This window comes from Pimephales promelas, chromosome 6 (genome assembly GCF_988280905.1).
Source record: "Pimephales promelas chromosome 6, fPimPro1.hap1.1, whole genome shotgun sequence".
Taxonomy (NCBI): domain Eukaryota; kingdom Metazoa; phylum Chordata; class Actinopteri; order Cypriniformes; family Leuciscidae; genus Pimephales; species Pimephales promelas.
In genome coordinates, this window is record NC_142774.1 from 11,854,574 (window position 1) to 11,958,684 (window position 104,111).

General features: G+C 37.7%; 2 protein-coding genes across 9 annotated transcripts; both read left to right on the forward strand.

Annotated features, from left to right (window-relative positions):
- The first annotated feature begins 367 nt into the window (after window positions 1–367).
- Window positions 368–43,478, forward strand: htt (huntingtin). Of its 7 annotated transcripts, none has more exons than XM_089132101.1 (67): window positions 368–783; window positions 2,244–2,327; window positions 3,069–3,189; window positions 3,524–3,583; window positions 3,974–4,053; window positions 4,199–4,337; window positions 5,798–5,939; window positions 6,038–6,216; window positions 7,209–7,413; window positions 8,832–8,876; window positions 9,051–9,128; window positions 9,649–10,202; window positions 11,073–11,196; window positions 11,290–11,408; window positions 11,528–11,639; window positions 11,768–11,908; window positions 13,028–13,186; window positions 13,271–13,368; window positions 13,459–13,598; window positions 13,753–13,816; window positions 14,759–14,859; window positions 14,948–15,094; window positions 15,841–15,961; window positions 16,215–16,360; window positions 16,538–16,689; window positions 17,602–17,804; window positions 17,927–18,053; window positions 18,160–18,284; window positions 18,781–18,891; window positions 18,997–19,074; window positions 19,153–19,376; window positions 19,466–19,544; window positions 20,046–20,207; window positions 20,366–20,421; window positions 20,989–21,137; window positions 22,308–22,444; window positions 22,532–22,648; window positions 22,775–22,897; window positions 23,256–23,506; window positions 25,064–25,206; window positions 25,346–25,556; window positions 26,579–26,714; window positions 27,891–28,070; window positions 28,156–28,332; window positions 29,178–29,254; window positions 29,374–29,512; window positions 29,594–29,716; window positions 29,796–30,006; window positions 30,765–30,910; window positions 31,884–32,061; window positions 32,195–32,284; window positions 32,362–32,546; window positions 32,634–32,760; window positions 33,642–33,745; window positions 33,841–33,995; window positions 34,068–34,207; window positions 34,305–34,387; window positions 35,145–35,275; window positions 35,360–35,492; window positions 35,731–35,886; window positions 35,964–36,154; window positions 38,107–38,221; window positions 38,983–39,214; window positions 39,508–39,613; window positions 39,709–39,871; window positions 41,622–41,782; window positions 41,887–43,478. In XM_089132101.1, exons 1-67 carry the CDS (start codon window positions 686–688, stop codon window positions 42,098–42,100), a joined length of 9,558 nt encoding a protein of 3,185 aa, XP_088988227.1. In that variant the 5' UTR covers window positions 368–685; the 3' UTR covers window positions 42,101–43,478. The 7 variants fall into 7 exon arrangements, with proteins under 7 accessions (XP_088988227.1, XP_088988228.1, XP_039546205.2 ...); XM_089132102.1 differs by having other exon boundaries at window positions 11,771–11,908; XM_039690271.2 differs by having other exon boundaries at window positions 9,649–10,016.
- A 2,425-nt stretch (window positions 43,479–45,903) lies between these two features.
- rgs12b (regulator of G protein signaling 12b) lies at window positions 45,904–90,870 on the forward strand. 2 transcript variants are annotated; one of them, XM_039690314.2, is made up of 17 exons: window positions 45,904–46,029; window positions 47,498–49,568; window positions 57,293–57,397; window positions 75,499–75,520; window positions 79,615–79,784; window positions 80,145–80,237; window positions 81,408–81,551; window positions 83,467–83,646; window positions 84,665–84,815; window positions 85,014–85,108; window positions 86,508–86,702; window positions 86,956–87,029; window positions 87,226–87,352; window positions 87,748–87,844; window positions 87,996–88,063; window positions 88,716–88,812; window positions 89,108–90,870. In XM_039690314.2, exons 2-17 carry the CDS (start codon window positions 47,562–47,564, stop codon window positions 89,659–89,661), a joined length of 4,179 nt encoding a protein of 1,392 aa, XP_039546248.2. In that variant the 5' UTR covers window positions 45,904–46,029; window positions 47,498–47,561; the 3' UTR covers window positions 89,662–90,870. The 2 variants fall into 2 exon arrangements, with proteins under 2 accessions (XP_039546248.2, XP_039546262.2); XM_039690328.2 differs by lacking the exon at window positions 88,716–88,812 and having other exon boundaries at window positions 89,108–89,310.
- Window positions 90,871–104,111: the final 13,241 nt, after the last annotated feature.

A 104,111-nucleotide genomic window follows, 5' to 3' on the forward strand; every position in this document is an offset into this window, starting at 1 on the left:
CTACAAAATGTTGCAGAATAATGTCATATATGAGTGAATAGGTCTATAAAGAACCTTTGTGCCAAAAGGGTTCTTTCTTGTCATTATAGAACCTTTTTTTTTAGCATAAGGTTCTTTGGAGTTGAGTAAAGAACCCTATGCTTCATATATAGAACCCCAAAGAACCATTTTTTCTAAGAGTGTGTGTTAGTTTTCTCGGTCACAGGTTAAAGAATCACTGGCATTATGAGATTGAGTCACAAGTTAAAATAGCTACTTTAATAATTGATCTGCTCAAATCAAAATGCATGTCACCCAGACTCCTTATAGAAACATATTCACAGATTTTATTATGAAATAGAGGACTTTCATTTTGACAGGAGTTTTATTACCCGGAAATACAGCAGAACCGTTGCTCCCCGAACCCTGCATTAAGATGGCTTTCAGAACTGGATATGTTATCAACTACCTTCTGAACATTTTACTTGAATACTGGTCATAATCGGATGGTGTGTGGAAATTAAATCGAATTTAAGGGGGGGTTAGACCCTGGAAGTGGTGTCCAATCTCGACGACACCTTCAGTTTCCCTTCGGCATTCTGCAGCAGCGCTCGCTATCAGCGCTGCTACACTGGCTGAAGTGTTGAGTTTGTAAATATTATCAGCTCTCCAATCAGACTCCATCTAGACCAGTGCTTCTGTTAAAATGGCCACCATGGAGAAACTGATGAAAGCGTTTGAGTCTCTTAAATCATTCCAGCAGCAGCAAGGCCCGCTGTCGGCCGAGGAGCTCGTCCAGAAACAGTGAGTGCTGAACTGATTGTTGTTAATGCAGTTTAACGCTTCGATGCTTCATCATCATTATTATCATCATCATCATCATCAGGGTGCTGACATCACCTGACACAGTCGCCATACTAATGTTATTATCACATGCATGAGGGCTCAGTGTTTTCTCGTATAAGGATGATTGTAGTTGTTGTCTTAACTCATTAGAAGTGTCATACAGCCTGATAGATTCTGCGCCAATTTCGAGATAAACAGTACGCACTGCTTTAGAAAACGTAGGAAACATGCTATTGCATATAAATGAACCAAGAAATAACTCTTTATTTCTTGAGTACTGTTACAAAACCAGATACTGGGAAGTGTTTGTATAATATTTGTATTAAGCTGTAAAACTGTGTTTGAATGCAGTCTCTTGGTTTTCCCATCTTCTTGTCTTGTCAGCTCCCCAAAATATGCCAGATATTTATTATACACTTGACTAATACATCAAACTCAAAGAATGAATGCATTGCTCAAGCCAAGTTTTAGCTTCAACTATTTAATTGTCACCCCAGTCACACTGAATATCTTGCGAAATCACAATATTTTGTGCCTCACACATGTATTTAGAGCCATTTTATAAATAAATCAGAACCAAATAAAATCAGAAAAAAATAATTTTTCTGATGTTGCTTGCTCTTAAGTTGAATATATATTAAAAATTTTGTGAAGTGTTGAATTATATGGCCTCAGCAGAGTTGGGTTTGAAGTATTGAGGATCAATATGATGTCTTAATTATGATAAAGATAAAATCAGATGACACACAGAGCATTTGGATGGTTCACTTTGCATTTGATCAGCACTGAGCAATTTTGTAAAATAATAAATGATTGTTTTCTTAATGAGACAGATTTAATCATTTTGGATAAATCTCACAAGATAAATTGTTTTGTTTAGTACTATTTTGAATGTTAAAGTGTTGGTTTAAAAATGAGTGATCCCATAATTTATTCACCCTCAAGCCATCCTAGACGTCTAAACACAATCAGAGTTCTATTAAAAAATATCCTGGATTTTCCAAGCTTTATAATGGGAGTGAATGGTACCTTGTTTTTGGAAGCCCAAAAAAGCACATCCATCCATCCATCCATCATAAAAGTAATCCATATGGCTCCAGGGGGTTAAAACATGGTCTTCTGAAGTGAAGCCATGTGTTTTTGTGAGAAAAAAAATATCCATATAACTTTAAAAGTTATGACTTCTGAAGTCATTTATTGATTTTTCAGCTCAATTTCTTTTATTTCTATTATATCGGTCCTGAAGATTTTGTGTTTACATTGAAGTTTCACAGGCATTTAATTAATAATACAATATTAATTATTGTTCAGCTATCCAAAAATATCTGTTTTACTTTGTAGACAAATAGTTATTCATGAAATGTTATTAATTTTGTTTTGGTTCATGACTTCCACAGTAACACTGTATTTTCTTACAGAAAAAAAGACCTTGCTACAACCAAAAAGGACAGAGTGACTCATTGCTTGACGATATGTGAAAACATCGTGGCACAGTCGCTGAGGTATGCAACAGTCAATGGAGGGGCATGTCAGATTAAGGATAATCAGATTTAGATCACGTTTTATGAGTCATTTGCTAAAGACTATTGGTGCTGAGGCTAGGTTGGCTTTTTTCGTCTTTAGAATGCAAATTTAGTGAAGGTATTTAAGATTTAAATCCCTCATTTATCACAGGTCACCTAGCAAAGTTTAATGGGAATTCTAGCAGTTCTTTCAGCTTTTATGCACTTGTAAAAACAGCAAAACTTATTAGATTATTGTATATTTTTAAAAATCCAAAACAGACGTGTTTTGATCTGTTTGAATCACATTATAAATGTGCTGTCCTTCCCCTATAGGTCAGCATATGTTTAAAAGTTTGGTGTCAAAGTCTCACTTTCTGATCCTCACCAACGCTGCATTTATCAAAAATACATTAAAACAGTAATATAGTGAAATATTATGACAATTTATAATAACACTTTTCTATTTAAATCATTTTTAAAATGTAATTTATTCTCGTGATGGCAATTCTAAATTTTCAGCACCCATTATTCCAGTCTTTAGTGTCATATGATCCTTCTAATATGTTAATTTGCTATAAACTCAATCAAATGGCTAAAATAAATGGACAAATCGGCACTTAATGTTCATAATGACCATATTTTATCTAGGCCAGTGCTAATTTAAGAGCTTTAGTCCATCATGTTTAGCACACTAGTATTGTTAGCTGTATGTGTAATGTTATTGCACTTTGTTATCAGGACGTCTCCCGAGTTCCAGAAACTGCTCGGAATTGCTATGGAAATGTTCTTGCTGTGCAGCGACGACAAGGAGTCTGACGTCAGGATGGTGGCAGATGAGTGCCTAAACAAAATCATCAAAGTAAGTCATGCATTGTTTGTATGTCATATATCCATTTGGATTATGATTATAATGATATTTTGCATTTTCTTTTTCAATTCATGTTTATTTTGTACAGCACTTTTCACAATATACATTATTTCAAAGCAGCTTTACAGAAAGAAGAAAGTCCATATTACAATTTAGAGTGTTCTGTGATCAGAGGTACCTTATCTTAGTTATGTATTTCAGAAATGTACATATTAAAAAAGTAGTAATTTAATGCAGACACAATGAGCTCATTGAAGTGATGAATACTTGTTTGTTAACAAATGATTATGACATTTAGAAAATATATATATGTTTTTCTTTTCAGGCATTGATGGATTCCAACTTGCCTAGACTGCAACTTGAACTGTATAAAGAGATTAAAAAGGTGAATCAAAATGCATTCTCTTTATGGGTTTGGATGTATTTTCACCAGGAACAAAAGTTTTTTTTTTTTAGGGATACAAAAATTGTGTTTTTGGCTGAAAATATGGGCAGCAATAATATAATAATAATAATGATTTCTGACAGATCATGTGACACTGAAGACTGGTGTAACAGCTGCAGAAAATTCAGCTCGCATAATAGAAAACATTTATTTTAAATTGTAATATTTCACAATGTTACTGTTTTTTGATCAAATAAATTCAGCCTTGGTGAGCAAAAGAAACTTTTAAGTCTTAACTATTCCAAACTTTTGACTGCCAGAGTGCAGGGGTCTTCTCTCTAATGACCTGTACTGATCGCTAACCGAGCATTACTCTGTCTATTGTCACAGAACGCTGCCTCTCGGAGTCTGCGGGCAGCCCTGTGGAGGTTTGCTGAGCTTGCTCACCTGGTGCGTCCACAGAAATGCAGGTATGCTTAATGTTACTTCCATTGGTCATTTCAGAAATAAGGAAAAAAAATTGATCCTGGGTTAGTACAAAGTGAAATTCAGATATAGAAAAAGCTGTAACATGTATCATCAGTCACTCTTATCTTTATCATCTTCTTTTTTTAGGCCGTACCTTGTGAATCTGCTGCCATGTCTGACACGGATCACAAAACGTCAGGAGGAGACTGTGCAGGAAACTCTTTCTTCTTCAATTCCTAAAATCATGTCTGCCCTTGGACACTTCGCCAATGATGGAGAGATCAAGGTATTTAAAGCAGTCTGTGAGTTCAGTACTAATGAAATATTGTGCTAGTGCATCCAAAATAAAAGTGTGTGTTCACATAATATATGTGGGTGCAAATACACATACATGCATGTATATTTATGAAAAAAATATTATTTGTATATAAAATATTTATATTTATATATAATAAAATTTAAATTTAAATCTATATACATGAAAATATTTCTTAAATATATACAAGCATGTGTATATATATATATATATATATATATATATATATATATATATATATATAAAATAATTATACACAGTGCACCCACAAATATTAACTTTTGTAAACACAAACTTTTATTTTGGATGCGATTAATCGTTTGACAACCCTAGCTAGTTAAAAAAAAAACAAAAAAAAACAAAGAACCAAAAAACACTGTAACCTAAGCCAATACTGTGTTTTTTGGTTTAGCTGAATATTTGTGTAAGTAAAAGGTTTCCAAAGAACACATCATGTGATTTTCAGGTGTAAATGTACCTTGATTCAATAGTCATGCCACAGCAATATTAACCATTCAGGGTGGCCTCATTCATTTGACTTAATGTCAGTTAAGATTCCCCTGGCCTGAATTCTGTGATTTGGCACTTCAGACTGGGATTTCCCTCACTGTTATCTTCTCTCACTGTCTGAAGCTGTAAATGCGCAGTGGTGACATCATCTTCTCAAAATGGAATGTGACTCAGATTGGATTTAATTTTCCATGAGCCTCCGCTCCCTCACATCAGTTAGAGACCGAAACTGTCTGTTCCCTTGCCAAGAACAAATGCACATTTAAAGACAGGGGAATTGTCATTTTAGTGCCCCATTTTAAGGTCATTGGGAAGACAGGAAACAAAGACAAATCAATTTGTGTAGCTATGCAAACATGTTAGGACTGCTTAAACGGTTAACTACAGTTTAAAAATAGCACAACAGTAACAGCATAACAGTAATATTGTGAAATATTATCATCGTTTAACATGGCTGTTTTCTACTTTAATGTTTTAAAATATAATTTATTCATGTGATAGCAAAGCTGAATTTTTTTCATTAGCCAGTGTCACATGATCTTTCAGAAATCATTCTAAAATGCTGATTTGTTGCTCAATTATTATTGGTGCTTAATTATGAATAAGGATTAATATAATTCTCAATGTTGGAAACACTCATGATAATGTTTAATATTTTCATGAAAGCCAACCATAACACATTTTTTCCAGGATTTTTTGATGAAGGGAACACACAAATTAAAAATTTGTTTGAGTAAGCAATCATTTTCCTAGACTTGCATAAAACCTAAACTATAGTTAAACTATTATTATATATAAAGCAGTGTTATAATTAATAAAGCAACATAATATGGTTTCAGACATGTATAAATCCCACTTTTTAAATTACTCTTATTCAAATGCGGTCATTTTAAATGTTGCACTTATGAATGTGTATTTAGATGCTGCTGAAGGCCTTTGTTGCCAACCTGAAGTCCAGTTCTCCCACTATTCGCCGAACAGCGGCCAGCTCGGCTGTCAGCGTGTGTCAGCACTCACGCAGAACACACTACTTCTACACCTGGCTCCTCAACGTGCTGCTCGGTAGGACGCCCACACACACTGGACAAACAGACTGTTGCAAAAAAGGCTCTTGCTTCAAATGCATTCATTGAGTTGCCCGTTTTCTTCCTCTATCCCAGGTTTGGTAGTGCCGGTGGATGAGGAGCATTCCAGTCACCTGATTCTGGGTGTCTTACTGACGTTGCGCTACCTGATGCCTCTCCTTCAGCAGCAGGCTCCTAACAGCAGTCTGAAGGGCAGCTTTGGGCTCGTTCGTAAGGAGGCAGACGTCACTCCTGCTCCTGAGCAACTCGTACAGGTACCAGAGCTGATAAACTTTATTGGAACTTTGTGATGTAACTAATGGAAAACAGGATTTTCCTGACTCCCCCTTTTTCCATTGATTGAAATTCAAATACTACCGTTTGAAAGTTTGGAGCCTGTAAGGTTTTTTTTTTTTTTTCGTTTTTTTTTTTTACAAATGTTTTTGATAAAAAATGCAGTAGTTTTGTGAAATAATATTTTCAATTTAAAGTAGGCTAACTGTTTTTATTTGTATATATTTTTTTAAATGTAGTTTATTTCTGTGATGGTAAATCTGAATTTTTAACATCATTACATTCTTCACTGTCGCATGATCCTTCAAAAATCAATCTAATATGCTGATTTGTTGCTCAAGAATTTTTTTTTTATAATAAATGTATAATCCTATTAGAATGTATAGTCCTATTATTATATAAAAACAGTTGCACTGCTTATATTTTTATGGAAACATTTTTAAGGATTTTTTTTTAAGGATTCTTTGCTTGATAGAAAGTTCAAAAGAACTATATTTATTTGAAATATAAATCTTTTGTAACAACGTAAAAGTATGTAAAAACATATAGTTCAGAAATCATGATTGTGATAATGTCATAACTGTTATATTATATGTATGTTATAACCAATATTTATGTATCATGCCCATTCAGTAACTTAGCAGGGTTGCCGTTATTTTTTATTTTTTGGCAATCATGACATTTACAAAAATAAGTCACTTACATATTAAGATTTTTAAAGGTACCATAGCAAATGCACACTTTTTAATTCTTAGGGTTTATAGAGAGGGTTAAATGATTATGTAACTAACTATGCACTTTTTTTTAATGCACAAAACCCAACATTATAATTGGAAAAATGTTATGATCACTTCTACTTGTAAAGATAATTTTGGAGTTTAGAGTTTGTTGTTTTATTATGTTTGTCTGTGTGTTGAAGTGATTCATTCTGTATGTATTTGTGCACATGTAAAGCCTTATCTTGTGTTTGTAGGTCTATGAACTGACCCTGCACTACACGCAGCACTGGGATCATAATGTGGTGACGGCATCTCTGGAGCTTCTGCAGCAGATGTTTCGCACTCCTCCCCCTGAGCTCCTGAACGCACTCATCACACGTGGCAAAATCACACACACCAGTGTCTTCAGAGAAGAGACCGAGAGCCGCGCACGCAGTGGCAGCATCCTCGAGCTCATTGGTAAATATTGTATCATCCAAACCGTTGCGTTTATACTATTAGTGCTCATGCCACAAAAGTTTGTCCGGTTGTCTTTTTTAAACTGTCAATGGAAAAGCATATTGTGAGAAAATAAGGTTTGCTTTGGGTATATAAGGGACTTTAATAAGTAGAAATCGACCAATATTAGATATTGTTTATACCGATAACTAAAATTGGAGAACCTGGGTGTGTTGTGGCAAAAATACTGTCAAACATCATCACTGCGTAAGAGACACTCAGAGTCAAATTAATAAAGAAAGAGAAGTTTTTATTCTTGCAAGAATAGGCCCAGTCACCAGCACAGCAGTTACACAGTGGAGTGAGTGAGATGCCTTCAGGGAGACATGAGACAGCTCTTATAGTCTTTTCAAGGTTCCTCTTCCCCTGCTGTACCTTTCACCCACCTAGATAAGGCCCTTACTGCTGTTTTAGTCTCTTAAGGACACAAACTGGTACTGAAATAAACTGGCCAAAACTGGTCATCCCTAAGGTCAGAGGTCCTGTCCCATATGTTCCTGAAACGTCACCCACAACCACGTACACACCTATATTTTACTCATGGAATATGTTCAATGGAAACACATGGCTCAGACTACCTAGTAATCTTCACTAATGATTAAAATTCCCACAACCAATTAATCAGCCAATAGTCTTTAAAATCAATAATATGAAAGAAAGCTTTCCACTTCATGTAAAATGTTACAGAATTTTATTTTAAAATAAACAATGATGACATAACCGTAATAAGTTTTGTAATTATTATAATAAATTCAAATTGGTGACTTCTAACATTTTTTTTGTTTTACTTGTGTAACTTCTATAAATAATGTACAAGGAAGGGAGAGAGGAAAAAATGGAATGGAAATGGATGGAAAAATATTATGAAATTTTACATATTATAAACCCATGTACCCTCACATGAATTTTATACCGTGCTCACATTTTAGATGTACATATTTTAACTTGCTCACACGTTATTTTGTGCATAACCACTTCATAAACTTTTGTAAAAACAGCACAGGGGAACATGGAGCACTTAAAAACTATTTCAAACTATTGCATCGATTTGCTGATAACCGATAGTTCAGTGCAGATTAATTGGTAAAAACGATATAAATTAGTAAGTTTTCATTTTTCAGTTTTTGAAAGTTATTTGCTACTCACTCTTACTAATAACAACTCTTAATAATTCAGCTCTTAATATTTCTCACACTGCTTTTTAATATTTTCTATCCTGTTTGATAACTAATCATGAATCTGTATCTTCAAGATTGACTGCACCACTGCAATCAAATTTTTTCACCATGCATGTGCTTTTCATTCTCTGCTTATCCTCTAACCCTCCAAATGAATTTTTGGGCTTTTTCTGCTCTTCGCTGCCTGTTTCCTGCACACAGCCGGTGGGTCAACATGCAGTCCTTTCCTCCTCAGGAAGCAGAAAGGTGACTTCTTGTCTGCCCTTCTTTTGCGTCTAACCTACTGACATATTTCTCGGCTGTCTGTGGCATGTTGGTAGAACTTCCCTAGTTTTAATAATGAATGTGTAATCAGAGTTTTAGGAATGTGTTTGGAATAGAAAATGTTTATTGTTTTATAACGCTTTGTGATTGTCTTAGGTAAGCTGTTGTCAGGTGAAGAAGAGGGTTTGGAGGATGACCCTGAGAGGGCAGAGGTCACCACCGGATCCTTCACAGGTAAGTTGAGGAGCGGTGTGCTGTTATGTTTCAGACGTTCTCCTGACAGCTAAAAAAAAAACTAAAAGCTGAAAAAGCTGAAAAACTAAGCTAAAAAACTTACCTTAAAGGCGTGGTGTGTATTTTTTTGCGACATCTAGCGGTTCGGTTTCGAGTTGCACTAATGGCTCAGCCCACTGCTCACCCCTCCCTTTCGAAGAAGCTACGGTGGCTTAAACAGGACAAATATATCGTCTGAGACAGCCGAGAATAGCCAGAGATAGCCAATATTTTTTCCGAAATAAGGTCCCATGAGCCGGAAGCGGAGGGGCGGGACTTAGGCTCTCTATAGTCAACTGGAAAGCAGTGACACAACACACCTTCACCATGGCAACTACTCAGAGTATCATAGCCATGAATTTGCCATTTTTCATAAAATGTTAATATTCAATTTTACATACTCTTTGGATTCAAACAAATACATTTCATGTATTGTGCAGCAGGAATAATGCATTGTTGCTCTCTTTCACATTTCCCCAAGCCTCGGTCGGTGGCGACAGCTCCAGTGAAGCTCCCTCCTCATCAGGCGTTTCGTCTCTTGGCACATCTGACATCATCACAGAACAGCCACGCTCCTCCCAGCATACCCTGCAGCCGGGGGACTCAGTGGACCTGAGCGCATCAGAGCAGGGCGTAGGGCCTGATACTCCTGATGAGGAAGATGAGGAGGACATGCTAAGCCGCAGCTCAAGCGGGGGCGCTGGGGTCGTCAGCACGACCGGCGACTTAATAGCTGATGGTAACCAGATGTCAGTGGGAGCCATGTCATCGTCGCCCCCTAGTGACAGTTCCCAGACGACTACTGAGGGGCCGGACTCCGCCGTGACGCCTTCAGACTGCGCCGAGCTCGTAAGTGTGACCATCACCAGCAGGCGCTATCGGAACCATTCACCACCTTCCCCAACTCCCACCGAAGGGCCGGACACACAATCCGAAAGCGAGTCATCTATCTACAGGCCATCCTCTTCCTCCTTCTCTACCTCGTCTTCTTCCTCCACCTTTTCTGCCATCTCTTCCTCTAGCAGTAGTGAGCAGGTCAGCAGAGGACAGGGGGTGAGGTTATTGTTGCTCGTCCCCGCCCCTGAAAGGACCCCGCCCCTCCCCCACATGCACGACCTCTCTCCTGAGGTGTTTAAACCCCTTTTATTTACCTCATTCTGGACCAAAGATTAAAAACCAAGTCCCAACAACAATGATGCTGATGTCAGATCGGTTTTAAGGGATCGTTATTTGAAGATGAATCAGTGTTATTATTGTTAATTAAAATAGTAAACAAAACATAGTTTTAATAAAACAAATATTTTTAAATTAATATTTTTTTTTTTTGATGAGATGTTGCTTTGGCTATTGGAGTATTATGATTAACTAAAGCTGAAATAAAAATAAAATAAAAAATAAATATTTGGGGAAAACAAAAACTAATTAAAGCAACAAAACCTGACTAAAGTGAAAATAAAAACTGAAAGTATGTAAATATAAGCCTGTTTAAAATATTAATACATACTAAAATAGTATATAAATAAAACTAAAATAACACTAGATAGATTTTTTTTTTTTTGCCATTTCCCTGTTTTGATAAATCGATGAATCGCAAGCCACATGCCACAAGCTTAGAAGACTGAAACTTACCACTGTATAAATTGTTAACTAATGAATCGGTCATTAAAACCTCAATCAGTGCAACTGTGTGTTGGTGAGGCCCAAAATTGTCTTGACATGCATATGATTAAGCTTTAATCAAACAATATTGAGTTTCCCAAAGTGGTGCTGCATGTTCGACTGTTGTTTGTGTTCCTTTGCCTGAATGAGTTGTTGTGAATGTTTGTACTTGTTTGTGAGTTTACTTCATTTCTATTGGCACATATATAATATATATCTGTACTGTATTATGTGTGTGATATGTAGGTGCTGGATGGCAGTGAGAGTCAGTACTCAGGGATGCAGATCGGCACACTGCAGGATGAAGAAGAGGAGGGAGCAGCTCCACAACCTGAAAAACCTCCAGAGCCTTTCTCCCAGTCAGCACTGGGTACACATACTCACTTGTACACTTGCTCAGTTACACACCCTGCTTTATCAGTTATCCTTTCGCCTCACAGTTCTGTTTTCTCTTGTCGCATAGCTTTAAGTAAGCCCCATCTTTTTGAGGGGAAAGGTCACAACAGGCAATCATCTGACAGCAGTGTGGATCGATTCATACCAAAGGAAGAGGTTCTGGAGCCTGCAGAACTTGACAACAAGGTGACCATGCACATAAAAAAGTGATGTTGTTCATCTCAAGTCCTCACAGATCCTTTACAGAGATGTAATAGTTAAACTGTGCAGTCTGTGACTCTTTTGTGTATGTTCTGTGTGTTTAGCCATCTAGGATTAAAGGAGATATTGGTCACTATACTGATCCAAAGGAAGAGCCTCTTGTGCACTGTGTCCGGCTGCTGTCTGCCTCCTTCCTGCTCACCGGCCAAAGAAATGGTGAGAAACATGACTATGGCTTCACTTGAACTCTCACAATAGCATACAAGGCTCTTGGGGGTTGGTGTTTGCTATTTGAACATTAAAGTGTGTTTCTTAAATATTATGTGTGTATACTATGTATGTAGTAGGGCTGGTTCCTGATAATGAGGTGCGTGTGAGCGTTAAGGCGTTAGCCGTTAGCTGTGTTGGGGCAGCAGCAGCTCTTTTACCTGAAGCCTTCTTCAACAAACTCTACCTGCAGCCACTAGATGGACAACAACCAGATGGTGAGAAATACACTGACAATGATCCTGTTTCATCCATCGGTCTCCTGCTCTCTGTTTTTTAGTTTTGTTTTGACATTACTTTTTGTTTTGTTTGTTTCGACAACTATTTTGTTTTTTTTGTCTATTTTGTTTTGACGTCTGTCTTTTATCAGTTTTGTGTTTTGACATCTATATTTTGCTTTGTCTTGACATCTGTTTTGTTTTTTCTTTTGTTTTGACATCTATTTTTGTTGTTTTGTTTAGTTTTTTCTTCTATTTAGGTTTTTTGACATGTTTTGTTTTAACATCTATTTAGTTTTTTGACATCTGTTTTGCTTTGTTTTTTGATATATCTATTTTTTTCGACATCTATTTTGCTAGTTAGTTTGACATCTGTTTTGTTTTCTCATCTATCTTTTGTTTTGTCTTGACATGTTTTTTTTACAATTACTTTTGTCTTGATTGTTTTGTCTTGACATCTGTTTTTTGTTGTTTTTGTTTTTTTGTCTGCTTTTTTTGACATCTGACTTTTCATTTTGACTGTTTTTTTTGTTTTTTTGTTATGCTTTGACATCTAAATGATTTTGTTTTCATACACCCATTTTTTCTGTTTTGTTTTGACATCTTTTTTTGTTGTGTTTTAGTGTTTTGTTTTTGTTTTCTTGTCCTTTTTTGTAAATATATTAACTTTAGTAGGCCTGTGCAAAGATTAATTGCGATTAATCGCATCCAAAACAAAAGTTTGTGTTTACATAATATATATATATCTGCATGTGTATATATATATTTAAGAATTATTTGCACGTAAATACTCTGTGTGTGTGTGTATATATATATATATATATATATATATTATGTATATATGTATATATATATGTATATACATTATCTATATTATATATAAATATCAATATTTTATATATGAATAACACATTTTCTTAAATATATACATGCATGTGTGTGTATTTATATATACAAAATAATTAAACACATCACACACAAATATATTATGTTATCACGAACGTTTATTTTGGATGCGATTAATCGCAATTAATCTTTGCACAGCCCTAATTAAAAGTAAAAAAAAAACAAGGTGTGACAACTGCTGGTGTGTGAATATGTTGTTGTATTTGTCAACAGAGCAACAGTACATCAGTGATATACTGCAGTACATTGAACACGGGGATCCTCAAATCAGAGGAGCCACTGCCATCCTGTGTGGGGCTTTAATCCAAGCTATCCAGCTCAAGACACGCTACAACACGGAGACATGGCTGTCCCAAATCCACTCGGTCACAGGTTAAAACTACAGCTACAGCTTTATCAAATGAAATACAAAATCTAAGGCCTGTCTTCACATTCTCTGTCTTTCTGGTTTCTCAGGAAACTCTTTGACAATCGAAAACGTTGTTCCTCTGCTGCAGCGAAGTCTAAAAGATGAATCTTCAGTCACGTGTAAAATGGCCTGTGCTGCTGTTAGGGTGAGAATATACTGTACATCAAGAATGCTAGTTTATGCTTGTTTGTCAGTTTTGGAAGATTATAATTATAGTGCGTTTACTCAACCACAGCACTGTATCATGGCGTTGTGCAATGGCAGTCTCAGTGAACTTGGCCTCCAACTGCTCATTGATCTGTTGACCCTGAAGGACTGCTCTTATTGGCTGGTTCGCACTGAGCTCTTGGAGACGCTTGCTGAGATAGATTTCCGGTGAGGACACAAACTTTACTTAGTACTATTTGAATATCAAAGCACATTTGGATAAAATCTTTTATTAGGCACATATATGTGTAATGACTGTATAACTGTTGAAAAATCACAAACATCTGGATGTTAAAATCACCTGCTTTTTTGTGTTTGTCAGGTTAGTAAGTTTTTTGGAGAGAAAAACTGAGAAGTTGCACAAAGGAGAGCATCACTACACTGGGGTATGTCTTTATCTCTTTTCTCAATTTAAGATGAAGCATTTTGTCATGTTTTATTTATCTAGTAAAAAAAATAATAATACAAATTCTGTTATCAATATCATTTACTTGCCTTTGTTGTTTTCATATGACTTTCTTTCGTAAATTTAATTCTGAAGAATATACTGGTAATTTATTTTTAGACAAAATCATCACAAAACATTATCTAACACTTTACCCCATATACAAATGCTTAATATAATAATTCATGGATCATCTTTTTCTAAACAATGCTATATGATTTTTTTAATGATTTTATATATTTATATAAAATATATTTTATATATTATAAATATGATTGTACCTGAGATATAACATTAATTTTGAACTGCAAAAAAGCTACACTTCCTGAATATTTTTTACTTATAGTATACAACAATATAATTTTAAAAAAGTGTATAATTTTAGTGCTGTCAAGTTGATTAATCTCATCTAACGTAAAAGTTGTTTACGCAATATTTGTGTTTTTACATATATTATTAAATTGATATATATCATATATATGTCTATGTATGTACATATACACACATATATATAAATTATGTGTATAAATGTGTATACAGTATACACACACACACACACACACACACACACACACACACACACAGAGACATATATACATTATATATAATGCTATATATAATGTGTGTATATGTGTATATATATATATATATATATATATATATACACTACATATATACACTATATACACACACATTTTATATATATATATATATATATATATATATACCCACATATTATGTAAACACTAACTTTTATGTTAGATGCGATTAATCTCGATTAATTGATTTGACACCACTAATGTATTTATAATATGTTTTACAGTATAAGAAATGTAATTAATATTTAATTAATATAAAATTGTTTATATTTTTATATTATCAGTTGTTGAGGCTGCAGGACAGAGTTCTGAATGATGTTGTACTTTATCTATTGGGCGATGATGACCCACGTGTGAGACATGTGGCAGCAAACACTGTCAGCAGGTATTTACACGTTTAATCTTTGACTAATCATCACCCAGCTACACATCGCAAATCTCACACTCTGATGTTAATCGATCTCTCACCTCAGGTTGGTGCCCAGGTTGTTCTACGACTGTGACCAGGCTCAAGCAGACCCGGTTGTGGCAATAGCACGAGATCAGAGCAGTGTGTACCTGCAGCTGCTAATGCACGAGACCCAGCCTCCATCACATTTCACTGTCAGCACCATCACACGGTACACTATAGACATACTCCATGTACAGGACACCAGTGTTGTGTTTAAAGGGATAGTTCACCCAAAAATCATAATTTACTCACCCTCAAGTTGTTCCAAACTTGTATACATTTCTTTGTTCTGCTGAACGAAGAAAGATATTTTACCCAGGCTGCTTTGGGGCACCATTGACTTCCATAGTAGGAAAAAAATACTGTGGAAATTAATGGTGCCCCAGAACTCCCACATTCTTTAAATCTTACTTTGTGTTCAAAAGAACTGTATATGTAGGTTTGGAACAACATGAGGGTGAGTAAATGATTACAGATTTTTAATTTTTGGATGAATTATGCCTTCAATTAGTGTTACCTTGCAAATAAATAAATACTGTTATTCATGAAGGGCACATTAAATTCAGATTAACTTCTATGGCAAATTAATGTGGTTCTTTTAAACGTTCTATTCATCAAAGAATCCTGAAAAGAATTATTATGGTTTCTGCAGACACTAGGCAACACAACTGTTTTCAACAATAGTAATAAGAAGAAATGTTTCTTGGGCTGATATATTATTATAATAGAAAACAGTTGTTTTAAATTGCACACAATTTCACAATATTACTCTTTTACTGTATTTTTATCAAATAAATGCAGCCTAGGTGAGCATAAGAGACTTTTTTTTTCAAAAGAAATACTGACCTAACAAACGCTTTAATGGTAGTGTACTTGGCTATAATCTTATTCTTTATATGATCTGTTTTATTGTAGAACATACCGTGGCTACAATCTGTGTCAGAACGCACCAGATGTTACCGTAGAGAACAACCTATCACGGGTCATCACTGCCATCTCCCATGCCCTCACCTCCTCCACTTCCAGAGCCATGACTGTGAGTGCCTCAACTCTGACCTTTTAAGTAAAATGTATTTAAAGGCAACCTTTTGTTTTATATTTATTTTTTAACTGTCTCTAAATACCAAGACTCCACAGAGGTTAACATTTTCTGTTATTTTAGAGGATCATAACTTATTTTTCTTCTATTTCACTTACTTTTTCTCAACAAACTATAACAAAACAAGGCAGAAAATGATCAGTTCAGTGAACCTAATATCTAATCTCTTTACTTAATGTCATCTCTCCAGTTTGGCTGTTGTGAGGCTCTATTCCTTTTGTCCAGCACGTTCCCAGTGTGCACCTGGAGCACAGGCTGGCACTGTGGCTTTGTGAGCTCTTCTGTCTTTCATCTCAACCGCTCCAGCCAGTACCGCAGCCGAGGACGCTCCTTTAGGTACACACTCACAAAATAAAATAATATCTTTCTTCAGGACCATGAATAAAACCTGCTTTGATTTGATGTCTTGATTGGATTGTTTGTACAAAGAGAATAAAGTCAAGCTTAATTGGTAATGCAAGTGCAATGTTTTATCTGTCTGTTATAAGGTATAAATGAGCTCTTTTTCTTTAGTCTTTCTCAGTCTGGCAGTAGTGAAGAGGTGCGCAGGTCTCTGACGGTTGGCGTGGCCGGTATAGTTTTGTCTCTCCTCTCCTCTGCTTGGTTCCCTCTTGATCTCTCCGCCCATCAGTCTGCTCTTCTACTGGCTGGAAACCTACTTGCAGGTATAAACTTATTTAGATTAGATTAGCCACAGTTTAACCCGCCTGGGCTGTTCAAAAATAGTCACACTTCGGCTGTTCGCGGTAATTTTTGAGAAGAGTAACTTTTTTTGTTTAATGAAATGATTCTTCCCTAAAGAAGTAACAATACGATTATGTAATGTATTATATATTCTATAAACATACATTTATAAATAATTTCTTTGTTGAAATGATTCTGAATTCTTGGCAAGTTTTAGGTTAGAGAAGTTTTAAGGGGATTTTAGGTCATTTAGATCTTATTTACCCCCTTAAGCTGCAAAAATAAAAAATATAAAATAAAAAAATTAAAAATAAAAATTAAAAAAAAAATAGTTGGGGCCTTGTTTGACGCCGAACAGTAAAAGTGTAATTTGTTTTTATGAATGACATAAAACTAATTTCCATTATGAAGTAACAATATAAGTATGCATATATAATTAATTTGGTCTTATTTGCATGCAAATTTCTCAGTTTCACTGTTATTAAGCAAATAAACAAACATTTGGAACGTTACTACAGTAAAAATCTATGCTTCTTTAGTGAATATTTTAATTGTTTCGTAGTCTAACTCTTTTATATCTGTGTGTTTGTTCAGCATTGTGGCTGATATGTAGATTTTATTCAACAAATATTTGAGAAAAAAAAAAGTTCTGTGCATTATGGTCTCTTTCTCATTAATTTCCCATTGTATTCATTTCATATTTGACCGCGACCAGCCAATATGTGACTTTTTTATATCCACTCATTAGTTATAAAAAGTCATTTGTTTATAAAAAGTCAAAGGTTTTGAACCTCACTGATTACAGTAACTTAATTTTTGTTATAACATAAACAAAAATAAAATAAAATACATCTGTTTGAATTTAAAATATTGTTTTCTACCTGTTTTTGAAGCTATTGCACCAAAGTGCATGAAGAGTCCATGGGCAGGTGAGGAGGAGTCTAACACCGCCCCCTCTAAGGTGGAGGAGCCGTGGCCTGCTCTTAACGACCGCTCTCTGGTTGTTATGGTGGAGCAGCTTTTCTCGCACCTGCTGAAGATCCTCAACATCTGTGCCCATGTGCTGGATGACACACCCCCAGGCCCTGCAGTCAAGGTACAAATGCATCCAATAGAGTCTGATTATAATAATGCAAAAAATGCACAACACATTATTCATATTTCATATTTTCTCACTATATTAAAATTTTCATTATTTCTGTTAATCCTTCCTGCCAGGCTACTTTACCATCATTGGCCAACACTCCCTCTCTCAGTCCAATCAGGCGGAAGGGTAAAGAGAAGGACATGACGGAGCCAAGCAACACCCCCATGAGCCCAAAGAAAGGAGGAGAAACCAACACAGGTACAGTCACACCTACAGAGATTTAAGCACACAATGGAAAATGGGTCTCAGTTCATTATTTATTACTTGAATATTTACAGTTGTCTTGCACTGTGTTTTCATACAGGCAGAGCAGTAGACAGCACCGGAATAGCAGCAGTTAACAAGTCCACCACTATGGGCAGCTTTTATCACCTTCCTCCTTATCTAAAGCTTTATGATGCACTGAGAGCTACACACACTAACTACAAAGTAAGTCTGCAGTCATAAGCATTTTGATTTGACTTTTGTATATACTACTGTTCAAAAGTAGTTTTTTTTTCTTTTTGTAAGAAATGAATATATATATGCAGCAAGGATGCATTAAAAGGGACAGTAAAGATTTCTTAACTCAGCATATAAAGTCCCTTTTTTTCAGGATCATTTTTGTAAAATCCAAATAAGCTTTACCGATCACTTTTGGAAAGTGTTTAAACCATGTTTATCATGCTTGTTCAATTATTGGACATGCATCTGACTCTGTAGATGAGTCAGCAGACCTATCTATTGACTTTGAAAACGCAGGGGGGAACGCTCTATTCACCTGTGTGAACATGCCATAGACCTGTTTTGCAGGAGGCATGAGAACTGCAGATGTGGCCATATCACAATAACATGCATTGCTTTTTATCCTATTCCAAGTACTCAATTCGAAATGTCCGTCCCTACTGGATTTATCTTGCTTACAATTTTTGTTTTCTTTTACAAGGTCACATTAGACCTTCACAACACCAATGAGAAGTTTGGGGGTTTCCTGAGATCAGCGCTTGATGTCCTTTCACAGCTGCTTGAGTTGGCCACCCTGCATGATATTGGCAAAGTATGATGTCAAAGCCTAATAATATCTTGTCAATGAACAAAGTATATGATATCTGAGTAAAAGTAATATTAAGAACAAACTTTCCCCCTGTGTTTATCTGTCTAGTCTGTTGAGGAGATCCTGGGTTACCTCAAGTCCTGTTTCTCACGGGAACCTACTATGGCCACAGTGTGTGTTCAGCAGGTTAGACATGCGCATTTCTAACTCTTCTGTTTTAGACCATGAATTTCCGGGGCTTCACCGTTTGGTCTTTTCTTACAGCTTTTGAAGTCGTTATTTGGGACCAATCTTGCCTCTCAGTATGAGGGGGCCTCATCTCACCCATGTCGGTCCCAGGGCAAGGCCATGCGGCTTGGCTCGACCAGCGTTAGACCTGGTCTCTACCATTACTGCTTCATGGCCCCTTACACTCACTTTACCCAGGCCCTCGCAGACGCCAGTCTCAGAAACATGGTGCAAGCCGAACAAGAACAGGACGCCTCTGGGTGAGTGAACAACATTCCCTCATAAAGATTAATCTGTAGATATAAAGAGGCCCATTATGAGTACACATGTCCTTTCTCTGATCCTATAGGTGGTTTGATGTAATGCAAAAAGTCTCCAGTCAACTGAGGTCAAGTATCACCAATGTCACTCGCCATCGAGGAGACAAGGTACATTACCCGATGATATGTCATATATATGTCAATATAATAATAAAAAATGGGGATGGGTCTGTTTTTTTGATAAGGTTGTTGTTATTGTTTTTTATGAATAATAAAACCATATACAACAATTAGTCATTGTTGTATATGGTTTTATTATTTGTTGCTCTTATTTATTTAATGATTTTTTTTACAATGTTAAATTTATTTTAAATCAATAACTTACAGTGTTATTATTACTTGTGTCCTATTATTGTAATTATTCATATTTTCATTTTAGTAATTGTGTTATGTACTTTTGTCATTTTTATTAGGTTTTTTATTTTCTATTTCGCTTTAAAATCTAAAACTTTATCTTAAACTTTACATTAATTTTTTAGGTTTATCAGCTATTTTTTGTTTTTGTTTTTTTTCCATTTAAGCTTTATTTTAATTACCGATTTTTTTTTAACAATTACAACACTGATATATTGTCCGCTCACAATTGTTGACTCCTTGTGTGTGTTTCAGAATGCCATTCATAATCACATCCGTTTGTTTGAGCCGCTGGTGATTAAAGCTCTGAAGCAGTACACCACCAGCACCTCAGTGGGCCTGCAAAGACAGGTGCTGGACCTACTGTCCCAACTTGTGCAGCTCCGGGTCAACTACTGTTTGCTTGATTCAGACCAGGCGAGTCATTTTGACCTTTGGATCAAACTCCTAATGGGTCAACATGCAATTTTCTATTTTTCTCCACTAATTGAGAGTCAAAACAAATCTTGGTATTATTTTATTTTTATATTATACTTGCACAGTTCTTATATGTTACTACGCTGTGTTTGTTTCAGGTGTTCATTGGTTTCGTTCTGAAGCAGTTTGAGTATATTGAAGTGGGGCAGTTCAAGTAAGACCTTTTGACGGTGTCATACCAACATGCATAGCCATACAAAAGTTTGGGGTTGATAAGATTTGTAATGTTTTTGAAAGAAGTCTGTCACAAAGGCTGCATCAAAAATACATTAAAAACATTAATGATTTAGTGAAATGTTATTACAATTTAAAAGAACTGTTTTATATTTTAAAATGTAACCTATTGCTGTGATGGCAAAGCTGAATTTTCAGCAGTCATTTTCAGCAGTTTTCATTGTCACATGATCCTTCAAAAATCATTCTAATATGCTGTTTTGTTCAGTTAACATTTATTAACATTTCTATTCATCAAAGATTCCTGATTTTAAAAAAAGATTTTTAAATAGAAAATTTAAATACATTTTCTTTTGTAAAATTTAAAAATGTCTTTTTTATATCATTTTAATGTTTCCTTAACCAATAAATGCATATAAAAACAATATTAATACAATATAATGTTACAAAACTTTTGAACTGTAGTGTACATTGAATTGCACATGCTCAGATTTGCTAATATTTATTAGTTTTCACTTAACTGATGTTTTTTTTTTTTTCCTTGTAGGGACTCTGAAGAGATTGTGCCCAACATTTTCTTCTTCCTGGTTCTGCTGTCCTATGAGCGCTACCACTCCAAACAGATCATCAGCATCCCAAAGATCATTCAGCTGTGTGACGGCATCATGGCCAGTGGCAGGAAGGCAGTAACACATGGTGTGTAGAATCACAACACGCATATTCACATCCTAAAGCAAAATATGCAACAACTCTTAACCGAAAACCCATTTTAGACAATTTTCTAAAACTATGTTTCCATATTTCCATATTTTCTAATACTGAACAGATAGTCCTATTAAGTTTTTTCACATTTTCAACTTTCTTTAGCACAAAGTCCACTCCAATGGGAGTGATTTTCTATATCATTGACCACTGTTTCTGAACTCCCTGAAATGCTTTGATTTCTTAAGTTTTCTTCCGAGAACATACACTTCACATTATTCCACATTCAAATAATTTCTGCCCAAAGCATATGCAAAATATTGGGGATGATTTGTGTTAGTAGTGTGTTGTTGCCTTGTCCAGACATGTTGTTGTTTCCACCCCGCTTCTAACTCTGTCATGGTAAGGGGCTTGACGTTTCTGAAACACTCTCAAAGCGGTTGACCAATCACAACACTTATCCAGTCGACCAATCAGAGCGCATTGCGTTTTTCGAAAGAATGTACTTTAAAGGGTAACTAACCCCTGGTCAGAGCCGGACTCCACCCACTGGCAATATTTGAAAAATGCTGAAAAAGTGGGCAGACCCCAGCGGAGATAGAGGGGATGAAATAGATGCTAAAACACTCTATCCTGATCGTTTTCAATACTCGCAATTCCAAGTCCTGACTCGCTACAGTGGTTTTGACGAAACAAGCTGGTTTTTATACTGCCGCTCGTACTAAGAGCGCGGTGAGCTGAAACCTGCGTACGTCACAAAGTGCGGAACATCCAATAGAAAAATTCAACTGCAGTAGCCACCGTTCAACCTGAAGAGGGCAGCACAAGACGTTTTTACACCATATATTGTAGAAATAAAACACTTTATACATAAATGTCAAAAAAGTTACTCGAATCAATGACTGGTATTAATAAAGATCCATTCTTACAGATCATTAACTAAAAAAAAGTTGGTTTGGGGTTTAGTTACTCTTTAAAGTTAATAAACAGAACTAAAAAGAGTGTTACTGACAGACTGGGAAGAGAGTAAGTAAGTAAGAGACGAAGGAAGGAAGAGAGGTGCTGCAACAATGTAGAACATGTGAAAAAGGCGTTTTTTGAACATTCATGCATGAAAACGTATTCTAGTAGATGGCATAAAAAAGACTCCTCTTCATTTCTCAGCAATCCCTGCACTGCAGCCCATAGTGCACGACCTCTTTGTGCTGAGAGGCTCCAATAAAGCAGATGCAGGAAAAGAGTTGGAAACTCAAAAGGAAGTAGTGGTGTCCATGCTGCTACGCCTCGTACAACACCATCAGGTAACGCTCTGTTTTGGTGTGTGTGTGAGTTAATTTTGGGAAAACGTACTCTTTACATTCGTGGATTTATGTGTTTTTGTGTTTTAGGTGCTGGAGATGTTTATTCTGATCCTACAGCAGTGCCATAAAGAGAATGAAGATAAATGGAAGAGGCTTTCTAGACAGATCGCTGACATCATCCTGCCAATGATCGGCAAACAACAAGTGCGGCTCTGGTTTGACTTTGTGTCTTGATAGCATTATGGTTTCAAGCACCAGATTCAGAATTCAAGCTAACAAACAGTTTTTAAGTAAATGTACTTTACATATTTGCTTCTGTATGCTTGACAGATGCACCTGGACTCCCATGAGGCATTGGGCGTGTTAAACACACTGTTTGAGACAGTGGCTCCCTCCTCTCTACGGCCTGTAGACATGCTGCTGAAGAGCATGTTCATCACACCATCTACCCTAGTGAGAATCAGTCACATATTACTTTCCTGATATTATTATCAGTTGAATAGAGGATGAAGAGTGGCGGTCAAAAAGCAAGTAAATGCACACTTTGTGGGCAAAAGGGTCCATTGTCTATTGTCAATAGTTTAATGAGACATGAAGCTCATCTCACATAGAAGTCACTTTCAAACCGAGCAGCTTTCTATATGTAAAACCCAGTGAATTCTTGGGACAAACTTGCCTAAGGAAATCTTCACCCTCATTCCCAATTGTGCACATTCTTATTGAAATGACAAATATTTTTAGAACAATGGTAATTCTGATTGCATATTAACCCTGTAAAGAGGCTCACTTGTGCCCCTGTTCTTTTCTTTAGGCATCAGTGGGTACGGGGCAGTTGTGGGTGTCTGGGATTCTCGCCATCCTGCGTGTTCTAATCTCGCAGTCCACAGAGGACATCATTCTGTCTCGTATTCAGGAGCTTTCACTGTCCCCATACCTCCTCTCCTGTCCCACCATCCGTCGATTGTGTGACGATGACTGCTCCCCTCCTCAAGCTCCACCTGCTATCACGGAAGACTCCAATGAAGAGCCGCAGCGTTTTCCTCCCGAGGAAACATTTGCTAGGTAATTGTTGATCGCTGTCCATTAGGCCGTGTGTCCACCAAAGCGTTTTTCCATTTGCGGTTTTCATTTGTTTTCAATAGGAGGGAGCGCCACGTTTTTTAAACGCCATTAGCGTAATGAGGCACTGAGCGTTTTTTTCACACTGAAGCGCCGAGCGCTCGCCGTTTTTTACTGGTCGCCGAGAGTTGAAAAATGTTCAACTTTGGATAAAACGCAGAGCTCATCACTGTCACTTTTTACCCAGCCGTCCAATCACAGTGGAGGAGGGGCGGGACTAAACCACACTGACCAACTGTCACAACATTCTTTCTGTACAGAGCTAACCGAACAAAATGGATGAAAAATAAATTTTTAGTATGAAACAAATTATATACAAAATCAATTACCATTAAACTGTGCCGCGGATATTCCGTATCATAGCAATGAAACGTCTCAACGGAAAAAACGCTGGGCTGACAAAACGCTCTCAAGCGCCCACAGCACGGCGTCTTCAGCAGAGCGTCTAGCGTGGTGGACACACGGCCTTAATGGCAGTCTGTGATTTTGGCAAAACAAATGCATACTACGGCACTGCTAAATATGTAAAATGCAAAAAATAAAATGGTTTTCCTGAAAAGTAAATCCGAGAAAAAATTGCTAGGTTTTTGAATACATTTTAAATACATTTATTTCATGCATGGTTCGTTCAGCTAGGGTGCAAAATTAACAACTGGTTATTTGCTATTGTCGCAGCGTGATTGTATGGTATTTTTTATTAAATCGAACATTGCATGGTTGTGAAAATCTTACATGGCTTGGTGCAATTATCAAATTGCAAAAGCTGCAATTTAAAAATATGACAGCCCTGCATTTTGAAAAAATAAATAAAAATGAGCTGATTTGCAAACAGTCTAATATTACCTATTTTGATGATGCTGAGGTTGAAAATATCAATATTAAAGATGTATCTTTTAGCTTACAATTTGCAAAGGAGTGGGAAATATTTTAAGTACTATTTTTTCCGACGCTGTTTGGATGTAGTAAAAATGTATCATAAATGTATCAGAAATCATATGGGTAATGTTTTTATTTTCTTTTGTCACTGGCTATCATTCTATCCTTGAAATCAGAATTAGGCATAAAATCATGTCATGTATATGAAAATTGCCTGGCTGAGGGGAAGATAGAGTCATGATAGAGAATTTCTGGTGATTATGGGATAGTACAAGACTTTTATTTTGTGAGAAAGTATGACGTGCTAGAGCAAAACGGACACTATTTTTGGAATCTTCACCCCAAAACTTGGGATTTTATTCAGCAAATAAGATGTTTCTTCATTCATTTTATAATCTAAATGATATTACAATAATATATTAAATAATAGTAGTGATAATAATAATAATTGTTGTTGTATAGTCATATTTCCACTTTTGTCTTTAGTTGATCACTTGAAGATTAGCTGAATATAGCTAGAACTTTTTCTATGTATTACAATATCACACAAAAAGCATAACAACAAGAAAACGCAGCAACGGTATTGATAATTAACACAATTATGAATCTCTTTTTATTTTTCAGGTTCTTATTGCAGTTGGTGGGGGTGTTGCTGGATGATATCGCCACGAAGCAGGTGAAAGTTGACATGAGCGAGCAGCAGCACACGTTCTACTGTCAGCAGCTGGGCACACTGCTCATGTGTTTGATCCACATTTTCAAATCAGGTATGCAAACCCACAGAGCCCACATCTCATATGGCTCAACTCATAAACAGGACCCTTTACCAGCTTAGCATACTTCATGATCTCTGTAAAGGGCAAAATTATTCCTCTTGGTTTGAATGATCACATTATTTCCTACCAGGAATGTTCCGGCGGATCACGGCAGCGGGCAGCAGGCTGCTGAAGGCGGAGGGAGGGGAAGGGGGTCATTTTTATACCCTGGAGGGTCTGAACAGCCTGGTGCTCCAGCTCATCACCACACACCCATCTCTGGTCCTGCTCTGGTGTCAGGTCCTTCTCATCATCAACTACACCAACTACACCTGGTGGTCCGAGGTGCATCAGACTCCCAAGTAAGACTACATACTAGCAGTGTAAATGAGGAAAGCCAGTTTAATTCATCTTTCAGTTACAAGCAGCCTAAGCAAAATTCTTGGTAGTTTTTAGAAGTGATTATATTTGTATGCTGGTTATATGTGCTTTTAATTGCAATAAGATTACACCGACAAGCAATTTGTCTGTACACACCAGATGCGACACTACTACAAGACCTGACAAAAAAAAAAAAAAAAAAAAAAACAGCAGCAAAAAAACGGCCAATCAGAAGAGCATTTGGATGGCTCTCTCTGCAAGTGCAAAATGGATATGTGCATAGGCAAATTAATACCTATTACATAGTTTTAAAGGGATACTCCACCCTAAAATGAAAATTCTGTCATCACTTACTCACCCTCAAGTAGTTGCAACCCTGTATGAGTTTTTTTCTTCTGCTGAACACAAAGATATTTTGAAAAACGATTGGAACTTTGGCACCATTGACTTCCATAGTATTTATTTTTTCTACTATGGAAGTCAATGGTGCTAAACAACTGTTTGGTTCCACTTGCTCTTCAAAATATCTTCCTTTGTGTTCAGCAGAAGAAAGAAACTCATACAGGTTTGGGTGGAGTATCCCTTTAACATTAAAAAATTAAAATACATATTGTGTGACTGAAACAGTCTTTGTGTTAAATACACTTTATTATTCTTCCTTTCATTTTTATTATCTGATTAATATATTTTTAATATATATTCATTGTTGCTTTCCGTATGGTTATAAAAGTCTCATTACTCATATTAAATGTAATAAATTACATAATCAGTACCTGATATTATCATTGTCATTTTCATGTCACTTTTTATGTTGTTGTTCCAGCCATAAATGGGAAAAAAATGGATACCATTTTTAAAATAGAATCCCTTGCTGCTTGTAGTGTATCTGGTTAGGACAAAAGCTCTGATTAACAGAAAAGATGGCTTTTAGCACGTCACGGTGTTGTGTCACTTCTGGTGTAAGAGGCAAAGAAATCAAATGATGTTTTCATCACTCCATTAGGAGGAACAGTCTATCCAGTACTAAGCTGCTGAGCCCGCACTCATCTGGAGAGGAGGAGAGGCCAGAGGGGAAGCTTGCTGTGTGTAACAGAGAGATTGTCCGACGAGGAGCCCTTATCCTCTTCTGTGACTATGTGGTGAGAATTCTCAAGCTTTTTTAAAGCTGTGTCCGAGCTCCTGAGGAGTTTTATTTTACTTCCTATAACCACTCCATTCCCTAGCCTTGCTGGGCCACTACTACTTATAAGCCGGTTATTTGCCTGTTAATAAAATAAAATGTTAATTAGCACTAAACTGCACAATTCCAAAGTTTATTTTTGAATATATCTGTTAACTCTGAAGCCACCTTGGTTGCACCCCCAAGAATCCACATTATTGTTTTTAATGTACTTATTGGGCACGTTGAATTGTTCAAAAGTGACAGTAAAGGCATTTATAATGTTACAGAAAGATTTCTATTTCAAATAAACTTTTTTTAAAACTTCTGTTGATTTAAAGAATCCTGAAAAAAAAAAAAAATCTTGGTTGTCAATGATAACCAAGATGTAAATGAAAATATAAATACATACATACATACATACATACATACATATACACTTTTTATTATCAATGTTGAAAACATTTTCACATATTTATTCAAATATTTTCATATATATATATATATATATATATATATATATATGAAAATATTTGAATAAATATGTGAAAATGTTTTCAACATTGATAATAAAAAGTTCATATATATATATATATATATATATATATGCATTTTAGAAAGATTTCTGAAAGATCATATGAAACTGAGTAATGCCTGCTGAAAATTCAACAATGCTAGCACAGCAATTAATTACATTTATATATATATATATATATAAATATATAAAAAAAACTTTTATATTAAATTGTAATAATATTTCAGAGCATTACGGTGTGCATAAGAGGCTTATTAAAAAACATTTAAAGTTATTTACTTACCACAAACTTTTGAAATAAATTAAACTAAAAAATACTCATTCATTTTAAATGGTAGAAGTGAATTTAGACTAAATTTAAAAAAAAAAAAATTGAGGTTTTTTTATATATAGTATTACATTTATATTTAAGTATTTATAACTTATTTATGATTGAACTTGTGATTGTACCGACCATTATATATCCAATATTGGCTAATACTGATAATAATAATAAAAAAAAAACTATGTGGTCCCATATATCATACAGTACATCTATTTGCCAACCATAACATTCAGAATATATATATATATATATATTCATAACACAAAAATAGTCATCTTTGGATTTTATCCTCTCAGTGTCAGAACCTGCATGACTCTGAGCATCTGACGTGGCTGACGGTGAATCATGTGAGCGATCTGATCAGTCTTTCCCATGAGCCTCCAGTGCAGGATCTCATCAGTGCTGTGCACCGAAATTCGGCAGCCAGCGGACTCTTCATACAGGCCATACAATCACGCTGCGACAACCTTTCTACTGTATGTATATGCACACTCACACGTTTTCATTTCATGCTGTACTTATCTTTTCAGTCACTTATGTATTAAATGTGTAAATGTGCAGCCGGTGATGCTGAAGAAGACCCTGCAGTGTCTGGAGGGCATACATCTAAGTCAGTCCGGGGCTCTGCTCATGCTATATGTAGACAAACTTCTCAACACGCCGTTCCGTGTGCTGGCTCGCATGGTGGACACACTCGCCTGCAGACGTGTAGAGATGCTCCTTGCCGAAACCCTGCAGGTAAATGCATCTACACACACAACGCCATTCGTTGGAATAAACTGTTAATAAATAAACCTAAAATCAATGCAACTAAAACACAAAAACTAAATCGAATTAAAATGAAAGAGTTTGATGCTCTCCCAATGGCCAATGAAGTACCACTAAATTAAAGTTTCTTAACCTTTCTGACTCTGAGGCCCCTCATTGTGTAAGACAATATTTGAAGGCGCCCAAAGATATTTCTGGTACTAATGCTGTAATGACAAAGCTGCTTATTTGACAGAAACTAGGAGAAACAATTTAATTTAGTTTAATTATTTAAATATTTATATAAATATTATGAATTATATTTATAATAATATTATTTCATTACTTATAAATAATTATTTTAATTATTCATAATTTTATTTAATTGTGGAATTTTAAAATAATGTTATTTAAAAATGAAATGTCATAATTCCAGAAGATTCAATAACTCATGAATTTACATAACTTTTCTAGTCAATTGTGATTACAATGGTTTAAAGAGTTAGTTGCTCAACACAAAAGAAGATTTTTGAAGAATCCATATAGTTGATGGCCCCATTGACTTCCATAGTATGTAAAAAAAACTACTATGAAAGTCAGTGTTTGGTTACAGACATACTTTAAAATATTGTGTTCAGCAGAAGAAATGAAGTAATACAGGTTTGGAACAACTTGAGGGTGAGTAAATGATGACAGAATTAATATTTTTGAATGAACTATCCATTTAAAACCAACTTGCGTGCACTTGGGTGTGTTGGGGCCCCCTGGTGGACCCCTGATTGAGTGCCACTGCATTAAATGATTATTGAGAATCATGTTTTCTCCTCCTACTATAGAATAGTATCGCTCAGCTACCACTGGAGGAGCTGGACAGGATTCAGCAGTACCTACAGACCAGTGGCCTTGCTCAAAGGTAAGGCGGCTTGCAGTTTCCTGTCTCATCAATCTACTTCTAATCTGTTTGTTTTTTCACTGTTTATGAAAATCTCCCAATCCTGGTTTTTAAAATGATTGTCTCTCTCTCTCTGTCAGGCATCAGCGGTTCTTCTCCCTGCTGGACAGGTTCAGAGCCACAGTTGCTGAAGATACCACAAGCCCTGTTGCCCCAATTACCACACACCCACTGGATGGGGACCCACCCCCTCCCCCTGAAAATGTGGAACCCAATAAGGTATGACTTACAACGGTGGTTGTAAGCTGAAAAAAATCTTAGCTAAAACATAACATTATTACTATTGTGTGTGTATTTCAGGAATGGTATGTTGCTCTGGTGAAATCTCAGTGTTGTTTGAGAGGTGAAGGATCTCTGTATGAAACTACTGAGCTGCTGACAAAACTTCCCCAATCTGACCTAAACACAATCATGGCCTGCAAGGTAAAGACCAAATTCACGCATATCTCTTTTTTTTTTTTTTACTCAAACAGACACTGATGTTGTATTATTGTATTTGCAGGACTTCAACCTGTGTCTGCTTGCATCATGTCTGAGTGTTGGGGCACAGAGGGTATGTAAGGATCATGGGGTGGTTTTATTTGACACTGCTAAAGAGGTGGCCTTTGAGAGATTGGCTGGTGTCGTAGAGCTCCTCCCCTCGCCTCATCAACCCCTCCTTCCCTCCGCTAAGACGTGCGCGGACTACATGCAGAAGCTTAATCAAATATACGGTGAGTCAAAATCGGAATTATAACTTATTTTCTGGCTGCAAATTAAAGGCCTGTTCACACACACACACAAAAAATGTATTAGTTTGGCTGAATCAGGCGTTCCTAAACTTTTATACAAGAGATGTATATATATTTCTTTCAAATTAATACTTTAATGACCCAAAAGTGTTGACAATTATACATATGTGTAAATAAAGTTAAGCTATTGCACATTGCATTACCATTACTCACAGTAAACACAAAATCATGAGGTACTTGCGTGTAAATGAACACAGCGCCGCGCTTCGCTCTGAAACATGTAGCACAACAAAATACTTATTTAAACACAGCCTTTGATTTGATTATTGCACTAGCTATATCAGGGTATCAAGATTTTATTATTTTACATTCACTTCATAAAACCCCTGTTTGGGAAACCCTCAGCAAAATGACAAGCAAATCCCCTCCTGCATGTTAGGTGGTGCTGATCGACATACAAATGTATACAGTAGTGTAATCAAGACAAGGGTTATTTTCTTTAGCATTGCTGTGGTTACTGCAAAATTCCCATTCTTCTATTTGTGTTATCTCATGGTTTTGATGGCGTTATTGTTATTATTCCAACATGGTGAAAATAGTAATAATAAACAACGAGTAGGTGTGTCTAAACTTTCGTAGGTGTAAGTACATGGGAATTATCCTTTGCGGCCAATGCTGTAAATTATGGTGAGGTTGTAATGAACACACAGTCATTGCATGTGTTTATGTGTGTGTTGCAGGTGAGCCTGGGTTTTATCAGACAGTGTTGAGTCTGTGTGGCGTGTTGAGTCAGTACCTGCTGTCTCTGTCCAAATTGCCGTCCTCACTACACATTCCCAAAGACAGAGAGACACTCATTACCACCTTCAGCACCCTCGCTATAGAGGTAAGACTGATGCATCCTTCCCAAATACAATGATTTTATAGGGAACATTCTAGTAGTTGACCGAGATGGATCATTTGATGGCAGATGCCAATATCTTGGAGAGAGTACAAAGCTGATTCAAGCCTATATGGTGTCACAATACTTAATTTAAAGATAGTAAATAACACATGGCGCTGCTATGCAAGTTATATTTACCTAAACTTGAAATAAATAATTTGAAAATGAATAGAATTCATAAATAACTATAAACAAATATATACATGGATATCTTCTTATGTAATCCTATTATATTATTATTATAAAACACATCCACTAACAGTGCACTTGGTTATCTGGTAAGTCTGTGGAAAGGATATGGTTAGGGAGAATAAATGAAATATAATAACTTTGCTCGATTCGATGTACTTTTATTACACTATACTTTTTGTTATAGTACCTTGGCATTAAATTACGTATTAAAATTAGTGTTTCTAATATAATGGCTGAGGGGGTGTTGGCAAATTTGACATCGTTCTCCTGTTCTGACCAACATCGTTAATTTTTCCCTCTTTTGCAGTCATAGGAAGTCTATCATAGATTGTTTTACTTTTGTTATTGGAGCAAATGGGAAAAATTGTAATTGCTGATGTCTCCCGTTCACCACTATTGAAGTTTTCGCAAGTATGACAATTTTCGCTTCTGAGAACCCTAGAAATGCGTCTATGTGAGCTCCAGGGTGACTGCACTCAGGCGATGCTGTTCTCAATGCTGTCAAAATAAAAGTCCATGCACTGTCAAAATAAAATGTTGACATTTATTGATCCAAAAAAAAAAAACTTATTGGCTGATATGTAATAAAAAGATCAGCTGATATATCAACCTTTGTGATTTATTGATATTAATTGAAAGCTGATAAAATGGTAATATTTTAGAAAAATGTAGCGGCATATCTATAAATTCCACTCAGCTCATGTTTCTCATTCTGTCTCTGTAGGTGATGGTTTGGCGTTTGCTGCAGGATCAGCTGCCTCTGAGTGTGGACATGCAGATGAGTCTGTCATGTCTGTGTCTGGCTCTCCAGCAGCCGGCGGTGTGGACACATTTCGCCTCTCACTCCTACCTCACACACACCTGCTCAATCATCCAATGTATACAGCTCCTCATCCATGCAGGTTTGTGTTACAAAAAAAAAAAAAATGTGAATCTCAATTTATCCATAATCGTGCAGCTCTAACTTAAACCTAATAAAAATGCAATTGAAATTGATTTTCATTTTGTAATTATGATTTTGTGTGTGTTATGCAGTTTCTGTTGGTCCTGGTGACCAACTTCTGAGGCCGGAGCGGAAAACATCAAACACAGAGCAGTCAGAAGACCAGTTGGACTCTGCAGGCAGTGAGTTAATGCACATGTGACGCACATTGATTAATGATGACCACAACAACAAGCTTTATTGATTCTGTAATTTTCAGACCAGCGTGAATGGCGGTGTTGTGAGATCATGGCTGAGCTGGTTGAAGGTCTACAGAGTGTGTTGGCTCTGGGTCACCATAGAAACAAGAACTTCCCAGCATTCCTTACGCCCACCCTACAGAACGTCATCATCAGCCTGGCCAGGCTTCCCCTTGTGAACAGCTATACCCGAATCCCACCACTGGTGAGAGAGTGATTGAGTGTGTATTCATACATTGTGTGCAAGTGTGTTTAAAACTGTATGAAAATCTTCATGTGTTTGAATGAACAGGTCTGGAAGCTGGGCTGGTCCCCCAGGCCGAGTGGAGATTTCGGCACAGCATTGCCAGAGATCCCTGTGGAGTTCCTGCAGGAGAAAGATGTCTTCAGAGAGTTCCTCTACCGCATTAACACTCTGGGTATGACATGAGAGACTCATTTCAGAGTTTGTGTCTATTTAAAAGTAGTCATGAAATGGGATTTTGAGTTATCTTATAGAATTTGAAAAAAATTCAGTTATCGGTCAAAAGTTTGGAAACATTACTATTTTTAATTTTTTTTAAAAAAAGTTTCTTATGCTCATCAAGCCTGCATTTATTTGATCGAAAATGCAGAAAACAAAACTGTAATATTGTGAAATATTATTACATTTTAAAACAAAAAAAATCTATTTGAATACACTTTGAAATATAATTTATTTCTCTGACGCAAAGCTGAATTTTCATCAGCCAATACTACAGTCTTCAGTGTCACGTGATCCTTCAGAAATTATTCTAATATGCTGATTAATTGTCAATGTTGGAAACGGTTGTGCTGCTTTTTCAGGATTCTTTGATTAATAAAAAGTAAAAAAAAAAACACAGCATTTATTATTATATGAAGAGCTCAGATGCAAAAGCCTCTAAATGCCATTTGAAATTTTCTTCTTTAATGATGATTTTTATCAAACTTGTATATTTAAGTTCAGTAATTTCACTTAAATAACAATTAATAGGTAATTATCATTGCCATTGAAGTGAAATCACTGAACTTAAATATACAAACTTGATAAAAATGATCATTCTAGAAGAAAATTTCAAATGGCACTTCGTAATGCATTTTAATATGAGAAATTCATGCAAGTTAAGTTGGCTATTTAACGAAAGTTAAATTATGATCTAAAAAAAAAGAAAATTATGACCTTATGATCTATCACTGTGTTGACATCAGGCAAACAGGCATCAAGCATTTATAGGCAAACAGGCATCAAGCATTTATAGATTATTAAACCGCTTGATTTGCTCTTGTGCTCTCCTTGTAGGCTGGAGTAGTCGGACCCAGTTTGAGGAGACGTGGGCCACTCTTTTGGGGGTGCTGGTCACTCAGCCAATCACGATGGACCAAGAGGAGGAAACCCAGCAAGAGGTAAATCATTTAATTTTTGTCAAAAAGACTGGAAGCACTCGTCCAGCTTTTGGAGACTGTGTGTGTCAACTGAGACATGTTTGTTTGTGGCACAGGAGGATCTGGAGAGGACTCAGATAAATGTACTAGCGGTTCAGGCCATCACCTCTCTAGTGCTGAGTGCCATGACTCTGCCCACAGCAGGAAATCCAGCCATTAGCTGCCTTGAACAGCAACCCCGCAACAAAATCCTTAAAGCTCTGGACACCAGGTATGTACACATGCATTATATCATAGTTGTTCTTCTAGGTTTGGAAGTGTATAAGAAGATTGTGTTTTGCAGGTTTGGTCGTAAGCTGAGTGTGATTAGAGGTATGGTTGAGCGTGAGATTCAGGCCATGGTGTCAAAGAGAGACAACATTGCCACACACTTCCCCTATCAAGCCTGGGACCCTGTGCCCTCTTTATCATCTTCGACGGCGGGTAAGTGGTCAGCTAAAGATCCTGTTGAGATGCAAAATGTGTTTTTTTTGTCGTATTCATGACCTTTTTGCATGTGCGTGTGTATCTGCATATTCAGGCACCCTCATCAGCCATGAGAAACTCCTGCTGCAGATTAACACTGAGAGGGAGATGGGCAATATGGACTACAAACTTGGTCAAGTTAGTAAACTTTAAAACAATTCACTTTATCATTCAGCATTTATTATAAGGATAGTTGATAATATGGCCTCTTTAATTATTCCAAATAGGGGTGCCAACGGTTAATTGATTATCGACAAGAATTTACTCGATTAAATAAAACTAATTGAACATTGCGAACGTGACACGAGATGCTCACGCGAGAGAGACGACAAACTTTGAGGTGGCAAAAAACAAAAATGTCAACCTCGAAAATCCAGCTGGATTTTTTCTAACAATAACTTAGCTCACATGCTGTCAACAATCCCGTTTTCTCCCAGACCCCTCCCGGTTTGTTATTTTTCCCGGGAAACTAGTCTAACTGTCTGTCACGCGTTCATACATGGGGTGTTTGAGGCGCACGGCACATGCACCCGCAGCTCTTAAAGGGGCCACACCTTATTTCCACTCGTTACAAGTTGTACATTTTGTTGTACATATGTTTTATGTATTTTAATTTCCTGTGCATAATTTATTTAGTTAAACTACATAAATGCCATTATCTGTGACGTATCGCAACTGTTACAATAAAACATCAATTGAGCAATATAACATGCTTTTTTATTCCGTATATAAGCAATATTTAGCTTTTTATGTTAAATTGATACCGTGAGAAATTTACATTCTCAAGAAAATTGGCGCTTATCAGTTAATCGTTAATCGATCGATAAGGTTGATCAAATAAAGATTAAAGAAATAATCGATAATTTGAGAGAATTTAACAATGTACACTCCGCAGGTGTCGATTCACTCAGTGTGGTTGGGTAATAACATCACCCCTCTGAGGGAGGAGGAGTGGGGTGAGGATGAGGAAGATGAGACGGATGCTCCAGCACCTGCCTCACCACCATTATCACCAATCAACTCCAGGTCAGTTAGTGGCAAAAAAGCTCCTTAAAATCAGCATCCTCCACACTCCACACCCTGCATTGTCTTTCTACTTGCCCTCTCCAGGAAGCACCGTGCAGGGGTTGACATCCACTCCTGCTCTCAGTTCCTCCTGGAGCTCTACAGCCAGTGGATCCTCCCTGGAAGCCCCAGCAGCAGGAAGACTCCTGTTGTGCTAATCAGTGAGGTTGTCAGATCGGTGAGTGCATGCTTAGACGTTCTTTCATAGCGATCCATCAGGTGCAGTTGTTCTCAGGCCGTTTGACTCAATTGACCCCTATTATCCAAGTTAGAATTGTGAGATAAAAAGTCGCAATTACCTTTTAATATATTTTATTCTGTAGAGGAAATAAGTTTTAAAACCATTAAAACTATTTAAAAAAAAGTGTTTTAAGAATGTATCTTAGGACAATCTATTTTCTCTGTGTCTCTTTAAGCTGCTGGCAGTGTCTGATCTGTTCACTGAGAGGAATCAGTTTGATATGATGTTCTCCACCCTCACTGAGCTGCAGAAAGTCCATCCACCAGAAGATGAGATCCTCAGCCAGTACCTTGTTCCAGCTATCTGCAAAGCAGCCGCAGTGCTTGGCATGGTGAGTGTATGCACTTCTGGCTATGTAAACAAGCAGTTACAGTTATTTAACAGTGTGGACTTATGTATGTATGACAGGATAAAGCCATTGCAGAGCCTGTGTGCCGTCTGCTGGAGAGCACCTTGCGCAGCACTCATCTGCCCAGTCGGATCGGTGCTCTTCATGGAGTTCTGTACGTGCTGGAGTGCGATCTGCTGGACGATACAGCACGGCAGCTTATCCCTACTGTCAGTGAATACCTGCTCTCTAACCTTAGAGCTATAGCAAAGTGAGTACAACTAAAACCTGACGCACTTTACGGTCTGACTAACATTAAAGGGATAGTTAATAATTAGCCCATGATTTACTCACCCTCAAGTCATCCTAGATGTATATGACATTCTTCTTTCAGACGAATACAATCAGAGTTTGTCCTGTCCCTACCAAGATTTATAATGGTGAATTAACAGTGAATTGCTGTTTCATCTATCCATCATAATAGTGCTCCACATGGCTCCGAGGGGTTAATAAAGGTCTTCTGAAGTGAAGTGATGAGTTTCTGTAAGATAAATGTTAATTTTTAACATGTTACATGTTAAAATTCTATCTTCCGGCCAAACGAACATACGCAGTCTAATGCTACGTTCACACCGGACGAGAATAGCGCATCAAATTCGCGTCTACCGCGTCTAGTTTGACGCTTGACCACTTTGAGTTAATTCACGCGTCAAGAGCGAAACTGACGAAACTTTTATTTTGTCAAATAAAAAGTTTGAAGCGTAATTTACGCGCGTCTCACGCGTCAAAACCGAAACCCGTTGACGGCCATCTTTATTTATGTTGATCGAGCATTCATCGAGAGATTCACCGCACTGTATTTGCTCTGGAGAGCTAGAACAGCGGCGTGGGGATCATCGTCGCCGTATTTGTGTCCATCGGACCCTTCGGAGGTGAACCGTTTGGCTAGTTTCACCATTTGCTCGCTCCATGAGCTGCGTCTGGATGACGGCCGCTGTCAGCGGTACTTCCGCCTGTCCCGCGCCCAGTTTGATGACCTGTTGTCCCGCATCAGAGCGAGGATCACCCTCGCCCTCATCCACCTAATCTAGCTGTCATTTATTTTTGTTTTGATGATAAATAGAGCCAGCTTCCAAAAGTTATTAACCTGTCCTGTGATTTTTTTTTTCTCTCTCACGTCCAGACACGATACTATTTCATATAATCTAGATATGGAATGAATAACATTCAATACAAAATGAACATGTCTCGTATATAGAAATAATGTTTTAAGTGATCAAATATTTGCTTTGTTGTGAATTAGAATCACATCATATTACAAAATAATTTATTGAAGCATTCAGACACTTCACCATGTGAGCAAGCAGCTAGGCTCCTGATTGGTTAACGCGGCGCGAATTCAAAGTTCAGATTTTTCAACTCGGACGGCAGACGCGAATTCGCGTCAAACGCGTGAATGCACAAATGGCACTAACTAAATTATTCGCGCGTAACACGTTTAACGCGCCAGATGCTCAGTTCGCGGCATTCGCGCGAATGAGGCGTATTCGTGTCTTTTGCGCCGCGCTCCACGTCTCATTCGCGCTGCAGGAATTTTTTACGCGCGTAACGGGTCTTTGCATTGACTTAACATTAAAATCATTCGCGCCTGACGCGCTATTCGGTGTGAACGTAGCATAAAGCCTACAGATGTCTACTAGGCCTACTAATAACTAGTTAATGTAGCAGACATTTTCTATCCCTGCTCAATCCCAATGATTGAATCAGCATCTTTCCTATTACCAGCTTTGACCTTTAACCCCTCCACCGCACCTCTCCCAGCGGCAGGCGAGGACAGTCCGATCATTAGTGTTACACTAACTCTTAGTGTTTGCCGTTTCATTTGAGAGAATATGGGATGAGAGGTTAATGGTTTGCGTCCTGCATTTAATGAAAGACTTCACACTGTTTGAGTCTCTCTTAAGAGGTTATGCCTCATGCAGTCAAAGCTAATGCCAAAGTCTCTGTGGCATGCTGGGAGACTCAATAATAGGTTCGCACTGGAAATCACAACACACGCCCGCACACTGCATGGTCATCAGCTCCTCATTAGCTGTAATGTATGGTGTCTAACTGAGATCTGAGATCCCTCATTAAAGACCAGGGCTAGAATTAGCATCAGATAGCCTCACTGAAAATAGATGAGTGTGTTTAGGCCTAACACTGTTTGTGTGTCTTTCTCAGCTGTGTGAATCTACACAACCAGCAGCATGTGTTGGTGATGTGTGCCGTGGCATTCTACATGATGGAGAACTACCCATTGGATGTTGGGCCTGAGTTCAATGCCGGGATCATTCAGGTGGGAAGAGGACACAATTTGAAAAACTTCTGCTTTGCTGAAACATTTACAATACACAATCTTCCAGTCTAGGGTGAAATTATTATGTTAATTGAGAATGATTTGTAATTTAAAAGAAGACTGTGGTTTGCATTCTGTGGCACAACAGGATTTTAATAGCCTCTAAATAGCCTCGCTGATGTTTAGAAAACTGTGTTTGATGTGGCGTGACACAGTGCTTTTCATACTGTGTGACCCCCTTTAAGATGTTTGGCATACTCTTATGATAATTTCTTAGAAAATTAAACTATTTCATTAAATCATAGTTTGAACAACATGCAGAAAAAACATACATTTTCATAAGCTGACATCATAATTCGCCTTTTCTGATAAGACAAGGCAAGCTCAGATTGTAAAATGTCATGTGGTGTAATTTAATGATAGACTGAATGATATTCAAATGTTTCAAGCTACAAAGATTTAGTAACACTTTGTTTTACAGTGTCCTTGTTACATGTTGCATGTACTTACCATAGTAATAACAGTAAATTATGGATAATTACATGCAACTAACCCTCAACCAAATCCTACCCTAACCCTATAGTAAGTACATGTAGTTGCTTAATATTACTCAGTACTTAAATATATAATTACACTGTAACAATGACACCTTAAAATAAAGTGCAACCAAAGATTTTTTTTCTTTTTAAAAAAAAAATCATGGACACACTTATGTCATTGAGCTGGGTCTCTCTACTATTGTTCCTCATTTACATCTCCAGCTGTGCTGTATGATGCTATCTGCTAGCGAGGAGGCCACGCCATCCATCATCTACCACTGCGTCCTGCGAGGAATGGAGCGGTTGCTTCTGTCCGAGCAGCTGTCGCGCATGGACGCGGAGACGCTGGTCAAGCTGAGCGTTGACCGCGTGAACATGCCCAGCCCACACCGTGCCATGGCTGCCCTGGGTCTCATGCTCACCTGCATGTACACAGGTGTGGCTGGAGAGGAAGGCAGGACACATTTCAGCTTCATCTTTAATACTGATCCACCTACTAACACCAACCCCTAAGATCAGACTCACCTTAGATACTTACCCTACTAACTAAGCACTTAGCAGCAGAGTCCTCAGTATGATTTTAAGAAAGTGTCTTATGGTAGATGTTTAAGTGAAAATTGTATATAGAAGTTTATTTTGTAGAACTCTTGAGATTTCGCTTAGTCGAGATGTAGTAACCTAGTTTTATCTGAGTAGATCCATTACGGAACTGTCCTTCTTACTGGTGTCCATATATTTACATTACAGGGAAGGAGAAGGGAAGTCCTGGGCGCCCTGCTGATGCTGACCCAACAGCTCCTGACAGCGAGTCAGTCATTGTCGCAATGGAGCGTGTATCTGTTCTGTTTGACAGGTACATATGTCTGTTTTTGAAGAAAGTGGATGCAAAAGTGTAGTTATTTTTTTTCTTCTTTACACTAATTTGTCTGTGGAAAATTCTTGCCGCAGGATTCGTAAAGGCTTTCCGAGCGAGGCACGAGTGGTAGCCCGGATCCTTCCCCAGTTCCTGGATGACTTTTTCCCACTGCAAGACGTCATGAACAAAGTCATCGGGGAGTTCCTGTCCAATCAGCAGCCTTACCCACAATTCATGGCTACGGTGGTGTACAAGGCAAGTGCCACTTTTTTGATATCTTATATTATGCCTTGGATACTCTGTGATCTTAAAGGGATACTCCACTGTTTTTTCATGTTTTTTATTAAACTATGTTATTCCCTTAACTAAGATGAGTTGATGCATACCTCTCTCGTCTCTCATCGCTCTGGCGCGCCAGACACTTTGATAGCACTTAGCTTAGCCCAGTTCATTGAAACATGATGTGTACAAAAAAATCAATGGGGTCCAGTGTTGATTTGGACCCATGTATATTTATTGTATTGACAAAAACTGTTAAATGAGTAGTTCACTTTTTTAAAAAAACTTTTGCTGATAATAATCACCCCAATGTCATCCAAGAAATTAAGGTTTTTGATGAAAACATTCCAGGTTTTTTCTCTATATAATGCACTTTACTGGTAACCAAACGGTTCAAGGTCCAAAAGACAGTTTCAGTGCAAACTGGAAACTGTTCAAAGGGCTTTAAATGATGATGAATAAGGGTCTTATCAAGCGAAACGATCACTCATTTAAAAAAAAAATAACAAACTTTACGTTTTATAAGCTCAAATGCTTGGTCTGTGATGCGCGTTCTTGACTCCTGTTCGAACTTGTTTATCAAAATGAACAAATCTTTTTCCGTGTAATTTGGTTAATTCAACGAACGAAATGAACAAATTTACTCGGACAAAGATTTGTTCATTTTGATGAACAAGTTCGAACAGGAGAGTCACAACAGAACAGAGCAAAGCGACCATTTGAGCTTTGTTGTTTTTTTTTTTGTTAAATGAGCGATCATTTCGCTTGATAAGACCCTTAAGCACCGTTCACACTACAAGCGACTTTGTCGCTGCAGGTCGCCAGTGGCTGCGCTGGAGGGCGTTCCCACTAATGGTTGCCTAGTAATGTTTGTGAGTGACATTCACGGAAGTTGCTCTATGTTAGACAACGAATACGTTTTGTTGCCGCTACAAACAAATATTTTGGAAGGAAAAGTCTAAATATAAATGGAATCAGTATAAAATGCGTAATATTAAAGATGAACGAGAAACAGTGAGTGCTCTTTGCCATCGCGGCTATTTAACTGCAGCAAATGGGCAAATACCGGTCTATCTGGGTTCCCGAAACCATTCAGTCACGGAGTGGAACACCACTGTATGTACACGGAGATATATCATCCATTATAGGACAGTTTCTGACTGCTAAAATGAGCTTCTCGTTCAACTTGCCTCGGTCAGACTCGGCACTTCACTGATTTCACTCCTATTGGTTGTCGCTCCCAAAAGTCGCTCTACATTTGCATAAAGTTAAACAGATCTCAACTTTGTCGCATCGCTGGACACGCCCCACCGGTCTCTGTCGCGCGTGTCGCCGGAAGTCGCCCGTAACCCATTGAAATGAATGATAACGTGTCGCTTAGTCGCTTGTGGTGTGAACGGGGCTTTATTCATCGTCTGGAATCGTTTAAAGCCCTTTTAACAGTTTGCAGTTTGCACTGAAACTGTCTTTTGGACCTTGAACCGTTTGGTTACCAGTAAAGTTCATTATATGGAGAAAAATCCTGGAATGTTTTCATCAAAAACCTTAATTTCTTTTCGACTGAAGAAAGAAAGACATGGACATCTTGGATGACATGGGGGTGAGTAAATTATCAGCAAAAGTTTTTTTTTTTAAAGTGAACTACAAGTGGAAATCAGTTTACTAAATAATGTAAACTTGACTGACTGCTTCATTTCCACTTGAATGCATGCGTTTCTTCCAACAGGTATTTCAAACACTTCATGCAACTGGGCAGTCCTCCATGGTCCGTGATTGGGTGCTACTCTCGCTGTCGAACTTTACACAGAGAACACCTGTCGCCATGGCAATGTGGAGCCTGTCCTGTTTCTTTGTCAGCGCCTCGACCAGCCAGTGGATCTCTGCCCTGTATCCTTAAATGCATATCGACTCACCCCTTGTACTAGTAACATCAAACTTCCTGTTTTCCATCAAAAATCCTTGTTTTCCTTAACTTCTCTCTTCCCCTTTAGCCTCCCTCATGTCATCAGTCGCATGGGGAAGTCTGACACAGTGGACATTAGCCTCTTTTGTCTGGTTGCAATGGATTTCTACCGACACCAGATTGATGAGGAGTTGGATCGCAGGGCCTTCCAGTCTGTCTTTGAGATGGTGGCTTCACCTGGCAGTCCGTATTACCAACTACTGTGCTGTTTGCAGAGCATTCACCAAGACACGACACTATAATACTGACCATATTATGAAACAGAACAATAATGTATAACAATACATGTATATGAGTAACAATAATGTATCTTCAATGCAAATTAGGCATAAAAAATGGTAATATAATATCAGAGCAGAAGACATCACACTTGCAACAACGTATGGGATTGGATTGATTGCTATGATACGGTCCGTTATAACCAGTGGACATTCAAACAAATAGTTCCTTGTTATTAGAGACAGTGGAACCAATCCAAGCAATACTGCACATCCACTAAAGTATGTGGCCACAATGAACCAGAACATCAGTAATCTGTAATTAAAAAAAGAAAAGTAGTACTACCATCACTATATTTGCCTGGTGTCAAGGTGTCACTTAACATCTCAAAAGTCTATATGGATGCAGGCTTGTCTTCTCCATATGTTGTATGCATAAACTCTCTTTATCTGGTTTCAGAGAATGCTGTGGCAAAACTGTGAGGCTGATCACAAGTTTTTTGGTAATGCAGTCAAAACTGACGACGCGTGTCCATCATTAGAAACGTTATATTTGAAGAGAATTTTCAGCTATGAACAAACTGACTGAAGAACATTTCTATCAGACATTGTTAAAATATCTCCGCACTTCCAGATTTCAAACGATCCAAGATTAGATCTTTTAGTCCGCAGACCTCCCAAAATCAGTACATCCGGGTATTTTCTACGATGCCCGTCACTACACTCTTCTCCAGCTGTCCATACTCTCCTGCTCCCTCAGAAATGAAAGACACACTCTTTCAAACACCCACAACTTCCTCAGTTTAAAATCATTCCTTTTGCATGGGCAATGCATTGCTTTGCTCTGTGTTTGCTGGCACTTGAAGCGAAAATGAATTGTAAATCGAATTTGTATATCCCCTCTAATGTGGAAGACGTTGCATAAGACTATTGGTATGATACGATTTTTTGTGTATTTAAATGTAAAATGTGTTTGACTTACTGAGTAAGAGGGGTGAATTGCCTGAAACAAAGTTTATTTTTCTTCTAAAAATTTAGTTGTCTATATTTGTTGTTTTTAAGATGGAGAAAAAAAAAACAGATCACAAATGTGAATCACAGGTCCTTTTGTACGGACAAGGCTTGAAATAGTAGAGGTTTTTAGATGAGGGTTTCTGCATATGAAAATTACAGCTCAAATCTACATACTGTGTCCCTTGCAACACATCTGCAGTTATTTGTTCGATTTTTCTTTTAAAAGCTCAGGACGAAAGATATGATTATTGATCTAGCGTAATGACTGGAAGTATGTATTTTAATCTATAGAGTGTTTACATTTAATGTACAATTTGTGTAATAGAAATAATATTTGTGATTAAACGAATAAACTGTGGTGCATGACAACACCCATCGGTGGACATGAGATGGTTTCAAGTGAAAGTCTTTGTAACCGAATATGCGCAATAACAGTCTTCACTGTAAATATAAGCCTAGTTGACCGGCTTAAAATGTCTTTAATTTGCTTTCAATATTGACTCAATATGTCACAACAAAAAGGGGTGACTTTTGGTTGTTCGTCGACTCGCAAAAAAACTTACGCCATGTGTGCTACCATTAGATGTCGGTTCATTCTGTTTCAATAAGATGTTTGCTTTGACTTAGTGAAGCCGAATATGTAAATAGCAATTTATACTTGATATTTTCACTCTTCTGTGAAAAGCCTTTACTTCTCTAAAATTAAAAAATGTATTGGCACATTTATTTTACACCAACAATGCCCCATGATGACATTAATTTCTTGCAATTTTATAGATTGTAGAACCAATCAAAATGATGGATTTCCATTAAAAAAAATGTTTTTTGATAGTAGCTTTGAAAATCTTTCAATTTCAGTCTTGTTGGGCATTTATGTTGAGAGTTATGGGTCACAGACAGCATTAAATTAACGTAAATTAACGTTTTACAAAGACCACCAATGTGACAATACTGCAGAATCATAATGTTAATAGTGCGCCACTGACAATTTCATTAATATCAGAAAGTAAATACCTTTTATTCTCTTTTGTGTGTGCTTAGGAAGCTTCACTTGAGAAAGAGGTTAATAATCCTGATTTGGTTTTAATGGCTTAGTTGGGAATGATTTTTTTGAGCTATTTTCTGCTTTTGCAATATATTGTCAATTTCTAGCACATTCTGTTTTTTTTTTAACCTTTCTTTTTTTCTAATTCCCCCCCTTTAGTGATCCAAGTCAGATCTCAGTTCAGAATTTACTTAAGCTTTTTATGTTTTATTTGAGATATTCATAAAGTTAACACTTAGCTGGAGTTGAGTGGATAGCAGCAGTATGTCCCATAATACCTTCGAGTCATGACTCGAAAAAAGATTCCTTCATTTTGATGAACGAATTTGAACAGTCAAGTCACGAACGCTCATCACAGAACAAAGCAAGGTGACCATTTGTGCTTATAAAACTTAAACTTTGTTATTTATTTTTTAAATGGCCGATCGTTTAGCTAGATAAGACCCTTATTCATCGTCTGGTATCGTTTAAAGCCCTTTGGAGCTGCACTGAAACTCTCATTTGGACCTTGAACCGTTTGGTTACCAGTAAAGTGCACTATATGGAGAAAAATCCTGGAATGTTTTCATCAAATTCTTAATTGGATGACATAGGGGTGAGTAAATTATCAGCAAAAGTTTTTTAAAAGTGAACTACTCCTTTAATGCATGGCTTGAACGCAGCCTAAACTCGTTGTTGTGTTTCAGGAGAAACTGTAAGGTGGCTGCTGTATGTTTGCGCTGCTCTATGACTGTCTGTCTACAGCTCTGCAAATCCCCAATGGAACGCGCAGATGACGTGTGATGTCTGCATGAGCAGGTGTGCAGAGGTATGCAAATAAATAAGTTGACAGGCAGGTACAACATCCTATGATTGCATTCGGGCTGATTGCAATGATTGGACAAAAATGTTTTTGGCCTGAGACTTCCACAGACCAAGTAAATGTTTTAAATATTTAGACACTTCTTTGATTGCTATCAGGATGTTAAGTATTTGATCTGGTCTGTAAATGAAAGTAGTTGAAGAGCCTTGAAATATTGTGATTCTACTTTTTTTTCTTTTCATTATAGTACATTTTAGTTAGTTTATTTCATTTTATTAAAAAAAAAATTTTTTATAGGTTTACTCCAAGAGCAAGGCTTTGCACATTTTGTACTCAGGTGATGAGCTCGATAATGGATTTTAGAAGTTTACACCGATAATCCTCTGAAAAGTGCAGGTTATTAACTTTAAGCATGACGAATGGGGGAATCCCAAGCCTGTGTGATATTTGATGATATGATTGTAAGGCAATTTGGGTGTATGTGTACAGTGAAAGCGCTATATAAATGCCTATATAAAATACATAAATGTAATCTTCAATTTAAAAAAAAAAGTTCAATTTAACATAATTTAAGTTTATGTTGTGTCAACAGCACCAGTATTCATGTTAATCCGTTAATAAAACTACTGTTGAGTAACTACTAGTAATTCATTATCAGAGAGATTGTTGTTTTCATGTTTTTTTGTGGAAAGGGCTTCCAAAAAAACTCAGTATTCACTTTCTATAGACAAAAAAAAAAAAAAAACCCTTTAAGAATTAAAAACTAAATTGTTGTTCTAGTTTGAACTTGGGAAGTTGTTTTTACTTTGTGGCATTCAAATATCTTTTTTTAACACAGCATGTATATAAAACTTAATGATAAACTTAATTATACATCTAAATTCATTGTCATGTAAAGGAAAAGCCCTATACCGGCGTTGTCCTTAAAGAAGAAAAGAAAAAAAAAAAACTCGAGATGTAGATTCCTCCTCCTCCTCCTCTTTCTTCTGCTGTCCACACACCAGCTGCCCTCTCCTTTTGTTTACTCCTTATTCAGCACTAAGGTTACCATGTCATTAAACTTCACATCAGGTTGGGACACATCCGTCACAAGTAAGAACATTAAATTACTGATTATATAACTATGAGTTATAACGCATTATTATTGCCTGTACGGTAATTGCAGGAATTTATGTATTCCTCACAGGAAAGTTTTTGGGAAGTGGCGGCTAATGTTAGCAATGTAGCCATTGGAAATTCTTGAGCTTTTCTGCGGATATTAAAACTTCCAGAACTTTTTAGGTAAATAATACTATTATTTAACTGTATGCGTATCTATGTGAGGTTGTCGGTTTTTATATTTTTACAAGTTGTGCCTCAATAGATGTTAACGTTACTCTTGTCAGTATCTGGCTACTGATGCCGATAATTCAATACCATTACTCACTGCCCAGCTGTTCCTCGCGAAAACCAATACCGAGGCTGCTCGCCTCTCTCTACCGTTATTAATCTGGAACTAAATAAGCATTAAGATGTGTACGGTGATTCACTTTTTGTCGTTTTTCGCTCGTGTTGTTTTGGACACCTGTAGCATAACTTTTGTGGTCAGTTAGGGAGAGTGAGTCTCTCTGTCGAACAGGGTCTGGGTCGTTATGGAGATGATTGACAGCCGTGGAAACCAATGAGCGATGAGAAATATTTAGATACAGATCCTGATTGTCATGGATACATACGTTGACGCGTGAGCATTCCAACCAGATTCCAACAATGGGGAAAAGAAGGCGTGACCGTTAGCAGTGGAGTCTACTTGGGAAAGTCTTGCGAAAAATATCGAAGATTAACACTTACATTTGTGAGTTTGTGTATCATATCCTGTATCCTATCAGTTTCTAAGCGTGTTGTTCCGTGTTGTAAAATGTGAACTATATATATATATATATATATATATATATATATATATTATTTCACATTTAGAATATTGTTAGTTCTATATTGTTAGATTTGACATATAGCAGCTATATTAAATTCAGTTATGTAGGTCAATGCATAATGAGGATGCAAAGGAAATGTTGAAAACACGTTCCATTAAATCTTTGCAGTTTTGTTGGTTTCATATATTTATTTGTATAGTTAGGTTACACACTACCTCCTAGACTTGAAGAGCACTAAAAATAAAAAATAAATATTTTAATTAAACAATTGAAAACTTCTTGATCTTGGAAGATCAGGTTGATCGGGACACTTTTTTTAGTAATATCAATGGCAAAAATTGCCCCAACCTGAATTCACCCCACTCTTGGTGTAAATTACTTTTTTTTAAATGTATTTTTTAATAGATCTGGACAAAATAGTCTTGTCATTGACTTGTTAGAAAATGTACATCTGCATGAAAGCCTATTCTAGACTAACACTATAATCATGACTAAGAATTACAAAAATGTATTATGCAATTCTCAACGTTTTAATGAATCTCTTAGTCTTAATATTTTAATCAACTTCAAATGCATTTTTTATATAAATTTCTCTTAATATGATGATTAATCTGTGAATTAATTAACTTTCCCCTCTCTCCTTTGTAAAGGTAAGCATGCTCCACGTTAGTGCCTTAGACAGGGGCTCTGGAGTTCTGATATCTGGATGATATCATGAATCTCTCTGCATTTGTGAAGCCCTTGTCAGACGAGCCTGGGACTAAAAGAAGAATGTTCAGACAATCAGAGCAAGGGAGGAGGCGTGTGAATGCCCAGTCGTCTGCACGCATAAGAGGGGTGGAGGTTGCAAGGGGAAGAACAGGCTATGGCTTCACACTCTCTGGTCAGTCTCCATGTTTGCTGAATTGTGTCCTGAAGGGTAGTCCGGCTGACTATGTGGGCCTTCGCTCTGGAGATCAGATCCTGAGTGTGAACGACATCAATGTGTCCAAAGCATCTCACGAGGATGTTGTTAAGCTGATCGGTCGCTGCACAGGCGTCCTGCACTTGGTCGTTGCCGAAGGCAGTCATAACAACGCACACCTAGATTCATGTTCAAGCGATGAAGAATTGGGGTTCCATGACCACAAGAGCCACTGGTTAAGGCCAAAGATAGACTCAAAGACACTAGGCATAAACCGTGCAGAACGCGTTGTAGCGGAAATGCAGTCTGGTGGAATCTTTAACATGATCTTTGAAAATTCTAGCCATTCATCCAGCAGCTCAGAGAAAGCAGTAGCTTGTGCCTCTACTTCAAAAACAAGGGCTCTCTCAGAGCCAGACTTTTCTTACTGCACCACTGGCATCCGACAGAGTGATCCCAGCTTGCTCACTGAAGAGGAGATGGCCAAAGTGCTCAATGATGACTCTGTGTTCATTGATATGTTTGAACAGCAAGATGAATTTCCCCTCTTGCAAACTGCAGACTCTGCGGGAATCCTCAACGTCGGGATGATTGTAGGTTACCTGGGATCCATTGAATTAGCTTCTACAAGTGCTAATCTGGAAAGTGACAGCCTTCAGGCAATTCGTGGCTGTATGCGACGTCTACGTGCCGAACAAAAAGTGCACTCGTTGGTCCTGCTCAAAGTCATGCATGATTGTGTACAGCTATGCAACGACCGAGGCGCTGTTCTAGCCACTTACCCTGCAGAGAAGTTAGCTTTCAGTGCAGTGTGTCCAGACGACCGCCGCTTCTTTGGCCTCGTCACCATGCAGGCCACAAACGACCACGGCGTACATAGACACGGTGAGGAGGAGCAAGGGTTGCGTACCTCTTGTCACGTCTTTATTGTAGACCCGGAACTCTGTCATCATAAGATCCACCAAGGTGTTGCTCGACGCTTTGGCTTCGAATGCACTCCAGACCCAGATACAAGTGGTTGCTTGGAATTCCCACCGACTTCCCAGCCCCTTCTACAGTTTGTGTCCGTGCTCTACCGCGATATGGGAGAATCTATCGAGGGTATGCGAGCTCGAGCGTTCCTCGATGGAGACCTAGATGCTCAGCAGAACAACAGCACGAGCAGCAACAGTGACAGTGGAATTGGCAACTTCTTGCCGGAGGAGAAAAGCAACCGAGTCCTCTTGGTTGACTTGGGTGCAAACCCTGGTCGGCATGTTCCCACAGGACTATGGGAAAACCCTCCAGGATCTCGTAGCCAAAGTGTCCTAGGAGGTCTTCCACCACCACCGCCACCACCAATCTCGCATCGTAACGGCTACCGCCCTGACCAGTTCGTAGATCACCCTCAGCCTCATCCACATTCCCAAGCGGACCCACCTCTGCTTTCTGGCAGGCATCTGAACTCCTCCTCACGGCTGGATGTGTCAGGCCTTCCTACGCGCTCCCACTATTCCGCCCATGGCAAGAAGGTGACGGGGGCATCAGGCCAACGTTGGCTGCCAGTTCACGTCCTGAGAGATTGGCGTCAAGGACACAGCAGTGATCAGGAGTCTTATGCAGAGTCTACAGACGGATGGTCCAGTGCTAACTGTAGCACCCTGCCACCACCCATGAGTAAGATTCCAGCCGACCGGTACCGTGCTGCAGGCGAGATCGCCTCACAGCCTCACCGGCTCCATGCACAGAAGGACGAGTGGGCTAAGAAGCTGTTTGGGGAGAAGAACCTACGAGAGAAGCTGAACGATGGCAAAAAGACGAAAGATTCAGAGAAAAAAGTAAGAGATTTTTTTTTTTTAAACATCAAATGTCACGGTTGTGAAATACTTGTTTGGGGTCACAATCAGTAAGGATGCTTGATTTCAGAGGAACTGACCTCAAATTGCAGTGCATTCAATTATTAAGTAATGGTTTTAAATTTGATACAACAAGTGCAGTACACTGGTTAATGAGCCAGGGAATGTGTTATTCAAACCACTGTTGTTTGTAAAAGGAAAAAGAAAAAAAGCTTGCAGACGTAAACTTATGTGCCTGGAATGGATAGCACTTTTCGCCTCGTTCTTATTATCAGGCACGGCATGATTCTTTACTTTGCTGTTTTCAATTGCGCTAGGAATTTTATCCTTTCCAACACACACAAAACTTTAACTCCAACTGACACTCTCAATTATGTTACTTTAAAATGTGTGGTCGCATTTATAGATTTGCATTGTCTCTCAATAAAACTGCACAGACACTTTAATGTCAAAAAGAATTCTGTCAGATAGGTGACATGCATAGCCAGGCGGAAAATACCTCATTCCCATTTGCTGCTTCAGCTGTGGCTCCTTGCTTGGAGGGAACATGTTAAAACTGACCCTGAGATGAGAAGATTGAGATACAAAGCTGGGTATGTATCATTCTCCCAATGGAAAATTTTCAGTTCAAATGGCTGGGAGCTCCCTCTGCTCTGACTGCCACTGATGGGCCTCTATTAGCTGACAGCAGATCACTCATATTGAAGTCTTGAATCTGGGTGCTAGATGTCAAACCACTGAAACTGATCTGAATAGAAAAATTCTGTCATCATCAATTCATGTAGTTTCAAAACATTTAGTAGAGTATTGATGTACTGTTTTCTATCAAATGAAACCAGATAAAGGCCAAGGGGCAGTTAAGCTCCAGTAAATTGCCATTACAAGTATTTCTTATGACTCTTATGTGTTCTACAGATGAAAATGTTCACAGGTCCAAAGCAACAAAACAGACTGCATTGATTGGATTTCCCTGAATAGCACTGTTAGATGCATCATTATCTGTGCTTTGACAAGCTTCAGGGTCTACTAAATACAGAATAAGACTTGTCAGGCGTCAATGTGTTCATTGCTTTTCAGTTCATTCTCTGCTTGTTTCATTCTCGATACACACATAATGTGGATATCAGCATTTTAGATTTTGATGCTGTAGCATGTCTTTTTAAGTTTTCTCTAATTTTTTTCACAATTTGAATCCCCCCATTCTTTGCCTACACTAATTAATTTGAAATAGTGTGACAGATGAATAATTCAGATTTCTAATATTTCATGTAGTCTCTCAATTAATGAGGAGCCCGATCTCATGAAAGTTCGTATCTATTGCACGAATGTCATTTCTCGTGTCATCTATATGCCAAAAACAGTTTTTGCGTGTGGTACGCGTTTTTCGCACGCATATGATACGCGCTTTATGGCGTATAATACGCACAAACTCACCACCCCCCTCCCCCCTACACCTACCCCAGGGTTTTTTTAGTGCGTAGCATATGCACGCAAAAAAAACAAACACATTTTTGGCGTATAAATGCAGCGAGAAATGACATTCGTGGTGTAGATACGCATTTTCATGAGACTGTGTGTTAATTAAATGCATAATTGTTACAACATGTTAAAACACAACGCATTAAAATATATAATTAAAAATATTTGGAAAAATCAATAGTGAAAAAAAATTCCTTCATATTCATTCCTTCATATTGATTCCTTCATATTGTTTTTAAGTCAAGTCAAATCACCTTTATTTTATATAGCGCTTTTTACAATACAGATTGTATCAAAGCTGCTTCACAGTGATAACATGAAAACAATACAACACAAATCAATAATATTTTTGAATATTAAATGTTTTACAAATTTTAGTTAGAGTGTAGGGATCTATTCATAGTGGTTCCTTTCAATATTTTAGTTTAAACTTTCTTGTCTGTTTCGTGACATTATGAAAGAGATATTCAAAACACTTGCTTGGCCTCCACACAAGGTCATGAGTCGATCTCCTATTGGCCAACAGGTGGCACTGTTCCTCTGTGCCAATTACAGGTCCAATGTTGTTGCAGAACAATATGATGATTCTTCTCGTTCATCTATTTTGACTCCTAAATGCATATATTTATTTCCAAATGATTATTCAGTGGTTTAAATGTGGTATACTGATCTATGGGTTATAAAACAAAATAGCAAAGTATTGTGTTGTATAAGTTGGCTGTTATTCTATTTTAATGTTTATTTATTTTCTATATAAAGTAGACATATTTTCTTTTTTTTGCACAAACATTTGTTTGGTTTCATATTATTATAAAATAGATTTGTTAACTTCATGGTAATGAAAAAAATGTTGAGACACCTTCTTGTCTATATGGATAACATAGTGAATACAGCTTCATACATTAAAAATCATCTTGACACCATTTGGCTAAAAGTCATTACAAAAATGGGCCCACTGTATGTACCATAAGAATTGTTCACTTTCATGTAGTATTTGTAAACTACCCACCTTCAGTGAGTACTGAGCATGTGCAGAACAATTGTGAGTGTGGTGAATTCCACTTGTCAAGTCAAGACTTGAGGAGAGCGGTACAGAAAAATTGTCAAAGAACACACTTTCCTCTGAATCATGACCGAAAATAGACTCTAAAGGCCAGTTACCAAGCACGATAACCATAAGTCTGTAAAATAATAGCAAAGAAAATCCAATCGAAATCAGAATCTCATGCCAATCATTATCCATTCTGCTTTAAGAACTATAGAGCTTTTAAAGTGGCAGACTACAAAACTGCAGTGCAAAACTTATAATAATCAGAACATGCTCTATATATCATCCGCTAATAGTTACTGGTGTGACCGGGCCTTAATACTTAAACGTCCTTGTGGAGTGTTGTTTTATCATAAAAGATTGAACTGGTTATGGTTTTGATTATATGAATACTCTTGCAGTGTCTGGATTGTAATCTGACCGTAAAAGCTTTGCTTCACAGTCCTACAGAGCGGGATAGTTTTGACATGGTTACGAAACCGATTAACAGATAGGCCTAGATGATGTTTTTTAGTAACATTTCTTGGTATGTTTTGTCATCCTCTCCTCATGGATGAAGTAAACAGGAAAGATAGCTCCTCAGAGCTCCTCAAAGATAGCTCCTCCCTGATAAGTCTATGCAGCTCACTGTACGTCCCTACTCCCCACAGGAATCCATGATGTTATCTCAACCATGAGACTGACACAACTGCACCTTAAAGGAGTAGCTCACTTTAAAAAAAAAAGAAACTTTTGCTGATAATTTACTCAACTCCATGTCATCCAAGATGTCCATGTCTTTCTTTCTTCAGTCAAAAAGAAATTAAGGTTTTTGATGAAAACATTACAGGATTTTTCTCCATATAATGGACTTTACTGGTAACCAAACGGTTCAACGTCCAAAAGACAGTTTCAGTGCAAACTGTTCAAAGGGCTTTAAATGATTCCAGACGATGAATAAGGGTCTGATCAAGCGAAACAATCGCTCATTAAAAGAAAATAACCAAGTTTAAGTTTTATAAGCTCAAATGGTCGCCTTGCTCTGTTCTGTGATGCTCGTTCGTGACTCTCCTGTTCAAACTCATTCATCAAAATGAAGGAATCTTTTTCTGAGTCAATTCTTTCATTTCATTTGTTGAATTAACCAAATGACACGAAAAAAGATTCGTTCATTTTGATAAACGAGTTTGAACAGGAGAGTCACGAACGCACATCACAGAACAGAGCAAGGTGAGCATGTGAGCTTCTAAAACTTAAACAAAAGAGCAATCGTTTCGCTTGATATAAGGCCCTTATTCATCGTCGGGAATCGTTTAAAGCCCTTTGAACAGTTTGCACTGAAACTCTCATTTGGACCTTGAATCGTTTGGTTCCCATTGAAGTCCATTATATAGAGAAAAATCCTGGAATGTTTTCATCAAAAACCTTAATTTCTTTTCGACTGAAGAAAGAATGACATGGATATCTTGGATGACATGGGGGTGAGTAAATTATCAGCAAAAGGCTGTTTTTTTTTTTTTAAAGTGAACTACTCCTTTAAGAAGGGAGAGAGATTGAGAAAGAAAGTACGAATAGCACAGTTATAGAATATATAAATCTGTGAACTGAACTGATATGAACTGAACTCAAAAAAGAGGGCCGAATTTGGTGCTCTGAGACTTTTCAGCTTGTATACCATTCACTCTTTGGCAACTGGAAAAAGAGCTTTAGGCTGTGCCGATGTAAGCATAGTCATCTGAGCCTCAGCCTCATGCTTTTTTTCCCTCTTTATTAGTCTTTGAAGTATATAAATATAAAAGGAAATTGTTTTCCTCCTAGGATTCAACTCCCAAGTTCTACATACAAAAAAAAAAAAAAAAGAGCAGCTCCCGTTAACATCTGGAACATTTAACGTTTTGTTCTAAACCCATGTTGACAGCTTTATGCTTATGCTTTTCGGCAACCGCCTGAACGATTCATCCAAGGAGCGTAGTTTAGTCCACAATATTTCCTTTAGATTAGTTGCTGCTCAATGGCCATGGAAACGTTGGGGTGATGAAGAGTCAGCCACTTGTGTCTGGCTCCCCTATTCCTCTGTTACATGACTGATGGTGTTTTTAATCAAACCCAATATGGGATGCAGAATGTAAGAACATTTGCTGGACTACAAGAGCAGTCTTTCTGCTTCCTTTGAATTTTAGAGTTTTTCCTCTACTTTAAAGGGTATAAACCCCTGGTCAGAGCCTGACTCCACCCCAGCGGAGATATAGGTCGACGAAATAGATGCTAAAACACTATCCTGATTGTTTTCAATACTCGCAATTCCAACTCCTGACTCGCTACAGTGGTTTTGACGAAACAAGCTGGTTTTGATACTGCCGCTCGTACCAAGAGCGTGGTGAGCTGCAACCTGCGTACGTCACAGAACATCCAATAGGAAAATTTAACTGCAGTAGCCACCGTTCAACCTGAAGAGGGCAGCACTAAGACGTTTTTACACCATATATTGTAGAAATAAAACACTTTATACACAAATGTCAAAAAAATCCATTCTTATATGATTCTTATAGATCATTAATTAGAGTCTAGTTAGTCTTTAAAGTCGGCATGAAACGGAAGTTGCAAGTCTTTTCTTCCACATTGTGATGTGCATTTGAGTGAAACATCTTCTTGACCTAAAAATGTATGGCAGGATTTTTTATTTCATTGGATGGTTGTGGCTTGTTATTGCTGTGATGTCATGTGAGTGACAGGTCGTCCCGCCCTCTCACCAGTAAACTCATTATCATATAAAGGTTGCTGCAAGAGAAAAGGGAAGTTATTTTGATTAAAAATCAATCAAAAATCAGAAAAAAATCATTTATAAAACGTACAGCAATGTTCCATTAAATAAAAAAAAAATAAAAAATAAAAAAAACAAGAATTGCCAATTTTGTCATATAGTGACTTAAGTTCATAATTACATGCTTCACATTAACTGACATATCCTTTAGGCCCTGTGTTTCATATTGCACTGATCATATGTCCTCTCCTAATTCTCTAAGGTTTCCTGTTATGGTAAGTGCGTTATGTGAGCGTGTGTGATCACGGTGTCTTTGCATGCTTGTGATAGAGAGAAAAATATTATGTAAATGTCTCTTCTTGTTAGCCTTAAAGGGATAGTTCACCAACATTTTTAACTCTGTCATTGTGTACTTGCAGTCATTCCATACTTGTATGTCTTTCTTTTTTCTGGGGAACATAAAAGAAAATATTTTGAGGAAAACGTAACATTTCCCAAATTGAAAGTCAGTGGTCACCAAAACTGTTTGATTTACATCCTTCTTGAAAAATATCTTCCTTTGTTTCACAGGAGAAAGAAAGTCAAACATGTTGGGAACTATCCCTTTAAATGTGGAAACATAAATGCATATCTAGCTTAAGTATGTACTTCACTGACCCTCATGCGAATGCAGGCACTTGTTGGCATATTTGTGCGTGTGTGCATATGTTTGTTTGCACTTAATGTGTCATAATGATGATCTTGAATACAGAGTTCTCAGTGTTTCTAGGCAACACAGCAGACCATTTGATTATGCTGCTCTTGTCATCTGCACAATCAGTCTCTAAACTTTAGCCTATGAAAATGATTCCTCTCTGTCTGACCGCTCGACAAATAGTTTGCCCATCTTTGTACATTCGTCCTTCTGTTTCTCTGTCTGGTGATGCTTTTGGGCTGTCTTTGAACACAAAACATTGTGACACGTTATTAAGAAATGATTATGGTTAATGCTGATGTTTGTATTTTTTAATGTTTCAAAATATTTATACCAGTTAAATGTGTTGATAATGTATAAATACTGTTCCTATGAGGCTTTGCACCTTGTAATTACTTAATAAAATTAGCAAAACTCACTTAAAGGGATGGGTCACCCAATAAAGAAAATTCTTTCATAATTTATGTTTTGTGTCCGAATTTTTTAAAGAATAAAGGAAGTCAGGTTTGGAATGACATGAGGGATTGTAAATTAAAATAGAATTGTAAGAAGATGGGAGATGCTTTTAAGGAGCAATCACACTTTCCGTTGTTTGGCTCATTTTCTTCTGAAAAATTCAGTAATTTTAGTAGGAATGCATTGCACGGTATAAAACATTTTGCACAAAGGCAAAAGATGTCACCTTGAAGATTACGAGTTTAAGTTGGTCACACAAATTCGCTGCATTGACCAAAACAAAACAGCTTCAAATGTCACTATATTATTGATGAATAGACAAATGACCCTTTTTGCTCTTTAATTCTCACTGAGATTGAAATTTTGATTGCACTTTTATATTGAAAAAAAAAAAAAAAAACGCACTGTAAAACAGTTTAACACATGTGAGAATTACTTAAATTTTCTCTAAAAAGTTATAGAAATCGTGATATTTTATAGCAATACTGTGTGGTGATGATAGTGGCACAAACATCACATTTAAATGAAAGGTTTCACTTTATTTGGATGGTCCCTTTACGACATTCAGTTGACTATAGGTAACATTGCACCAACATCTCTACTAACTCTCATTAGTGTGTGTATGGAGTATTAGTAGACTGGTAGGGTTAGGGATAGAATAAGTTGATATGTAGTTGCAAACATACTTATAGTCAACAGAATGTTCAAAAGGGTTAATATCAAAATAAAGTGTTACCAAATTAAAAACCTCAGTGGGAAATCCACATAAGAATAACAAGAAATATTTGTATGGTAATTGTTATTTTATATATATATATATATATATATATATCCTTCAGGAGTCATGCTAATATGCTGATTTGGAGCTCCAGAAACTTTTATTATCATTGACTGTTGTGCTGCTTAATCATTTTGTAGAAACCCTGATACATTTTTTTTTCCAGGATTCTTTGATGAATAGAAAGTTTAAAAGAACAGCATTTATTTAAAATGCATTTTTGTAATAATGTAACAGACTTGCTGTCACTTTTGATCAATTTAATGATCAAATTTAATCCTTGCTGGATAAATGTATTAATTTCTAAAAAAAAAAAATCTTGTTGACCCCAAACTAAATATTCTCTCTGTCGTATCTAATGGAAATTCAGTTGCGTTCCAATTATAACATCATGATGCATTGTAACAGTAAATCTTGTCGTATGCATCGCAATATGAATTGTATAATGAGGACAATTGCATTGTAGAAATGTTGTCTATATTACTAATGTCTTTCTCTCTGTTTCTCACAGGGTGGAAGGTTCAAAGGCATGGGCTTTCCTCAGCGTTCCTCCGGCAGACGATCTTTTGGACGTTCCAAGCGTCTCAGTATGGCTCGCTCACTCGATGACCTTGAGGTGAGGTTTCCCTAAATGCTTCTCTTTTTCTCTAGACTTTTCTCTCTCCGGCTCACTCTCATTCTCACTTATAAAACTTCCCAGCATTCCGATCCTATCACCCGGATGGTCGGGAATGATTACATAAGGAATGAGTAACCTACGCAGTACTTCAGAGACAAGAGACATGCATGCATGCAAACTGAAACAAACACACACAATCAACCCTCTGGAGGGGCCTTATTTATGAAACGACGGTTGTCCGCCTATAGAACAGATTTGAGTCCACAGCGAGGGAATTCCAGTGTGTTAATGGCTCTGGTCACATGTGAGTTTAATTATAGACCCATCAGTCAAAGAGATAGAGTGCGTCTGCGTGTCATGTGACGCGCACACAAGTGTAGTGACGGCAGATTACCATGGCAACGGAGGAGACGGTGAAACGTGAATGGTGTGGAAACTCAAATGGAAGCGCTCAGGGGCATGAAAAAAATGACAGCGGGTCACATCTCAGTCTGGCCTGATAGCCAGCATGCCAGTGGTTATTATATATATATATATATATATATATATATATATATATATATAGTGTGTAATTAGAGGCTTAATTTTGAACATATTGACCTATTGACTATTTCAGCTTGATTTACAGATACAACTAGACATTTGTACTTGTTGCTTGACCAACGGTAGTGGCATGTTTTAGGTAAATGTTAGAAAAATCATCATTTTTTGCAATTACATTCAGTAATGCTAGTGGTGGAGAAATCGCACACTTCAGCTTTAACTCTTTATCAATCTGTAGTTAAACGTTCATTAATCATTGATTATCAGGAGCAAAGCAATGATTAGTGGTGCTTGCCAAGGCAAGTATTACTATTAACATTTCTCCATTGTCAAGTGGGAAAACCATGAGCATTGTAGACCCTCTGATGAGTCATCCTCGGTATAGCATACTGATTGTGTAAAATAAGGGGATAAATACCCATAAAATCTTTGTTCTTGGCCAATGAATTTAACCCCTAAGTATTTAACTTTGGTATAAATCTTATGCCGTAGTTATAGACGTAAATGTTGTTGTGGTGAAGTGGCCGACAGGCAAAAAACTAAAGGATGTGACCATAGCTATATCAACGCCGAAGTCATGGGTTCAGTTTCCTGGCAATGACACATAATGACACAAGTTATAATTTATTAGCTCATGCATTCCTTGTAAATTGAACCCATGACTTTGTATTGCTATAGTCATCTAAACACACTGTAAGTTTGGCTAAAACCTCTTCCATATGAATTCAATGTAAAGATGTAAAAATCTTAAAACTGTAAGAATAACAATTAAATATTATATAAATAATATTATTTACTATATTATAGTTACATAATATAGCAATTAAATGATATACTATATGCTTCCATTCAAAAGTTTTGGGTTTGTAAGGTTTTCTTTTTTTATATTTTTGAAAAAAAATAAGTCTCTAGCTCAAGACTGCGGTTTGTTTATAATCACATATTCAGGAAACAATAACATTTTAAAAATATTACTAAAGTTTAATGTAAATCATTTCTAAATTAATCAGAAATCTGAGTTTTTCAGCATCATTATTCTAGTCTTTTTTCTTATCCTTCAGAAATACTGCTCAATAAACATTTATTATTATTATCAGTGTCGAATACTGTTCTGCTGCTGCTTAATATTTTTGTGGAAATTATGATTTATGGAATTATGAAGGAAAATAAAGTTTAAAAGTAAATTATATTTCTTCAAAATGGAAATCTTTTACATGGCTTTATTGTCATTGTTTTATTTAATAATTGCTTACATACCAAACTGCCTACAATTAATCTTACATACCAACCTTAAACCTGTCATATATTAAAATATTACTAATAGTACTGTTATTATTAAATATTCTGTATATTCTGTATATTTTAATCAAATAAGTATTGTTAGAGGAATAGCTACACTTAAAAAAATCTCTATTTTTCAAAGGTAATCAGTTGGTAATTATTATTATACCTATGCCCACTATTATAAATGATCTGTCAATAATGAGTAACTGATCCCAGACACAGTTACTCTTTCAAACTTGTTTTGTCTCATGATCAAATCCTTTCTCCTTTAAACAGCAGTTACATACTAGCATGAAAGTGAGTGCCACTCTGACGGGACAGTCACACTATTGATCGGACATGATAAGATAAAAGTATGAAACGCTTCCTTTAGTGAGCGGCTGGAACAAACACTGGCCTGATTGCATAAAGCGGGTTGTATTCGGAGAAGAAGAGAGAAAACAATTGTCTTAAAGGGATAGTTCACTTTGAAATTATTTTTTGATATGTTTTAGCTTACCTCACGGGCATCCAAGATGTAGGTGTCTTTGTTTCCGCAGTATTTTCAATTTTGATATTTTTAGGTCAAACCATTCTTGTCTGTCAGTCATATACTAGAGGTCTATGGTCACCACCTCAAAGAGCATGCACAGAGAAGTCCAAATTAAACATGATTTAATGACTCGTAAATGTAAGTACACATTGATGGCCTAAGACAGTATTTATATCGTTTTTACCTCTTGTAACCTTGTAACGTGTATGTCACTCATTATTTACATAGAGATTTTGGAAGTGTTATCCTTCACTGTGAATATCTAAACATATTTAGATATACATGAAATCGCAATGGAATACAATTTCGATACATCAACAGACAACGTTGAATTTTTTTCACAACCATATTTAGATCACTTCCGACGCTTTCCAGCGCTTCCGCAGACCGAAGCGCCCGCGTCCTCAGATCACTTGGACGTGGCTGTGGTTACAAGAGGTAAAAACTATATAAATACTGTTCGTTTTCTCACACAAACCGCTCGTTTCGTGTCTTAGGCCGTCAATGTGTACTTACATTTAGAAGTCATTAAATCATGTTTAATTTGGACTTCTCTGTGCATGCTCTTTGAGGTGGTGACCATAGACCTGCATTATATGACTGAAAGACATGAACGGTTTGACCTAAAAATATCAAAATCGAACCTACTGCGGAAACAAGGACACCTACATCTTGGATGCCCTTGAGGAATGCGAAAACATATCAAAAATTAATTTCAAAGTGAACTATCCCTTTAAGAGCAGGATGATTTTCATGTTGTTCAAATGCTAACACGTGTATTGTATATGTAAGACAGAAACTGTAATAATGCTGAGAATGGAAATTAAGGTTGAATGTTTTTTATATTTTCCTTTCCTATTTTCAAGTCTTTCTTTTCTCTGTTTCCTCACATCTTTATCTTGTCTTCCGGTGGCTTCGTCTCTTTTCTAAGAGCTGTACATATGCAGGTTGGCGACACTTGTGTGTGAACAGAGCTCGCTTTGTGAAGCGGCACCGTAATTAGTGTGAGAGAGTGTGTGTGTGTGTGCTAATGAGCATTGAGCAGCATTCTTCTCGTTAGCAGAGACTCTGCTACGAACTCACACACTTTCTGCAGTGAGGCATAAACATGCATACACACTCTTAAATCACACGCTAATTGAATACTGTCCTTAAATGCTGTGACACACACTCTCAAGCTCTGAGATGAACATACACAAACAACCTCAGGAAAGGCATTAATTATCAGCTTCTCCAGTACACACACACACACACACACACATTTCCTCTGGCTGGCCTATCATGTAAGAGAAAGCGAGCTATGTAGTTATCTTGTCAGCGAGTGTTTACCCGGTGAGATGGCATTTCTCTTCATGCCCACAAACACTGTGTGACATCATACCAGCCCTTCGAGCCTTTAGTTTGCTCACTGAGCCAACAAATTCCACCCTCCCCCCGATTCAAAGCGGATCGTGACTGTCGTTGAGAGTCACGAATGCGATTTATTTTTAAATACAAACTCATTTTACAAGGATGATTTAAACTGATTGGCACTCCTGAGACTGACTGACTTCATAAATAGACCATGGATGGAAGTGAACTTGAAATAATTCTGGTCTTATGGTGAATGATTTTAAAGAAAATTGTTATCTTAATCTCTCATCAAAGATGAATAACTTTGGTTCGGTATGACTTTTTGGCTAATGTTATCAAACCTTTTTATTTATTTATTTTTTCTAAATATTCCCTTCCATCCACCCTATAAAGCAAGGACGTTCTCATTCTTTTTGACTCCAAGGCCCCCCATTGTCCACAACAATATTCAAAGGCCTGACGCCTTTCTGGAAATTAAATTTTAGGATTCCAGAAGTTTTAAGCGCTAAATGTTTCCCTCTCTTTTTGACAAATTTACACATTTTAATGGCTTTCCGAGTCATTTGTAATTTACTGGATAAAAGTATTTGGTTACACCTTATTTTAAGGTCCAATTTTCAACTATTAACTATGACATTTGCCTCAAAGTCCTAATTTAATCAGTACAAATTAGTAGTTTGTAAGGTAGAGTAAGGTATTCAAATGTGCTTTATAAGTAATAAACAGCCAATATAATATGCATAATAAGGAACTAGTTAGCAGGAATTTGACCCTAAACTCGTGTTAGCAACTAAAGTATTATAGTATTTTGTAATTTTTAAAAAAAATTTCTCATTATTTTTTTTTAACTAGAATATATAGTTAAGTGCCTTTGTAGTTTTAAGTACTTCCATAGTACTTTTACCATAGTTTTTATATTAGGCTACTTCAGCTTTTCCAAAAGATTGTTTTAGATGGGGTGAATTAAAATAAGATAAATCTTTATCTTATTTTAATGCTTATTTTATCTTTTTTTAAGCCATTAAGCTATCTTGAGACCCCTTAGGCATTTAGAGACCGCTTCTTTACACTTCAAACTATTTCCGGTGTGTTTCAGAAGTAAAAAGTGGCATTTCAGGTAGTCTCAGACTAAGGTTTTTGAAGAAATTGACCACTTTACTGATTTGAACAAATAATCTTGACTATATAAATTATGCTGTTTTTTGCATAATCTGATATGCTGTATACAGGCTTTTCTCAACCAACTTTGTGTCAGGGAAGTTGGTTCATGAGTAGTTGGATCCGCGCTGTATGTCTGAGGCAATGGGCCTGAATGATTGCAAAAAGCTGAATCACTTTGAGGTTCTTGAGATGTTTTCACCATACATGAAGTCATGCATGTGTGAAAACACCCGTGAACGACAGGGCTCTTGATGATTAAATCATAAGATTACACACTGTTCATAGAACATTCGAATTGTGGGGAAAAAAAACCCCAATGTAAATAATAATAATTCTGAAAATTGGAACCTAAGTACTTTTTTGTTGTGCAGCGCAAGGCTTAAAATATTAATGACAGCACTTAAAAATTATTTCCTGTAAGCTTGATTAAAAAATAAGGTTGAATCCTAATAATTATGCAATAGGAAACAACTCGTCTCAACTCTCGGTCTTGTGACTGCCTGATTTAGAAGAGTTTTTCAGTATCACCCTGTTTGTACGTGTTTGTTTTTGCTTGTGTTTCTACATGTGAGTGTATTTTCTCACCTATAATGTTTGTATAATATCGATGTGTCTAGATGGGTGAATAATCTCATGTTAGGGCATTGTGTCATCAATAGAATGAGAAAAATGGTTTATTTTTAACTCTATACGGCCGAGTGAAAAACACTCAGCTGCATGTACCATCATATCAGTCACAAATTCTGACTGAATTATCACATAGTGATGATACTACTTTTGCTCCAGGGTCCAAAAAAAAAAACCCAGACCCCTCAGATTCTCAAACCGCTTACGGAGATAACAGGGTTGGGACTTGTTGAAGAATGTGATTCTTCATACCAGACTTATGTTTTAATAGTGCCTGTCAAACAAGACAAATCCACAGACAAACACACTAAGACTAACAATTCAATGTTCCGGATACTTTTTTGTTGTGTACATCGGCTGCAATTATACACACACACACACTAAAATAAGCACATGCTGGGTAGCTGAACCCCCTTAATTGTTCAAACACACACACACACAATTCTTTCACGCTCCCTTCTTTAAGCAGATGCTGTGCTCAAGGCATACTAAGTAGGTGACACAACACATTGTGTAAATAACATGAAGAATCCCACTGTGAAGGACTAACATTTCAGTGTGTGTGTGTGTGTGTGCGACTGTTTCTCACGCCTCTGTGAAGTAGCCTATATGAGTGTGAATGCACACACACTCACTCCCACTTGCGAGCGTGTCTCTGCATCTTTGTCTGTGAGCCCTGGGCTCTGTGGGCGGAATAGGAATTACAGCGGAGTGGGTGGAAAGACAGAGAGAGCGAGAGAGAGAGAGAGAGAGAATCAAACGACACAAGACGCAGAGATAGTGACAGGGACAGACTGTGAACACGGACTGTTTGCAGACTTGCATGCCGTATTGGACCCAGCCAGTGGATGGATGTGTTTACAGAGCGTGGAGTCATTTAACGCCCAACTGTGGAGTCTAAAACTGCCATACATGGAGCCAACTTTGAGCGTCAATCCTGATGGAGTGAGTACCTGCACAGGCACATTTGTATGGATTAGTGTGCTTGTTTGACCTGTCAAGTCATGTTGTGTTTTGAGACAGAGTGTTTTAGTTGAGGTGGAGGTTGTGGATGCTCGGTCAGTTTTCTGTCGCAGGAGTCTGTGTTTGCTGTTAATATTTAAGAGTAAGGTTGTGTTCAAGAGGAACTCTTTGGATTTTAACACCACTTGCACAAGTACTTGTGCGATCTTGCTTTGGAATGCATGTCCTTGTCTGTTGAAACCTCAAATTAGTTTAAAAACTGGGCTGAGAGACAGGTTATCAAGTGAATTTGCATATCGAATGCTCATTTGATGCCGTTGACAAGTGTAACTGCATGCTAAAGCAATTAGCAAGATATTTGTACATGTGAATATAATATTTTTATATAGTAATTTACCTTTTATGGTTGGATCACGAATCATCTTGCATATGATAATCATGTGACTTGATTTGTCCAATCAGGTGTAATCAAATTCTTATGAAATACTGATTTTAGATTTCTGTGTTTGCTCTAATTTTGGGGCAATTTTATTTTAGCATTATTTGAGTTCTTTATGGTTATTCAGGTGTCATCTATGAATTTTAAAGCAACCTTGTCTTCGGTCTCACGTATCCCAATTGCGTGTGTGTTTTATTGTTGAATTTTGTACAGGCTTATAGACAAAACAAACATTTCATATGAAGCTGCCCTCCCCTTCGAGGAAGAACACCAATCAAAAAGTGTCAGCTAATTTAATCAGATCTCATAAAGGAAGCTGCATGAAACATTCATGCTTTGGGAGTGAACTCATTTGGGATTTGAAAGTTGTGTGCTATTTAAGTTTGGGGAAAATAGCTTTTTTTAATCTTTGGAAGGGAAATATTTCACACAAAAACTAGAACAGAAGTTTATAAGATTTGTATTTAATGTTTACTTGTTTAAAATGTATCTTCTAAAGTTCACTAAATATAATTTAGATCTATCTTGGATTCCTTGTAAAGTATTTGCAAGCATTATGTAATATACTATTTTAATTCATAATAATAGAATTGCATTATTTTGTGTACGAGTGAGTGAGTATGTGTCTGTGTTGGAAGAAACAGTAGAGGGCAGTATTGAGATGATGAAATCAGCTTTAAACTTTACTTTTTTTGTAAATAACAAGTATCCATATTATGTATTGTTAAACAGTGTCCCCATCATCAATATTGTTTGTGCTATTTATCGCTTCTTCTAGCCAATTGTAATTTTTTTTTTTTTTTTTTTGCAATGTTGATCAGGCTTGTCATCCATGTTTATGTATAAAGGACTTATTTGGATGAATGAAAAAACAAACAAACAGTTATATAAATTTTAAAAATTATAAATTTACAAATCTAACATTCACTATACAGTACATTGATTAGTTAAGTCTAAACTAAGGGTGTATTCAGGCTTGTTTTTAGCCCCATGTATTAAATTGTCTGCACAGTAAAATCATAAAAACTCACTAGAGCATATGGACAATGCTGTGAAACTTAATTCTAATATTTTAATATATTACAAAATATATCTGAATATTATATCAAATATTTTTGTAATGGCCACTTACATTCCCAGATGAGATATCTTTTTATATAGACTTCCGTCTATTTGCCAGCCCGCTTAGCTCACACAAGCTTCATTGGAAGAGAGAACCACTGTTAATGCCTTCATGTCCACTGGGAACAGCCAGAGAGGATGGTCATGAGAACCAAAATGAATGTGGATCTGCATTCAAATGAGTGCATTTGAATATGCATTGCTGTGATCTGAAGCACTGTCATAACTCTATTCATAACCAACTTCCCTCAGAACCTTGTATTTTACTAATGTGAAATTTGAATACACTACATGTTAGAGCTGCACGATTCTGGATAAATTGAGAATCATGATTTTTTTGGTTTCAAGGCGAGATCACGATTCTCCCACGATTCTAAAAAGACAACTAGCCTACACAAAATAACATGTCATTTACTAGAGGTTCTTAACAAATGTTAATTGCTGCAGTCTATTTAAAATGTTTAATTATTCTGAACAAATGTATTTTTTTTAATTAATTGATTTGAATGAATGAATCAATGACTCACTCATAAAATCTTCACTTATTTTATAATGGATGAATCGAGGTTTTTTGAACAAATCGTTTGAATGAATGATTCAATGATAATATATATATATATATATATATATATATATATATACTGTATATATATTAAAAGAAATTCACTCACTTATGCTGTGGCGTTGTGTAATGATGCAATCAATACAATCGTCGTTTGAAGTGCCGAGTTAAAAAAAAACGTTATTTACTCTAATTTGACCGCTTCTGTAATAGACATCAGTGTTTATATGAACTTTTATCCAAGTTCTTCTGTGATAATATGACTGTTTGTAACACAGAAATAACGATTCTGTGGTTGAAATGCAGTTTCATATTCTAGATTCTAAAACACGTGCCTTATTGTTTGGAGATAGACCTACGCAACAAATTCTAAAATCAGCTCAGAGTATCAGGACATTTCATTTCCTGCAACTGAATTGGAAACAGAGTCTGAAGTTTAAGAATCAAAGTCTGTCCCCACCATAAACTACATGATTACTGTTGTAGTTGGGCAACTCCGCTAGCCCAACATCTTGTTGACGCGTCCAGACTGCAAACGGGGACAAAAATAGAGTATTAGAGAGTATTCCAGCCTTCAGAGCTCATTACCAACTCATTCAAAGCAATCAGCATTATTTCTGATGTTGACGCTGTGACATTGCTATTTCCCCGATCATACTTAGTCACTTAAAAAAAGAGAGTTCTTTTTAAATGGTTTTGAAATTATATATTTAATCTTTTTAACTTATTTGTAAGATGTCTTTTTAACTATTTGTTATGTTTTTATTTTTTAGAATAGGCCTATACTATTTGAAATTGAATATTTTAAAATAGTGACCTCTTTAATTGTATGCGAATCAGATTTTTGAGAAGCAGGTTTAGTTTATAACATTTAAAGGTGCAGTGTGTAGATTTTAGCGGCATCTAGCGGTTCGGTTGCGAGTTGCACTACTCACCCCTCCCTTTCAAAGTAGCTACGGTTGCTAAAACGGGACAAACGTATCGTCGTCTGAGACAGCAGAGAATAGCCAGAATAAGCCACGTTTCTGTACCATTATAAACCATAGTCAGGTGAGGATCAAGGGTCTCAATATATGATGTAATAATAGTAATCAGCTGATTGCCTCACAAACGTAACCAGCACATTTCTCCCCACATAGAAAACCCATAATACTGCGAGGGAAAACAACCACATGAAATTATCCAACTACATATTTTTTCTAACAGGGTAGTAAAAGTTTAGCTGTTACTGTGGCTGAGCTGGTTAAAGTGTAAAGCATTGTTTATACTCGACGCGTCCGCATGAGCGCAAAGGTGCGCGCGGCAAAAAATTACGTGATTGTAATAGTGTGCGTGCCTCCGCATCCCCTAGACACCATTTACTACTCACAAATTAATAAATAATAATAAATACAAATATTGTTTTTTTTCTCTGGTTTTGAAAACTCTTCGCGATCACTTAAAATGCCTCCAAGATCGACTTGTCTACCGCAATCTATGGGTTGGTGACTTACTGTTTTACAGTCAATAGTACTAATCAGCTGATTGTCAAAGTCATAATAACACAGCGAGGGAGAAGAACTAAGTTACATGAAACAATCCAACTACATATTTTACACCACTGACAAGGGAAAAATCACTACTCACTGTGTTTATGGCTAGCTTCTAGCTTTCTGCGGCCTCTTTTTCAAGGTAGTGACGAAACGCACTCTGTAAGAGCTGTTTGTTCGCTGTCGGCTTCTGCGGAAACATGACGTCAAAACTGTGTTTTGGCTTTCATGTGGGGAGATGAAATAAACAGCCCACCCAAAATACTAAAAATAAGGCTCTCAAACCTCCCCTAAAGATCTTTCACCAGCAACCAAACAACGTCATTTTAATCGTCATATATTGTTTTTTGTTCTCTGGAATACAAGTACTTTTTAAAGATCTTACTTTTTTCACCGTTCTTCTCAGGAAATTGCCAATTTTGCCACTCATATTTTTTAATCGAGCTCATGAGGTTTGTATCAAAGACGGCCTTTGTACCTCCAGCTCTGGGATATTTTTTATTACTTTCTGTCTCTGTTCTGATATGACCCGCTCCAAAAGCTGCCTTTCATTAACATCCACTCTCACGGCATGGGCATTCACCTTACGTCATTCTCCAACTACACTTTCCTCAAAAAACCGCCTTTCAGAGGCCTGTCCATCCTCTTGGATTCCACATTTTTTTACAGCTTCAAGAAACTCAGCACTGGCGAGTTCCCCGGCTGTGTTTTTAGACGTTGGGAAATTAAGACGGATGATTATTTGAAGTGGCAGCGCAGTCTGTGCAGTTGGAGGCCCAGAGTGAGTGCTTTCTTTTGTCTTGAATGGAGGATTTATTTGAGTTGTGGCAGAGCCAGGGATGGTGAAACGGTCGAGTAAGCATTTCTTGATTCCTCTAAGGTAGAGAAAGAAAGAGGCGCTAGTCTGCCTTGAAAAAGATCACCATGTCTGACATCTGTTTTTTTAGTTACTACACAGGTCAAGCAAAGAGAGCAAGAGAGGAACGAGAGAATCCCGTCGTATTCTTATTCATCTGAATTTCTCGCTCGCATCCCAAGCGCTTTCTGCCGGTTGTCATAGCAACAGCACGGAATCAGAATGGAACTTCCTCGTCAGTAAGACTGAGTGTCTGTCCTGCGCCCGGAGAGCATGTCTGCTCTTGCTCTAGAGGAATGAAATGAGTGCAGTCTAAGGCGTATGAGAGGAATGGATTCGTTAGTCAATGCGTTGGGTCTCTACACGTTGGGAGCTGCGCTATATGTGAGCGGACATACGTCGCGAAAAAAACATGAGTCTGATAAAGAGGCTTTCATTTAAGAGGGTCTGCTACTTTTATACGGTGAGTGGCAAAAGGTTGTTGCCTTTTGTTTGCTTTCTCTGCTATATTCCATGTTTCTTGGTGTCTTTTTATCGTCTCTTTTTTGTGTCTAGACTGTGAATTTTCTTTCCATGAGTCGTTGTAAGATGTTAGAGATGTCTTTTTTTTTTTGTTTGTCCCCATTCAATGGCTCTGTAAACATCCTCCAGACCTGTTGTCTGGAAGGGAGAAGACAAAACACACCTGGGCTACATTAGCTCAGTTAGCTCCCCCCCCATAAAACTACATCCAAATGTGTGCAGATTGATTAGACGTGGACATTTGCACCATGTCAGATACTACCGCTCGTATGTCTGTCCTAAAGATTTTGTGCGGTAAGTAAGCTTGAGCAGTCGCAAAGCCAAAGCAAACAGGCAAGTGTTGGATGCTAGACACACACAACTCACTCTTTCTATTCCAGGGAATTTTAGCACTCAATGCGAGGCGCCATTCATTTCAGATTCAAATGTAAACTCTGGAATCTGTTTGTCCGTTAGCTGTTAGTCCCACAGTTTCCTGTCTTTTCTCAAACCACAGTGTGTTAGGCTTGGAAAAACCTTGTCTGTTACTTTTCAAACACCTTATTGGAATGAAGGAGGGAGTGTGGTCATCAAACATGTTTTTTGACCAATGTTACAGAGAACTGACATCCCTCATTTCCCTTCAGGTTTTCCTTCTGTTTCAGTCTGAGCACACACTTATTTTATCCACTTTACTCCTATTCAGTTACTATATATATATATATATATATATATATATATGAAGAGTTCAGATGCAAAAGCCTCTAAGTGCCATTTGAAATTTTTTTCTAAAATGATCATTTTTATCAAGCTTGTATATTTAAGTTCAGTAATTTCACTTAAATGGCAATGAAGATTACCTATTAATTGTTGTTTAAGTGAAATAACTGAACTTAAATATACAAGCTTGATAAAAATGGTCATTTTAGAAGAAAATTTCAAATGGCATTTAGAGGCTTTTGCATCTGAACTCTTCATATATATATATATATATAGTATATACATGTACTACATGTTTTTTATATACATATATATATACACACACATGTATGTTTATATACTGTATGTACATTTTTCTATAGATATCGAATAGATACACGAGACCAGCTGCATGTGCCTCTCTCATCTCTCCAAAAGCAAGTTGACACACAAACCCACCTCCCCTAACTCGTTTAATTTGCTACAGATAAAAATTGTTGGTGTTACAGGGCATGGGATTTTGCATATTGTGCACACATAAAGCCACATCTCGGTACTAAATTTAGTTATTTTTCGTTGCTTATTGCGCTTAAACAGTCAAATATACACACAATCATGTCAAAATGCCTGTCTTGGCAAGTGTTCACGTAAACAAAATCAGTTATGCTGAGAAAGATAATGTGTGTAACAGTATATCGGATCTTTGTGTCAGGTCTTAAAGTGATAGCAGCCTAATAAACCTGCTGCCATATTATGAGATAATATCACAAATATCTTTATGGCAGTTTTTCCCCATGGTATCAATGTAAAAATTGTGGTCATTGAAAATGGTGAGTGGCTAGTAACTTTGGAAAACCATATATATATATATAACCATAAACTATATATATTTGTCCGCATGTCATGTGTGTGGCTCTGTAGAAAACAGTTTTGCTGCTTAATATTATTGTGGAAACCATGCTATGACATTTTTTTCATGATTTTTGGATGAAGTTCAGATGTATAGAAAGTTCAAAAGAACATAATTTATCTGAAAGTATAATGTTCCCAGTAACAGAACCATCGCATGGGCTGAATTGCATCACTCAGAATTGCGTGACATTATAGAAGTTCTGTGAAATAGCTTGCATGCAAACTCTGTTTCATGACAGGCGTGCTTTTGTGAGGTTATATGTATACAAGCATCATGCCTTTGTGAATGTGAACTAGCTATTCTTTCACACACTGTCATAAAGTCATCCATGTGTCAGCTGGTGTATGTTTAAATATTTCATCCTTGCTAACATAGCATTGAGGTGTTGTGCGTGTGTTATACACAGCCAGCCTTGTTTAAACAAACACACTGGACATACAAGTGATGTTTGGTACATGCATATTTAGTTAACACTTAAAACTCTCAAATCTCATTCATATTTGTGGATATTCATGTAGGTTTGAGGTAATGATATCAACTTCATTGTTTGTGACTGTTAAGTGACTTATCCCTATCCACCCTACAACTGACCAGACCTCTCATGACACATAGAACATTCTTTTTGGGATGATGTTTACTATAGCATGCTAAATATGCAACCTCTTCTCGCAATTTGTTGCTGAAGCACCACCGCATGCATATATATATATATATATATATATATATATATATATATATATAATATCCACTGCATGTGTATATATATATATATATATATATATATATACATGCAGTGGATATTATATACATATAGACTTGAGTCTTTGTGTTCGCAGATACAGGTTGACCATAGACTGTAAAAAATATGGACAAAGCGTCTGTGACGTCACCCATAGACTCTCTGAAGAACAGTTTACTGGAAAATATTGGGAAATACAAAATACAAAAGTTTCAGAAAGGATACAGAGGTGGTATGATGTGTTGTGTCAGATCATGGCCGAGACGTCAAATTCACTCGGCGCAGCCCGTTATCAGCTGTCAATCAAAGTTAACCCCCCTTATTTGTCATATACATTTTATATCTAAATATGATCTAAACTAACGAGTTAAAAAAAATTCACCCCCCTCAAGATTACAATAAAAGTCCATGGGACCAAACTGTAAACATATGAATTTATGCTGTGAAAACGGACATTTTAACATGACGTCTATGGATATTTACTCCCTTTTGGGACCGGCCTCTAGAGGATTTGAGATGTATTGCAGTTTTTCGCACTTCCGGGTAGGCTTCATCTTTCAGATTACAATGTTGCCGCTTGGTTTTGACTCAGCAGGAACATCAGGAATGTGTCTCATTGTAAGAAACTCATCTTTTGTGTGTGTGTGTGTGTGTGTGAGAGAGAGAGAGAGAGAGAGAGAGAGAGAGAGAGAGAGAGAGAGAGAGAGAGAGAGAGAGAGAGAGAGAGATCACAGGCCATCCAGCTGCATAGAGTTGAAAGTATGTAAACCCTGAGGTATTTATGGATCTCTCCACAGTCCGCAAATGCATTTCAAATGTGCAATGCATAGCGGAGGGAAAGAGAAGGAAACACAAATGTGCAATGCATAGCGGAGGGAAAGAGAAGGAAACAAATTAAGTCACACCAGGGTCATCAGACTAGAAGAGATGCTGAGATTAAAAAAAGCAAGATGAGGCTGAACTTGCATGTTCCTGATGCTTTGATAACTCATATATGAAATAATTCATTTATTTTTCTGAGCTGTTAGATTGCAGTGGTTCTCAACCAGACCCAGGTTTTACATTGGGCATCAAGTAGGGACCTAACTTGATCAATATTTCCAAGAAGATTCAAAAAGATCTTTAAATATTCCAAATATCGCACTTCCCGACCTCAAATGTTGTGGGCGGGGCCAATTTCGGCTGGCATCCAGGCTAGAAATTAATGTGATAGATTAATTGTGAACATTTCATACGTTTGTTTATTGAATTATTTTGTTGTTGTTGTAGTTCCAATCGTCTAAAGGCCACTCTAAAGGCCTCAGATTCTTCCTGACTTTCTTAACGCAGTGACAATCTATGCTTGCGTCACATGGAAGTCATGGGAAAAAACTACACCTGCCCCAGGCATGTGGTGATTAAATAGTTTTCTAGATTATATTCTGCTAAAATTATAGATATTGTTTTACATCAAGCTCATTAACTGTGAACAATGAGCACCATCAGCCCTGTTAGCAGCTTCTGTGAGCCACAATCTTCTATGTTACATTAATAAGCCTGAAAGAGATTTGGGGTAGAAAGAGTCAGGAATGTGAGGGGTGTAGAGGTTGAATTATGGGGGCTTGGAAAAGGCCACTTATATTTCAATATGTGGTTACAAGCAGCTCCACTGCCAAAAAATGAAGGGAACCCACTGGAATGAGAAGAGGAAGCAGAAGGGAGAAGAGAGAAGAATATATCTAGGCAATATGCTTAGCACTTTTTTTTCTCTGGAATGTCTTTGTGGCATTACATTCAGACAGGTTCAAGAATTACCATTTCAACGTTATCTTGATCTGCAGTAGCTGTCTTCCCATTGTTTTACTTAAAGCCTGATTTTCTGGTTTCCCATGTTGTTTTGAAATAATGTATTAGTACTTGGTTTTACCAGGTTCGTAATAAGAGCAGCTCTTTCCAAAAGTGACTCATGGTGGTGGGAAACAGATCCATTGTGCATTAAACCTACTGTGTTTAATTAGTTGTATCTCCTGTCTCATTTCATTCAAGGTCACAATAATTGTAGAGTTAAAAAAAAAATAATATTGGCTGCCCTGATTTTTTTGTCAGTGGTGTTACTCCTAGTTAGGGAGTAACACCACTGACATGATTTTTAATCCTTTATTTTTATTATTATTTAAATTGCTATATTTTTGGTACTTTTATTTACTTTTTCGTTTTTGTTTTAAAATGTTTTAAAATTTGCCGTTTTAAATGCCTCGTGAAGTCCTACTGAATGAGACATATAGGACCTCATTGTGTGGGAGTGACCATGTTTATATTACACTAATGCAAATGAAGGATATGTGGTAAACTGTACAGTGTGAACACAAACATTTAACACGGTTGTGTTTATATTGTAGATATCTAGCTTTCAGCAAGGCTCAGCAATCAATGATTTACAGCGCACAGTCAACTGTGATGGTAATATAGTTGATGTTAGACAGTGTAGAATGTGTCCCTGATGTCACTAAACCAATATAATGAAGTTGCAGGCTGTGCTGATGTCATCTCCAACATGTTGACCATGGACAGAGTCAGCTTTTGAGCCAAACTGTCATTATACAAAGTATTCCACATTCTCCACTTATTTTGCAAATGCAGTAATAAATAACACCAGGATCAATTATGGCTTAATTACAAGGTCATGTTGGGAAAGGACATGTTGTAGTTCCAGCACATTTGTTTGTATAGACTGTTCAATGGAAACTCCATCCATCTTTCTGTTTATCCATCCTGGTACCAGCTGCCTGATGTGGTTATTTTTTTTTATTCCTCTTCCCCACGACTGTTTCTAGATTGCACATGATCCGACTCCCCTTTTACAGTCCTTTAATCACTTTTAATAACCATTTCTAGGCCTGTATATTATGGAAACTAATTTCTTGTCATAGGAATATGTATTTAGCTTAAGAAGGCTTCTGAGTGAGTAAACAATGCGTGATTCAGTTCTTTTGGAGATCAACTGCTGTTTTATTTGAGATGATTTACATGGTAATTCTTTTAGGCCCATTTTATAAGAGTATTATTGGATCAATGTTGTTTGAATAAAATGTGAAGTTGGAAAATTTAAGGCTAGTTTTAGTACCATCAGCCTTATTTGCATCCATTCATCATAATTCTGCAGATTTTTCTTCATTTTCACAGATGTAGAAAAATATTCACAGATTCATTGTAATTCTAAAAATTATTTATATATATACCATTCAAATGTTTGAGGACATTATGGTTGTTTTAATATTTAAGGCTCTTATGCTCACCAAGGCTGCATTTGTTTAATTAAATACACAGTACAAACAGTAATATTGTAAATTTTCAGCAGCCATCACCCCAGTCTTCAGTGTCACATGATCCTTCAGAAATCATTTTAAAATGCTGATTTTCTGCTCAAGAAACATTTCTTATGCTGGTTAATATTTTTGTGGAAACTGTGATACATTTTTTTTTATGATTCTTTGATGAAGTTTTTAAGTAGAAATGTCTTAACTGTCACTTTTAATTATTTTTTAATGCACCCTTGATTAATAAATATGTACATTTTGGTCAAAAAAATTTTTTTTCACTGACCTCAAAATTTTGAATCATAGTGTATACTAATAAAATAAAAGGCTCTAAATCGAAACCAAAGTATTTGTTCCCAGTTTTATAAGTAAAGTTGCTATTTGTTGATAAAGTGCTACAATTTAAGCACACCCTGGCTATTTCATCACTTACTGACCCTTGAGCCTACATTTAAAGGAAATCACTCATTTAGCCCCCATCCCACACATCCACGTATTGCCTGAATGCCTCTGTTATGACTGTAACATGCATCATTTGACCTTGCAATAAATGGGTCATTACTGTGACAAAATCCCTAATGCAATGTTTTATTGAAATATAGGTTTGGTGCAGTTGACCAAGAATCTGCTTGGACTATTTGTGCAAAAAAAATCTATGACTCAATATTTGTAATATAAAGAAACTTTCAGTCACTTGCTTAATCTCACTAAACCACTAAAGTGACAAGCCCAGGCAAATCAAACTAGGCGGGGATGATGCGTCACAGTGGGCGGGGTCTGGAATGTACCTGATGCATCTCATTATCTCTGAATGAGTGAGGAGGTGTGTGTGTGTGAAAGACTCTAGCCTAGCAGTAAAACAGGAAGAGCTGGTGTGTGTATCATGCCACCAGAGTACCCTGCTATGTTGCAGACTTCAGTGTGTGCTTGTGTTGGTGAAGAGAGTCACTCACACATGTCTTTCTGTGTTCTCTTGCAGTCTGCGGCTGTCTCCGATGGTGGTGAGTAATCAATCAATGTTTCGATATTTAAAACCTCAAATCACATCTGATCCTCTTGATCAATTGTCTGTTTTTCAGTATTCCACTTTTCTATCACAGTTTATTTTTACTTTTTACTCCTAAACATCTTGGTCTCTTATGGATCTAATTACTTATGCATTCTTCATCCTTTACTTTCACCATCTTGTGCTCTTTTCCTAAACTACTCACATTTTCTCAATTACTCACAGCTCTTTTCTGATATCTCGTATCAGGCTCACTGTTGTTTTCTATGCTGTGTTTTCAATGTTAATGTAGTTTGTATATGTAGATTTGAAACAGAGAGAGCTCTACCCAAATGAAGGAGAAAGCAAACACCATTTTGGCTGTCTTTTAGTCGCCTGATCTCTTGATAAGATTGGTTCTCTGTTCTATCTGCCATCCAACCCCCCGATTTTTGCTCTAAAAGTGCTTGTTGGATGAATATTGACAAATCAGACAAAGTATTTTATCTTGTAAACAATGTAATTGAAGTTCTTTGGCTCTTTGAGATCAGTTGCCAACATTATTTGTGCTCGGTTTTCCTTTTGAAGCACCACAAATGTATTGTATCAGAACAGTATAATGTCTAATGTTTCATTAATTTCAGCCCAACTTCCTCTTTTTATCCAAAACTATTAATGAGGAACACCATCAATGGTTGTACCAGAAGTAGCGTGTTGTCTTTGATTCTTCATGCCCGAGCGAGTTACTGGTTTGGCTTAAATCTCAGCATTTCAAACCCAACTGCACTAGGAGTGAATAAGCACTAACTACCTCCCTAATCCCCCTTCCTTGTCCCAATTAGCATGTGTGAATGTGCCAGGGTTTCTGTGAATGTTTGCTTAACGCTGCCATAGATCTTTCAACCTTATGCATAACAAAAGGCACGTAGGGACAAATGTATAAATGCAAAACTGTGAGGAATTTAGTCCAGTGGGCTGTTACATTTACAATCCTGTAGTGTCATTTTTAATGTCTGTGTTGTTACCAAGCTACCAACGACCGTGAGAAGATCTGAATTGAGATCAGCTTGTAGTTAACCAGGATAGGCAGGCTGGATCAGTGTTCAGATCCAGATTTTCCCCTTAGAAACTGCTCCAGGATCAATTATCAGCATGGCAGGATGTCGTAAATCTGCTGGTGAAAGCGAAGAGAGAGTGAGTTAAGGGACCACTTCAAATGTCAGTAACACCCATCCATCTTGAGATCAAAGTGCAAATCTCAGGAACTTCATTTTTCTGCTGTCTTTAGACTTCTTGAGCTGTGTTATTGTAGACGCCTCGGTGCGAGTTTTACAGTCTAGACCTCTCCGTGTGCAAGACTAATTTCTGCATCTATGGTCGATGACACGCTGTAGATTTTCAAAAAGAAATTAATAAATACAAATACTTGAATGAACCTCCGATGATAAACATGTTTTTAATATCTAGATATTTAATAAAGAATAGATATTATAATAAGATATTTCTTGAAAAGTAAAATGTTAATTAGTTTGACATCTTTTATTATTATAATGGGGGAAAAAAAACTAACAAAAATCACTGCAAATTAATATTAAAAAATGTTGTCCACCCAAAAAAGAAACCTCTGCAGTCTCTCATGACTGTGAAAAGGTCCGTTAAGTGTCTTATAATATCAAATGATTTGATCTTTTGTTGATAAGACAACAGTTGTAAAATGTGTGACTCCTAAAAAAAAAAATTTATAATTTTTTTTAACGGCCGTTAATTTTAATACATTTTTTTAGGTCCCACTTTATATTAAGTGGCTTTAAGTACTTACATTGAAAATTATAATTTGATACAATGGACATATTGTGTACATACATGTTTTTAAATTGTAGTACTTGTATTAAAAAAAATACCAGCATGCAATTACAGCTGTAAATAATTTATGTCATTACATTTGTAATTTCACAGTTGACCCTTCCCTTAATTGTAGGCACTCTTATTTATCATTGACCGCTTTTTTATGCGACATTTTATGCAGTGCAGTCAAATGCAAATCTGTTTGTGTGTGCATGTTTGTCTTCAGTTATGGTGCTACCGGTTGGCTGTGCTGGTTCAACATTAATATTGCAGGTTCCTGTTACCTCTACCTTCTAAGTTTCCCTCCTCTCTCTGCTTTCAATAATTTATCATCTGCCCGTTCAGAGCTTTGTGCGCAGGCTACTATCTGTTTACCACTATACATGCACGTAGGCTCGTCACCGTGCCTGTGTTGTTTAGATAGTTCCTAGTTGCTGATAAAGTTAGCTTCCAGCGTGTACATTAGCTCTATGGACAGTTTGATGGCCGTTCACACTCTTCACCGTGGCAGTGTGTGTGTGTAATGTGGGGTGATGAATGTCAAAGCCAATTGGCGTCCAATTGGCATGAAATACCTGGTGAAGTGGCATCACACAGGCTCGTACCAGCTTTACCCAGGTAAGAGGTCGTGCTGATAGTGACCCTTGGTCCGTTGAGGTTCTTTCAGAGGGAGTCCATCTGAAAATTAAGCACTTCTGAGTGCTTGTTTTTTAGTGTAGGTTTTTATTTTCATCTGGGCTAAATCAGTTTTTGTCTTGCTTAGCCTATGACAGTATGACTAGTTTTGTTGTTGTTGTTGTTGTTGACTACGTTGCTAAATGCTAATTGATGTTCCTTTCAGTGTTTATGAGAATTATTTAAGAAAGAGTTCACTCAAGGCATAATTTCTCATCCTTGTGCATACAAGTAACAGTTCATAGTGACATGGAAGTCACATGGATGACGTTTATACGGCTTGACAACTGTTTGATTTTTCGAGTTCCACGGATAAAACGACAGCATCTGTGTTCGGAACAACATGTGGGCGAGTAAATAAGGACTTTTTAAATTTTTAGCAAACTGTGCCTTTAAAGAAGAATGTGCTTTGTAACTTTAATCGATAGTATTTGATTACAAGAGCTCACTGACCACATCAGAATCACCCAGAAACTAAAAGGAGAGCATTTAATCTAACAGCAGCAGCAGAAGTGTCCGGTGATTTAAGAAATCAGATAAAGGACTGGTGATATATAGTTTAATATCTCACATCTAGCTCGGTTTCTGTTGTTTACTTTCAAACGCAGGTCTATTTTAAGAGAATGGTCATAGTTTAGAACACCCTGACATTTTTCAGGCAGTCCCATTGGGGATTTCTGGATTTTGAAAGAAATATATTGTACCAGTGTCATATGCAAAATGTGAAATAAAATGTAAAAAACCCTTCAGGTTATTATAAGCTTCTTCTTCATAAAGGGATAGTTCAATTTGAAATAATTTTTTGATATGTTTTAGCTTACCTCAAGGGCATCCATGATGTAGGTGTCTTTGTTTCCACAGTATTTTCAAGTTTGATATTTTTTGTTCAAACCGTTCTTGTCTGTCAGTCATATAATGCAGGTATACGGGGTCCTCCTCAAAGAGTATGCACAGAGAAGTCAAAATTAAACATGATTTAATGACTTCTAAATGTAAGTACACATTGATGGCCTAAGACACGAAACGAGCTGTTTGTGTGAGAAAACGAACAGTATTTATATCGTTTTTACCTCCTGTAACCACAGTCAAGTCCAAGTACTTTGAGGGCGAGGGCACTTCTGTCTACGCAAGTGCGCCGGCTAGCGCCGGATGTGGTCTCTTGCGCGTGAATGGAAATTGCAATGGAAGACGATTTTGATATATCAACAGACAACGTTGATTTTTTTCACGACCGAAGCGCCTGTGCATCACTTGGACGTGGCTATGATTACAAGAGGTAATAACAATAAATTCTGTTCGTTTTGCACACAAACTGCTCGTTTCGCGTCTTAGGCCATCAGTGTGTACTTACATTTACGAGTCGTTAAATCATGTTTAATTTGACTGACAGACAAAAACGGTTTGACCTAAAAATATCAAAATTGAAAATACTGTGGAAACAAAGACACCTACATCTTGGATGCCCTTGAGGTAAGCTAAAACATATCAAAAATTAATTTCAAAGTGAACTATCCCTTTAAACAAAAACGAGTGTGCCTCTGTGTTTGGTGTGAATAATACGTACATTGTTATCTCCTTGTTTGTGCCTAGAGCTGAACAGTGTGGACCTGAAAGGCTGCGGCAGTGATAACAGTCTGAACAGCAATGCCAGCCTACCTAGCGTGCAATGCCATAGACGCCACACTGAACGGCGTGTTGCATCATGGGCTGTCTGCTTCGAGCGCCTGCTACAGGATCCTGTTGGTGTCCGATATTTCTCGGTACGTCGAAATTCGAATCAGTCCATGTAATCCTTTTGCAAAGCAGCTGCGCTGTTTTAAAGAATCCTCTAGCAATATTGTCAGAGGATACAAGTTATGCTTTATGCATTTTAATTGAAAATGTGAAGTCCTCAGATACTTTCTTATCAAAAGTTGTAAAGTTTAATTTTAAAAAAATAATTTTCCTTATCTCTAAAAAAAAGTAATGCCTAGAAAGTAGCCAGTGAGTAGATACTAAGACAGTTTTTCGTAGTTGAAAGGTTTTTCATGAAAGATAAAACATGTTAAGAACCATTTTACACAAATCATTTTGCGTATGTTTTGCACTTGATCTTATTTCTTTTTCTCTTCATCCTGCAGGAGTTTCTGAAGAAAGAGTTCAGTGAGGAGAATATTTTATTTTGGCAAGCGTGTGAATACTTCAGCCATGTACCTGAAACAGACAAGAAACAGGTATAAAGTCGTCATATTTACAATATTTCTTAATATTTCAAAACATATATTAGATATTTTGGTAACACTTTACAATAAGGTTTCATTAGTTAACATGAACTAAGAATGAACAATACTTCTACAACATTTATTCATCTTTGTTATTACACGGCTCTGTGGAATACTTGATTCTGATTGGTCAATCGCGCCATCCAGCAGTGTGTTATTCCCAGATTACAACCACTGAAAACAGATAACAGGCTTGTCCGGGTTACTTAAGTCAGCAGCTCTATACGCTTACTAGGACTGGTATTTCTTCATGGAAGTTTTGCCTTTGGTGAGCAAATAAAATGTAAAAATCGCAGTCAAATCAATATTTTGTGTACAGTTATGCGTTATTTAATTATGCCATTTCAGTATCGTGTTGTTTCATACAAACGCAGCTGCTGCCATTTTGTGACTATTGTTTTGTACACTGTTGGATTGTAAGATACAAACAGGTACAATTTTAAAACAGTTTAATCTGAAATCAATATCTCTTATTTTCAATAATTATTTATGTGGTGAAATGCTGTGTAATAATTGGTATGACTGTATATCGTAACTCTTAAATATCAGTCTAGTTTGAACTTGCCACGCTCTCTCCGCGGAAGCTTTGTGTTTAAAGACCTAATAAAATATTTCAACTCAGATTAATATTTCGTGTCTACTTATTTACTCAGCGGGACAATGTGCATCCAGCCGGTTGTTATCTCAGATTAAACCCCCTTCAGGCTGATGCAAGGCCCCTCCTCTTCACCCTGTCCGGGGTTTATTAGAGATAACAACCAGCTGGATGTACATTATCACTTACTTAAAGTTAATTTCAACATTTACTTATACATTATTAAAATGAAAAGTTGTGTTTGTTAACATGAGTTAATGCACTGTGAACTAACATGAACAAATAACCAACAGCTGTATTTGGATTAACTAACATTAACAAAGATAAATAAATACCGTAACAAATGTATTGCGGTATAGTGGTTAGTTCATGTTTACTAATGAAACCCTATTGTAAAGTGTTTCCGATATTTTATGTCCATAGCAGTCCATTTAGGATACTAAATACACCCTTAATGTGGACAGGTTGAAATAAAGGTTTGTTATTTGCTGTTTGATTCTGACATTGTCATAACTTTTGGCCTCCAGCTGTCCCAGAGGGCTAGAGAGATATACAACAGCTTCCTGTCGAGTAAAGCCACCACACCCGTCAACATTGATAGTCAGGCTCAGCTGGCTGATGACATACTCAACGCACCAAGGCCAGACATGTTTAAAGAGCAGCAGATACAGGTAAGGATAAAGGAAGTGTAATTTGTGATATTTACTGAAAACCTGAGGGTATAGCCTGGGGGAGATCTGAATAAAAAGCATTAGAATACAAAGTAGTAACAGCGATTAAAAATTTCCCAGTGTACTGCACATCACAAAGTTGAAATCAGGCTACGTGGGTGTCAGGTCCACCCTGAAGATTTAGAAATTGTGGAAAATCTCTTTACATGCCTTGACCTGTTTTTTTTTTTTTTTTTTTTTTACACATGTCTACTTGATATCTTTCAGGTCAATTAATGAAGAACAATCAGCAAATGATTTAAATTACTGTTCATGACACATGACATCATAAAAAAATTCCCAGAAGTATCCAACAATTGCTGTTTTTAAAATGACTGTGTTCCCTCCTTCTCCTTCTTCATCCCCATCTTTGAGGGCTGCAGGCAAGATGTCGAATAATAAGAATCATAAGCACATGAATGTAGCATCCTGCTGTACACTCCAACCCCATGATAACAGTGAGGAAACCCTCGGGCGACCTTTGTGCAGAATATCTCCTTATAAAGTGCCTTTGAAGGCAAAGAATCACGTAGCAGCATTTAGAGGCTCCTGTCTGGCTGTCACCTCTCTATCCAAGATCTCTGTAACTCACAGAAACATTATATTGGCCACATTGTACAATGTCAGATACTGCTTTTCAGGATTTTTTAATGAGTAGATTAAAAGAACAGCATTTATTTAAATCTTTGTATTTTTTTATTGTCACTTTTGATCAATTTAATGCACCTTTGAATTAGAGCCAGACCGATATATCGGTCGGCCGATATTAGGCATTTTCCAAACTATCGGTATCGGCAGTTATAATGGCCGATAAATGAATATTTCAAAAATAAAATAAAAACGGACGAAACACGCTTCAATCATCTCTCCTTGGCCTGTTATATTGAAAATGTATGTTTTACAATTTGCAGTATGACGTTGTCTTGCTAAATTCTGGCTCATCATAGACTAGCTAACCACAAAGCTAGCTAATACCACTATCATCAGTGGAAGACCGCTAACGTTAACATTAATGAGCTTGGAAACCACAATGAACTGTTTCTGCCTAAATAAAGTAATGATTACTGTATTTATAACTAGCATATCAGTGGTTACAGTCCCGTACAGTCCGTTGTAAAATGTAAGTTAGTCTTGCGAGGAGTGAACATTTATAGTTAGCTTTTCTTTTACACGTGTGTGAAATCCAACGACACCAAGTGTGCGTTGCAGACTGTCGTTCTGTAATGGATTTAGAACCGCTAAATAGTAGATTTTCGAAGGCAGGGGGCAACTGATGATTGAAAATGGTTTGATGTAGCTTGATGGAAAGAATTTAAAAAGTGCAGGTAAAGGGATAAGCAAGCTGACATTGTAATTATAAGGTAGCTTATAAGGCAATGTAGGGACTAATTATTATTTTATTTATCAGAACTTTAATATATTATGATGTTCCTCTGTTCTGTTGTGACAATAAAAGAAACAAGTTTCTTTTTAAAATGCTTTATCATATTATTTTAGTTAATAACTATGTTAGGGAAATCTGTTAATGTTTTGTTGCGCGTTTCTGAAAAAAATAATAATAAATAAATAAAAATATCGGCCGATATATCGGAATATCGGATTTTAAAACCCAAAAATATTTGTATCGGTATCGGCCTTCAAACTCCTTTATCGGTTGGGCTCTACTTTGAGTGGAAGTGTATGTCATCCAAGCTGAGAAGACCCACATCGGCATTTGTTTTTGTTAAGAATGCCAGTCCCAGCATGAAATGCAGGTGCCCCCACCAGTTTACTTAAGCAGCTTAACCAGCAAGACTAGAACAAATATGCTAGTTGACCATATGGATTTTCAGCATGCTGATTTTACAGTGCCCCTCTTCTTTTTTTTACTCAATAGATCTTCAACTTGATGAAGTTTGACAGTTACACACGCTTCCTGAAGTCCTACCTGTATCAAGAATGTATGCTTGCTGAGGTTGAGGGGCGTCCTCTTCCAGACCCCTACCAGGTCCCCAGTAGCCCCACATCTAAACATAGCACAAGCTCTGACCGCTCTAACCTCTCTACACCTAAAAAGGTAACACACACATGTCTGGTTCGCTTCCTTTTTGTGTTCTCTCCGCGGACGTAATGGTTTTTATACTTCACAAACTGCCCATCACAGATTTTCAGAAAAACTCATTCTGTATGATTTAATAAGTTTCCTTATGGGAACCTCAATTGTGGTCCCTACGGTGACATGAGTCCCCATGAGTTAGTGTGCATTCAGGTTGAATTCCCCACCGGAATTGAAAAAACATGAACACACACACACTCAATGATGTTTATTTTGTTGTACGCCCCTAGAAAGATGATGGTCTGTTTGCAGTTGACACATTGACTTCCTTTTAAGATAATCACACAATCTGTGAAGCACATCAAATAGCGAAACCTCCAATTATCTCTCAGTGGAAGGTTTAGTTATGCCTTCAGTAGTTTATGTACATATAATACATTCATATGTGAGTATGTATGAACATTTATGAATCATGGATTCAACAAAGCTTAATGTAATTATGTTTGTAGATGTTATTTATGAAATTTATCAGGAAGATTTACCAAATGCTTCACATCATTTGGCTTAAATGGCTTTCTTTAACTGTACTTAAAAGTTATTTGGGAATGGCTTCACACTTATGAGTATTATCTTGTTGTTTTTCAAGCGTGAGATTAGAGTTTTTGGTAACATTTGTTAACATTAGATAATGTATTAATAACATGAACTAGTTATTTTGAGTAATACATTTTTATAGTATTCATTAATCTTTGTTAATGTTAGTTAATACAAATACAGTCGTTTATTGTTAATTCATGTTAGTGCATTAACTTATGTTAACAAACGCAAATGTTGAAATTAACAGCAACTAAGATTAAATGCTGTAGAAGTATTCATTGTTAGTTCAGTTAACTACACTAAACTAATGAAACCTTATTGTAAAGTGTTTTTCTTATTTTAAATAAAGTTTTTTTTTTTTGGCCACCAGAGTGTTTTTTTTTTTATCTTTGTGTAACATTTATTTTTGAGTATGGAAAATAATTTACCACTTTTTTTGAAGGTGCAGGACGACAAGAAAAGTAAATCGGGAAGGTCACTGAATGAAGACAGCAGAGATGAACATAGCGATAAAAAGAAAAGCATTTTCTTCTCTTGGTCCAGAAATAGAAGTTTCGGAAAAGGAGCTAAGAAGAAGGAGCTTGGAGACTACAGTAAGTGGAGGACATCAGTGACTCTTTTGTTAAATATACCTTTATTTAGTTTCATTACATTTACAGTGCAATTACGATGCTAATGAACTTTTGCATTTTTGTTTATCTGTTTCTCAGTTAATATTTCCTCCAGTTTCTCCAATTCCCCTGCATTTTTCTGGGTTGTCATTTATGAATGTTATTTGTCTTTCACTACAGGCTATACAGATAGTAATGGACGGAGAGAATCACAGGGCTCTTTGTCATCTGGTGCCAGTTTGGAACTTGCTACCTCTGGTTCTGGGAAAAACGAGGTGGGTCAAATGCATGGGACTCGAGCTGATTATACAATTATATACACTCACCTAAAGGATTATTAGGGACACCTGTCCAATTTTATATTAATGCAATTAAATGATCAACCAATCACATGGCAGTTGCTTCAATGCATTTAGGGGTGTGGTCCTGGTCAAGACAATCTCCTGAACTCCAAACTGAATGTCAGAATAGGAAAGTAATGTGATTCAAGCAATTTTGAGCGTGGCATGGTTGTTGGTGCCAGACCGGCCGGTCTGAGTATTTCACAATCTGCTCAGTTACTGGGATTTTCACGCACAACCATTTCTAGGGTTTACAAAGAATGGTGTGAAAAGGGAAAAACATCCAGTATGCGGCAGTCCTGTGGGCGAAAATGCCTTGTTGGTGCTAGAGGTCAGAGGAGAATGGGCCGACTGATTCAAGCTGATAGAAGGGCAACTTTGACTGAAATAACCACTCGTTACAAGGTACGAGGATACGAGGTATCCAGCAAAGCATTTGTGAAGACGCAACACGCACAACCTTGAGGCGGATGGGCTACAACAGCAGAAGACCCCACCGGGTACCACTCATCTCCACTACAAATAGGAAAAAGAGGCTACAATTTGCAAGAGCTCACCAAAGTTGGACAGTTGAAGACTGGAAAAATGTTGCCTGGTCTGATGAGTCTCGATTTCTGGTGAGACATTCAGATGGTAGAGTCAGAATTTGGCGTAAACAGAATGAGAACATGGATCCATCATGCCTTGTTACCACTGTGCAGGCTGGTGGTGGTGGTGTGATGGTGTGGGGGATGTTTTCTTGGCACACTTTAGGCCCCTTAGTGCCAATTAGGCATTGTTTAAATGCCATGGCCTACCTGAGCATTGTTTCTGCCCATGTCTATCCCTTTATGGCCACCAACATGTACCTATCCTCTGATGGCTACTTCCAGCAGGAAAATGCACCATGTCACAAAACATTTCAAAATCATTTCTCGAATGGCTTGAATCATTTCAAATTGGTTTCAATGACAATGAGTTCACTTTACTAAAATGGCCCCCACAGTCACCAGATCTCAACCCAATAGAGCATCTTTGGATGCCCAGCCCTGGATGTGCATCCCACAAATCTCCATCAACTGCAAGATGCTATCCTATCAATATGGGCCAACATTTCTAAAAAAGGCTTTCAGCACCTTGTTGAATCAATGTCACGTAGAATTAAGGTAGTTCTGAAGGCGAAAGGGGGTCAACACAGTATTACTATGGTGTTCCTAATAATCCTTTATGTGAGTGTATATTATAATAGTATTATATTATTATTCTCTGTCTATGCTTATTAGTATTAGTATTGTTAAAATGACCAAATATAATTTTTATGCATTGTTCATTCATTTGTGTTTCTGTCTGACAGGGTGACGTGTCGCGTAACTCCATGTCGTTGTCCGAGCGTATGGTGCGTCACTGTAACATTAACCTTCCGGATGGCTCATGCTGCTCAGTACCCATCAGGCCTGGCGTCTCCATCAGAGAGGTGCTGTTAGGCTTGTGCGAGAAGCTCAGTATTAATCTGGCTGCTGTGGATCTGTTCCTAGTGGGAGGGGAAAAGGTAACATGCATATTAATCTGTAGTTCAGATAACCAATGCAGGGTCCTAATTGTGTTTTGTGGTAAAACTGTTCTATAGTGATATATTTTGATTTTGTCTTGTCTACCTTTAAAGGTTACAAGGTGGTTTCAGTATGTGTGTTTTTGTGCTGAGTGCTGCATTTATGCGTGCGTGTGCGCATGTGTGTGCATCTGCATCATTCGATACTGCAATGCTGTAATAGACTATAATAGCATGTACTGTCCTTGTAAAGCCTTTAGTGTTGGACCAGGACTGCATGACACTGTGCTCCAGAGATCTGCGGCTGGAGAAACGTACGCTATTCCGGTACACACCCGTTTATCTGTTTTTATCTCTGTCTGTCTGTCTATTCATTCATTCCTTCATCAATGTCTTTATGTATTCATTTCTTTTTTTAACATTTCAAACCTAACTGAAGTCATTCATTATCTAACATTCATCAGGATTCAGTTTATTAAAGGTTATTTTCCTTAACTTCTCTCTCTCGATCTCTCCCTCACAGATTGGATCTGGTGCCTATAAATCGTTCTGTTGGCCTGAAAGCGAAACCTACTAAGCCGGTTACAGAAGTGCTGAGACCGGTGGTGGCCAAATATGGCCTGAACTTAGGAGACCTGGTAGCCAGGATAGTGAGTTAAACATTATAAGCTTATTATTTACATGTGGAAAATATAGTTTATTGGCTGTATCGTTGGTTATTATATGGGCATTTATCAATATTGTGCATAAAACAATTTATATTTAAATTTTAATTGATATATCTCTGATTTATCATAGAGAATTCTCATCAAAAACATGATGATGATGATGTGTTAAGAAGCATGTAGGGTTATCAGGTGACACAATACTGTGCAAATTATGTTTCCATCATGTTGCCTGTTCAGCTTGTTTTATATGTATGGAGGATGAAATTAGTGGACTAGAGTGTGAGATGGAGGAATTTGGACATAACATGTGAAATATGTGTTTTGTGATTTTATGAAATGGATATTAATTAAATGTGTTGGTCTTCTTTTGTGGGCAGAGTGGAGAGAAAGAGCCACTGGATCTTGGGCTTCCTATATCTAATCTAGATGGACTGAGGGTGGTTCTGGAATTAGGGGACCACGTTCAAGGAAAAGGCAAGATGCTCACACACATATAGGACAGACATCATTTCCACCATCCAATTTGATTATTTGATTTCAAAGAAAAGAAAATAAGTTGTAAATACTTTAAAAAAAAAGTTTGCTTGTGGAACAGAATGAGTTAACACTCTCCCTCTGTAAACAGACAAACAAAAGCTGGTCTCATCTAAAAGTCATGGCCCACCCCTGTCTACACGAAGCCAGTCTGCCACAGTAAGACCTCAATCTCCAGAACATTCACTTCAATCTCCTCCTCTCTTTCTTTCTTTGTGTTTTTTGGCCTGTGTGTGGGGAGTCTGTGCATGGCTGGCTCCCCTATTCTTTCCTTTGGTCTGAAGGCTATGTGTCTCTGTGCATTTCTGGGCATTTTGGATGATCTAACCCATCTTCTCGAATCACAGCAACCCATCTCTTACCACTTCCTTTCCTTCAACACACCACACCGTTGTGAGGGGATAGCAGCCTCTGTTCGCCGAGAGTTCCTTGGTTCAAGGGTTCCTCCCTTGTACAGACTCTCTAGTATTTATAGTTACTGATAGCTGTGTGATATGTTGAGAGAAGTGGTGGAAAGACGAGAGAAAGTGAAGCGTGGATGTTCACCGATGCTGGGTGTTGTGGTGGCATGCTGTGCTGGTGGTGGTTTTTTCTGCAGTGAGATGCTGTGCTGTATGGAGATTGACTTTAGTATGCTTGCACACGTAGAGTGAGTATGTACACTCCTTTTAGTGGTAGTTACTAGAGATCCACCCAGTGCCCCTACGATGCCCCTGTAGTCTTAGCCCTGTTCCCTAGAGAAAGCCTCGCAGAAGAGGCGGTTCTCATCCACGCACCCTAAATGTGCCCCATTCTCATTGTCGCTACCCAGGGGGAGGACAAAGCGGCAGGGAAGGCTTCGGCTGTGAAAACCAGAGTCCAAGTGGAAAAGCAAAAACAGAAAAAGCTTAATATAGATGAAGCTGAAGGTAAAAAACTATTCCCCTTTCACTTTCTTGAATAATCTCTTTTTCTTTGACCTAGTTAAGCGCAGATGTTGATCCTGACTACGTCTTATGCTAACAAAGTCTCTGTAGCAACACTGGCTGCTTTAGCTAATGCTAACACAAGCACACTTTGAACTGGCAGCTGCAGGTAATCTGTTGCCGAGGTCTTGCAAGAATGCTTTCTATCTAACGCTTGCTGTAATGTGTCTAAAGTTGGTCGCTTGTCAGATTTCAACAAATAAAATTGTTTAAAATTGTGTGTGTGTTGTCCGACCAGAATTCTTCGAGCTCATATCCAAAGCACAGAGCAACAGAGCTGACGACCAGCGGGGCTTGCTGAACAAATCCGACCTTGTCCTTCCTGACTTCTTGCGCCTTGACACGGAACCAGACGCCAACAATCTCAGCTCCACCCCCGTCTCCCACAAGAACCGGCCCAGATCCAAGGAGAATGGCTCCGCCCTCAGCGCCAGCCACCAATCGCAGAGCTTAGATTCAACAGTGGAGGGCAAAGTGCCCAGACGAGCCCTAATGCCTCCCAATAGCGCTCTCAGAAACGCCACAGACCGAAATCCACCACCATTCAGTTCCTCGCTATCGCCGATTCCGCACTCGCAAAAAGGGGGCTCGTCCGGAGGGGTCCGGGTGCTGGAGGAAGAGGAGAGTGGCACGGACCTGACATTTGTTGCAGAAGGGGACATCTCAAGCCCTAACAGCTCTCTCCTTCGCCAGTCCCCCTATCCTTTCCCTGCTTTCCCAGAACGGCAATACCTTCTAAGGGAGGGCACTTACCAGGAAAGCTGGGCTCGATCAGGTACCTCTCCTGTGTGAACAATCAACTCTTGCATGTGTTATCCTCACCTCTTTCTGGTCCCTCCTGAAGATGTGTGTGATTTCTAAGTGCCGTGGATTTGCTGTGCTTTTCATCGTGAGCCCTGTGCCAAACCCTGGCAAAACCACCTCCTTCCCATGTACATTTGACACCCTTTAAGCACTTTAACGAAGAATCGAAAAAGATACTTCTACCTACAATGTATTCAATGGTTTATTTTCCTCCCTGAAAGTATTTCAACTCAACCAGCCACACACAATCTTGACAATCATTAACTTCCATGGCTTTTTTTTTTCCTCTGAGGGAAACAATATAATTATTTTAGCCTGTCGGAGTTATTTGAGGTCAGTAGTGAACTGAAGCGATCTTGCTCGTCTTCTGCATATCTCTACCCTGTGGCTCATCACATGAAGGCCTTAACAGGAGCCATAACTGACGAAACTAAACATGTGATAATTCTTCTTTGACTCAAAATATAAACTACATACCGGACGTGGAGTGTTTGAGGTGTCAAGCACCCTCGTTTACGCATGAATATATTTATCTGTTGTTCAAATGACGTGAATGCACAAATGGATAAAAACAAAAAAGCACAATCAGTTTTAGGACGACAGAGGCCTCGCCTTACCTCTGTGGTGACCAGTAGCGTGCCTTCCATGAAACTGTCCATGAAATCTAAATATTGACAAAGAGTCTTCAGTAACTCCTCATGACCTCACAATTCTACATTTCAATCTTAAATGGAGACCTCAGAGCTTATTTTCGTTTTCTTTTGTTCCATCGTTTTCTTACAGAACTGCAATTCAACAATGTGTAGCTACGCAGGTCACTTCCTTTTTATCACCGTTACTTCCAAGTTTTTTTAAGCTATGGTATCATATGTTACGTATTTAATCGTGTAATATAATCCTAAGAAAGGATTAATTTATCCCAGATGAAATTTAAGTATATCTTCCTGAATGATAAAATTCTAAATGTGTACATAGTTTCTGTTACAGCTGTGTGATGTATTGCCGTGTTGAGTTGCCATCATTGTTGAATTGCCCTCCATTCTGTTCCTTCTGACACTGAAATCATTTTCAGTTTTCTGTAGCAGTCTTTTTTGTAGAAGACCAATATCTCTGCTCAGATTGATATTTCTGCAAACTTGTAAATAGAGTTAAATAAATGTTAGGGGTGAGATCTCTCTCCCTTCCTCTTGTTGTTTATTTCTTGTTCCGATCTCTTTCCAATAACTGTTTTTTTTACAATCTCTTAGGCCTGAAACATACTACAAGTACATAAACAAATGCTTTCATCTACACAAATTGTTGTATAATTCAAAAGCAGTGCAAGTGCATGTTACATTCTCAGACTTGCCACTGAATGCTTCAGGTCATAGCAGAGCATTCATTTGAAAGTAATCTTGCTGTGAAAGTTTGATCTCCATAATTGTGTTTAATGCCACAATTTTATTTACTGTACGAATGTATGTACAGTAATCAGAAGATTTTGATGACTCTGAATCTTTGATGGCTAAGCATTGATGTTTAAGTACTTCTGTAGAGTATGTTTAGGGTCTTCATGATGTCACATACACACTTCTTTGAGTAACAGACTGTACATAATGTACATAGTACATAATATGTTGTTCTGGCATATTTTGGTGGTGTTATATAAAATCAAACCTCAAGAACGCGGAGAACTGATTTGGGGAGGCTAAATCACCAGGACTTCATCACAAGTGTTCAAATAAGTAATACGTTTCTCATTCAAATAATTGCCTTGGTGAGCTTAAAGGAGAACTCCAACGCAAAATGAACCTTTGGTCTAATAACACATTGGTACCTACTAGTCAACTGTTCTCTGAGATTTGTTTTCATGATAATCGAATGTAAAGAGTTTTATCTCTAACGCTATGGGGGCATTTAATAAGTAAAAAGAAATCGCAAGTTAATACCTAACAAGGCTCAAAATAGCCCCACACTAACACAGTAACATGCAAAGCGAAGCATTGAGAACTGTGTAAGTGTACAGACTGTTTAATAAGAAGATACTATATAAAGACAGTTCACTTTGTGTATACAGACAGGAGCCATCTTTGGAAAACAGTCTCGACAAGTCGAACCACGAACGACTTGCTAAGTGAGCTGAACTGTATGAACGGCGTTCTTGGTTTGATTTGTCGACTGTTTTCCAAGATGGCTCCTGCCTGTATACGCGAAGTGGACTGTCTTTATAAAATATCTTATTAAACGGTCTGTATACTTACACAGTTCTCAATGCTTCGGTTTGCATGTTACTGTGTTGGTGTGGGGCTATTTTGAGCCTTGTTAGGTATTAACTTATTAAATGTCCCTAGCATTACACGATAAACTGTTTTTAGAGATAAAACTCTTTACATTCGATTCTCATGAAAACAAATCTCAGAGAACAGTTGACTAGGTACCAATGTGTTATTAGACCAAAGGTTCATTTTGCGCCGGAGTTCTCCTTTAAGACACTTCTTACAAAAGCAATTAAAAAATAGTTAATTTGTGTTTAATATTATATAAGTGTAAACAGAAACATATCCTTCAGAGTTCAAGGGAAGACAGAAGCCCAAATAATTCTCAGATAAGATAGTTTATCATTTCCTTTTCCTGTTGAATGAAGAATAGAACGATTAGGAGTTCAATGTAGACAAAGCTGGGGCGGCACATCTGATCACATGATTAACTCTGCTCTCAGAAGCGTTCTTTAATAACTCCTTCACATTCCCCTCACCCCACTTCCCCCACCCTCTGTTTTGTGCTGTTGGAGTGAAGCCGTTCTCAGTGCATTAGCTATGCACAGAGGCCCAGTTAAAGTGAATGGCTGGTTAGGCAGGCTTTGTGTTGTTTGGATGCCGGTTCTGGGCTTAGACAAAACCAGCCTCTGTTTCTCTTCACTGCTCCCTCTCTCATCCTCCACCAGAGGAAGTGTCCTAATTCTGCATTGTTTCCCTAGGTACTTTTTCACGCTCCAAAAAAAAAGGGAAACCCTCTATAGACAGAAATCATAATGCTGTCGTAATTTGACCATGAAGCCAAATTGTTGCGCGAATCATCCTCCTGGTGCCCTCTTGTTTTATATATTTTCTAATCTAATATGTTTAGACATTTTATCATGTGAGAACACCTATGTAGGCTACTAATGTCAGCAAGGTCTGTTTGCTTTGTGGTTTGCTAGATTTCAATTTTCAACTCTGGATTTGAATAACGTGTTGTGATCAAGAGAAGAAATAGACATGTTCTGAGTGATGTAACACTTTTATTGACGATGTATTCACTGGTCCTGATGACTCATGTTTGGCCAGACAGCCCGAAAATAATAGGAACTACTTATAGACCAATAAAACATGAGTTTCATGATGAATGTGACAAATAATAAGGTGTTTAAAGCTATGAGTAAGAAATTTATTGTAAGAAATGTCTTCAGATTTATAAAGCCACAATATATTCCATCATGCTTCCAATATCCCAACGTTTTGAAATGAGGTCATAAGTGGAGTTTTTCGTAGGATAGTTTTAATGTTAAAAATATAACTATTATAATGTATCATTTGAACAGATTCAAAAAATTTTGCTCAAACACAATGAGGGGTTTAAAATAGATTAGCAATTTCAGCAATATTTTATGAACCTATATAATATAAAGTGAACACAAATTCCAGCAGGGGAGAGGGAGCAATCAAACTCTGATTCAGACCAGACAATCAAAGCAAGTGTGAAAGCACATTAAGTGAACCCAACCTGCCAAGTGCGAACGCAACTTAAAACAAAGATGTAGCATTTGGCTGCACTACAACAAATTACACTTTTTACTGGAAAAGCTACACTATTTCTAATAGGCTAGCTGAACTACTGTCATGTTTCACGTGCCTATTTGGGCGGGGTCTGAGCCGGTCGGCCATGATGGTAGGTGACGCTATCGGTTACCAGGGTTTTTATCGGTTTTTAACGCAGCAGTTACTTCCAGGCATGGTAAAACAGTGCGGTATTGCGAGAAACTCCTCTACTACCGAGCTAAAAACACACGTAATCAATACTGTTTTGTCGTGGGAATCCTACCAACATGGCGGAAAGGGCAGGGGCACTGTAAAATGACGTCAACTCTTTTATTGACGATGTATTCACTGGTCCTGATGACTCATGTTTGGCCAGACAGCCCGAAAATAATAGGAACTACTTATAGACCAATAAAACATGAGTTTCATGATGAATGTGACAAATAATAAGGTGTTTAAAGCTATGAGTAAGAAATTTATTGTAAGAAATGTCTTCAGATTTATAAAGCCACAATATATTCCATCATGCTTCCAATATCCCAACGTTTTGAAATGAGGTCATAAGTGGAGTTTTTCGTATAGGATAGTTTTAATGTTAAAAATATAACTATTATAATGTATCATTTGAACAGATTTAAGAAATCAAAAAATTTTGCTCAAACACAATGAGGGGTTTAAAATAGATTAGCAATTTCAGCAATATTTTATGAACCTATATAATATAAAGTGAACACAAATTCCAGCAGGGGAGAGGGAGCAATCAAACTCTGATTCAGACCAGACAAAAGACCGAGCTAAAAACACACGTAATCAATACTGTTTTGTCGTGGGAATCCTACCAACATGGCGGAAAGGGCAGGGGCACTGTAAAATGACGTCAACTCCTTATTCTCAATACTAGTAGCTTATCGATACTTTTAGTAATCTAATATTCTAAGCAAACACCTATTTAAATGCAGTCAGATGTTTTGGGATATTAGGAAGATTGACAACACTTCGAAATTAAATTATATTTAGTATGTTTGTATAGTTACGTAGTAGTAGCTACAATTTTTGTTTTGTTTTAAATAAATTAAACTGACTATTTGCTACCATCTTTGCAACTTGGTGGAATTGATATTTAAAAACAAAACTGCCTGAACGTGGTAATTTTACTTCAATTTTGACTGTAAAGTAACAGCTATTTTTGTTAGCCAAGAATAGCATCTGGATACTAATCTCTTCTCTATTCACAGCATGTGAAGGACCCAATAAATCCACAGGCCATGTTCAAGTGTTTGTGTTTTAAACAAGTTTTAAACATCTGCTTGAACTTCAATAACAGGAAGACTGTTTTTTTACTCCCTCAAATAGTCACTGCTATTGATATTGTTTCCCAGTTGTATACACCATTACAGCGTTCTTTCAAACTCGTGGGGATGAGCAGAAGTTTTACAATGTTTGTCAAGCAAGTCTTAGGGGGGTTGTAAATGGCACAAATATGGCCAAGACAGAAGTTATTGGCAATTCAGCACTTGCATCAATACTGAGGGCAACTTGGTTCATCATCATGAGTGAGATCCTGAAAAGCGATGGTGCTCCATCTAGTGGCCGAGGCAGATAAATTATTATTGAATTACCGCCTGTAAAAAGCATGACAGTAATGTGCTAATAATGTTACAGTTTAGGTTTAGTTAGTTTGAAGATAAGTACAATTGATTTATCATTAGTGTTATTGTAATATGCAGAGATTTTTTCACTTCCTTGAAGATATTAATGCTTGAAAGGAAGACTAATAATGACCAACACACAACACAGGGTTTGCAAATAGAAATAGTATAGTGCCACAAGGGGGCAGTGTGTAACTCTAATCACTCAACAATAATAAAAAAACGGCTCAAATTCAGTAAGTTGCCTACAGTGATGTGCACAACCAAAGTTCGGTCTTAATCAGCCACAGCTTTTCATTTAACGCAAATTTGTAACAATTAGCAGTGTGTGAAGCCTATTGACAATGACAGCCTTTCTAATTTACTTTATCTTCTTTTATCGATATGAATGTCATTCACAATCTGGTGAGAGACCGAGACTAATGAGAATCGATGTACACACTTGTGGGGGTAGTTTTGAGCATGTTTAATGAGTTTGCATTTGGTCTGAATGAGTCGTCTTAGGGAACATTAACAGCTTTAGCTATATCAAGCTAACAAGTCATGGCTCATCATTTCATCATGTGCTGCACTTTCTTTATAGTCCATCAATTGCATGTCGCTAAGCAACCTGGTGAGCGTGTTTGTAGCCTTTCTGTTCTGCTGAACAAAAAAGCTTGCTGGCTGGCTTTTTTATGACGTGTTAACGCGCAGAAGAGCAGAAGCCAAAATCTCAGTCTTGAATCAGTTTTAATTGGTCAAACATAAAAGATAACTATACCTTTACATCAACAAAACGAATAATGAAAAATGAAGGTTGTCCCAATATGCCTCATTATAGGACCAGCAGCATTGACCTCTGCAAAACACAGCACTTTAGATCCATACCAAGCCTGCTTTTCTTTTCTGAATTCTCAGTAGCATGTAAGTAGCCTATTACATGTAAGCCTATACTGTCCAAAAATATTTTATTCGAAAAAATTAATACTTTTCTTTTAATGTGCAAGGATGCATTCAATTGATCAGACATTTAGACTTTTAAAATGTTACAAAATATTTCTATTTGAAATAAATGTTGTTCTTTTGAACTTGCTATTCATCAAAGAATCTTGAAAAACATGTCGCACTGTTTCCACAAAAATAATAAGCAGCACTACTGTTTTCAATAGCCTACGTAATGATAATAGGAAATGTTTCTTGAGCACCAAATCACCATATTAGAAGGATTCCTGAAGTATTGTGAGCAGTGTTGGGTGTAACTAATTACTAAGTAATTAGTTAGCTACTGTAATTTAATTACTTTTCCCTTGAAAATGTAAAGTAAGGGATTACTCTTCATTTAGGCCTATCTGTAATTTAATTACAGTTACTTCTGATGTAATTGAGGTAAATACTGTGTATAGATCAATCCGATCTCACAGCGATTCGTATACATTTTATGATGCGTCTAAATCGTAAGACCACACTCGTACTAATTTGTATGAATTATTGTAAAATATATATGAAAAAAGTGTGAAATGTCATGAGATCAGACAAAAAACAATAGTGGGTTTAACATCAAAATGTATTGTCTGATGTTAAAAAGTATGTTTTTATAATGTAACCTTCTCCACCTTGGTCAGTTTAAGGATAATGCAATTTTATAGTTTTTATTTGAAAGAATTAAAAAAAGATTCATATCTAGCTGGTTGAGATTGATATGGGATTTTGAAAGTAATTAGTACTTTTTTTAGAGTAACTTACCCAACACTGATTGTGAGACACTGAAAATTTGAGAAATTGCTGTGGAGAATTCAGTTTTGCTACCACACCAATGAATTACATTTTAAAATATATTTAAAAAAAAAGAAGAAAACCACAATATCACAATATTACAATATTTTTGATCAAATAAACCCTTCTTTGGTGAGCATAAGAGATTTATTTCTTTGAAAAAAGTCTTACAGACCCTAAACTTTTGAACAATAGTTTAAGTCAGATGTGAAATTTGGGTAACACTTTAGTTTAGGGTCCAATTCGATTACCACGTTGTTTATTATCATGCATATTAGAACACTGGCTGTTAATTATAAAGCACTAATGCCGCATTCTGCATGACCATATCCTGCATTCTACCTAGATTAAGTCCAAAAAAATGTCTCAGCAAATTTAAAATAGTGTTATATATTCGTATAATGTAACATGTGTAGCCATATTTACCATAAAGTGGCTCCTGCACTACTTTCCAATTTTTGTGTGTGGGACAGGACAAAATGTAAGTTAGGCTATTCAACAAAACAACTTCCCATCTGCCTTGGCCTTCGAATGTAATTTCAAAAGATAGGCTATATTGATAATTGCCATGTATGGTCACAAGACATGCAAGAGCCAATGGCTATTTTTTGACATCAGTGTTGTCAGATCTGTCGCGTCAGATTTAAAATTCGGCATGAAGTGGACGTTGCGATAGTGTTTTCATATTGACGTAGGCCTATATCCGAGTGAAAAGGCTTCTCGAACAAGAAATAATGTAGCATTTAATGAATAAATAAAAATTAATTAAAAAAAAACAATAAGTAATGTATTGGGCTGGACTTGATTTAGTCCATGCATGGGGAATTGATTAGATTGCTAGATTTGTGGTTTGCAATTGCTGTGATCTCGTGAGTGACAGGTTGTCCTGCCCTCATCATCAGGGAAGAGAAGAAGATACTTTGTTTAAAGATTACAAGGGCACCTGGATTAAAATAAATAATGATATGCATGGATAAATCATTTATAATAAATACGAAAATATTACATAAATAATAAGATTGGTGCATTTTGATTTCATGGTGACTTTATGCCAAGTCCTATAGAAAAGCCTTTTTATTATACATTTTTATGCTCTTAAGTTTGTTATTTATTACTATTATAAAAAAAAATAATCAATTAACTATCTTAATATTTGCTCCTCTCCCTTTTTAATTATCATTCCTTAGTGAAAAACGACAGACGTCAGAGAGAAAGGACCAGTGTTTCCAAATATTCCCACAGGAGGGCACCCTCCGCCCCACCTCCTGCTCCTCCACCTCCACCTCCACCACCCCGGGTCAGAGGGGGAGGCAAACGGGCTCCTCTCCACGTGAGAGGTGCTCTTGACGTGGATGGGATCAGGTGCGATGACTTTGGTGGTCAGAATGGAAGCTTGGAGAGAGTGGTTGACGATCTGAAAACCCACAAAGGAAGAACGAGAAGAGGAATTTACCAGACCTCGGGTCAAGGCGAAATGTTGCCTGTGAAAAAGCGTATTGATCCATCCACAAAAACAGCAACTAAACCTTCAATGAAAACTTCAAGAAAGAAGAATAACCACAGCAAGAACAATGCCACTTTTGTCTGATATCACAATAAATAGCATGGTAACAATTGATAGTCTATTGCTAACAATAAGCCCTTGATAGCTTTCCCAAAACAGCAGGCAACATTTTACAATAAGGTCCCATTAGTTAGGCTAACATTTGTAAATGTATTAGCTAACATTAACTAACAATGAACAATATATTTTTGTTATAGTTTTTAGTAATGTTTGTTGAAGTTAGTTCATAAAAAAATCCTTTTCATTTTTAGTTCATATCAGGCCCATTAAATAACATTAACAGATATATAGACATTGATTTGAAAAATTATAATGTATTAGAAAATGTTGAAATTAACCAAAAAAAAAATCTAATTAATAACTGCTTTAGAAGTATTTTCAATTTTGTTTAACTAATTTAGTTTAGTTAACGTATGTTAACAAATGGAACCCAATGGGTACCACTTTACAATAAGGCATTAGTTAACATAATAAATGCATTAACAATGAACAATTTGTTACACCATTTTTTATTAATCTTTGTTAGCATTAGCTGTTAATAATACAACTGTTCATTATTAGTTCTTGTTAGCTCAGGTCCATTAAATAATGTGACAGGCACAACTTTTGATTTTAATAGTGCAAATTAGCATCAGCTAAGATTCAGCTTTTATGATTTTAAATTGTTAGTTCATGTTAATGTAATCAACTAATTGTTAACAAATGGAACCTTATTGTAAAGTGTTGCCCAGAAAACGTCTTGGTTACGTATGGTAACCCTTGTTCCCTGATTAGGGAATGGAGACGTGAGTCAGAAGTGATTCTGACGAATGGAGATCACTTGCGAGATTACTACTTTGAGTGAAATAAAAGGAGTCCAATACACATTGGCATGTGTTAATTGCACCAGCTGCTGTGCATCGCGGCACGAGCATATAACAAGTAGCAGGTGCGTTCGCATCTTTGTTTTTCCCCTGAGGAGCCGGACCTGTGACTAGGCCGTACAGCGGAAGCTCAGCAACTGTGGCGAGGGTATTCATGTCTCCGTTACCTACTCAGGGAACGAGGGTTACCATACGTAACCGAGACCTTACCCCTTTTGTCAGATCACTACAATGTGAGTCAGAAGTGATTCTGACGGATATCTACCAAAACACCAAGGCCTACTGCAAGGAGTGTTGGGCAGAAGTAGGAGCTCTAAGCAGAGGTCAGTCAAAGGTCATTCCCTGCTTTTTCGCAAGACCCACTCAGTGTGACTTATTGGATAACACTGGGAAAGCGTGCCCTTGGGGAAGAGAATCCTGCGGGAGCCACATCCTACCCCCAAGTGAGGCACTGTGACGGATAAACATATGGACTAGCCAAGCAGGTTAGTAGAACATATGGCAGTCTCTGGGGTGGTTCCAGCCTAATTATTGGGGGAAAAATAACAACAGCAGAGATGACAGAGCAGGCTCTGTCAAGGGAAAGACACAGGCTCATCCGCAGAGGAGCTAATCATGGAGGAATGCACATATGGGTTCGCCGCAGGGACCACTACATATGGACACCCAGCCAAACACATGTTCCACAAGCAAACGAGTGTAGGTCTGGCATCAGACACTTCGCAACGTCTGACTGTCGGAGGGGTAATGGAGGAACTCAGATGGTTAGCTATTTCTGGGAAACACTACTGAAGGAAAAAGACACAAATTTTACGACCCATGGGGGCAGGAGTGGCGTTGCAAGCCGACACTAAGAACAGGTCCCTCGAACACCTGCCCGTAGAAACGAAGGGTCCGACCAGGGGCTGCGGGGTGACATGCACCCGGTACGTGCCTCTCTGCCACGCCCATCTCGGGACACAGCCGTAAAGCCAGTGCTGAAGCGGTCTCATATGAAGCAACCCGAGCGGCGTTACTGCGGCTGCTAATGCCATATGCCCCAGGAGCCTCTGAAAAAGTTTCAGTGGGACCGCTGTTCTGCTCTTGATTGTACTCAAGCAGTTCAACACTGATTGGACGTGCTCCTCTGTCACTCAAATCCATACAGAGATAACAGATCCTCTGCACAGGGGAGGGTTTGCTCTTGTCCCAGTTGACCTGAAGGCCCAACAGGCTGAGGTGATGGATCACCATGTCCCTGTGGGACAGGGATAGCCCGAAGGGCAGGACTTTGTACTATAGAACGGTCTGTGTTAAGGAAGAATCGAGACATGAAAGTACGCGTCCTTCAGATCGATTGCTGCAATCCAATCATCTTGAACGGGAACTTGTGCATGGCCCGATTCGAGGTTTGCATGTCCAAGATCGGCCGCAACCCACAGTCACAGGGTACAATGAAGTAGGAGCTGTAGAACCCTGTCCTCACCAGCTCGATCGCGTCCTTCGCCAGTAGGACATCGATCTCTGCCTGCAAGACAGGATCATCGCAACTCCGCACAGAGGTGAAGTGGATACCCCTGAACTTGGGAGGGCGCCTGGCGAACAGAATCGCATAGACGGATGAGCAAGCGAGATGGGCTGGGAAGTGCTAACCAGGCTCCCAGACACCGTACAAGCAGGACAAACGGGATCACAGACGTACTCGGGGTGAGGCAGCGAGTTGGAACATAGGGATTCGTCTCAGAGGCACTGAGGCAGCCCGAAGTGGAATCTGCGTGTGTTGTACCACACTTACCTGGTTCCAGTGTGTGGCAGAGTGTGCGTGGGAAGCCTTGATGGTGTCCCCGAACTGCACACTGCTGGCCGCTGGCGATGAAAAAGGGGGAAAGGAGTGGTAAGGCACGGAAGTGTCGCTCACTGCAATCCATGCCCTCTTGTGACCCAGAGATGGAAGAATTTGCTCTTTTATTGAAAATGTGGGTACCGCTGGACTCTGGGGAGGAAGCGGCGTAACAGAAACAAAAGATTCTCCACCCGGTCCTACTCCAGGGGAGGGAGAGGTCTGGACACTCTCTCCCGAAGAGCAGCTTACTCCATCGCTGGGTTGCCTGTCTCAGGGCCACTTGCCCTTGTGCTTGCCGCCTGATTTAGCGGGGGCCTGGATGGGCTGGGCGACCGGCCACCTGCTGCCTGGGTGGAGGCTGCTACTTAGGCTGAGCAGGGGCGGAGGCGGACGCAGGGGGGCACCCTCAACTGTGAGCAGACAGAGGCGAGCCAGCGACTGGTGGAGACAGCAGCTGGTCGTCAGGGCTGCATGCTTAATCACCTCCGCCTGCTTCTGTGCCACGGAAAACTGCTGGGCGAGGTTTTCCACAGCGTCGCCAAAGAGGCCGGCCTGGCAGACAGGGGTGTTGAGGAACCGCACTAACGTGAACATCGCCCGTCCCAAAGCGTGCAGTCACTTCGTCGCCCAGTGGGCAAGGTCTGTTGCTGCACACAGTTCCTGCATAACCCCTGGGTTGGAACTATCCTCATGCAATTCCTTAAGCTCCTTGGCCTGGTAGATCTGCAGGAGCGCCATGGCATGCAGGGCAGAAGATGCTTCTCCACAGGCTGAGTAAGCCTTGTCCGCGAGAGCGGACGAGAATTTACATGCCCAGGAGAGGCACAGATTTCCCTGCCAGGACATGTACGTGTGCTATCTGTGAAGGCTATTAACCGAAGTCGCTGTTCATGCCGTCACACCAACACCACACACAGAGGCTTCCTCGCAGAGACTCGATAAACACGGTGTATAAACCTTGCAGGAGACAGGAACAACCTTCACCGTCTGGCTCTGAAGCGAAAGGAAAAGATGCGAACGCACCTGGTGCTTGTTATATGCTCACGCCGTGATGCACAGCAGCTGGTCACAGCAATTATTGCATGCCAATGTGCATCGGCTCGTTTTATTTCACTCAAAATAGAGAAGGCTCTCGCAAGCGATCCCGATTCATCAGAATCCCTTCTGACTCACGTTGTAGTGATCTGACGAAGGGCAACAGATGATTCTCAAGCTTGTGCTGGTTTACATTCAGTTTGAGATAATATTGCAAAAGTTTTAAATAACAACTTCTAAAATGGAGCTTGTAGGGGATTTTCCAGTTAGTTTTTGCTCTCACTGCTGCTCTAATCCACAACATAACCATATAAATGTCACCTGTGAGGAGCTGTAGAGAACAATGAGCTGGACTAACGGATTTCTATGGGATCCATCTATTTTACTTATGTCAGGTCTAATGTGGCAGCACTTAATACATGTAGTTACACCCAAAAATCAGGTCTCATACTTTAATTGTTCTTATGTGTTTATTGCTTGATGTCACCTGCACGTTCTACTGGAGTCTTTTGTCTCAATGGATAAGGTTAAGTTGTCTTTTATCTCTAAAGTTTACTTATGGAATTTTAATGGTTTAATGCTGAACATGGCTTAATATTCACCACTAATGTTCACCTCATTGACCTGAGGATGTGAATGCACTGCTTTCTGCCAAGACGTATTTCAGGGATAATTGCATGGAGGAAGGAGAGACTGAAAAGGAAAGACAGATCAATACAAAATGCTGCAGGCATTTTAAGGACATAAAGTGTTTTCATTTGCTAAACCACAAGATAATGCATTTCTGTACTCTGACAAAGCAACTGTCTTCAATAAATATGAATACATTTTTGGTCCAAAATTGTCTAATGCGATTTTCTCCATCTGAGGCCAATTTTCCACTTAATTTTTTCATGTCTCCATGTCGTGTTTTGGAGTGCCAAATTCGTATATAGTAAAATTATTCTGGGCTCTGTGGGCGTGAGAGACACATGAGTTATAGCGCTTGTGTGTAGGGGTGAACACTGGGGCGTGGGGACATTCTCTACACTTGAAACACCAACGCTGCAATTGCCGCAGAGCAGCTAATGAGCGTGCTAGACAGCCTGCCCTAGGTCTGCTGCTCCACTGCATTAACAAAGAATGCAAAATTAAGGATAATTTTTGGCTTCAATATCTCGAGAAAAGATGACTTTACCCGTAGCATAAGCTAAACTTACGCAATACAAGATAACCTCTCGTAAGAGAACCCAAGTTTCCCCAGGGGTGCCAAATGCAATGTAATTGCAACACACTCTCATGGTATTTTTCTTAAAACTATTTTATCTTTTGTCAAATTGGTGGCTAGATTCAGTAGTGTGCATTTAATGAAAAATTTAAACGGTAAAATTTAAAAATAAAAATGTACTATAGGCTACCTTGACGACATACCTTGAGTTATGAATGGAAGTGAAGCAATGCAACTGATGCCATAAGTCACATGACAATTATAAAATGGCAAAAGTAGACTGGATTTCATTCTACACACATTCATACTATTATTGAACATTCTTTTTAACAGTTACAAAGAAATTACTTATTCAACCTGCAACTTTGAAAGCAGCCAGTCATTTTTTATTACCTAAATGAATGTGAATGTTTTATTTGAACTAATCGGTTGTGTGAATGGTATGACATCTAACTAATACAGAAATCACGTCACCACATGCTGGAGTATCATGTAACCTGCAGAAAAAATGTTGCATGAGTGTAAATTGACATTTACTTATTAAATGGTGAAAAATGTTTGTTCATTGCTAATGCATTTACTAATATGAATGAAGAATGGAACATTATTGTAAAGAGCTACCCATATACAAAATGGATTTAGCGGTGTTGTTCAGCACAATTTATTAGGGTGTAAAATGCTGGCATCTGTGTGTTCAACTGCTGCTTCACGCTCCACAAAAGACAATAAGACTTCCTCAACCACTAGTTTTCTCAGCTCCTTACACCCGG

What these genes read in the sequence shown, in the direction of transcription:
- htt (XM_089132101.1), top strand. Translation starts at nt 686, where the DNA reads ATGGCCACCATGGAGAAACTGATGAAAGCGTTTGAGTCTCTTAAATCA. An exon ending in TTTCTCCCAGTCAGCACTGG is followed by an intron (nt 11,197 to 11,289) that starts GTACACATACTC and finishes CTTGTCGCATAG; the next exon opens with CTTTAAGTAAGCCCCATCTT. An exon ending in CAGCCGCAGTGCTTGGCATG is followed by an intron (nt 35,887 to 35,963) that starts GTGAGTGTATGC and finishes TATGTATGACAG; the next exon opens with GATAAAGCCATTGCAGAGCC.
- rgs12b (XM_039690314.2), top strand. Translation starts at nt 47,562, where the DNA reads ATGAATCTCTCTGCATTTGTGAAGCCCTTGTCAGACGAGCCTGGGACT. An exon ending in ACCTCTCTACACCTAAAAAG is followed by an intron (nt 83,647 to 84,664) that starts GTAACACACACA and finishes CTTTTTTTGAAG; the next exon opens with GTGCAGGACGACAAGAAAAG. An exon ending in GAGAAACGTACGCTATTCCG is followed by an intron (nt 87,030 to 87,225) that starts GTACACACCCGT and finishes TCTCCCTCACAG; the next exon opens with ATTGGATCTGGTGCCTATAA.